The sequence below is a fragment of the Procambarus clarkii genome, chromosome 5 (assembly GCF_040958095.1).
Source record: "Procambarus clarkii isolate CNS0578487 chromosome 5, FALCON_Pclarkii_2.0, whole genome shotgun sequence".
Lineage (NCBI taxonomy): Eukaryota > Metazoa > Arthropoda > Malacostraca > Decapoda > Cambaridae > Procambarus > Procambarus clarkii.
In genome coordinates, this window is record NC_091154.1 from 43,888,883 (window position 1) to 44,033,061 (window position 144,179).

At 42.3% G+C, this 144,179-nt stretch overlaps 1 protein-coding gene across 1 annotated transcript; it reads right to left on the bottom strand.

The window, feature by feature from the left end:
* Positions 1-38,889: 38,889 nt before the first annotated feature.
* Positions 38,890-92,901, bottom strand: LOC123763778 (uncharacterized). The gene is made up of 4 exons (XM_069302044.1): positions 92,625-92,901; positions 71,745-71,973; positions 70,857-71,220; positions 38,890-40,635 (listed from the first exon to the last, which is right to left on the bottom strand). The coding sequence occupies exons 2-3, from the start codon at positions 71,959-71,961 to the stop codon at positions 70,892-70,894; spliced, it is 546 nt and encodes a 181-aa protein (XP_069158145.1). The 5' UTR covers positions 71,962-71,973; positions 92,625-92,901; the 3' UTR covers positions 38,890-40,635; positions 70,857-70,891.
* Positions 92,902-144,179: the final 51,278 nt, after the last annotated feature.

A 144,179-nucleotide genomic window follows, 5' to 3' on the forward strand; every position in this document is an offset into this window, starting at 1 on the left:
CTGTGGTACCACTGTAAAGTGTGTCCTCACTTAACCCTTAAATGGCGCATAGCTATATACCATTTGACACCCACAAGCGCATACCAAAAAAAAAAAAAAAAAAAAAATTTTTTCTTCCTAACCTGTTAATTTGTGTTCACTGATCACGGGAAAAATAATAAAAAAATTGTAAGTGGCATATATTGCCCACTATAGGGCGGGGAAGTGTGGCAAAAATCAGGCGCTGACTGAGCGTGCGTCCAAGGCGGTCTGTTGATCGCCAGCTGTCAGGCCAGAGTTTCCACAAAGAGATAATTACCTAATTATTTCAATGTCTCTGATTGATTTTTCGTAGTTTTTTTGCTGTAATATTATTCAATAGTGTGTAGTGTGATATATTTATATAATAAAATGAGTGAATCATCGCTGTACTCAAAAATATGGTTATCTTGAGATGATTTCGGGGCTTTTTTAGTGTCCCCGCGGCCCGGTCCTCGACCAGGCCTCCACCACCAGGAAGCAGCCCGTGACAGCTGACTAACACCCAAGTACCTATTTTACTGCTAGGTAACAGGGGCATAGGGTGAAAGAAACTCTGCCCATTGTTTCTCGCCGGCGCCTGGGATCGAACCCAGGACCACAGGATCACAAGTCCAGCGTGCTGTCCGCTCGGCCGACCGGCTCCCAATATGGTGTGCATATTGTTGATTCAATTATGTTCATCAAACAGTGAACAAATACTTTGTCGGTTATTACACTATATACACAGGTTATATATAAGTATCTGCATGTTTTGTTCACCATCACAAACCACTAAGTTGGTATGCTGAGTGGCAGTGGCAGTGGCAGGCAGTGACTGGCTGCCACTGGCTGCCACTGGCTGCCTCACCTCACCTCACCTGACTTGCCACCATTCTCCACCCACCATACTGTTTTTGCTTTTATATACAGACGTTATATATAAGTATTTACATGTTTTGTTCACCATAACTGTACATCTAAGCTTGTATGGTGAGTAAAGGCACAGAGACGTAGCTACTCACACAGTCAGCTGGTGGCGGCCGCCCTCAAGGCCAGACGCACTAATATTTCTCCTACAACAATACTGTTTGTGGTGTTATTACGCTATATACACACATTATATATAAATATCTACCTGTTTTATTCACCATACTTGTACAAGTAAACTGGTATGGTGCCCAAAGACCATCGTGGTCATCAGTAAACAACATGATAAGTCCTGCAGACGACGCGCCACCCTCACCAAAATGGCGGCTCCCAACCTCCTACTCTCGCTGTTATCTAACACTATACACATGTTATATATAAGTATCTACATTTGTGTTCACCATAGCGAACCACTAAGCTGGTATGGTGAGTGCAGTCAATAAAAGGTGGCCACACACACTCAAAAGACAACGCCACCATCCTCCCTCCCACAGCATTACTCCTCCCTCCATAGCGCACAGCGCCAAATATCACCACAATCCTGCTATTATCAGAACCCTGGTCAGTTTTATCACAGTCAGGGGTCTTCTGTAATATCATCGCTACATAATAGCATGAACAAGTATATTATGGCATTTTTAGGCGATGCTGTGGTCACAAGCTGAACAGCAGTGCTGTGAGCTCATGCTGCGTGCGTCAGGCTTGGTTGCTCACTCAATACTGAGGCCCCTAACACCCCGGAGTTTGGCCCACGATTTTTTTTTTTAAATGGCGTCTGTTTACAAGAGCCCTGATGAAGGTGTGGTGAACCCCGTGTATCCGTGGGCCGTTTAAATCTTGCGTAGTACTCCAAAGCATCACATGATGCGATGTGCAATTTACTGCAAGTCAGTCAAAGCATCATATGATGCGATGCGCAATTGAAGGGTTAAGCGAACTATATGGGGCGAAGCCGATTTGTTCCAGTGCGGAATTCGTTCCATCTGTCTGGCCCAACAACCTTCTTATTTTTTTTTTATTACATATGCCAGGACACATTTGCATTAGGAAACATTGCACCTGAATAAGGAATATGATAGAGCAATTTGTTATAAGCCACTGAAATGGTAAAATTTTCTCTCTTAATTTTGTGAAAAGCATCGAGTATAGTATCGAGGCAAACATGTGGCGTGGAGTCAGCAGTCCATAATTGATAGGTTGACAGGTCTCCTCTCACACCTCCAGGAACCCCCACCCCCACAATGACTCGAGGAGTGACACACTGGTACCCGGCCACACACCACCACCACCACACAATGCCATGTCAGCTGTTGTTTTCTACAGGAAACAATAATACATGTTAATGATTAATAATGTATATTAATACACGAAAAGTAACATTTTTGGCATAAATATTTTAGAGCTAAGATATAAATTTTTAATACAGAATGGATAAGAGGTTTGGCAGACATGTGTGGTCAGCAACAGTCCTCCCCTCCGCCACTCTACTCTTACTAACGTGGCCACCCTACACTCCCTACATCACCACCTACCCCCCTCAAAACACAACCAACGCCTCCCTTACCACCACCGCCTCCGTCACCACCACCAATGCCTCCCTCACCACCACCAACGCCTCCCTCACCACCACCAACGCCTCCGTCACCACCACCAATGCCTCCGTCACCACCAACAACGCCTCCCTCACCACCAACAACGCCTCCCTCACCACCAACAACGCCTCCCTCACCACCACCAACGCCTCCGTCACCACCACCAATGCCTCCGTCACCACCAACAATGCCTCCCTCACCACCAACAACGCCTCCCTCACCACCACCAACGCCTCCCTCACCACCACCAACGCCTCCCTCACCACCACCACCACTGCCTCCCTCACCACCACCCTCACCAGCAACACCGCCTCCCTCACCACCACCATTGCCTCCCTCACCACTAATGCCGCCTCCCTCACCACCACCACCATCACTCCCTCACCACCACCACTGCCTTCCTCACCACCACCACTGCCTCCCTCACCACCACCACCACTGCCTCCCTCACCACCACCACCACTGCCTCCCTCACCACCACCACCACTGCCTCCCTCACCACCGGGAAAGCAAAATATAATTCTGTACAACTGTTTACACTTTGGTGAATCATAGTTGATGACAGTGGCTGTCATCAACTCGTGGCTGTCATAGCTCGGTCTCGGTGATCGCTTGGACGAACATTTCCTCATTTAATCGAACATTTGTATGCTCCACTGAACATTTGGTACCAAATTCAATTTGTTCGGCTCTTCCGGGAATTCAATAGAGCAGGGGTTCGTTAGACTGAGGAAGTACTGTACTTACGTAAGATCTTTGGGTCCTCAACATCACTACCACGATCCTCTCGAAACAATAAGTTCTGAATTTTATCTTCAGACAGTAGTTTTTCAATCGTGCAACTAACGGGAGACTGGGATACCTGCTTGATACCTACTTGATGGGGTTCTGGGAGTTCTTCTACTCCCCAAATCCAGCCCAAGGCCAGGCTTGACTTGTCAGAGCTTGGTCCACCAGACTGTTGGAGCCTGGTGGATCAGGTGTGTGCATTGGCCATGGTTGCTCACTCGAAACTGAGCATATCCATGGCTGTGGGGCATGCTGGGGATATTTAAGAAAATGGCTGATGCTCTCTAGAGGCCTCAGGCCTCCATCTGGTACCCAACCTACCATATGCTAGTCTTCAATCTTACAATATACAGTGGCCATTCCATTTACAAATTTAATCTCTTCCAAGAGAAGGTTCGTACACCGAAAATTTGAAAACCGAAACAAATTTTCCCCATAAGAAATAATGTTAATTGAAGTAATCTGTTCCACACACCCAAAAATATTAACTTAAATTTTTTTTATACAAGATACTACTCATAGGTACCTTACCTTTATTTACAACTCTTGTAGGCGTATGGAAGACAATGAGGAGAGGGGTTGATGCTTGGAAGGGGACTCCTTTTTCATTATAACATCAGGCAGTGATGACATTTCTGGGGTACTCTCTCTCTCCTACATTTTGAAAGGAATACAACTAGGACCTGGTTGTGGCTCACTGCTTGCTTGTCTTACTAAGAATCTGACTATAGACACTCGTTTTTCTTTACATTTCAACACTTGTCTGTAGTGAGACATCACATTCATTCACTATAAATGATCTCTTGTTTTCCTCTATCGTCATCCTCACAACTATTTTCTTAGGTTGAACTTTAACCCTCAAACCGCGCATATCATATATAAATGATATCAGTGACAAAACCGAAACCGCGCACATCATTTATATATGATTTCGTGTCTAGCGCTATAATTTAACACTTTCGCGCTCTCGGCGCTCAAAAAAAACAATACCCCAGATGCTTTCGGCACTTCGCGCACCTACGCGGTAAGACCGAAAAAGTGTACACTCTTTTGACTGTCCTGACAATAATTGAAGGCGCACGTATTTAAATTTGGTATCACTGTGTTCGCAATGAAATTGTCTATAAGAGCATACCTATAAAATGCCGCCCAAGCATAAGGAGTATCAACACCAAATAAAAAACTATGCAGATCACTCGCCGAGAGCGCCAAACAGCAACAAAATGTTTCCACTCTCTTAATGGTTGCGAAGCCTACAGTTGTCCTACATCGCTAATTTTGGTATCATTGGAATCGCAATAAAATTCTCTACACGGACATATGCATATGAATGTTTAATATAGGTAATTGCCCACCCGCAAGAGTGTGTGAAGTGGAGAGTAGTTAGCCGCGAGCGCACTGGCGAAAACACAGGGGGGAAATCATGCTTGGAAAGTTTATACATTTATACGTTTCCTGACCCTACTTTTCTATGTACGTATTTCTTTTTTATACCAATGTGTTCGCAATAAAATTTTCTATAAGATGAAATGTATAACAATTGTACAAAGCATGTGTAAGAGAAGCGCCAAATATAGAACCACGTCGCTCAGTATGCGTTCGCGGCAGAAACAAACGCATTGTTTTCGTTCGTTTGATGTTTGTCATGTTTATACTTGTTGAAACATTTTATAATTTGTATGACAGTGATCGCAGTAAAATTCCCTACACAGACATATACATAACACATACAAATATTTCCCACGTGTTGGATATATCAACGGCTAAAGGGAACCCACTGCCACACGCCCGCCACACCCGCCACAGCCACACCCCCAAACATACTTTGTGTTTTTTTTTTTTTACTCATAGAAGTTTATGTGATATAATATTCATTCTGGTACCAAAAAATGCGCAAATAAATTCTCTACAAAACATATATAATATAACTTCTTATAGATGATAAAAAATTCCAAATAGGTGTACTTACCCTGTCTATGTTGATTGAAGATCAACAGTTGAGCATTTTTTCTTCACTCTACCATCTTCAGGCTTCTGATCCTGAAGTTGCTCATCTGATGTTTCTTAGGTGGAGTGAAGCTGTTGCCGGTGGTTATTTTTTCTCCACCCAAAATATCTTTCTTCGGTGGTACCTTGTGTAGCAAGGCACAGCGCACAGTGCCACATCACAAGTTTTACATCCATATATCACGCCCCTCCTTTTGCCAGACTTGAAACAAACACGGCATCTTCTTTTTTTAGCCAAGTGCACGAGTTCATGCGTCAACTTGTAGTTGAGACGTTGTTCTGAATCTATAATTCTTCTATTTCTTGGATGCACTGGAGGAATATTGTCTTCTACAGGAACCACCAAACTTGTAGTAGAATCTTCTATGAAATCAGAAACATCAAGTGGTTCTATGTCCTCAATGTCCATTTCAGAATTTGTGGTTGATGAGTGGGCTTGAGGTGTTGAGGTGAACAGAGGACGCCTCGCACCAGATGGGCCGGGTGTTGAAACTGCCGCGTCAGCAGGAGGAGCTGCGCTGGCATCTATGTTAGGAACATGTGGTATGCTTGTTGTTGTTGGCCATTCCTCGCTGTTCCACGCCAATAAGGCTTTTATTCCTACTGCGTGAAACTCTAATAGTGTTAGTTTTTTTGTATCTGTTGAGTAGTGGTTATACAATGCGTATGCATTGTGCATGGCCATTTGCAGAAAATAGAAAGTGATCTTCTTGGTCCATTTGTGGGTTTTTCTTGCAAACTCATAATATTTGACCATTTGATCAAAATGATCAACACCTTTCATGAACTTATTGTAATCCACTATGGCCTTTGGTTTGTTCATTTTCACAATTTCTACTCCAGTTCTCCTGTCACGTTTACGAACGCGTTTCTTGCGCTGTGCTTGAGTAGTGTCGGCATTGTGGATATTGGTGATGACAGAGACGGGGCGCTTGTCCTTCCAAATTATAACATGATTTCTATTTCCATGAAAACTCCATGAATGAAACTCCATGAAAACTATTTCATGGAGAAAAATCTGAGAGTATCCCCATCCATTTCGGTTAGAAAATGGAATTTACAGAAATATTTTTTCGATGGACTACAAAAGTAGTCTGTTATGCGGAATCGTAAGAAAAAACGGTGAAGAGCTATCTCTAATCTAAAGCGCGAAAGTGTTAAACACCCCGCCTGGGATAGGGGCAGCTATAGTACAGCCACGACCGATAGTTGCCAGATGCCACCTACAAAAAAAATCCAGGCCAACATTCTTGGGTGTTACAGCGTCAGTATTGAGCAAGCCACCAAGGCTGGTGCACGCAGCACGAGCTCACAGCACCGCTGTTCAGCTTGTGACCACAGCATCGCCTACAAATACCATAATATAAATGATACTACTATTATTTATTAGTGATAGTATTACTGAAGCCCCCTGACTGTGATAAAACTGACCAGGATTCTGATAATAGCAGGATTGTGGTGATATTTAGCGCTGTGCTCCATGGAGGGAGGAGTAAGGCTGTGGGAGGGAGAGTTGTGGCGTCGTCTTCTGACTGTGTGTGGCCACCATTTATTGACTGCACTCACCATACCAGTTTAGTGGTTCGATATGGTGAACACAAATGTAGATACTTATATATAACGTGTGTATAGTGTGAGATAACAGCGAGAGGAGTAGGTTGGGAGCCGCCATTTTGGTGAGGGAGGAGCGTCGTCTGCACAACTTGGCATGGTGTTTAGTGATGGCCACTATGGTCTTTGGGCACCATACCAGCTTATTTGTTCAGGTATAGTGAATAAAACAGGTAGATATTTATATATAATGTGTGTATATAGCGTAATAACACCACAAACAATATTGTTGGATGACAAATATTAGTGCGTCTGGCCTTGAGGGCGGCCGCCGATCAGCTGACTGTGTGAGTAGCTACGTCTTATGGCCTTTACTCACCATACAAGCTTAGATGTACAGTTATGGTGAACAAAACATGTAAATACGTATATATAACGTCTGTGTATAGTGAATAAATACAGAAAGAGTATTGTAGGAGGTGAATAAGGGTGAGGGAGGGAGTGGCAGTGAGTGGCTCGCTGGTGTTTGGCGGTCACTTCTCGTTGCTTTTTGACTCACAAGACCAACTTAGTAGTTCGTTATGGTGTACAAAACATGCAAATACTTATATATAACCTGTGTATATAGTGTAACAACAGCAAAACTATTTGTTTATTGTTTTATGAACATAATTGAATCACTAATATGCACACCATAATTTTGAGTACAGCGATGGTTCACACATTTTATAATATAAATATACCACAATTCACTGTATGGAATAATATTACTGCAAAAAAACTAAGAAAAAATCAATCAGAGACATTGAAATAATTAGGTAATAATATATTTGTGGCAACTGCCGTCTGACAGCTCAGGCGGAGTAGACCTCGTCTGGCGAAGGCTCTGCCAACGCCCCTTTTTTGCCACACTTCCCTACCCTATTGCGGCCCACGATTTTTTTTTAAAATGGCGTCTGTTTACAAGAGCCCTGATGAAGGTGTGGTGAACCCCGTGTATCCGCAGGCTGTTTAAATCCTGCGTAGTACTCCAACACATCATATGACATGATGCACAGTTGACTGGAACAACGTCCAGCACGTCATATGACGTGATGCGCACTTTAAGGGTTCAAGTTCATAAATAAAAAAAACAGCGTTGAATGTAATGAAACGCCATTTTCTGGGAGACCCAGAGGTTCCCCGTAGCTATCTAGGCTGATAAGTATATTATTAGACTTTGGCATCAGTAGACATGAATGGAGTTCTAAGCCTACCAGGGACCACGAGCCAGAACCTCTGCTTATATTGTTTCCACTATCACTCGAAGGGCAAGTATGGGGTGTGTGTGCCTCTACACTGTTCCCCACTGCCACTCACAGGACAGGTATGGGTTGTATATGTGTCTATACCATTCCCACTGCCGCTCACAGGGGAAGTATGGGCTGTGTGTGCACCTCTATTCCATTTGGGTTGCATGTGCCTCTATACTATTCCTTCTGATGCTCAGAGAGAGGATAGGCCATTGCTCCTATCCTATCCTATGGTGCCCTTGGAGGCTCCCCGAGCTACCCACCTAGTGGGTGCCCTCGGTGGCTCCCCGAGCTACCCACCTAGTGAGTGTCCTTGGTGGCTTAACAAGCTACCCACCTAGTGGGTGTTGCCAGTAGGTACCATTGGTGGCTCCCCGAGCTACCCACCTAGTGGATGCCCTCGGTGGCTCCGTGAGCTATCCACCTAGTGGGTGCCGCTGGTGCTCACCAAACTACCCACCTATTGGGTACCGCTGGTGCTCACCAAACTACCTACCTAGTGGGTGCCCTCAGTGCTCACCAAGCTACCTACCTAGTGGGTGCCCTCGGTGCTCACCAAGCTACCCACCTAGTGGGTGCCCTCAGTGCTCACCAAGCTACCTACCTAGTGGGTGCCCTCGGTGCTCACCAAGCTACCTACAAAGTGGGTGCCCTCGGTGCTCACCAAACTACCCACCTAGTGGGTGCCCTCAGTGCTCACCAAGCTACCTACCTAGTGGGTGCCCTTGGTACTCACCAAGCTACTGACGTATTGGGTCCCCTCGGTGCTCACCAAGCTACCCACCTAGTGGGTGCCCTCAGTGCTCACCAAGCTACCTACCTAGTGGGTGCCCTCGGTGCTCACCAAGCTACCTACCTAGTGGGTGCCCTCGGTGCTCACCAAGCTACCTACCTAGTGGGTGCCCTCGGTGCTCACCAAACTACCCACCTAGTGGGTGCCTTCAGTGCTCACCAAGCTACCTACCTAGTGGGTGCCCTCGGTGCTCACCAAGCTACCCACCTAGTGGGTGCCCTCGGTGCTCACCAAGCTACCCACCTAGTGGGTGCCCTTGGTACTCACCAAGCTACTGACGTATTGGGTCCCCTCGGTGCTCACCAAGCTACCCACCTAGTAATTACCCAAGTGTAGTTTCAGGATGAGAGCTATGCCCATGGTATCCCGACTTTCCAGCACTCTTTGCATGCAACGCTTTGAAATTACTGACGATTTTGGTCTCCACCCCCTTCTCACCTAATTTGTTCCAACCGCCTACCACTCTGTTTAAAAAAATTGAATTTTCTTATATTTCTCCGACAGCTTTATTTTGTTAGTTTAAATCTATGACCTTTTGTTCTTGAAGTTCCCGGTCTCAGGAATTCTTCCCTATCAATTTTATCGATTCCTGTTACTATTTTGTACGTAGTGATCATATCTCCTCTTTTTCTTCTATCTTTTAGTTTCTGCATATTTAATGCCTCTAACCGATCCTCGAAGCTCTTGCCCTTCAGTTCTGGGAGCCACTTAGTGGCATGTCTTTGCATCTTTTCCAGTTTGTTGATGTGCTTCTTAAGATATGGGCATCATACAACCTCTATCTATTCCAGCTTTGGCCTAACAAAAGTCGTGAACAACTTCTTTAGTACATTGGAACCTCGAGTAACTAGCGCCTCAAATTATGCGCATTTTGAGCAACGAGCACGCCGAAAATTTGTTTCGATTGGCGAGCGCTCGTTTGATAAACAAGAAAACTACATGGTGCGTTCCCACTGCTTCTTGCACATTCTCGGATGCGTCTGATGATGCAAATAAATTATTTTTTTGTTTAAAGATGCTAATGATGCTGGGATGTAAAGGGGGTGACTGCTGTGATGTTGCATAGCATTGATTTTTTTTGTAGACTAAAAAAAAAAAAAAAAAAAATTAAAAAGAAAAAAAAAAACATCGTTGAATGTAATGAAACGCCAATTTCTGGGTGAGACCCGGAGGGTCCCCGGAGCTTTACCGGCTGATATGCTAATGTCAGACTTTGGCATCAGTCATGTGTATGGAGTTCTAGGGCCTACCGGGGACCACGGCCAGAACCTGGCCCCCTTCAGAGAGGCAAGGGGAGCAATGGCCTATAGAAACCCCCGTGTGGTAGGAAGCATTCTATGTCTGCCATCGACCGGGTCAAGCATCCAGAAGGGTAAGCCTTCCAAAACAAACCCCTATTCTGGTGAAAATTGCTACCTAAAGCCGAACTAGTGGATAGAACTCTTCAACAGAAAACAAGGAAACTAGTATGACGTCATACGTCACCGCGCTGCTGTCTGCGCAGCTCCCCCCTCCACGGGAGGGGGAAGGGGAAGCCCCAGACCTCCCACGTTGGCTATCCACCCATCAGTTCCGAGGCTGGATGTCAAAAAACACGAAAAACCGCCGACCGGAGGGAGGGAGGGTTGTCGGGGAGCCTTCGGGTCTCACCCAGAAAATGGCGTTTCATTACATTCAACGCTGGTTTTCTGGGGGGAGCCCTGTCGGCTCCCCGGAGCTAACTACCCACAGAGGAAGGTCAAAGGGACAGAACCGGGAGGCAGACACCACGCACCCCCCACGGAAGCGAGACAACCAGCAGCAAACGCCAACCCAAGGCGCCACAGCCCCGAAAAGTCCCAGGAACAACACGAGAACAACGAGCAGCAAGGCCCCCGCACGAACACCAAAAATCCATGCCCGAAAGACCGCAAGGCCACGTCGCCCAGACGGCAGCGAGAGCAGCGAAGCCACGAACCCCACAGGCATGAGGGAAGAACACAGGCAGCTTAGCCGCAATAACACGGCTGACCACCCGGGACACCATCACCCGCGAACCAAGAAGAACGGAACCGGATCAACGCAAAACACGCTCCGGACCCAAACGCCGTGGCACGCAAACAACAGCGGAGGGCCGCCACTGAACACAAAACACGACACACCCCAGGCCCGACTAACGAAGCACCAACAAACCCTGGACCCCTCCAGAATGAAGCAGCCCCACCCCGTGCCAGAAAAAATGGAGACTGCTGGCACCGAACAACCAAAACGCTAAAAGCGAAAGAGCAAGGAAACTCAGCGACTCGACCCCTAGAGGCAAAGGCCAAAAGGAAAGAGCCGACGAAAAAACACACCGGAACCGAAGGGGCACTAATAACCGAGGAGAAGACAGAGCACGCTGACCAGAGACCAGGATGGTGCAAGCGGCGCACGAACAGGCCGGAGGTGAAACGACGCACAAGACGGTGCAAAAACTAACGGTGCAAAAGCAACACCAAGACCGAAAGCAAGCTGAAGCGGCTCCGCCAGCGCCGCACAAAAAGAGGCAACAGTGTGTGGCAAGACGACGGCCCCCAACCCCCACCAGAAAACCAAGTCGAGAGTAAACCAAGCTAACAAGAGTAACCACCTAAGAAGGGACAGGAAAAGGAAGGACCGCCAAAATACCCCATACTGCCGCCAAGAGAAGCACGCAGGTGGAACACCTACCACGAAGCCACCAGACCACCAACCTGAGGCGAGACCGCGAGGCATAACATAAGCAGCCCCGACAAGGGCCCCTCCGAACCCAGGAAAAAGCATAGCCGCGGGAAGATCTCGGGTGCGACCACCGAAACCCAGGCGACACAAGGAGATGGAACGTCTGCCGAACAGAAAAACTCCCCAAAGCATGCAAGCCCGCCAGGAGTTCCGAAACGACGCGTCCGACGCGAGACATCGCAAGACCCGAAAAAAAAAAAACGGCAGGGCAAGCTAGGAAAGCAAAGAAGGCGGAAGGGTCGCCGCCAGAACAGTACCTGAACCAAGGGGTACGAACAACTGCAATAGACCGAGACAAAGAAGCACATCACAGGACACAGGCTGAAAAACGCCCAAGAACACACGCAGAACACCCCTGCTGCAGAGTAGGCAGGAAGAAAGAGCAGAAGCAAAAAAACCCCAGGAAAACAACCAGGGGTGGAAAATCAGGTAGGGACAGAAAACCCCCACACAATCCCCAGGCACAAAACAGCAGCAAAGTGTCACACCACAACCGGACACAGGAACAAGGACATGCCACCGTGAAACACGGTACCAATGCACACGTGCAGCAGCAGCAACAGGCACCACCACAACATGCAACATGTAAATAGCAACTCCCTTCTGCAAAGGCAGAGAAACGGAGCAGGCAGACCCCAGACAGGGCCAACGGAGACACGACAAAACCCAGCAGGCCCAGAAACCTGCACCAGGCGACCGACGGTGGAGAAACCCCGCTCGATACCCGCTGGATGGGGTACTGGGAGCTCTTGTACACCCCAAGCCCGGCCCAAGGCCAGGCTAGACTGGCCAGAGGGTGGCTCACCAGGCAGCTGCTAGGAGCGGCCCGCCGGCCCACATACCTTCACAACCAGGATGGGCCGGAACTGCTATACGAAAACAGGCTAGTGTGCCCTGAAAGTCCACGGACGAACTAGCAAGAAGGCTTATGCTCGCAAGTAGGTCATGTAACAAGCACAGACCTCTGATGGTAATACAGTGTTCCCCAATTGTGCCAATAGCACCACTGCACTCCACTGGTACTATCCCGCAAGTTCTACCAGATAGGCGGGACCCAAGAGCCAGAGCTCAAACCCTGCAAGCACAGCCAGGAGCCTTACCAGGTGAGTACAGAGCCAACCCTACAACCCCCACACCTCACAACATGAAAAAGGTGGGTCCCCTGAATGACTCCGGCATGGGTTGGACAAGCACATGAGGGGGACAGGCAGGGTTGAAAAAGGGACAGTCACTGGTGTGCGAACGGTCTCAGTCGTACAAAAATATACCTAAATAAAGACAGGTATATAAACAACATCGCAGAAACTCACCTGGCGAACGGTGGCACGAACATGACCCGACTCAACCGTGCCCAGAAGAACCTGGGAGCGCCGCCAGGTGAAGACGCCAGAGCCGGACCCTGCCGGACCCGCAGGAGAGCAGGGAGAGGCGAAGGAGGCGGCCCACACCCATGACACAGGAAAACCACGGCGTCCTCCCCACAACTGGGAACCAGGACACCCCCAGAGCGAAGGGGCACATACCGCAGCCAGGGAGAAGAACGAGAGGCGAAGCACCGTAGCAAAAAGGGCGCAAAACACCAGCACTGAAACACTGCCCAGACCAAAACAAACTCCACGGCGCATGCGCATAACATGCTGACCGAACAGCACAACCCTCTCTGCGGGAAGGCGCCAACCAGGACTACTGCACTAGAAAAGTAGCCAAAAGAGGAAGCAGGAACAATAAAACCGGCCAAAGAAGTAAAGAGCCCAAAAAGGAACCCAACCGGGCGACAAGTAGCCCAACAGGGCGACAAGTAGCCCAACAGGGCGACAAGTAGCCCAACAGGGCGACAAGTAGCCCAACAGAGCTACAAGTAGCCCAACCGGCTTACAAGTAGCCCAACCAGCCACAAGTAGCCCAACCGGCCACAAGTAGCCCAAAACGGCGACAAGGACGAGGAGCCGACAGACGTTCCAATAATACGGTTAGTAGCGAAAAACCTTCCCGAACCCTCAAGAACACAGAAGCCAACACTAGTCCCGAAGGCACACAAAGGCGCAGGCGCACCTGAGACCAGAAATCACATAGAACCCCATCAAACGGGGAAACATGACAAAAACACCGTCCCAAAAAAGGGGTGGGAGGAAACATCCACCCACAGGACGGAGCCAACCGACTCAAAGGCCAAGGAACCGAGCCCGGGGAGGGGCCGACGTCCAACAGCACGTACGGCGAGCGGGGAGGAAAGACCCCACTCCGCGTAACAACAAGCCCCGCCTAGAGGGGGATAAAAACCCCCACGGGGTCCAACGGGGCCAAGGCCCCCCAAGTCAGCCCCTCCCCAGCCCCGGGAACCTACACGACAGGCCCCGGGGCCGAGCCGTTCCCCCAAAGCCCGGGCCGTACCAGAAAACCGGGGCAGCCGTGAAAACACTAAGGAAGGGAGCCCACTGGCAGACTCATACAACACGGCTGGAGGAACAGGCTCAAATGCCCCCGTCACTACCCCGGAAGGGGAATTCCCCGAGACTGCCCGAGTCTCAACACCATCAAAAACCCCGCCCCGAACCTACAGACGATAAGGAACCGGATGCAGGCAGGAAGGGTGAACCAGGGGAAAGACAAGGGGGCGTGGATGGAACCGAAGCAACCAACACCCCCAAGTCCCAAAACGAACTACAACGGGGCAGCCCCGGGGCTCCCGGGGAGGAAACCACGAGAACGTTGCCACCACCAAGGCTCAAATGCAACGCCCCTGCCGCCCGAACCCACTTTGTCAGCACAACTGGAAAACCGAGCCACAACGAGCAACCAAACTCGCAGGACTCCAGGTCGAAGGTGTCACCGACCCCACAGGCAGCAGACGGAGGCAAAACAGAGAGTCACCCAGAGACAAAGGGTGAGAGCAACCCTCAAACTCGCTGGAAGTGAGGGGGGGACTCTGGGGTTACATCCATCGGACCCGCGCGCCCCCAGGGGTTTCCCAGGGTCCCGAGCGTTTACTATAAGAGGACTCGCGCTCAGGTAATCCCAAGCAGGGTACTGCTAACCGGCACCCAAAGCTACCAAACAATTTTCTAAGAGCTGAACCCCCGGGACGTGTACACTCACGGGGACCTAGCAGGGGGTACCACCAGAAAATACTCAGAACACAAGGGACACAAGGGGCAAGAACGAAGGCAGACCCCCCCCCCCCCCACCAGGTAGATAAACAAAAAGAAAAAGAAAACCCCGTCAGAGGACAGCGTACCCAAGCGGAACAGAGCCGGCCGCTATGATTGGTAAAGACAAGCTGCACAGTACCCTGCGCCCCACCAGTGCAAAAACTGCCCCTTACTCTAAGGCAAACAAGGGAGACAGAACACCCGAGCACACAAAGAGTGGCCGAAAACCAAGCAGTAAACGGCCAAGCAGGGGCAGGACCCAAAGAACTTGTGGAAGGCAGCCCCAAGCCCCAAGGGCAGTACTTACAGGGCACCTAGGGAAGGGAACCCTAGGCGCATGCAGCCCGAGTACTGGAGAATCACTCCCGGCTCACGCACCACCTAGAAAACAGACACCACACTCTAGGTACAGTGCTGAAACAACCACTGGAGCCGGAGCACATAACCGGTGCCTATAGCATCAGCTGAAGAACTGATGGGTGGATAGCCAGCGTGGGAGGTCTGGGGCTCCCCCTTCCCCCCTACCGGGGAGGGGGGGAGCTGCGCAGACAGCAGCGCGGTGACGTATGACGTCATACTAGTTTCCTTGTTTTCTGTTGAAGAGTTCTATCCACCAGTTCGGCTTTAGGTAGCAATTTTCACCAGAATAGGGGTTTGTTTTGGAATGCTTACCTTTCTGGATGCTTGACCTGGTCGATGGCAGACATAGAATGCGTGGTCCCCGGTAGGCCCTAGAACTCCATACACATGACTGATGCCAAAGTCTGACATTAGCATATCAGCCGGTAAAGCTCCGGGGAGCCGACGGGGCTCCCCCCAGAAAAACACATCAAAAAGGTTCATTCAGTGTTTGTCAGGTAGGCTGCTCCATGTTTCTTAAGAAGAAGGAAAAAAACAAAAATATTGAACAAATTTGAAAAAAGGAGAAATGTCATAAAGGTTCGTTCAGTGTGTGCCAGGTAGGCTGCCCCATTATTAATAAATAAATGAAAAATACAAAACAAAGTGATCACATTTGAAAGAATGATTGTCATAATGGAGCATCCTACCTGACAAACACTGAACGTACCTTTATGACATTTTTCCTTTTTTCAATTTTTTTTTTTTTTAAGAAACTTGGAGCAGACTACCTGACAAACACTGAATGAACCTTTATGACATACTGTATACACTTGAGAACCCAGGATTCGAATATCCGGAAAACACCCTTATATGCCCAAAATCGTGACTGGATAAAGTTATCTCAATATCCGGTAAAAATGCCCGTGGGAGCCGGATAAAAGCTGGTTTAGCCGGATAAAAAATCGGAGCCGGGTTAACTTGCTGCCGATGTTACACTATCCGGACAGTCAGCCAGATAAGCATTGAATTATCCGGATATGAAAGCCATGGGGCAGGCCGTACCGTATTAATCCCGTCTGGCTGTGGCTCCAGATGCATGGAGGAGAGGGGGGGGGGGGGTCGGTGTTGGGAGGGTGGAAGGGAAGCACTGGGAGGGACCACCTGGGTACAGGAATTACTATTAATTTTAGAACAATTCATCATAGCCAAAAACAAAAGAAATACTAGTAATTATGTAAAAACAATTATACAAGTTTCCTTAAAACAATGTGCACAGGCTGAAGTTTCCTTCAAAAATATTGTGAGTTTTTTCCTCCTGGTGGCCTACATAACATGCTATAGCTGCCCCAAGTGGACCCATCCAACACTGGTCAACCCATGTGCTCCCGTCCCTCGTGTTATACCACAGTACCACGCCATTAGTGAAATATTTTTTTAAATAAGTTTTTTATTTTCATAGTAACTTTGAACATTTTTGGCCAAGACTATGTCTGGTAGCAGCATTATTCGTTCGGGAGGTGTTATGAGGAAGAAGGTTGTCCTAACAATTGAAGACAAGTTACGTGTTATACACCTTAACCAGTGAGGCATCACAGGCAAGCCAAGCATCTTCAACAAGTGAGGAGTCACAGGCAAGCCAAATGCCTTCAACAAGTGAAGAGTCACAGGCAAGCAAGCGCCTTCAACAAGTTAGACCTCACAGGCAACCCAAATGCCTTCAACCAGTGAGGCTTCAGCAGCTGGCAGTCAAAACTAACTTTGCTTAACCCTCAAACCGCTAGGGGCCCAAATGGGATTCACACCCACAAGCGCAACAAAAAAAAAAAAATTCAAAAAATTCTTTCGTCTTATAGAAGTGTTCATTTTTGTTCCCTGATCACGGAAAAAATAACAAAAAAATCGTAGGTGGCATATTTTAGCCGCAATAGGGTAGGGAAGTGTGGCAAAAAAAGGGGCGTTGGCAGAGCCTTTGCCAGACGAGGTCTACTCCGCCCGAGCTGTCAGACGGCAGTTGCCACAAATATATTATTGCCTAATTATTTCAATGTCTCTGATGGATTTTTTCTTAGTTTTTTTGCAGTAATATTATTCCATACAGTGAATTGTGGTATATTTATATTATAAAATGTGTGAACCTTCGCTGTACTCAAAATTATGGTGTGCATATTAGTGATTCAATTATTATGTTCATAAAACAATAAACAAATAGTTTTGCTGTTCTTACACTATATACACAGGTTATATATAAGTATTTGCATGTTTTGTACACCATAACGAACTACTAAGTTGGTCTTGTGAGTCAAAAAGCAACAAGGAGTGATCGCCAAACACTAGCGAGCCACTCACTACCACTCCCTCCCTCAACACCACCTCACTCACCCTCATTCACCTCCCACAATACTCTTTCTGTATTTATTAACTATACACAGATGTTTTATATACGTATTTACATGTTTTGTTCACCATAACTGTACATCTAAGCTTGTATGGTGAGTAAAGGCCATAAGACGTAGCTACTCACACAGTCAGCTGATCGGCAGCCGCCCTCAAGGCCAGACACACTAATATTTCTCCTCCAACAATATTGTTTGTGGTGTTATTACGCTATATACATACATTATATATAAGTATCTACCTGTTTTATTCACCATACCTGAACAAATAAGCTGGTATGGTGCCCAAAGACCATAGTGGCCATCAGTAAACAACATGCCAAGTCGTGCAGACGACGCTCCTCCCTCACCAAAATGGCGGCTCCCAACCTACTCCTCTCGCTGTTATCCCACACTATACACACGTTATATATAAGTATCTACATTTGTGTTCACCATATCGAACCACTAAGCTGGTATGGTGAGTGCAGTCAATAAATGGTGGCCACACACTGTCAGAAAATGACGCCACAACCCTCCCTCCCACAGCCTTACTCCTCCCTCCATGGAGCACAGCGCTAAATATCACCACAATCCTGCTATTATCAGAATCCTGGTCAGTTTTATCACAGTCAGGGGGCTTCAGTAATACTATCACTGCTAAATAATAGCAGCATCATTTATATTATGGTATTTGTAAGCGATGCTGTGGTCACAAGCTGAACAGCGGTGCTGCGAGCTCGTGCTGCAGTGCGCCAGCCTTGGTGGCTTGCTCAATACTGACGCTGTAACACCCAAGAATGTTGGCCTGGATTTTTTTTCTAGGTGGCATCTGGCAACTATCGGTCGTGGCTGTACTATAGTTGCCCCTATCCCAGGCGGGGCGTTTAAATTATAGCACTTGACACGAAATCATATATAAATGATGTGCGCGGTTTCGGTTTTGTCACTGATATTATTTATATATGATATGCGCGGTTTGAGGGTTAATAATCATTAATATTCTCCATTTGAATTTACCTATTGATTCTATAATATTTTAGGTCATAATATTATTTACTCAACAATGAACTGGTGACGAACCACACTAGTTCCTAGACGTATATGAAGTTCTAGCAATACCCCCCCCCCCCCATGTAGGTGTTTGAGGCTCTGACTTTAGTTAATTAATCATACAGTCCATTATTTATTTAAGTGATTATTCTTTCTAATACCTATCCATAGACACTGGTTTTCCTTGTGTTTTCTAATGATCACTTTTTATTAGTTTCCCTCTTTACTCAAAAGTGGGTGGTCCTTCGTTATTAAATTAAATAATTAAATAATTAAATAATTGAGTCAAGCCCCAGATATCCCACATTATGGTCCTTATCGAACCGAATTAGATATATATATATACTAATTAGTAATAACTAATCATCGTGTGAAGTAGTGTACCACATAGGTTAGCCTAATTCACACCAATTCATTTGCTACTTATACCTCATGTATAAGGTAGCACTCGTGGGACACAGTCAGTTACCTACAACACTTAGACCTATACCTCATACTGAAGTAAGAATCTTTAGGTCACCAGGAGCAACAGCTCATAACTTCTATAACAATTCCACACTAACACCTGTGTTAGAGTGGCCTCACCATCTAACCATCTTTTATTTGGGTGGTAATGACATCCATCCTACTCGGCATCCAGCTGAGGTAATTAATCACCTTAAAACCATAATTTCCTCATTTAAACTCATCAGCAATTCGGTATTCACATTGGTGGAACCTCGCCAACTGAGTAATAATAATCGTTGGGGAGTAAGCCCAGAATATTACCAAAGAGCTGCCAAATATATAAACTTTAGGCTGAGGAAGCGAGTATGATTGGATGCCACTTATATTCAATTTACAGCCAGACCATACAGGCAAAACCTGGCAAGAGATGGTGTACACCTGTCAGGTGAGTCTAGGTCACATGTAGTTGACAAATTGATCAACACAATCACTGCAAATGGCTGTGGCTAGCAAGCCAAAATTAACTGTACATAATTGTTTTTCACCTGTGTGTGCAAGTGCACATTTATATAAACTATAAAATCCAAAAAAAAAAAAAAATACAGCACAGCTATATATTCACATTACTGCACCACAATATAATCTTTGCCAACCTTTATTAGGTAGGAATTTAGGCTGTGATTGTGCTGAATTTGGCACAAACGCAGACTAAATAAATTTGTAGTTTCTAGGTAGAAATTCTCACAACTAGGCTTGAGCTAGTTAGTAGTACATATATTATTCATTCTTGTGCTGACCCTATCAAGGGTGGGTTAGACCTTCGGATAACTCTGATTAGTGTATATCCATATTACTTATTCTTGTACTCATTATTTGTGTGTATGCATTTTGAGTGCTGCTGAATGATCACCATTACATCTAATGGTGATAAAGATGAGCTAGCCGGACGAAAGTTAATGGTGAAGTTCAAGCACTGCTCAAAATAATTAGTTACTTATTGTTAGGTAGGTAAATTAACCTCTGAACGAGGTAGTGTAGTCTATTCAAATACACTAGGCTATTATATTGATATTGAACTCCATTGAATGAGTCAATATCCCAGTTACATCAGTAACAACTATTTACTATCAAATCAGCCTTTACCCAGCAAGATGGAAACGGCTGACAAAATGAAAAGGGCCCTTATCAGTCTGAAAGGTCATTTGACCTGACAGATTACCAAATGTCAAAATCTGTCACATCAGTCACCTGTTGACTACCTTGAATTAGAAGATTTACTTCAAGTTGCTGAAGGCAAATTCGCACATATTAACCCTCAAACCGCACATATCATATATAAATGATATCAGTGACAAAACCAAAACCGCGCACATCATTTATATATGATTTCGTGTCTAGCGCTATAATTTAAACGCCCCGCCTGGGATAGGGGCAGCTATAGTAAAGCCACGACCGATAGTTGCCAGATGCCACCTAGAAAAAAAATCCAGGCCAACTTTCTTGGGTGTTACAGAGTCAGTATTGAGCAAGCCACCAAGGCTGGCGCACGCAGCACGAGCTCACAGCACCGCTGTTCAGCTTATGACCACAGCATCGCCTACAAATACCATAATATAAATGATACTGCTATTATTTAGCAGTGATAGTATTACTGAAGCCCCCTGACTGTGATAAAACTGACCAGGATTTTGATAATAGCAGGATTGTGGTGATATTTAGCACTGTGCTCCATGGAGGGAGGGTTGTGGCGTCGTTTTCTGACTATGTGTGGCCACCATTTGGCACTCACCATACCAGCTTAGTGGTTCGATATGGTGAACACAAATGTAGATACTTATATATAACGTGTGTATAGTGTGAGATAACAGCGAGAGGAGTAGGTTGGGGGTCGCCATTTTGGTGAGGGAGGACCGTCATCTGCACGACTTGGCATGGTGTTTACTGATGGCCACTATGGTCTTTGGGCACCATACCAGCTTATTTGTTCAGGTATAGTGAATAAAACAGGTAGATACTTATATATAATGTGTGTATATAGCGTAATAACACCACAAACAATATTGTTGGATGACAAATATTAGTGCGTCTGGCCTTGAGGGCGGCCGCAGATCAGCTGACTGTGAGTAGCTACGTCTTATGGCCTTTATTCACCATACAAGCTTAGATGTACAGTTATGGTGAACAAAACATGTAAATACGTATATATAACGTCTGTGTATAGTGAATAAATGCAAAAGAGTATTGTGGGAGGTGAATGAGGGTGAGTGAGGTGGTGTTGAGTGAGGTGGTGTTGAGGGAGGGAGTGGCAGTGAGTGGCTCGCTGGTGTTTGGCGGTCACTCCTCGTTGCTTTTTGACTCACAAGACCAAGTTAGTTGTTTGTTATGGTGTACAAAACATGCAAATACTTATATATAACCTGTGTATATAGTGTAACAACAGCAAAACTATTTGTTTATTGTTTTATGAACATAATAATTGAATCACTAATATGCACACCATAATTTTGAGTACAGCGATGGTTCACACATTTTATAATATAAATATACCACAATTCACTGTATGGAATAATATTACTGCAAAAAAACTAAGAAAAAATCCATCAGACATATTGAAATAATTAGGTAATAATATATTTGTGGCAACTGCCGTCTGACAGCTCGGGCGGAGTAGACCTCGTCTGGCGAAGGCTCTGCCAACGCCCCTTTTTTGCCACACTTCCCTACCCTATTGCGGCTAAAATATGCCACCTACGATTTTTTTGTTATTTTTTCCGTGATCAGGGAACAAAAATGAACACTTCTATAAGATGAAAGAATTTTTTGGAATTTTTTTTTTGTTGCGCTTGTGGGTGTGAATTCCATTTGGGCCCCTAGCGGTTTGAGGGTTAAGCAACATATGAATCTGTATTTGACAGAACTTTACTCAACTTCTATAGGTGAAACTGAACTTGAGGATATTGTAAATGACTTAGCCCAGTATGAAGATGATATACAGGTTAAGCTTCAACCCTTTAAAAAGCAAATTGCTAAAATCAAATTAACAATAACCTCTACTGCACATCCAGATCCTGATGTCAAATTACCTCAGATCAACATACCCACATTCTCTGGTAACGAGAATGAAAGTTGGGATGATTTCTGGAGTAAATTCGTGGACGCAGTAGACTCTAAAGTCAACATTCCTCAAACAACCAAATTCACTTACAGTATTTACAAGGCTTGTTACGAAATGAAGCCTTGAAAGTAATTTCTAACATAACACTGACCAGTGATGGTTACACCCTAGCTGTTCAATTGCTCAAAACAAACTACGATAACAAGGAGAGAACTATTACTGTCTTAGTTCAAAAATTGCTAGATTTACCATCTGCTAATAATTCTACCGATTCTCTCCAAACTTTCAGGCTAGAGTTAGAATCTTTACTCTAGGCCTTAACCCTTAAACTGCGCAACGCGCTTGCAGGCTCACGTCTGGTTTGCGCAACGCGCCTCCGGGTATTTGTATTTTTCACGTTCCATTCAAAACTCCCGCGGCTACATAGGGTTCACATCAGCTTCCTCAGGGCTCTTGTAAACAGACGCCATCTTTAAAAAAAATCGTGATCCACATTCCCGGGTGTGGGAGCCTCAGTAGTGTGTGAGCAACCAAGGCTGGCGCTCGCAGCATGAGCGCACAGCACTGCTGTTCAGCATGTGACCACAGCATCGCCTAATAATGTCAAAATATATATATAACTTGTATTATTTAGCTATGATAGTGTTATATTAGAGCCTGAGTGTGATAATGACTGGGTACAATGTTCAAATATCAGTGATTCAATGCTGTTCACGATGTTCACAGCGCTAGCCACAGCACCACAGCATTATTTCGTTCATCTAGGAATCTTCAAATGATTTCTTAGGTTCCTTTTCAAAATAAACATGTGGTCAATTATTCATTTACAGGAATTAGTGACCAGGATTGTGATAATAGCAGGATTGTGGTTATAATTAGCGTTGTGCGTAGTATTGTGGAAGGAGGAATTTTGATGAGGCAGGGAGGGCGAGAATTGAGGTAGCCTCATTGTGTGTGTGTGGCTAAAACTCTTGTTTTGCTCACCATACTAGCTTAGTGGTTCGCTATGGGCAAAACATATGTACATGGGTATATATAGTGTGTGTATATAGTGTAAGAACAGCAACAGGAGAATGTTGAGAGGAGCTATTTTGGTGAGGGAGGTGACGTAATCGTATCGTCGTCTGCTGTGTGATTTTTCATGCCGTGTATGGTGGCCACTGTACTGTTTGGACACAATACCGGCTTACTTGCATAGTTCTGGTAAATGAAACATGTAGATAGGTATATAGAACATGTGTAATAAGAACTATAGCAATATGGTGGGAGGAGCAATGTTGGTGAGTAAGATGTTGGAGTGAGGGAGACTGGCTGGGTGTGGCTGCTCTCACTCGAGGTGTTCTGAATGTGTTCATGGCCAAATGCTCCTATTGGCCCATACGAGGCAGCTCCTATTGGCCCATACGCGGCAGCTGCTATTGGCCCATACAAGGCAGCAGCTATTGGCCCATACGGGGCAGCTGCTATTGGCCCATACGAGGCAGCTGCTATTGGCCCATACGAGGCAGCTGCTATTGGCCCATACGAGGCAGCTGCTATTGGCCCATACGAGGCAGCTGCTATTGGCCCAGGCTACGAGGGGGCCTCGTAGCCTGGTGGATAGCGCGCAGGACTCGTAATTCTGTGGCGCGGGTTCGATTCCCGCACGAGGCAGAAACAAATGGGCAAAGTTTCTTTCACCCGGAATGCCCCTGTTACCTAGCAGTAAATAGGTACCTGGGAGTTAGTCAGCTGTCACGGGCTGCTTCCTGGGGGTGGAGGCCTGGTCGAGGACCGGGCCGCGGGGACACTAAAAAGCCCCGAAATCATCTCAAGATAACCTCAAGATAACCATACGAGGCAGCTGCTATTGGCCCATACGAGGCAGCTGCTATTGGCCCATACGAGGCAGCTGCTATTGGCCCATACGGGGCAGCTGCTATTGGCCCATACGGGGCAGCTGCTATTGGCCCATACGAGGCAGCTGCTATTGGCCCATACGGGGCAGCTGCTATTGGCCCATACGAAGCAGCTGCTACGCGATGTTCTGAATGTGTTGATGGTAAATGTATATAGTGTGTGACAGTGTATAGTGAGTACATATGTTGTAAATAAACATAAATGAACATGTAACATTGGTTTGAATAACTGTATGATGGGAGGAGCAATGTTGGCGAATACAATGTTGGAAGAGTGAGGGAGGGCTGGCTGGGTGTGGCAGCTCTCACTCGCGGTGTTCTGAACGTGTTGATGGTGAATGTATATAGTGTGTAAATAGATTGTATATATACACAAATTAGCATGATACATAGTAAATATGTGCTGCATATGTGTACACAAGTTTCATGCACGTAACACAGTGTCTACGGACAGTACGGATGTTGTACTGCGATATTATAGTGTACGTGTTCATTATACATTGGATTGGCACATAAAAACAATGAAAATGTATTTGGAAAGGTGCGCAAAAAATGAACGAAAATATATTCGCGGCAACTAGCGCACCCCGTCCCGAGCGCCCCACCTCCCCCGAGAGCTTATGGCACGGGCGCACGGGGAATGATGACATCACACCCCAACTTCCAGACCCCATAGCAGCCAAAGTAAGTACAATTTCGACTTTTTTTTTACATACCCATACTGAGGGAAGGGTTTTTGACACTTTAAAAAGAAAAAAGAATTTTTTCCAGAGAATTTATTTATTGCGCACTGCGGGGGTGTCACATTTGGAGGCAACGCAGTTAAGGGGTTAAGCCTTAAAGTCCAAATTCAGACAGCTGAATGGATGACCAAAGTAGTTGTAAGGCGAAAATTACCAAGAGAAACTTTAGATAAATTGTGTACTATGTACAATAAAACCTTTCTGACCTTGAAAGAAATTACAGAAGGTCTACATACCTTAGTCGAAAGACAAAGAGCCAACCAAGATGGGAAGTGTTCCAAACTTCTCTACTAACTCCCATCGTAATTCCCCTAATATTGACACTTCAGTCAAACCCAAATCGACTTTAAATAAATCTAATAAATTTAAACCTAGGACTGCTCCATGCAATGGAAAGGGGAGTGGTAATGTAGGTACGTATTCAGTATCTCCCTCTGATGTAACAAATGATTTGTCTGCTAAAGGGACAAAGTCAACTAGAGAGAGAAGGTGTCTGTTCTGTAATCAAGAACATGTCACCTACCAATGCACTGTTTATCCTAACTTTAATACCGGGATTAAACGGTTACAAGAAATACACAGGTGCACCAAGTGCATGGGCTCTCTTGATCCCAGTTAATGTGTAGTGCAACTACGTTCATGCAGTAGATGCAACAAAGGTATACATCATTATGCCTTATGTAGAAAAACTTCTACCCAATCCATGACAACTGGGGAGAATTCCACGAATTCTACCACAGTACAATATTGCAAGGTACATCAAGAAATAAATGTATTTGCTACTGAGTCAGGCAATAATACCACTCTGCCTACAGCTCAACTCAAATTAATTAACAGGAAATCTAGAGTTAACACTAGAGGTCTCTTTGATCAAGGATCACAGAAAACCTTCATCACACAACAATTAGTCGAGCAGTTAAATTTAAAACCTGCCAAAAGTGTGAGATTGAATATTTCTGGTTTCTTGACTAATAGTGGACCTCGTGAACACCAAGTAGTTAAGGTATTAGTGAGACTTGGATCTTCCACTAGTCCAATACAAGCGGTAGTAGTAGATAAACTTCCTTCAGACCTGCAGGTCACAGGATTAGCTCGCACTGCGAAATATCTTAAACGAAACCGCATGAGGCTAGCAGATTACAAAATAAATTCTGACTGCCTCACTGATGTTGGAATACTTATAGGCACTGACCATTATTATAAATTTATAATGGGATGCACCAGACAACACGGAATGAATTTGTTGTCATCTGCTGGAGGCAAGTTGCTTACTGGACCGGTGCTTTTCCAACAAAATCCAGCGTCAACCAACCGACAATCTAACAATACAAGTGGCGTGACTAGGCTTGGAACAGTCACCCCTACATTTCAGAGAAATATCTGAAGATAATGAGTCTGATCCACCTCTACATCGTCTGTGGGATTTAGACACTTTAGGTATTGTCCCTGAACAACCAAGCCCTGATGATATGTGGACTTAACAGCAATATCTGGATACAGTTGTCTATAAAGATAAACAATACTGGGTGAGACTACCATGGAAGTTGAATCATCCACAACTTCCAGTTAATTATTTCAAGGCAGCCTCACAATTACAGTCTCAATTAATACGGCTGAAGAAGCAGCCAGACAAACTGAACATGTATCATCAACTAATCCAACAACAACTCAACAGTAAATTTATCGAGGTTGTTGATAATGATGACCGAAAAATAGGTCACTATTTACCCCATCACGCTGTGGTGAAAGATTCATTGACAACACCAATACGTATTGTCTTCAACTGTAGTGCCAAAGCGAAGCCAAACAGCGTGTCCTTGAATGAATGTCTCCAAACGGGACCTAGCCTAACTCAAAGGCTACATGATGTGCTATTACGGTTCCGTACTGGTATTTTTGCTTATACTGCTGATATCAGTAAAGCTTTCCTTAGAGTAGGCTAACAAGAAGAGGATCGTAATTACACCAAGTTTCTCTGGATTAAGGACCCACTGGATCCTAACAGTGATATCATAACTTATCGTTTTGCCTCAGTGCTATTCGGAGCGACTTCCTCCCCGTTTCTACTTCAAGCAACATTAGATACACATTTGAGGAAGTCAAATAGCCCTTATAAGGCAGAAATCAGTGACAACTTGTATGTCGATAATTTCCAGGGAACTACAAATGATCAATCCAATTTGGTAGAAATCTACCATGAGGCTAACCGTGAGTTATTAGGAGCCAATATGCCACTACAATCATGGGCCTCAAATAATAAATCATTAAACCAGATAATCGAGAAAGAGTTTCCAGGTTATCAGGTGCCTAATCAATTAAAAGTTCTGGGTGTGGAATGGAACACAAGTACTGACGAGATGAATGTCAAGTCAGTACAAACCGATAATTCATCCCTTACCATGAGAAAATTACTCTCGTATGTCAGTCAACCATTTGACCCTTTAGGCTTACTTAGTCCTATATTAATAAGGGGCAAACTCCTAATGCAGGAATGCTGGCAAAAACATATGGGATGGGATGATCCGTTGCCAATTGAGTTGCAAGATAAATGGCAGATACTCACAACGGATTTCAATCAGTTAGGTGTTTTGAAATTTCCTCATAATGCTTCAGGACAAAACTTGCCCACAAATTTGCACGTTTTTTGCGATGCCTCTGGCAAAGCGTATGGCGCTGTAGCCTACTAAGTCAATAGTGCACAATCAATTTTGCTCACATCTAAAGCAAGAGTTGCTCCCATTAAGAAGAGATCTTTACCTCAAAAAGAGTTAACTGCATTGCTGGTGGGAGTAAGATTAGCTTATTGCCTGACCAAGACACTCAATAATATCCACTTTGGTGAAATTGTCGTGTGGTCAGACAATGAGGCAGTCTTACAATGGGTAAGAAACAACAACAATAAAACTCCCTACGTTAGTAATCGTGTTAGGGAAATTCATGAATTATCTGCTGGATATAAATTCAGACATGTTCCCACTAAGGACAATCCTGCAGATTACTTGTCTCGAGGATTAACATTAAAACAACTCATCAAGTCTTCGATGTGGTTTAATGGACCTTCATGGCTTGTTAGTGGTCAGTGGCCCAAACAAAAGCCACAAGTCATAGTGACCAATTTAACTACTCCCATGAAAGAACCAGAGCCTCATCGAATCTTAGCTATTAATCCTCACAATTATTCTAACTTGAGTAAGTTATTAAGAGTGACAGCACATGTGTTTGACTTTCTTGCTAAGATAGGAATCGGACATAAGTTCCCAATCCTATCCTCTACTGGATCAAACGTGCGCAACAAGAGACATATGGAAGTGAATATGAAAACCTTCCAGATAAATTAACCAAGTCTCTAGGTATCTGGTATGATGCCAACACGCATAATATATTAAGGTGTGGCGGACGTTTGCTTCATGCAAAAATTGATTTGGATACAAAGAATCCGATCCTTCTACCACGTCACCACATTATTACCAAACTTCTAGTTTTACATCACCATCAATATGGTACTTTGCATGGTGGAGTGTTAGACACTCTCACCGACCTCAGACAGAAATATTGGCTTCCTCAAGGTCGTCAAACCGTCAAATCAACTATTAAGTTCTGTGTGATCTGCAAAAGATACGACGCTCGAGTGTGTCCTTACCCAGGACCTCCACCACTCCCTGAAGAAAGAGTACAGTGGTACCTCGGAATGCGATTGTCCCTGTATGCGAGGTTTTCGGAAGGCGAGGTGTATTTACTCCAAAAATTTGTCTCGGAAGGCGATGGTTACTTCGGGAGGCGAGTTTGGACGCGAGTTTGTTGATACGCGTACAGCCGACCTAGCGCGTGGTGGTTCGGCGATCGTCGCCCCTCCGCCCCGCCGCCCCTCAGTTTATTATTGTCTCGCGCTCAGTGACTACCCCCACATCAATTCTTCTCGCGGATTTTCAGTGTTTTGTTGGATTTTTGGTGATTTGTCTATACAATTTGTTATTATATATCTCACCATGGGTCCCAAGAAAGCCAGTGGTAAGGATAAAGGCCAGAAAGCTCATGTGAGGATGACAATAGAGGAGAAACAAGAGATCATTCGGAAGCATGAGAACGGTACACGTGTTGTTGAACTTTGTAGGCAGTACAACAAAGCCACATCAACAATGTGCACTATACTTAAGAAGAAAAATAAGATTATGGGTGCTAAAGTGGCAAAAGGAGTAAGAACATTAATGGCACAAAGACCACAAATACTTGAAGAAGTGGAAAAGTTGTTATTAATTTGGATACACGACAAGGAGTTGAGGGGTGATAGTGTTTCGGAGGCCATTATTTGTGAGAAAGCCAGGGTGTTGCACGAAGACCTTCTAAAGAATACCCCTGCAACGAGTGATGCAGATAAGAAAGAGTTTAAGGCAAGCAGGGGCTGGTTTGAAAAAATTAGAAAGAGAAGTGGTATCCATAGTGTTACAAGGCATGGGGTTATGTGATGTGATTATGGAAGGGGACTCCCCTTCCAAACAGTAACTCCTCTCCTCCTCCCCCCTCCTCACCATCTTCCATACGCCTACAGCACTCGACAGCAAGGTAAGTAATAACTGGAACACAGTTTTGTAGGTTTATTTAGATGAATTAGGTAAATTAGGTATAAAAATTTAGTTTGATGTGGGGTTTTTGGGGTAGTCAGGAACGGATTAATTCATTTCCCTTTATTTCTTATGGGGAAATTAACTTCGGAATGCGAGTTTTCGGAAGGCGAGGCGTCTCCAGGAACGGATTAAACTCTTATTCTGAGGTATGCCTGTAGTTCATCTTTGTCCCTTTGAGACCACTGGTGTCGATTACACAGGAGCCTTGCTTCTCACTGGCAATCCAGATAAGATACCAGTGAAAGCTTATATTTGCCTCTTCACGTGTGCTACCACGCGAGGCGTACATCTAGAAGTGACTTCTGACATGAGTGCTGAAGCCTTCATCCAAGCTTTTCGTAGATTTGCAGCTCGCAGATCCTGTCCCAAACTAATGATATCGGACAATGGTTCAAATTTTGTAGCAGGAGAAGTCTGTCTACGAGATGTATGGAATCATCCAGAAGTGCAGTCAGTCCTGCAGAGACGACAATGCCACTGGAAATTTATTGCTCCCAGAGCTCCCTGGCAAGGTGGGTTCTACGAACGTATGATAGGAACTGTCAAGAAGTGTTTAAGGAAGACCTTACATCGACAGAAAATTAGTTACTCTGAACTCCAAACACTCGTCGTGGAAATTGAGGTGCGAGTCAACAATCGCCCATTAACATACCTATCAGATGATTTCTCACAGAGAGAACCTCTGAGTCCCTCGCACTTAATACATGGAGGCCTGCTGAGCCCTCTAATACCTTTGGCAGAAGAGGATCCCGTCGACCCTTCCCTTGTAACCAGGAGTGACTTAGTAGAAAGTTACCAACATCTCTCAAGAGTAATTGAAAGGTGGAATGAGGTATGGACTCGAGAGTACCTCACAGCTCTACGAGAGTACCACTACGGAGCTTCGAGCCCCTATAATAAAGTTCATCTTAAACCAGGAGACCTAGTATTGGTTGACAGTGATGGACCAAGGTCAGAGTGGCCCATAGGCAAAATTGTTGCTATCCACCCAGATCACCAAGGCATCCTGAGAGTAGTAAAGGTTTTGTGCCGAGGCAACACTACCCTAAAAACCTTAGAGAAGTTGGTACCTCTCGAATTAGCAGAACGAGTGTGTTTATCAGAACCAGCTTCACCAACAGTTTCCGAGGACAACAATTCTGATCCACCGAGCAACCGCCCCACTAGAGCTGCTGCTCAACAATGCAAACGGAAAGTACAAGAATATTAGAGCTCTGACTAAGAGCAAATAATTTCCCATCCAATTTGAGTAATCATGATGATACTGTGCTGTGATGTCAAGTAACAAATCCGTTACAAGTCACAATGACCCAAAACATTCACCTCACAGTGGATTCTCAGTTACTTTAAATTGTATGATTTAATTCATAATTTGTTGTATAGGCTATTAACAATAACATTATTTCGTCTAGAGTATCTAAGAGTTTGCAAAACTTTAAGACTTAGTAACATAAATATTACATGTCATAGCGACACCAGTCACAGAGTTTATTGTAGGCTTTATTAGTCATTAACTTTAGATGATTCACAATAACTTGTTCCATTCAACATGAATTTCTTTGCAAGACTCAAATTTCTTGTATGTCCTTGACAATTACGGGACATCCGTTATGTGTGTACTAACATACTAACATTAATACTAACTTCGGGATAGGTATGTCAGTACTCAACATTGCACTGCGACCCGAGAAATCTCCCCCCGGAGTTATGTTGGAAATTTCCAACACTAATACACTACTATTGTATTATAATCATTATTATTATATACTAACTACAGTAGTCACTAAATTTACTAACAGTAGTGTCAATATAAACTACTAATTATATCTACGTATTAATACTAGAATTCTTACGAAATAAAGCACCAACATTGCGTCAGATAATGTCTAGTTAAACACATTTATTGCCAATGTGCTAGAGAATTGAATGTGGTTCTCTAAAATCATCAGTATTCCATGTGATAATTATTTACGGATAACATAACTCCCAAATAATTCTAAATCTTGAGTTTTTAGTTACAATTGTTATCAAGTAATAGTTTTTCTGTCACGCGTGAATGCCATGGAGAAAACTAAAATCTTCTCCATTTCTCGTTTGCCACCATAAGACGAGAAAGCGATAATATTTAAATCCCTAGAATCACAACCCAGTCCTTATTAAAGTATTTCAACCACGATTGCACGAAATAGTATTATTCGTGATAAATAATTTCGGTGGTGAATGTGGGACGCGGGTTGGAAGAGAAGGAGACGCCATTGTGGAGCCAGCTGGTGCAGCGTGCATGCTTGGACAGGGGAAAGTCTTGGCCTCAGAGTCTGAGACACGTGGCATTGGGGAGTTATCAGCAAGAATTACACTGATACCCAACTAATAACGAATAATTATTCTTCCACGTGCTCCATAGTGCTCGGCCAATCAATAACGCGTCGAGAATCAAGCCAAACTCTCAATCACGTGTACAACACAGTGGAAGTCTGGGACTGATAGACGCGATATCGGCAGACTTCAGCAGTTACTGCGCTCATGCTAAGTATATTTTCTTTCTTGATGCATCATTAGAGATTGTATATTTCGTGGGTAGTCTGTCGTTATATACTGGGACGACACCAAATCCAACGTTAGTACCGCATTAATATTTATTTTCTGGTTTCATAAATATTGAGATCTAAGTAGCCTAGTTCAATGCTACGTAATATCCTTTAAATTACAGCTCGTATGTGAGGAGTCAACGAGTCGTTAACCGCATTCGTGTTATTCACCTCTAATGGCTTCTATGTGGAGATCCTGAGATCACGAGGACGAAGCACGAACGATGTCATAGAAATCGTCTTAAAGCTAAGGCTTTTTGTACACATTTAATTATTCCATTTTATTATACAAATTCACAAGATTATCATATCAAATATTTTACCATATGATTATTGGAAGTTGATGTGTTTACTTAGATGATTGCTCTTTGATTTAATAATCATTAATATTCTCTATTTGAATTTACCTATTGATTCTATAATATTTTAGATCATATATTATTTACTCAACAATGAACTGGTGACGAACCACACTAGTTCCTAGATGTACATGAAGTTCTAGCAATAACCCAATGTAGGTGTTTGAGGCTCTGACTTTAGTTAATTAATCATACAGTCCATTATTTATTTAAGTGATTATTCTTTCTAATACCTATCCATAGACACTGGTTTTTCCTTGTGTTTTCTAATGATCACTTTTTATTAGTTTCCCTCTTTACTCAAAAGTGGGTGGTCCTTCGTTATTAAATTAAATAATTAAATAATTAAATAATTGAGTCAAGCCCCAGATATCCCACAACAGTTACGGTGCATACAACATGTAGATAGTATCCACTCAATTTAACGGCCTCTTTTATACCGATCTGCCGGTATTAACGACCGGTTTGGGAGCCCAGTATCTGGAGCCTGCTATATCGGTCTGCGGTCGATACTACCGACGGTCTGTATTGGGTTTGTTGTGGCATCAGCGTCCCCTCACATGGCGACCAGGCCGCCACCGACCTGGATCGTCCAGAGTCATATATTACATCTTGATTTTCTTTTAAAATGATTCACTTTAATGAAGAAAATTGTAAATTATTATTAATAAAATATTTTGAAACAGTTTTTATTAAGCAAAAGTCTTTGTTTTCTTATTAAATACCTTTTATAGTATGTATAGGCACTAGGTATTTTTTTTCCCACGGACCTAGTATGTACTCCGCCGGGCCATGTGTTCCCATTGTTTACCGTGAACTCGCGCGGCTAGCTTCAATTGTGAAGGATATTACTGTACTGTAATTGTGATCTTTTTAATTTACAAAATGCCAAAAGTTACCCAAAGGAAGCGCCTGACGGTTGCACAGAAGCTGGAGTTAATTAAGAAACTTGATAAAGGATATTCTCATGCACGAGCAGCAGCAGAGTTTAACATTCAACATAATTGTCAATAGTGAAGTAGAATTAGAACTCATGTGAATTAGTAGTAAGGCTAGCTGTTGTGTGAAGTGAGTGCCTGAAAATAAGTGTACTGTACATACAGTATGTACCCTGTATACAATATAAACAATATAAAACAAGCGCTGCAGAGGATGACGTAATCATCACAGCTTCGTAATCTTCAGCTTCATTAAAAGTAAGTCAATTTACCAATTTTATTATAGTATTACAAGATATTAATTGTTTTTTTTCAACAAAAGCTACATATTAGTCTCTGCAAATGTATATTCTATCGTCAGCAGAGAAAAGGTGAGCTCAAAATATTTCGTCTTGGCTAGCTCTCAGTGACAAGGCTCGATCGCCATTGTTATGGCATGGCCGCCACAGCCTGTCGTAACATTAAAAATACATTACCTGCACTGTTCAGGGTAAATCAAAACACATCTCTAAAATTTTATTAAGACAATATTAACTCATTGATTGATACATGAAATATTTTTCAATACAAAGGAATGAATCAATTTTTTCCCACCCATCTGGACTTGATCAGAGCGTGTTCACACATCATCCATGCAGCAGCCAGCAACTGGCTTAATCGTCGGCCGTGCACTAAATTGGAATGCAATTACACAATGAACTTTATTTAATTTTAGTTATACAGTATAAAATATATCCTACCTGAATGTTACTTGAAAAATTACCCGACCCGACTTAACGTCGGAAATAACGGAGCTCCGTAAATAACGACTAGGGCTCAGCCCCATATAGGCTGTTAAATTGAGTGGATACTTATGTAATGTGTGTATATAGTGTAACAACACCACAAACAGTATTGTCGGGGGAGAAATTTTAGTGGGCCTGACCTTGAAGGAGTGGGGGAGGCAGCCGCCAGATGACTGTGTGTGTACCGATGTCTCTTAGTGCCTGAACTAACTATATAAGCTTAGTTGTACAGTTATGGTGAACAAAACATGTAGATACAGTGGTACCTCGCATAACGAATTTAATCCGTTCCATGTTCGTCATGTGAAACGGACGTCATACAAAACGAGTGTCCCCCATGTAACCAGTGTGATGCAGTGTTTATTGTGAAATTCCCCCAGTGTGCATGACATCAAATGTTCCCCAAAATATCATTTTTCTTTGCAAAATGATAAATTACCGTCCCTGAACATGTCTATGTAAAAATAATTACCAAATTCCACATACTTTGGCTGTGAGGGCGTGGACAAGGTGCGCTGACGTCATCAGGGCCTGGTCACCGGGTGTGAAGCTCCCAGACACGGTCGCGCAGGCCATTCAAGCACCGCGTGTTGCCACAAATATATTTTCAAATATTTTTTCTATGCATTTCCAATGCGGATTTATTTGTTTCTTTTATCGTATATGATGCATATTTGTGACCTTTACAATATGTATACAGTAGAATGTTCATAATTTTCCATGAAACTGTGATACATGTGTCAGTAATGTGTCCACAATATATGTTTATTGTCACAATATTACGTGGTAAAAATTCACTAAAATTACAATATGTACAGTTTCACATACTATTTACACAGTAACACACTGTATTACACACTCAGTACTTTGGAGGTGCGTAATAGTCAACGAAGTAGTCCATGGTACACAGCGCGACTTAGCTCTACTTGCACCAGCTACAGATAGATTTTCGTTTCCTGTTTCATCGTTCTGTGTGCTTGCAAATAACGCACTCGCGTGCACCCTTGGCTTTAGTACTTGTAGGTGGTATGTAGCCAAGCTTGTATAGCATAAGGTAGTATTGAAACGATTATAGGAAAAGCTCAATTTGTAAGGTAGTCTTGAAAAGATCACTTTGTAAGGTCCCATACAGGAAGAGATTCAGCTAGCCTCAAAGAGTGTCTATCAGTCAGGAAGAGATTCAGGTATTCTTGAAAATATCAATGAACACCACCACCATGGAAGCCGCTAACACTGTTCATCTATGCTACCTGTATCAGATGCATCATCACTGAACGCAGAAAACGATTCGTCTATGTATCATCTATATAAATTCGAGATGGCAAGGGTGGGGCTCAGAGCTACAACTGGATACGCTCGCTGTATCATCCTCATAGGTGCTGTATCACTGGCATCCGACCGTTGTGTTAAAACCTTATTGCGCCTAGCTTCACCAATGTTATGACCCTTATGTTCTTCAAACAATAGGGTCTGAATTGCACCGACTGAGCGCAGTCTTTCAACACCGTGTGGGACAGGTGTTTGAGAGCCAGAGGCATGTGTGCTACAAATGGTTGCTCATGCAGTACTAACCCAGCCAGCAGCCCTTGTCTTTCATATTCGTTATAGCAAAAGGTTCGTTCAGTGTTTGTTGGGTAGGCTGCTCCAATATGACAATCTTTCTTTTTTTCAAATGTGTTCCATTTGTTTTGTATTTGTCACTTACGTCTCAATAATGGAGCAGCCTACCCGACAAACACTGAACGAACCTTTATGGCATTTGTCCATTTTTCATATTGTTTCAACAGTTCTTTTATTTTTCGTTTTTTTTTTATTTAAGAAACATGGAACAGCCGACCTGTAGACCACCGAACGAACCTTTTTGACATTTGTACTGGTTTTCAAAATTCTTCATTTTTTTTTATTATTTACGTTTTTTGTATGCAAGAAACAGAGCAGCCTACCTGCCGACCACCGAACGAACCTTTTGCTACAAGACAAATGAAAAATAAATATTGAACACATTTGAAGAAAGGAAAATGTCGTAATGGTTTATTCAGTGTATATAAGGTAGGCTTCTCCATTATTGAGACGTAAATGACAAATACAAAACAAATGGAACACATTTGAAACAAAGAAAGATTGTTATAATGGAGCAGGCTACCTGCCGAACACCGAACGAACCTTTTTGACATTTGTTGTATATCAGACATTTCATTTCTTTTTTTCTTACAAAAACGTCAATGCCTTGCAACATCTCAGCAGTCACCCTTTTATATCCCAGCATCATTAGCATCTTTAAACAAGAATAACATAATTTATGTGCATCGTCGGAGGCGTCTAAGAATGTGCAAGAAGCAGCGCGACCCCACCATGTGGTGTTGACGTTACTCAAACCAGCGCTCGTCATACGGGACGATTTGACGCCGATCGGGCCGTTCGTTACCCAAAATGTTCGTCTTTTGGGGCGATCGTTATGCGAGGTACCACTGTACTTGTATATAATGTGTGTATATAGTGTAATAAGAGCAAAACTATTTGTTTATTGTTTTATGATTGTAATAATTGAATCACTAATAAAAACACCATACTTTTGAGTATAGCGATGATTCACACATTTTATTATATAAATCCATTGCACTACACACTATTCAATAATATTACTGCAAAAAACTAATTAAAAATCAATCGGAGTCATTGAAATAATTAGGTAATAACATCTTTGTGGCAAATCCTTCCTGACAGCTCGGGTGACGCTGACCTCCTCTGACGAATGCTCTGTCAACGTCCACATTTTGCCAGATTTCCTCGGCCTATTGAGCAGAAAATATGTCGCCTACGATTTTTTTCCCCCCGGGCTCAGGGAACACAAATTAACATTTTTAGAAAACGATAAAAAGTTTAGAATTTTTTTCTTGTGCACAAGGGTGTAAATCCCCTTAGCAGCTTAAGGGTTAAGAAACATGGAGCAGCCTATCTGACAAACACTGAACGAGCCTTTTGCTATTAAAAAAATGAATAAGAAAAGTGAACAAAGTTGAAAAAAGGAAAAATGTCATGAAGGTTTGTTCAGTGTAAATCAGGCAGGCTGTACCATTATTTAAAAAATCTAATATAATTTTGATGTTTTTTGATGGTGGAATGGATTATTTTTATTTCCAATATTTTAAATGGGGAAATTTGTTTTGAAAAATGAGCATTTCACATGACGAGCTCAGTCCTGGAACGGATTAAATTCGTTAATCAAGGTTCCACTGTATTTCACCATCCATGTATTTAACCCTTAACCCTCAAACCGCTAGGGATCAAAATGGCTTTTTAACACCCACAGGCACAACAACAACAAAAATTACAAAAAAATCTTGCGTCTTATAAGTGTTCATTTTTGTTCCCTGATCACGGAAAAAATAAAAAATAAAAATCGTAGGTGGCATATTTTAGCTGCAATAGGGTATGGAAGTCTGGCAAAAAAGGGGCGTTGACAGAGCCTTCGCCAGACGAGGTCTACTCCTCTTGAGCTGTCAGGCGGCAGTTGCCACAAATATATTATTACCTAATTATTTCAATGTCTCCGATTGATTTGTTCTTAGTTTTTTGCAGTAATATTATTCAATACTGTGAATTGTAAATATATATTTATATAATAAAATGTGTGAACCATCGCTGTACTCAAAATTATGGTGTGCATATTAGTGATTCAATTATTATGTTCATAAAACAATAAACAAAAAGTTTTGCTGTTATTACACTATATACACAGGTTATATATAAGTATCTGCATGTTTTGCTCACCATAACGAACCACTAAGTTGGTACTGTGAATAAATATGCAACGAAGAGTGACTGCCACACACCAGCCAGCCACTTGCTGCCACTCCCTCCCTCAACACCTCACTCCCCCTCATTCTCCTCCCACAACACTGTTTTTGCATTTATTCACTATACACCGATGTTATATATAAGTATTTACATGTTTTGTTCACCATAACTGTACATCTAAGCTTGTATGGTGAGTAAAGGCACAAAGACGTAGCTACTCACACAGTCAGCTGGTGGCGGCAACCCTCAAGGCCAGACGCACTAATATTTCTCCTCCAACAATATTGTTTGTGGTGTTATTATGCTACATATACACATTATATATAAGTATCTACCTGTTTTATTCACCATACCTGTACAAATAAGCTGGGATGGTGCCCAAAGACCATAGTGGCCACCAGTAAACATGATAAATCGTACAGGCGACGCACCTCCCTCACCAAAGTGGCGGCTCCCAACCTACTCCTATTGCTGTTATTACACTCTATACACACGTTATTTAAATATCACATTTGTGTTCGCCATAGCAAACCACTAAGCTGGTATAGTGAGTGCAGTCAATGGCCACACACAGTCAGAAGATGACGCCACCACCCTCCCTCCCACAGCATTACTCCTCCGTCCATGGAGCACAGCGCTAAATATATCCACAATCCTGCTATTATCAGAATCCTGGTCAGTTTTATCACAGTCAGGGGACTTCTGTAATACTATCATTGCTAAATAATAGCACGAAAATATATATTATGGCATTTGTAGGCGATGCTGTGGTCACAAGCTGAACAGCGGTGCTGTGAGCTTGTGCTGCGTGCGTCAGCCTTGGTGGCTCGCTCAATACTGATGCTCTGTAAGGTACAAAATTGAAAGCTGTACCCTAAAGTATCGCTAACAAGACCCGCTCTTACTTTCTTATAAATAATGGAAGTGCAGGGATCTATATAATAATAATCACCAGTTCTAACTACATGGGACAAGAAATACACCTTGGAGTACAATTTTACAAAAAGGATTTTATTTAACAAATACCAGATTTCCTCACACTTCTTGGAACAGGGGGGGAGGGGTGTACTTGGATCCACCACAGGATTGATACAAACAAACAAGGAGGGGAAGGGTCCTTCTCCCTCTACAACCTGGGACTTAAGGTCATTACTCTATTCCACTCCTCATAGGTCATTACAAAGGGCCTGGGTATACAAAATAAATGTGGATAATCTCCCCATGTGACACACAGCTGAGCACACACACCTGAATTAACAACCCACCACTCTCCCTACACACAGGGTTCCAAAACTCCTTATTTCCACAAATTTCTATCCCTAACTCATGAAGAAAAAGGGAAGCACCGCTATAAACATCTATAATACTGCACTTATCGTATTTGTTAGAGACCATCCACAACACTGGTGTGGTTGTCACTGCCTCCCTCTCCCAAGTCACTGATAGGGGCTTGCACATGTCCCTGCCTGCCTGGTTACAATAATGTCCCCTCCCTATACATGTCATACACATTTCCCAATACTTCATTTATATGTCTTATAATGTTCCAGGCTGTTTTTCTACATTTAACACTGTTGTTTCTCTATATTTTCTTGCAGTGAATCTGCTTTTTCTTAACCATTTTATCCCTTTTGTTTACATTTTTTTTTTAAGAGATTACATTTTCCTGTTGAGATGATGCTCTGTGCATCTGAAAAGGGTCAGAGTTCCAGACTTTTTTTTCAACATTTAACACTGCTATTTCTCCCTACACAAGAGTATCTTTCTTATATAATTCCCCTTCCCGTGGGGGACAAGAAGAAGAGAAAAAGTCATGTAAATTTGAAGAGTTTACGTAAATTTTTCTTAGTACACGGTACGTCTAACTCAATGTAAAATTTCCAAGTGGGGCTATTAGCTAGCTAACTAAAAACAACAATGTATCCTGTAACTACAGACACAAGTGGCGATTGCTCTCCACTTGTTCAACACCGCAGGAGACACTGCAACTTACAACAAGCTTCACACCTGTAGGGTCGCTCCCAGAACTGTTCCACTTGACCTGTCAGGACTCACCAGACTAACGGAGGGGAGTGTGAGGGAGGTAGGCATGCTATAGACTTGAGATCTTGGATCGCAGGCATAGACGTGGCTGCAACTGGTAGAACACATCTGGATCAACAATGAGAGGATGCCTCTTTGGATCCTGGATCATATCTTAGGTTACTGACATCTGTTAGTTTGAGTAACTGGAGTCAAAACCTGGCTATCACTCAGGTGACCTACTGTCACAACAAGATGCCACACTACTGACACAGGTCTCCTTCTTGATTTGACTACCCGTGGTCTACAAGGGAGACCCAAGTCGAGACATGCTAACGACTATGATGGTCACTTGACAACCATAAGGGAACTCAAAAGGAAGACTCCTGGGTACTTGACACCCAGTATTCCATGGTTTCTTAAAACTAAAGGTCGTACTGTACCCTGTACCCTTTCATTCCGTTTCTTCAAGGTGCAGGACCATTATTCCTCATTTCTTTTCTCTTCGTGCTTCTGCTTGTTCCCGACTTCCTCTTCTTGGTGCATGTTCATCTTTTTACAAAGACTAGCCCCATCTCTCCTCAACCTCTCTCCATGGTCTGTTCTGTCCGACTTGTCGGTGTGGCTGTCCCAGGGCTATCCGTAGGGAGTTCCACATGTTGGTCGGTGTAGACCCTCCACACTATGATGTGTCCATAAACAGGTACCAACCGTCTGTTGAGGGTCAAGATAAACATAAGTGGGATGTACATGGTCACAACTCAAAACATCATCCCTGATGGGATTTACATAACAGGCAGACCAACAACGACAAGTGCATAGAGTTATAGCGGTCCCTTACCTAACTAGCTAAACATAATATATAACAATACATATGGAAAGTAGAAATTGGCCACCTAGGGTGGATCGAGTCTGGTTATCGATCAGATCTGCATGGCATGGGTAGGTCCAACATGTCCACTCAGCAACTCTAACAGGGGATCACTTTTCTCTTCTGTGGCCTCATTGGTATCCTGATTGTCTAGCTCTGCATGGGGCAAGTGTAATTCTTCTTTGGGGTGGAATATTTTTAATTTATTAACATGGACCAACTTCTGCTCCCTATCATAAATGTGTTTGATTAGGATATTTACAGGGCCAGTCTTTTGAATCACTCTGTAAAGTCCCTTCCACCTATCCCGCAAGGCCCCTTGGGTTATTTTCAGACAATAACACAATGGAGCCTTTCTGTATATTCATTGGCTTGACATCTCTGTCATAGTAGTGAGCATACTTCACTTGGGCCTGCTTGGAGGCTTCGGCGGCTGCTCTCCAGACACCGTGCATCTTCTGCACCACTGAAGAGGAGTAATCTTCCCCATAATGAACCTGAAGATTATTTATCAAGCCAGACGTGAAATTACAGGAATGCCCGGTAAACAAGAACATCGGTTGGGTGTTAATGCTTTTGTGCACAGCTGTGTTGATAGCCATTTGGACATATGGTAAACTTGACACCCACCCCAAGGGATCAGAACTACACAGAATGGCCAGGGTATCCTTGATGGCACGATTTGTATGTTCAACCATACCGTTGGCCTGGGGATGGAACGCAGTTGTTAAGGCTGAGTTGGTCTGTACCAAGGTACACACCTTAGCAAATAATTGGTTTAAGAATTCAGATCCTCGATCTGTAACCAGGGTTTTCGTGGGGGCCAAATATACATACAAATTTATGGAGGAATGCTTCTGCCACTGTCTCTGGGTCTTTCCTCTCCAACGGGATAAGGGTCGTGAACTTAGACAAATGATCCACTAACACTAACACATACCTGTGCCCAGTATAACTAGTGTGTAGGTCAATCAGGTCAGCCCCAATCAGGTCATTATCTAGTGGTTCATGAATTTCGGGGAAGGGTTGGAGGGGGGCAAGCACCTGCGTACTTCCCTTACGTCGTTGACAGGGTTCACATTCTTTTACAAATTTTGCTGTATAAGACAGCAAGCCAGGGAAATAAAATGATTGTTTAGCCTGTATGTACGATTTGTAAATCCCTGGATGACCTGCAATCTTGGAAGAGTGGACCAGCTTTAACGCCACATTTCTTAGGGCATCGGGGATAACTAGTCGATATACTGATTTAGTTGGGGTCTCCATAATGTGGTATAGTACCCCATCTACTATTTCAAATTCTGCAATGGGGGTATTTACTTTCTTGGTTGGGAGATCGTTACTTTCTAGATAGTTAATTACCTTAGCCCAATGCTCTCCCTTCATTTGACATTCTTGCAACGTCCCTTTATCGAGTGTGTCTATATTGAAATCTACGTTAATTTGGGTCACATTACAGCTTAAGGTATCCGGGACGTAATGTGCTGCACCTGGCTTATAGACAATGTTAAAACTGTGGTCTGACAATTCATAACCCCAACAAGACATCCTATTACACTTTGTTCCCTTCCTAAAAATGTGTACCAGGGGCTGGTGATCAGTATAAATAGTGAATTTCCTCTGGACAACGTAAGGTTCAAAATACCTAACGGCTGACACCACTCCCAGAGCTTCTTTATCCATGGTGGTGTACCTTAACTCGGCTCCTTTTAACTTCCTACTAAAATACCCTATGGCATAAGGCACACTGTCTTCATCTCTCTGCATTAAGCAAGCCCCTACAGCTATATTAGAGGCATCACTATGGATCTCAAAATTCTTATTAAAATCAGGGATTCTCAGAACAGGGGTACTGGGTTAAGAGGTCTTTAATTTTATTAAATGCTTGCTCCTGTTCCGTGTTCCAGACAAATTTGGTCTTCTTCCGCAGTAAGGCTGTTAATGGGGCAGAAATACCCGCCAAGTTCGGGATGTGCCTTCTAAAATAGTTATAAAACCCTTGGAATCGTCGGACATCCCGTATGGATCGAGGTGAGGGCATGTCTTTAATAGCTCTACAAGCCTCGGGTTCAGTGCGTATCCCATCCGTGCTCAAGTGAAAGCCCAGGAATTTAAAACTGAGAAACAAAGACACATTTTTGGGCATTTAACTTGAAGCCTGCCTTACTTACTAGAGTTAGTGTTTCATTTAAATCTTTAAGATGGTCTTTCAATTCTCTTGTAGATAATGATATCATCCAGATATGCCAGGGCGTGCTTACCGAGAACAGGACTTCGGATGAAATTGATGGCCCTCTGGAACATGGAAGGGGCAGTTTTTAGACCGAAGGGCATCCTGAGAAATTTGAATAAATGTACACCATCACTGAAAGCAGTCTTCTGTCTAGCCTCGGGTGCTAAAGGAATTGCCCAATAGGCTGCTTTGGCATCTAGGGTAGTGAAATATTTAGCCTGGCCAAAACTATTGAGGATTTCTTGAATTAAGGGAAGAGGATAAGAATCCGCAACTGTCTGTTCGTTGACTTTACGGTAGTCAATACAGAATCTGTACGTCTTATCTAGCTTACGTACAAGAACAACAGGGCTCAGCCAAGGGCTGTGACTGTATTGGATAATGTTCTTAACAAGCATAGACTTGCCTTCTTCCTTTATCAAGCGTTTGGAAGCTTCAGGTAATCTCCACTGCCTAATCTGCACTGGTACACTATTTCCTGTGGGTATGGTATGGACCACTTCAGGGAGAAATCCTACATCCCCTTCATCAAAGGCAAAAAGGTCTGGAAAATGTTTTAATAAATCCCTGAGCTGCTGGCGCTCAGAAGGAGCAAGATGTTTTAGATTTAAATTTGAAATGATGTTCTGGGCCTTCTCTTCTGCCTGCTCCCCCTTGTCCCAATAACTGAGGTGACAGCTCAGCACTAGGTGACATCGTAATGCCACCCACATTAACCTGAGGTTGGCCAAAGGAACTGTCTGGATCTACTATACACTCCTCAGAAATTATTACAGACTCAGTTAATCTACCCCCAGTGTGAAAATTGAAGGGTTGGTTGGATACGTTAACTACAGGTAGATAAATACCTTTAGCTGTGACGGAAATCACATGGTGAGGAACTAGAATTCTCCCAACACAACCCTTCACTACCAGGTTACTTCCCAGGGGTACTTTACGCCCTACGGCAGCATGGATAAAACTTTAAGAATTAGTGGGACAGACCTGATTTGGACAGGCATGGATGAAACAACCGGAAATGGATGGGTGGTTAGGGCTTTTACCCTCCCCAAAGATGTTTATCAGGTTTACAATTATAACATTCTTAGGTTTGTTACTTATGACAGCTGACAGAGGAGGAAATTCAGTAAACTTGACAGGGAATGAGGTGTTTCCTAATCTCAGTCTGCAGGCACTCAGCGACTTACCAACTGACAGAACATAAGAAAATCTGTAAGAAATCTACGCCGAGCAGTATATCACCGGGAAATTTTACATCATTCCCAACAGGGCAGGTGTGTACAGAAGGTTCAGAATTGAGGTTAAAATTTAATGCTACTTGGCCTACAATATCCAGACTGTTACCTGTTACCGCAGTCAGGTTTTTCCTACACGCCTTAATCCTACAATTTGTCAGGCCCACTAAACTAGGACTCTTAACCACCGTGCTGCGCGGAGTTTACTGTGAAATTCCCACGGTGCGCATGAAATAAAGTGTTCCCAATAATTCTTTTTTCTTCGTAAAATGATAAATTCCCTTCCCTGAACATGTCTATGTAAAAATAAATACCAAATTCACTTACTTTGGTTGTGAGGACGTGGACAAGGTGCGCTGTGACGTCATCAGGGCCTGGTCGCCTGTGCGTGACTCGCCCAGACACGGTCGCGCGGGCCATTCAAGCACCGGGTGTTGCCACAAATATATTTTCAATTATTTGTTATATGTATTTCCAATGCAATTTTATTTGTTTTTTTATCATATATGATGCATATTAGTGTCCTTTACAATATGTATACAGCAGAACATTCATAATGTTCCCTGGAGTTGTGATACATGTGTCAGTAATGTGTCCACAATAAATATTTATTGTCGCAATATTACCTGTTAAAAATTCACTAAAATTACAATATGTACAGTTTCACACACAATTTACACAGTAACACACTGTACAATGGGGCCTCGACTTACGATGCTAATCCGTTCCCAGAGACGGATCGTAAGCCAAAATATCGTAAGTCGAAGCGATTTTTCCCATAAGAAATAAAGAGATTTGAATTAATCCGTTCCCCACCCTCCAAAATATTAACATACAAATACACTTTATACTGAATACAATGTATTTTTTAACTACAATACAGTACCAAAGTGTCTCTTACCTTTATGGAGGGCTCTTGATGGCGTATGGAAAATGGTGATGAGGGGGAAGGAAGAGAGTTGTTCCTGTTTGGAAGGGGAGTCCCCTTCCATTATCACATCAGGCAGTGATGTTTTCTCTGGGGTACTCTCTCTCCTACGTTTTGCCTGAATACCACTAGGACCTGGTTGTGATTCTGTGCTTGTTTGTCTCACTACAAATTTGTCAAGAGACATTTGTTTTTCCCTTCATTTTAACATTTGTCTGTAATGATGCATCACAGTGTCATTGAATAGGTTAAGGCAATGACCTACTGCAGCTTGATTTGAGGGAGTCGTTTCAGCAAAGGTTTGCAAGTCTTCCCATGCTGCACACATTTTCTTAATTGCTTTGGAAGAGACATTCTGTACTCTTGTTTCTGCTCTATGGTGATCCTTACATGGGTTTTCATATGTTGAACCTTACCACTGACTTTCCTAGGACTCATGGCATGATATATAATAATTACTTTAATGTTCAAAATGCAAAAAAATCACCACAAAAGCAGAATTTCTTATAGGCGCGATTGTCACTAAGCGGGCAGCTGTAGAAAACTGAGGCAGGTCGGCCGCGTGACCGGGAACCACGCGCTCAGTCGACCCGAACGTGTACCAACAAATATCGGAAGTCGACGACACCATCGGATGTCGAGTCGCATTTTTTGATGAAATTTACATCGTAACTCAAAATTATCGTAAGTACGTGCAATCGTATGTCGAGGTGCCACTGTATTACACAGTCAGTACTTCAGAAGTGAGTAATAATCAACAAAGTAGCCCATGGTATACAGCGCGACTTCGCTCTCAGTGTACCAGGCAGATAAATTTTTGCTTCCTGTTTCTTCATTCTGTGTGCTTGCAAATAACGCACTCACGTACACCCTTGGCTTTAGTACTTGTAGGTTGTATGTAGCAAAGCTTGTAAAGCATAAGGTAGTATTGAAAAGATTATAGGAAAAGATCAATTTGTAAGGTAGTCTTGAAAAGATTGCTTTGTATGGTCCCACACAGGAAAAGAATCAGCATACCTCAAGAGTGTCCGTCAGTCAGAAAGAGATTCAGGTAGCCTCAAAGAGTGTCCGTCAGTTAGGAAGAGATTCAGGTATTACACACAGAGATCACACTAACGTGATGCATCAAATGAACAAATCCTCACGGGCCGTGACGAGGATTCGAACCTGCATCCGGGAGCATCCCGGACACTGCCTTAACCCTTAACCCTTACACTGCTCAGGGGTCCTGGGGACATTTACACCCCTGTGAGCAAGAAAACAAAAATTCAAATTTTTTTTTTCATCTTCTAAACATGTTAATTTGTGTCCCCTGAGCACGGGAAAAATAAAAAAAAAATCGTAGGTGACATATTTTGGGCGCAATTAACCGAGGAAGTTTGGCAAAAAGTGGGCGTTGACAGAGAGGTCGTCAGACCCGGTCAGCGTCACCTGCGCTGACAGATGGGAGTTGCTACAAAGATATTATTACCTAATTGTTTCAATGTCTCCAATTGATATTTTCTTAGTTTTTTTGCAGTAATATTATTCAATAGTGTGTATTGTAATATATTTATATAATAAAAGTGAATAATCGCTATACTCAAAAGTATGATGTGCATATTAGTGATTCAATTATTATGTTTATAAAACAATAAACAAATAGTTTTGCTGCTATTACACTCTATACACAGGTTATATATAAGTATCTGCATGTTTTGGTCACCGTAACGAACCACTAAGTTGGTATTGAGAGTCAAAAAGCAACGAAGAGTTACCACCACACACCAGCCAGCCACTCGCTGCCACTCCCTCAACACACGCACTAAACTTTCTTCCCCAACAATACCATTTGTGGTGTTATTACACTATATACAGACGTTATATATAAGTATGTATATATTTTGTTCACCACAACTGTACAGCTAAGCTGATATAGTTAGTTCAGGCACTAAAGAGTCGTCGCTATACACAGATGGCGGATCCCTCACTCTTTCAAGCTCACACGCAGTAAACTTTAACCCCCAACAATACTGTTTGCAGTGTTATTACCCTATATACACATATTATATATAAATATCTACATGTTTTATGCACCGTAACTGTACACCTAAGCTTGTAGTGCGCCCAAAGAGCATAGTTGCCACCCTCTAAACAGCTAGACAAATCGTGCAGACGACGTCACCTCCATCACCCATATGGCTCCTCCCAGCATAATCCTTTTGCTGTTATTACCCTAATACACACATTATATATAAGTATCTACATTTGTGTTCACCATAGAGAACCACTGACCTGGTATGGTGAATGCAAACAATAACAGGTAGCCACACAGTCAGTAAACGATGCTGTCTCCCTCAGTCTCTCAGCATCACTCCTCCCACAGCGCTAATTATTACAACAATCCTGCTATTATCACAACCCTGGTTATTTATATCACAGTCATGGGTCATCTGTAATATTGTCATTGCTAAATAATAACAATTATATATTTATTTTGACATTTTTCGGCGATGCTGTGGTCAAAAGCTGAACAGCAATGCTGTTCGCTCATGCTGCGTGCGCCAGCCTTGGTTGCTCCAACAGTACTGTGCCTCTCACACCTGAGAATATTGACCACGATTTTTTAAAAAAATGGCATCTGTTTGCAAGAGCCCTGAGGAAGCTACTGTGAACCCCGTGTAGCCGCGGGCCATTTGAATTGGGCCTGGCACCCTATGGCGTATATATACGCCATGCGCACCGTGGGACATGTTACTCAGGGCGTATATATACGCTATGCGCAGTTTAAGGGTTAAAGTGCGCATCACGTCATATGACGTGTTGGAAGTTGTTCCAGTCAACTGCGCATCACGTCATATGACGTGTTGGAGTACTACGCAAGATTTAAACGGCCCGTAGATACACGGGGTTCACCACACCTTCATCAGGGCTCTTGTAAACAGACGCCATTTAAAAAAAAAATCGTGGGCCAAACTCCCGGGTGTTATTGGCCTCAGTATTGAGTGAGCAACCAAGTCTGACGCACGCAGCATGAGCTAACAGCACTGCTGTTCAGCTTGTGACCACAGCATCGCCTAAAAATGCCAAAATATACTTCTTCATGCTATTATGTAGCGATGATATTATTACAGAAGACCCATGACTGATAAAACTGACCAGGGTTCTGATAATAGCAGGATTGTGGTGATATTTAGCGCTGTGCGCCATGGAGGGAGGAGTAATGCTGTGGGAGGGAGGGTGGTGGCGATGTCTTCTGACTGTGTGGCCACCTCTTATTGACTGCACTCACCATACCAGCTTAGTGGTTCGCTATGGTGAACACAAATGTAGATACTTATATATAACGTGTGTATAGAGGGTATAAACAGCAAGAGAAGGTTTGGAGCCGCCATTTTGGTGAGGGCAGTGGCGTCGTCTGCACGACGCCACCGTGCACATGACGGTGTTGTTTACTGGTTACCACGATGGTCTTTGGGCACCATACCAGTTTATTTGTACAAGTATGGTGAATAAAACAGGTAGATATTTATATATAATGTGTGTATATAGCGTAATAACACCACACAGTATTGTTGGAGGAGAAATATTAGTGCGTCTGGCCTTGAGGGCGGCAGCCATCAGCTGACTGTGTGAGATCCTACGTCTTTGTGCCTTTACCCACCATACAAGCTTAGATGTACAGTTATGGTGAACAAAACATGTAGATACTTATATATAATGTCTGTATATAGTGAATTATAGCAAAAACAGTATTGTGGGAGGAGAACATGGGTGAGTCAGATGACTTGAGGGAGGGCGGGAGTGGCTGGCTGGTACACGGCAGTCACTCCTCGTTACTTTTTAACTCATAATACAGAGCACCACTTGGTTTCCGAACTTTAGTTATCCGAAACTTCCAGTTTCCCGATTGGGGTTGGGGAGTCATGCTACCCGAACAAAGTTCGGGTAGGAAGGGGTCCGCCAAGCGTCACGCCGGCTTGTGGTGGTGGGTGGGAGATGGTCCAGTTTGCCCACTGTGACTTCACAGATTCACGGCCTATTATTCCTATTATTTTGAATTGCCATAAGGCTGGAATGTTCATTCTGTGCTTTTGTTTCACTTATCTGCACAATCAAGAAACATCTGTGCACCATGTCGGCTCCAAATGCACGCATTGCGTCAATGATGGCTGACCAGTGGGTGGATGGATGAGGGAGCTTAGGTGGGAGGTAGTATGAGAGAGGGGGGAGAATTAGTCAGAAAGGGAGGGAGGGAGAGAGAGATGCTAGGAGGGAGTGGGAGGGAGAGAGAGATGCTAAGAGGGAGGGGGAGGTAGGGAGAGATGCTAGGAGGTAGGCAGGAAGGGACGGAAGTAGTGAGAATTACGGAGAGAAAGGCAGGCAGGCAGGCACAGGCAGGCTAGCTTGCAGGCAGGGAGTGAGTGGTAGTCACGAGGTTGAACCGCGTGACCTTTAAAAGAGAGTATGGGATGTAGGGGGGCGGGTGGTGGGGGCGAGACCGGCTCATTCCCGAAGATAAGCCTAACACACACTACCCGTTAGCATGATGGCAGGCAGGCAGGCTTGCAGGCTGGGAAGGAGGCAGGCAGGCTTGCAGGCTGGGAAGGAGGCAGGCAGGCTTGCAGGCTGGGAAGGAGGCAGGCAGGCAGGCTTGCAGGCTGGGAAGGAGGCAGGCAGGCAGGCTTGCAGGCTGGGAAGGAGGCAGGCAGGCAGGCTTGCAGGCTGGGAAGGAGGCAGGCAGGCAGGCTTGCAGGCTGGGAAGGAGGCAGGCAGGCTTGCAGGCAGGCTTGCAGGCTGGGAAGGAGGCAGGCAGGCTTGCAGGCTGGGAAGGAGGCAGGCAGGCAGGCCGGCTTGCAGGCTGGGAAGGAGGCAGGCAGGCTTGCAGGCTGGGAAGGAGGCAGGCAGGCAGGCAGGCTTGCAGGCTGGGAAGGAGGCAGGCAGGCTGGGAAGGAGACAGGCAGGCTTGCAGGCTGGGAAGGAGGCAGGCAGGCTTGCAGGCTGGGAAGGAGGCAGGCAGGCTTGCAGGCTGGGAAGGAGGCAGGCAGGCAGGCTTGCAGGCTGGGAAGGAGGCAGGCAGGCTGGGAAGGAGGCAGGCAGGCTTGCAGGCTGGGAAGGAGGCAGGCAGGCTTGCAGGCTGGGAAGGAGGCAGGCAGGCAGGCAGGCAGGCTTGCAGGCTAGGAAGGAGGCAGGCAGGGAAGGAGGCAGGCAGGCTTGCAGGCTGGGAAGGAGGCAGGCAGGCAGGCAGGCTTGCAGGCTGGGAAGGAGGCTTGCAGGCTGTGAAGGAGGCAGGCTTGCAGGCTGGGAAGGAGGCAGGCAGGCAGGCAGGCAGGCAGGCTTGCAGGCTGGGAAGGAGGCAGGCAGGCTGGGAAGGAGGCAGGCAGGCAGGCTTGCAGGCTGGGAAGGAGGCAGGCAGGCAGGCTTGCAGGCTGGGAAGGAGGCAGGCAGGCAGGCTTGCAGGCTGGGAAGGAGGCAGGCAGGCAGGCTTGCAGGCTGGGAAGGAGGCAGGCAGGCAGGCTTGCAGGCTGGGAAGGAGGCAGGCAGGCAGGCTTGCAGGCTGGGAAGGAGGCAGGCAGGCTTGCAGGCTGGGAAGGAGGCAGGCAGGCTTGCAGGCTGGGAAGGAGGCAGGCAGGCTTGCAGGCTGGGAAGGAGGCAGGCAGACAGGCAGGCTTGCAGGCTGGGAAGGAGGCAGGCAGGCTTGCAGGCTGGGAAGGAGGCAGGCAGGCAGGCAGGCTTGAAGGCTGGGAAGTAGGCAGGCAGGCAGGCAGGCAGGCAGGCAGGCAGGCAGGCAGGCAGGCTTGCAGGCTGGGAAGGAGGCAGGCAGGCAGGAAGCAATATATGGGTGTTGAAGTGAACCATGAACCATGTGACCTTTGAGTGTGTGTGTGTATGGGTTTGGGGTGGGGGGGGTGGGGGAGGTGTGTCGGTGGTGAGGGAGGGACCGGCTGACTCGTAAGCCTAACCACACTCCACAGACCTGTGACCCAGATTTGTTTCTTAAATGTACAGTACATCATCGTATATTTTAGGCAGGATGTGCCTGCAGGCTGGCAGGATGTGCCTGCAGGCTGGCAGGATGTGCCTGCAGGCTGGCAGGATGTGCCTGCAGGCTGGCAGGCAAGCTGGCAGGATGTGCCTGCAGGCTGGCAGGATGTGCCTACAGGCTGGCAGGATGTGCCTGCAGGCTGGCAGGATGTGCCTGCAGGCTGGCAGGATGTGCCTGCAGGCTGGCAGGATGTGCCTGCAGGCTGGCAGGATGTGCCTGCAGGCTGGCAGGATGTACCTGCAGGCTGGCAGGATGTGCCTGCAGGCTGGCAGAATGTGCCTGCAGGCTGGCAGGCAGGCTGGAAGGATGTTCCTGCAGGCTGGCAGGCAGGATGTTCCTGCAGGCTGGCAGGCAGGATGTTCCTGCAGGCTGGCAGGCAGGATGTTCCTGCAGGCTGGCAGGCAGGATGTTCCTGCAGGCTGGCAGGCAGGATGTTCCTGCAGGCTGGCAGGATGTTCCTGCAGGCTGGCAGGATGTGCCTGCAGGCTGGCAGGCAAGCTGGCAGGCAGGCTGGCAGGCAAGCTGGCAGGCAGGCTGGCAGGATGTTCCTGCAGGCTGGCAGGATGTTCCTGCAGGCTGGCAGGAAACATCTAGAGGATGTTTGCCAGTCGTCTTAATAATCAGTTAGGAACAATTAAGGACTTTTATAAAGCGGACCAGGACTTCACTTATTGGTGAGTACAGTGGAACCTCTATTAACGAGTTTAATCCGTTCTGGCACCGAGCTCGTTACCTGGAAAACTCGTCTTTGGAAACAAATTTCCCCATTTAAAATAAAGGAAATAAATTTAATCCGTTCCACTCCCAAAAACATCCATACTTGTATGACTTTTTTTTATGTAAATATAATATTGCACATGTAAATATAAATGTTTTGTTGTAGTGTTTTAATATTTACTTTACCTTATGAAGAGTAGTTGCTGGCTTGAGGGAGACGATGGAGAGGTGGGAAGGAGGAGAGGGGTTATGGTGTGGAAGGGGAATCCACCTCTGAGTCAGGCGGACTCTCTCTTCTTGGGAATTTCACCCAAATTTCATTTCAAATGTCACACAAGGATGCGTTAGACCAGCACCAAATAAAAAACTACGTTGATTACACTCGTTGTGTCAACAATATAATAGTCTTACCACGAAGATACAATACAATGCCGTTTTCTCAAATAGGCAATGTGGTTATTAAAGAAAACGGAAATTTCATGGCAAACATGTATACAATCCCCAAGTCGATCGGATAAGAATTGGATTTTATAGAAATATTTGCTCAAATGACGCTTGAGCGCGGTGTTTGGGTGCATTCAAGAGAAAAAAAGTGTGTCACGTTCAAGTGACATATACCTGCGAAAGTGATAACACTTTCATAAAGTGTTATCACAAAGTGATAAATTAATTAAAAATTTTCACACACCTGGTTGTCACTGCTTTATCAGGGCAGCTTTTCCACGAATGAGTTCACCTTTTCAAACATTCCAAACACTTCCTTGATTTCAGTGGAAGAGGCAGCATCCTCCCTTACCTCCTCATTCCTTTACTAATGGTGTAAATTGTTGATGAGGACCTGCCATACTCCCTTGTGAGATCAATCACACAGACACCACACTCATGCTTTGCTATAATTTCCTTCTTTAAATCCACAGTAATTGTGTCTTTCTTCCTCTTGACAACACTATCTTTAGCAAGCAGCTTCTTTGGAGACATCGTGTGTTACAAATTGTAGTCGCAAAACCACTAAAAACTCAAAGAAAAGCTCAAATAAATCCAGAGGGATGCTTGTCGTGTGAGATACAACAACAACACTGGCGTCGGAGGCGTCCGAGAATTTGCGAGAACCCGCGAGACACTAGGAAGCGCTATGTGGTTTCACTCGTTAATAGAGGCGAGCTCGTCAATAGAGACAAATTTGCTGAGAGTGGCTTGCTCGTTACTGGAAAAACTTGTTAATAGAGCCACTCGTTAATAGAGGTTCCACTGTACAAACAAAACATGGTCGCATTTATGCTATGAACCTGTCGATTTTTTCCCCTAGAGTTTTTTCGTAAAATTTTCAGACCCATTTCTTTTTACATTTTTAGTTTATTTTTTCCCCTCTATTTCTCGTATACGAACTTACATGTTAACCGACGGGTCTCGTCCCCAAGGGGTTCGGAAACCAAGTGGTGCTCTGAAGCTACTTAGTGGTTCGTTATAGTGAACAAAACATGCAGATACTTATATATAACCTGTGCTTATAGTGTAATAATTGACAAAGTATTTGTTCACTGATTGATGAACATAATTGAATCAACAATATGCACACCATATTTTTGAGTACAGCAATGATTCACTCATTTTATTATATAAATATATCAAACTACACACTATTGAATAATATTACAGCAAAAAAACTATGAAAAATCAGAGACATTGAAATAATTAGGTAATTATCTCTTTGTGGTAACTCCGGCCTGACAGCTGGCGAGCAACAGACCGCCTGGGACGCACGCTGAGTCAGCGCCTATAACTTGCCAGACTTCCCCGCCCTATAGCGGGCAATATATGCCACTTACGATTTTTTTATTATTTTTCCCGTGATCAGTGGACACAAATTAACAGGTTAGGAAGAAAAAATCATTATTTTTTTTTTTCAAAATTACATGCGCCTGTGGGGAAGAAAGGATATTATACCCCTAGCATGTTAAGGGTTAAAGGGTTAACATCCATACTTTCCCTTCCTCATCACTTTGCAATTTTCTAGCATTCCTTAGTACTTCCTCCATCTGTTTGGCACTGTTTAGGGTGATCCTCAAAGGTCGCTCTTTCCCTTTTACGTACCTGCCAATTCTCGCAGACATTCTCTATGGTCGTAAGACCTTCCACTTTTCATACAATTTTATCTACTACTACTTTCTCTTCTTCTGCAGCTTTTTCTGACCTAGATGTTATCTCTTTCTTTGCAACCAAAAATTATCAGGGATTTCCATTAACTGTGTTTTGCACCAATTTAGGATTTGATGCCAGTTCCTTTCTGACTTCCAGCCTAATGTTTGTTTTATCCTAGTTGCTGCAGTGTTTGGCTTCCTTTACTGCTGCTTCTATATTTTCCTTCTCCTTGGCCACTTGTGCATAGGTGAATTGCATATCCTTCTTGCACTGTTCTATTCCTTGTGTATCTTCATCCATCTGTACCGAAAAAAGCTGTTTATCCTGCTGGATTTCCTTACCTAACCTATCGTAGTCATTTATGTTTAAATTTGCTTTAACTTCTTCCGAAGTTATTTTCAAAAGTTTATTTTCCTCTTCCATGGCTTTCCTATTTGTTTCCAATTGATTCTTATCCTTGCCAAGTCTTCACTAACCCTTCAAGACCTAATACTTTGCTACTCAAGTGGTCATTACTTTCTTTCAATTTGCTGATTATTTCTACACGAGAGTTCACTATAATATCCAATTTTGCCAACTTGTTGTGTAGACTGCTTATATCAATGCTTTTTTCATTGAAACACCCAAACTCTAGCCGTTTTGTTTTTCTTCTTGCCGGTGGCCATCTTGAATTTCGTCCTCTGCACTGTGAACACAAAGCCAATTTTTTCTCATTCAATTTGTTCACTTCCTCTGGCACAGTCGTGTTATTTCACCTATTTTCCCAAAGCAATACACTTATGTTCCTTGGGACACCACTTACTATCATCAACTTGTTCTACAATACTTAGGAATTTTGAAATATCCTGGAGCTCCACTGATGCAGGTGTTGACACAAGGGGTGTCACATTTCCAAATCCCCACCTTTTTCACCTAGCAATCAATTGGTACCTGGGGAGTACCAATTGATACCTGGCTTCAATTACTCCTGGGAGAGTAATCAATTGGTTCCCGGCTTCCTGGGGATGTATATGTGCACAAGTGTTAGAGAGGAATATACAGTATGTAGTAGACATAGAGAAAAAATTTATCTTGTTGTTGTTGTTGTTTAACCCTTGTGTGGCTCCGGGCTATTTAGCCTTTGTCACCCACAGGCTCATACCAAAAAAATATAAAAATTTCTTCTAAACCTGTTAATTTGTGTTCTCTGATCATGGGAAAAATAGTAAAAAAAAATCGTAAGTGACATATATTGCCCGCTATAGGGTGGGGAAGTTTGGCAAAAAACAGGCGCTGACTCAGCGTGCGTCCCAGGCGGTCTGTTGCTCGCCAGCCGTCAGCCAGGAGTTGCCACAAATAGATAATTACCTAATTATTTCAATGTCTCCGATTGATTTTAAGTAGTTTTTTTTTTTGCTGTAATATTATTCAATAGTGTGTAGTGTGATATATTTATATTATAAAATGAGTGAATCATCGCTGTACTAAAAAATATGGTGTGTATATTGTTGATTCAATTATTATGTTCACCAAGTAGTGAACAAATACTTTGTCGGTTATTACACTATATACACAGGTTATATATAAGTATCTGCATGTTTTGTTCACCATGACTAACCACTAAGTTGGTATTATGAATAAAAAAACAACGAGGAGTGACCGCCACACACCAGCCAGCCACTTGCTGCCCCACTCCCTTAACACCTCACTCACCCACATTCTCCTCCCACCATACTGTTTTTGCTTTTATTCACTATATACAGACGTTATACATAAGTACAGAGCACCACTTGGTTTCCGAACCCCTTGGGGACGAGACCCGTCGGTTATCGTGTAAGTTTGTAAACGAGAATGGAGGAAAATGAACATAGAATTTTTTTTTTAAATTTAACAAAAAATTCTAAGGAAAAAAGCTACAGATTCATAGCATAAATGCAACAAAGGAAATAAAGTTCATTGTGAAATTGCGTTCACTCTCCCCCACCGTTCCCTCCCTCACTGCTTCTATCTCTCACTGCATCGCCCCCTCACTGCCTCACTGCCTCTCCCCCTCAATGCCTCACTGCCTCTCCCCCTCAATGCCTCACTGCCTCTCCCCCTCAATGCCTCACTGCCTCTTCCCCTCAATGCCTCACTGCCTCTCCCCCTCAATGCCTCACTGCCTCTCCCCCTCAATGCCTCACTGCCTCTCCCCCTCAATGCCTCACTGCCTCTCCCCCTCACTGCCTCTCCCCCTCAATGCCTGCCATCCCTCCCTCACTGCCTTCCTCATAACATGAGAACAGCAGGCTATGGAGGAGGGGGAGCTACTAACGAGGTCAGGAACTACTAACGGGATGGAGGCTGTGTAGAGGCGGACATGCCTGTCAGCGCCTGCTCACAGATGCCAACTGTGAATAATTCATAAATAAAACTATATTTGTTTAATTAATAAATAGGAAATCATATAACATGTTAATGATTAATAATGTATATTAATATATGAAAATTAACATTTTGGCATAAATATTTTACAACTAAGATTAAAATTTGCAATACAATATGACTGAGAAGTGTGGCAACAATCACCTGGTCAGCAAATCCTTCCTTACTGCCATCCTCACCACTCCACCAACAGAGAGGGGAGAGAATTAGTGAGAGAGGAGAAATAGTGGGAGAGGGGGAGAATTAGTGAGAAAGGGAGGTAGGGGGAGGTAGGGAGAGATGCTAGGAGGGAGAATGGGAGAATTAGGGAGGGAGGGAAAGGCAGTCAGGCAGCCAGCCATTCTGCCTGCCAGCCTGCTTGCTTGCCTGCCAGCCAGTCTGCCAGCCTGCTAGCCTGCCTGCCTGCTAGCCTGCCTGCCAGCCTGCCTGCCTGCCTGCCTGCCTGCCTGCCAGCCAGCCTGCTAGCCTGCCTGCCAGCCTGCTAGCCTGCTAGCCTGCCTGCCTGCCAGCCTGCTAGCCTGCCTGCCTGCCTGCCAGCCTTCCTTCCTGCCTGCCAGCCTTCCTGCCTGCTTGCCTGCCTGACAGCCAGCCAGCCTCTCTGCCTGCCTGTCTGTGCTAATCCCTGCCAGCCTGCTTGCCTGCCTTTTCCTCTCTCCCTAATTCTCCCATCCCCCCCTCACTACTTCCTTCCTGCCTACCTCCCCTCTCCCTTTCTCACTAATTCTCCCTCTCTAATTCTCCCCCTCTCTCTCATACTGCCTTCCATCTAAGCTCCTCCATCCACCCACCAGTCCGCAGTCACTGATGCAATGCATGCATTTGGAGCTGACATGGTGCACAGATGTTTCTTTATTGTGCAGATTTGGTAACCAGTGGTAAAATTACAGAATGAAATCTCCAGCCTCGTGACAAATCAAAATAATAGGCCATGAATCTGTGAAATCACAGGGTAGAAGGCAGCAAACTGACCCATCTCCCACCCATTACCACGGGCCGGCGCGACGCTTGGCGGACCGTTTCCTACCCGAACTTTGTTCATGTAGCATGACTCCCCAACCCCAATCGGGAAACTGGAAGTTTTGGATAACTAAAGTTCGGAAACCAAGTGGTGCTCTGTATCTACATTCATGTTCAACATAAACCACTAAGTTGGCATGCTCAATGGCAGTGGCAGCCTGCCACTTGCTGCTACTTCCTCCCTCCCTCAACTCACCTGACTAACCCACAATCTCCTCGCACAATACTGTTTTTGCTTTTATTCACTATATACAGACATTATATATAAGTATCTGCATGTTTTGTTCACCACAACTGTACAACTAAGTTGATATAGCTAGTTCAGGCACTAAGAGACGTCGCTACACACAGTCAGCTGGCCGCTGCCTCCCTCACACATTCAAGGTCAGACACACACTAAAATTTCAACCCCAACAATACTGTTTGTGGTGTTATTACCCTATATACAGACGTTATATATAAGTATCTACATGTTTTGTTCACCATAACTGTTCAACTAAGCTGGTAAAATGCCCAAAGAGCATAGTGGCCACCCCTACCAACATGACAAATCATGCAGATGTTGCCACATCCATCACCAAAATGGATTCTCCCCACACTCCTTTTGCTGTTATTACACTGTATATACAAGCATCTACATTCATGTTCACCATAACGAACCACTAAGTTGGTATGCTGAGTGGCAGTGGCAGCCAGTGGCAGTGGCAGCCAGTGGCAGCCTGCCACTGGCTGCCACACCCTCCCTCCCTCCCTCCCTCACCTCACCTGACTCGCCACCCTTCTCCTCCCACCATACAGTTTTTGCTTTTATATACAGACGTTATATATAAGTATCTGCATGTTTTTTTTTATCATAGTGAACAACTAAGCTGGTATAGCAAGTCCAGACAGTAAAAGGTGGTCACACACAGTCAGCAGGCAATGCTACCTCCCTCCCCACCAAGATTACTCCTCCCACTACAGCACTAATTATCACAATAATTTTGCTATTGTCAGAATCCTGGTCATTTTTATCACAGTCAGGGGTCTTCTGTAATAATATCATCGCTAAATAATAGCATGCAAATGTATATTGTGGCATTTTTAGACGATGCTGTGGTCACAAGCTGAACAGCAGTGCTGTGAGCTCATGCTGCGTGCATCAGGCTTGGTAGCTCACTCAATACTGAGGCCCCCTCACACCCAGGAATTTGACCCACATTTTTTTTTTAAATGGTGTCTGTTTGCAAGAGCCCTGATGAAGGTGTGGTAAACCCTGTGTATCCGCGTGCCGTTTAAATCTAGCGTATTACTGTGAGGGATCTAGATCCCTCAGCTAGTTTTCCTAAGTTCTAGATTAGGCTAGTCACTCTAGAAACTGAAGCTTTCAAAATAACATATGCTTGTTGGGTGTTGAATGAAAGCTTATGTTACGAACTATCATTTGTGAGTAGTTAGAAGTCTGTGATTGCTCTGTAGAGAGAATTACAGAAATTTTCCTGTTTCTGTGAAGTAGGATGGGAGTTGAGAGTGAAGTGGTGTAGGGAGGTACTTGACTCTCCCAACGGTTTTACAGGGGGAGGGGAGGGGAGTGGGGTGAACGCTGCCTTTCCCCCCCCCCCCCCCCACATGGGAGACAGTACGCCACTGTCATAGGCCTCCCCCTCCTTGTGACGTCACAGGACGCTCGAGGGTGAGTGAGCCTTATTGGTTCAGGCATGTGTGCTCCAAGCCTAGTTTTGGCACGAAGAGCTATGGTTGGATCCGGCACGAGGAGCCGTGCCGGCTTCAAGCTGATTGGTCAAGACAAGGTAGGGAGAAGGTATGGGTATTTGAGTTTTCCCGCCCGCCAGGGAGTTAATTTGAATTGGGCGGCCAGGGGAGGAAGAAGTGTTTGGGTGGGGGTGGCACGCCGGCCACCTCCACCCCCGTTAATCGCGGACGTTACCGTGTTAACTAGCAGGGATGGCACCCCTGCTATCCCTGGTTGTGTCAAGGCCCAATTAAGTGAATTGGGGCCAAGGATTTACGGAAGAAACGGTAAAAAGCTAAGAGACAGTGACTGTGTGCACCCAGGAGGCAGGATGGCAGAGCCTCATGGTGTAACAGGTGGGCCGAGTATCCTGTCTAGTGGCAATGGACAATTGATGTTGGGCAGTGTAAGCGAGTGTGATATTACAGGCCCAGGTGGGACTTTGCATTTCGCCAGGCTGCGTCAGTGTGGGGACGCCGCCGGCCATGGTCACCCCAGTGTAGAACAAGGCAGGTTCTAGCTTGATGGGGTTGTGATTCCCCAGCCGCGTGGGTACTCCTGTGGGCGGCAGCCTGCCAGCCTGCGGCCACCCGTGGCCACCCAGGCCACCCGTGGCCACCCAGGCCACCCGTGGCCACCCAGGCCACCCGCCCGGCCAAACCCCACCCCGCCCGCCAGCTCAGCCGGTGGGGTGCTATGACGTCATGCGCTACCCGTGACCACCCCAGGCCACCCACCTGCCTGCCCGCGCACCAGGCCAAACCCCACCCCCCTCTCTCAGCTCGGGAGGGGCGCTGTGGCCACATGCCTTGGCCACTTTCCCGGGACAGCCTAGGGCCACATCTTGTCGACGCATGAGGAGCAAGCAAGCTAAGTGTTGTAAGCTAGTGTGGTAGTAACTTGGGAAATGAGGAAAGATAAGGAAAAGAGGGCAGTAGAAATGAATACTATTACAGTGTGATGGGTACCGGTGGAAATTCCCGGTAAGAGTTATCTCAGAGCCTCGCCAGGCTAGAAAAGCAGCTGAGTGACAGCTGTCAGTGGGATCCAGGTGTTGGATAGGGCGGTACCTGGAGATAGATATTATACACGGGACCACACTGTATGTATAAGTAGACTGACTAGAGTATGTAACCAGTGTAGAGATTTACCATATAAGTGATCCAGCCTGTCGATTCTATATAATCGTTCAGACTGGATTAATGCCATAGAGTACTGTAAAATTATAATCATTAGAGGTAGGCAGGGATGTCAGTGGGGACCCCTGAGGACTGTGTAGTTAGCTACATTTTACTTGATGATTAATTTTCATTGATTATGTGAATGCCATTTCTATGTGTTCATTTGCATGTTTATGTACTGTGTTCTGTGGTAAGTCAGTAGATGTGATTGCTGACTGATTGCCTAATGATGTCATTAGCATGTGGGGTATGCTGACGGCATCATTGTGTTGCAGGTTTGTGCAGTATTGTTTCAGTTTATACAATATTATTGCCCCAGGAACTGTGTTGAGGGTTTAAGGGACCTCTAGGATTATTCAGGGGAATTCACAGTACTTAATGAGAGCAGGCAATTGATGGGTTAATTGCCTTGCTGAGGTATGTGTGTGTTCACAGTAGTCCTTTGCAATCGGGTGCAAGAAGAGGGGGGCAGTAATATTAGTATACTTTTGTGTGTTGCACAACTGTGTGTCATTATTGTGTGGGCACAGTAATTAGCGAGTTGCAGTAGCCGCAACCATATGTGGGCAGTGCTTTTATGATGTTGCATGCCATTGTAGTGTGACCTATGTAACGCTGGGGTTACTTTGTTTCTTTAAGTTGTGTTGAGGACTTAAGGATTCAGTGAGTTAATTAAGTAAGGGGTAATTAACTGGATAAGGGGTGCACACTTAGTATTGTGGAGTGAGTGAGGGCTGTTATAAGAGAACAGTGTTGAGCGAGAATGAGATACGTCTCGGGAGCAATTAATTGTCCATGTGACAATTAATTGACCACTCTAGCTAATTATGTAATTACCCTTCTCATCATGAATTTGCGTAGTGGGAGAGGATCTGTCAGAGTCTGTCAGTACTTGTGTTAACGTAATATGCTCGAGACTAATTACCTTTCAGGGGTATAGCAATTAGTGGCTCAGGTTAATTAGTGGAGTAATTAACATTGGAGAGCTCCGGTGACTCGGTAAAGCGAGGTCATGGAGCTAGCATAAATCATTGTATTAATCATATCCTGTCTGAGGACAGTGGATTATTGGCACATCTTGTTAATTAGGGTAATTAACTCCTTTCCGTGAATTCACAGTGTTTGATGAGACCTGCTTAGGCAGTGCGGAGTGAGACGTATTTCTGGATGATTAATTATCGGTCCTGGTGACAGTTAATTAATGGCTCAGAAGTAATTAGTTACTTAACACTTTCGCGCTATCTGGACGCGCCGGCGCGTTCGGTTTCGTCTAACGTAAACGCATAGTGGACATAAAGTTATGTCTACTTTTAAAATATTTGTATAAAATTCAATTTTTATCCGATTTACTTTGGGTTTGTTTCAAACTGCACGCTATGAGGCTCTCTTTCTCACCACTAGGCTGCATGGTACAATAAGTTCATGAAAGGTGTGGATAACTTCGCTCAAATGGTATTTTGTCCCAAACGGGTTGCAGGTGGGTGACTTTAGCCGTTTATACTGGTAATTCTTCCCCCATATCATGTATTATATGCATATGTCTGTTTAGGGAATTTTATTCCGATCAATATACAACCAAAAATAACTGTGTGCAACAAGTATAAACTTGACAAACATAACAAAAGTAAAAATATTTCGTGTGTGTTTGACGCTCACTGATATGTTCCAGCGTTGTTTTATATTTGTCGCTATTCTAACTTACGCTTTGTTGATATTTTTTACCTATGGGCACATAGAACATTCTATTGCGAACACATTGACATAAAAATGAATGACGTACATAGAAAATTAATGTCATGAGAGTGAAATAAGTATAAACTTTCAAAGCGCCGTGCGTCGTCCCGTCACCGATACCGGGTAACAATTTCACCACTTCCCACACTCTTGCGGGTGGGCTGCATCATTATTCTACGCTTATATTCATATCACCGTGTTGGGAATTTCATTGCGAGTCCATTGATACCAAAATTAACGCTGTAGAACAAGTGTGGAGGTGATTACAATCCCAAGAGTAAACATTTTGTTGCTGATGGGCGCTCACGGCGAGTCATCTACGTAGTTATTTATTTGGTGCTGGTATCCCTATATGTTTCGTGACTTATTTTACTGATGTTCTTCTAGAGAATTTTATTGCGAACACGTTGGTACCAAAATGAAATACGTAGCATGAGAACTAAGGTCAGAAGAGTAAAAAGAGTATACACATTTTTGTTTTTACGCTTAAGCGATAAAAACGCAGCGCGCACATTCGGTTGGCTGAGTGACTTTTGCGGAGAGCGCGAAAGTGTTAATTAGGTCAATTAACACTCACTAGTAATTTTTTGACACAGACTGTGGAGAAGCTACCAAGTTAGGGTAGGCTTAGTTAACGTAACTCAATGGGGATGTAATTAGTGGTCCGTTTGACCTTAATTGAGAATTACTCACTGAATACTTGCAAGGAGTCAAGTGTGGTGTAATATTATGTTGAGTTATTGTTAACAAGAGAGAGACAAGTGTTAATGATTAACGTAGAGTATCATCATGTTGTTGTCTAGTGGGAGACAATTGTTTGTGATTACCGTAGTACTTTGTTGCTGACTGCTGCGATCAATTAACGTAATTAATCACTTAAGGCAATTTCTTTTGGTTGTCGTCTGGTGACGAGAGTAGAGTCATCTAAGGATCTGTGGAGCTGTGTCCCAGGATCCCGCCTTGCCTATCTTTGTTACTGTTTACAACAGGGCAACTTCTTGTTGGGAGTTGCAAAGAGTGTTCACACTGGGTTGTGATAGGGGGGAGTCACTGTTGGACTCCCGCCTAGTTACATGGGTCTCTCCTGTGGGGCGGGAGGACCCTTAAATTTGTGATTATAGTAGCTGTCAGGGAAACCGAGACACTATTGATTGCCTGCTTGTGTCTTTGTCTTCAGTGGATATCCTTCATTTGTTCAGTTAGTTCATGTTGTCAGCCCGAAGTATCAGCAAGATGGAGCCTGCTGTCACCTCTCGAGGGGCTGTTGAATAGCTGTGTTGCAAATGCCACTTGATGTACAATAACGTAACCATTCGCTGTGGTGTAACTTAGTCTGTGATATTTTTCTTTGTTTTGCAATATTGCGTCATAAGTGGGCACACCTGTGTTCAGGTTAGTTCAGTATGCAGCCTCACAGCAAGGGTTGCTATTTAGCTGTTTGTTATCGTGCCACTGGATTGACATTAACGTAATGTAAACTCGGTAATGTAGTAGTTAGTCTCTTGTTATTAATAAATTGTTATGTTATAGAAAACAGTCTTTGATGTCAACCCTTCAACCATATTATTCCACCATATTTCTGCATATTATTAAATGTTGATGTGATCTTGATAAGGCGGCTGTTCTTGGAAATTCGAATTCCAATTCATAGCGCCACATCAAATATAAATATTTGATTGTGAGAACCCGTCAGTTACCCTTTATTAGTTTTAACGTCCTGTTTAACTAGGAGGAGCCTATTGTGGACAGGTTTTCACCCTTGGTGGTGGAGGCCTGGCGGTTTGCTCCCGCTTTTCCTTTTTCTACTGGACTCATGCTTAACTGCCGTGAGCAGACTTTAAACTTGTAGTCCACCTCCTAAGGGAGGTAGGCGTAGAGAAAAATCTCACAATTACTCCAATACATCATATGATGTAGAGCGCAAGTTGAAGGTTTAAGATTCGCTACCTGGAACAAAAAGTTCCAAGTAGCACGGGCTATGGTGAGCCCGAAAAAATTTATCTATCCTTATCCATTCCAAGTCGTAATATAGTCGTAATGGCTTGGCGAATTCTCCTCACAGTGTAGCAGCCACTAGGTGCCCTCAGAGGCACCCTGAGCTACCCACCTAGTGGGTGCCCTTGGAGACTCACCAAGCTACCCACCTAGTGGGTGCCCTTGGAGACTCGCTAAGCTACCCACCTAGTGGGTGCCCTCAGTGGCTCCCCGAGCTACCCACCTAGTGGGTGCCCTCAGTGGCTCCCCGAGCTACCCACCTAGTGGGTGCCCTCAGTGTTGGAAATTTCCAACACCTAATTACTAATCCCTAATACCATAGGATGTATTTCCTATACTAGGCGTCATAATTAACTAACACTACTAATCAGTAGTTTAGTTATACTGAATTCATTCCATTAAGGCGTAGAATGTCATATAATTTTTCCTAGAATCGTGGCAGTGTTGCATCAGTCAGCTAGCCACAGGCAATCACTTCATATACAGTGGCACCTCGACTTATGATTGCCCAGACTTACGATAATTTCAAGTTACGATGTAAATTTGATCGAAAAATGCAACTCGACTTACGAATGTGTCATTGACTAACGATATTCATTGGTACACGTTTGGGTCGACCGAGCGGGTGGTTCCCCGTCACACTGTCCAGTCTGCCTTGGTTTAATAGAGGTGCCCGCTTAGTGACGATCACACCTAAAAGAAATTCCATTTTCGTGGTGATTTTTTGCTTTTTGAACATAAACCTGATTATTATATATCACGCAATGGGTCCCGAGAAAGTTAGTGGTACGGTTCAACATATGAAAACACATGTAATGACCAGATGACCATAGAGGAAAAAAAGGGATCATACGTAAACATGAAAATGGTATTAGTGTTGCTGAACTAGCTAAGCAGTACAATAAATCTTCAGAGGTGGAGGCGGCTGCGGCATTAGAGGATGTCCCTTCCTCACTAATTAAGAAAATGTGTGCAGTATGGGGAGGACTGCAAAGTTTTGCTAAAAAGAATCACCCAGATAAAGCTGTAACAGCCCGTTGCATTGATCTTTTTAACCCTTTAACTGCACAACGTGCCTGCAGGCCCAGGCTTCAGGTGCGCAACGCATCTCCGGGTATTTGTATTTTTCACGTTCCATTCAAAACTCCCGCGGCTACATGGGGTTCACATCAGCTTCCTCAGGGCTCTTGTAAACAGACACCATCTTTAAAAAAAATTGTGGTCCACATTCCCGGGTGTTGCCCACGTAGTGGTCCACAGTAGTGAGTGAGCAACCATGGCTGGCGCTCGCAGCATGAGCGCACAGCACTGCTTTCAGCGTGTGACCACAGCATCGCCTAATAATGTCATAATATATATATAACTTGTATTATTTAGCCATGATAGTATTATAGAAGAGCCTGAGTGTGATAATGACTGGGTACAATGTTCAAATATCAGTGATTCAATGCTGTTTACGATGTTCACAGCGCTAGCCACAGCACCACAGCATTATTTCGTTCATCTAGGAATCTTCAAACGACTTTTTAGATTCCTTTTCAAAATAAACTTGTGGTCAATTATTCATTTACAGGAATTAGTGACCAGGATTGTGGTTATAATTAGTGTTGAGCGTAGTATTGTGGAGGAAGAATTTTGGTGAGGGAGGGAGGGAGAGAATTGAGGTACCCTCACTGTGTGGCAGCCACTCTTGTTTTGCGCACCATACTAGCTTCGTGGTTCGCTATGGGGAACACACATGTACATAGGTATATACAGTGTGTGTATATAGTGTAATAACAGTAACAGGAGTATGTTGAGAGGAGCTAAGAACATAAGAACAAAGGTAACTCCAAAAGGCCTATTGGCCCATACAAGGCATCTCCTATTTATAACCACCCAATCCCACTCATATACATGTCCAACCCAAGCTTGCAACAATCAAGGGACCCCACCTCCACCACGTTACGTGGCAATTGGTTCCACAAATCAACAACCCTGTTACTGAACCAGTATTTACCCAAGTTTTTCCTAAATCTAAACTTACCCAATTTATACCTATTGTTTCGTGTTCTGTCTGGTCCATACGAGGCAACTGCTATTGGCCCATACGAGGCCAAAACATAAATTAAACATAAGTTAATAAATGAGTCACAACATGGTTTTACAAATGGCCGTTCATGTTTAACAAATTTGCTAACTTTTTATTCCAGCATAGTTGAGGCAGTTGATAGTGGTAAGGATTGTGATGTTGTGTACCTTGACTTTAGCAAAGCTTTTGATACAGTGCCACATGAAAGACTAATTAAAAAAATAAAAGCTCATGGTATTGGGGGTGCTATATTCACCCTTAAACTGCGCAACGCGCCTGCAGGCTCACGTCTGGTTTGCGCAACGCGCCTCCGGGTATTTGTATTTTTCACGTTCCATTCAAAACTCCCGCGGCTACATGGGGTTCACATCAGCTTCCTCATGGCTCTTGTAAACAGACGCCATCTTTAAAAAAAATCGTGGTCCACATTCCCGGGTGTGGGATCCTCAGTAGTGTGTGAGCAACCAAGGCAGGCGCTCGCAGCATGAGCGCACAGCACTGCTGTTCAGCATGTGACCACAGCATCGCCTAATAATGTCAAAATATATAACTTGTATTATTTAGCTATGATAGTGTTATATTAGAGCCTGAGTGTGATAATGACTGGGTACAATGTTCAAATATCAGTGATTCAATGCTGTTCACGATGTTCACAGTGCTAGCCACAGCACTACAGCATTATTTCGTTCATCTAGGAATCTTCAAATGATTTCTTAGGTTCCTTTTCAAAATAAACGTGTGGTCAATTATTCATTTACAGGAATTAGTGAACAGGATTGTGATAATAGCAGGATTGTGGTTATAATTAGCGTTGTGCGTAGCATTGTGGAAGGAGGAATTTTGATGAGGGAGGGAGGGCGAGAATTGAGGTAGCCTCATTGTGTGTGTGTGTGTGGCTGCCACTCTTGTTTTGCTCACCATACTAGCTTAGTGGTTTGCTATGGGCAACACATATGTACATGGGTATATTTAGTGTGTGTATATAGTGTAAGAACAGCAACAGGAGAATGTTGAGAGGAGCTATTTTGGTGAGGGAGGTGACGTAATCGTAGCGTCGTCTGCTGTGTGATTTTTCATGCAGTGTATTGTGGCCACTGTACTGTTTGGACACAATACCGGCTTACTTGCATAGTTCTGGTAAATAAAACATGTAGATAGGTATATAGAACATGTGTAATAAGAACTATAACAATATGGTGGGAGGAGCAATGTTGGCGAGTAAGATGTTGGAGTGAGGGAGACTGTCTGGGTGTGGCTGCTCTCACTTGAGGTGTTCTGAATGTGTTCATGGCCAATTGCTCCTATTGGCCCATACGAGGCAGCTGCTATTGGACCATACGAGGCAGCTGCTATTGGCCCATACGGGGCAGCTGCTATTGGCCCATATGGGGCAGTTGCTATTGGCCCATACGAGGCAGCTGCTATTGGCCCATACGAGGCAGCTGCTATTGGCCCATACGAGGCAGCTGCTACTGGCCCATACGGGGCAGCTGCTATTGGCCCATACGGGGCAGCTGCTATTGGCTCATACGAGGCAGCTGATATTGGCCCATACGAAGCAGCTGCTATTGGCCCATACGAGGCAGCTGCTATTGGCCCATATGAAGCAGCTGCTACGCGGTGTTCTGAATGTGTTGATGGTGAATGTATATAGTGTGTGACAGTGTATAGTGTGTAAATAGATTGTATATATACACAAATTAGCATGATACATAGTAAATATGTGCTGCATATGTGTACACAAGTTTCATGCACGTAACACAGTGTCTACGGACAGTACGGATGGTACATTGGATTGCCCCATAAAAACAATGAAAATGTATTTGGAAAGGTGCGCAAAAAATGAACGAAAATATATTCGCGGCAACTCGCACGCCCCGCCCCGAGCGCCCCACGGCCCCCGAGAGCTTACGGCACGGGCGCACGGGGAATGATGACGTCACGCCCCAACTTCTGGACCCCATAGCAGCCAAAGTAAGTACAATTTCGACTTTTTTTTTACATACCCATACTGAGGGAAGGGTTTTGACATTTTAAAAAGAAAAAAGAATTTTTTCCAGAGAATTTATTTCCTGCGCACTGCAGGGGTGTCACATTTGGAGGCAACGCAGTTAAGGGGTTAACTTGGATTAGGGCATAGCTATTCCAAAGGAAACAGAGTTAGTATAAATGGGGTTAAGTCAGAGTGGGATAATGTTGTTAGTGCAGTACCTCAGGGCTCTGTCCATAAGAACATAAGAACAAAGGTAACTGCAGAAGGCCTATTGGCCCATACGAGGCAGCTCCTATCTATAACCACCCAATCCCACTCATATACTTGTCCAACCCGCGCTTGAAACAATCGAGGGTCCCCACCTCCACCACGTTACGCGGTAATTGGTTCCACAAATCAACAACCCTGTTACTGAACCAGTATTTACCCAAGTCTTTCCTAAATCTAAACTTATCCAATTTATACCCATTGTTTCGTGTTCTGTCTTGTGTTGATACTTTTAATACCCTATTAATATCCCCTTTGTTATGTCCATTCATCCACTTGTAAACCTCTATCATGTCACCCCTAACTCTTCGCCTTTCCAGTGAATGCAACTTAAGCTTTGTTAATCTTTCTTCGTATGAAAGATTTCTAATTTGGGGAATTAACTTAGTCATCCTACGCTGGACACGTTCAAGTTAATTTATATCCATTCTATAGTACGGCGACCAAAACTGAACTGCATAATCTAAATGGGGCCTAACCAGAGCAAGATATAGCTGAAGAACCACACCAGGTGTCTTGTTACTAACGCTTCGATTAATAAATCCCAGTGTCCTATTTGCCTTATTACGAACATTCATGCATTGATCCTTTTGTTTTAAATTCTTACTTATCATAACTCCCAGATCCCTTTCGCAATTCGATTTCGCAATCTCAACACCATCTAGCTCGTATCTTGTAACTTTATCATTATTACCTAGCCTCAAAACTTTACATTTATCAGCATTAAACTGCATCTGCCAATCCTTTGACCATTTCAAAACCCTATTTAGATCAACTTGAAGTGATAGTGAGTCTTCTTTCGTGTTAATTTCCCTGCCGATTTTTGTATCATCGGCAAATTTGCAAATGTTGCTACTCAAACCTGAATCTACATCATTGATATATATTATAAACAACAGAGGTCCCAGGACAGAGCCCTGAGGCACTCCACTTACAACATTTTCCCACCCTGACTTAACCCCATTTATACTAACTCTCTGTTTCCTTTGGAATAACCATCCCCTAATCCAAGTTAATATAGCACCCCCAATACCATGAGCCTCTATTTTTTTAATCAGTCTTTAGTACTGATTAAAAGTACTGAATCAGTACTAATCAGTACCTGATTTATTAATCAGGTACTTTAACAGAATTTTCTCCTACAGATCTATTCCATTCTATGCTAAATCTGATTTCTTTATGATCACTGTTCCCTAGCTCATTCCCTATTTCGATGTCCTTAATTTATGTTTCCCTGTTAGTTAACACTAAATCTAAAATATTATTTTCCCGCGTTGGTTCCTTAATGTGTCGCGTAAGAAAGCAATAGTCAATTAATTCTAGAAAATCTTCTGCTACATTATTCCCTGTTTTGTTCAACCAGTTTATTCCACTAAAATTAAAGTCACCCATGACATAAATACTGTTAGATCTAGATGCTCTAGATATTTCATCCCATAGATGCTTTGCTTCCATTCTGTCTAAATTTGGTGGCCTATATATAACTCCTATTATAATATTTTTTGCTTTTTCGTTTAATTCTATCCAAATAGTTTCTGTGTGTGGCTCAGACTTGATTTGGCTCAGACTCAGATATGGCTACTCCCCCTCCTCGTCTAATATATCTATCTGTGTGAAATAGTATAAATACATTTATTTGATATTCAGCTAATAGTTCTCTATTTTCTACATTCATCCACGTTTCGGTAAGCACGATAATATCTACTTTTTCTGTGCAGACAAGAGCATTTAATTCGTTTATTTTATTTCTTAGACTTCTACTGTTAGTGTAATATACCCTAAGTGAATTGTTATTTTGAGGCCCTTCAATTTCCCTGATCATTTTGCCAATTCCTTTCTCCCCCAAACACATACTTTTATTATCTCCTTCCTCCAAATCAATTCCCATACCACTATCTGCTAACAGTTTAAACCCAAACAAACACCTCTAACCACTGGTTCCAACGAGTTCGCAACAGCAACAACCCCAGCCCTCGATACATGCACCCCATCCCGAGCATACATTTCATTTCTTCCATAGAGGTGTTCCCAGTTGTCTATGAAAGATATTGCATTAGATTTGCAATATCTTTCCAGCCTGCAATTGACACCAAGTGCCCTCAACATCCATTCATTTCCCACTCCCTTTCTTGGAAGAATGCCACATATGATCGGGATTCCTCCCTTGCTCCTAACTAATTCTATTGCTGTCTTGAATCTCTGTATTAGTTCCTCACTCCTAACTCGCCCAACATCATTACCCCCTGCACTAATACAAATAATGGGTTTGTTCCCATTTCCCGTCATAATATCTTTCATGTTTCCAACAATATCACCAATACCAGCTCCTGGATAGCAAACTCTTAACCTGTTTCCTCTATCTCTGGTACAAAACGTTCTGTCTAAATACCTCACCTGGGAATCTCCCACAACCAAAATTCGCTTTTCCTTTAGGGCACTTTGAGGGACCTGTGCTTCAATGTTCTCGTTGCTCTGCCTTTGTCTCCTCGTTGAACCATAGGTTCACCACAGCACTCGTCCTCTAACACATCAAATGCGTTAGAAGTCCTTAGGCTATTAGGTGACGGTTTTGCCAAGGTCTTCTTAAGACCCCTGTCCTTCACAACTTGCCAAGACGAGGTCTTTTTAACACTGGTCGCCTCCTTTGTTTCTTCCTGATGTTGTTTCAGCTGTCGTACCTCCTCCCGTAGTGAATCCAGCTCTGTCCTCAGAGCTCCAACTAAATTCACCAGTTCCTTCACTAATCCTTCCATTGTTGCTGTAATAATATTACTACAATCAGAGCTCCAGCTAACACAACCTCTCACTGTGACAGCACCCTGGCAAACACTTCATCCGGCCCTGGGGATTTGTTTGGTTTTAGTTTTTCTAATTGTTTAATTACATCCTCCCTGGTAACTGCTAAACTAGTCAACCTGTCCTCATCCCCACCCACATAGACTTGTTCGGCTGAAGGCATATTGTTAAGTTCTTCTTTAGTAAATACAGATATAAAATATTTGTTAAAAATACTACTCATCTCCTTGTCATTATCCGTTATTTGACCTGTCTCAGTTTTTAATGGACCTATCCTTTCCCTAGTCTTAGTTCGATATAACTGAAAAAACCCTTTAGGATTTGACTTTGCTTGCTCTGCTATGCGAACTTCATAGATTCTTTTTGCTTTCCTAATATCTTTTTTAACATTTCTAACCAGTTGTATAAATTCCTGTTCTAAACTGACTTCCCCATTCTTAATCCTTTTGTACCAAGCTCTCTTTTTACCTATAAGGTTCTACTGACCCATACGAGGCAGCTGATATTGGTCCATACGAGGCAGCTGATATTGGTCCATACGAGGCAGCTTATATTGGTCCATACGAGGCAGCTGATATTGGTCCATATGAGCTATTTTGGTGAGGGAGGTGAAGTCGTAATAGTAGCGTCGTCTGCTGTCTGCTGTGTGATTTCTCATGCATTGTATGGTGGCCATTGTACTGTTTGGACACAATACCGGCATACTTGCATAGTTCTAGTAAATAAAACATGTAGATAAGTATATATATATAATGTGTAAATAGTGTAATAAAAACAATAACAGTATGGTGGGAGGAGCAATGTTGGCGAGTAAGATGTTGGAGTGAGGGAGTGCCTGTGTGGGTGTGGCGGCTCACACTCGCGATGTTCTGAATGTGTTGATGGTAAATGTATATAGTGTGTGACAGTGTATAGTGTGTACATATGTTGTAAATATCCATAAATGAACATGAAACATTGGTGTGAATAACTGTATGATGGGAGGAGCAATGTTGGCGAATACGATGTTGGAAGTGTGAGGGAGGGCTGGCTGGGTGTGGCGGCTCACAATCGCGATGTTCTGAATGCGTTGATGGTGAATGTATATAGTGTGTGACAGTGTATAGTGTGTAAATAGATTGTATATATACATAAATTAGCATGATACATGGTAAATATGTGCAACATATGTGTACACAAGTGTCATGCACGTAACAGAGTGTCCTCAGACAGTACTGATGTTTTACTGCCATAATATAGTGCACGTGTTCATTATACATAGGATTAGCGCATAAAAACAAATAAAATGTATTTGGAACTGTGCGCAAAAAATGATCAAAAATATGTTCGCGGCAACTCGCACGTCCCGCCCCGGGCGCCCCACCGGCCCCGGGAGTTTACGGCACGGGCGCACGGGAATGATAACGTCACACGCCAACTTACGGACCCCATAGCAGCTAAATTAAGTACAATTTCGAAATTCTGTTGCTATACCCTTGTACAGGGAGGGGTTTTTGACACTTTCAGAACTAAAAAGAATTTTTTCCCGAGAATATATTTCTTGCGCACTGGGGGGGTGTCATATTTATAGGCCGCGCAGTTAAAGGGTTAATGACAATGTGATGCCTCACTACAGACAAGTGTTGGAAAGAAGGGAAAAACAATCTTCAATGGAATGATTTCTAGTGAGAAAATCAAGCAGTGAGCCAGAAGCAGGTCCTAGTGGTATGCAGGCAAAACGTGCCAGAGTGTGTACCCCAGAGAAGTCCTCACTGCCTGATGTTATAATGGAAGGGGACTCCCTTTCCAAACAGTGACACCTCTCCTCCTTCCCCCTCCTCATCATCTTCCATATGCCATCAAGAGTCCTCCATAAAGTTAAGATAAACATATGTACTGTATTAAAGATAGAGAAAAAAATTGTATTCAGTATAAAAGGTATTTTTAAGTTAATATTTTTGAAGGTGTGGAATGGATTAATTCAATTCCCTTTATTTCTTATGGGAAAAATCGTTTCGACTTAAGATTTGTCTCTGGGAATGGATTACCAACGTAAATTGAGGCCCCTCTGTACAGTATTAACAGATCGAGTAGAATCTAGCCCTATTTTGCTCTTTTTATTAAAGATAATCGTTTATTAATAGATTCATCTCTATTTAGTAAATCTATCATGTTTTACTCGAGTTAATTTATACAGCCATGATTAGCTGCACCAGTGAATAAAATGATAAGCCCTATCTCCATTCTAAATCTTTCTCGTTCCTTTAACCCTCAAACCGCTAGGGGCCAAAATGGAATTCACACCCACAGGCGCAACAAAAAAAAATCCAAAAAATTCTTTCGTCTTATAGAAATGTTCATTTTGTTCCCTGATCACGGAAAAAATAACAAAAAAATCGTAGGTGGCATATTTTAGCCGCAATAGGGTAGGGAAGTGTGGCAAAAAAGGGGCGTTGGCAGAGCCTTCGCCAGACGAGGTCTACTCCACCCGAGCTGTCAGGCGGCAGTTGCCACAAATATATTATTACCTAATTATTTCAATGTCTCTGATTTATTTTTTCTTAGTTTTTTTGCAGTAATATTATTCCATACAGTGAATTGTGGTATATTTATATTATAAAATGTGTGAACCATCGTTGTACTCAAAATTATGGTGTGCATATTAGTGATTCAATTATTATGTTCATAAAACAATAAACAAACAGTTTTGCTGTTCTTACACTATATACACAGGTTATATATAAGTATTTGCATGTTTTGTACACCATAACGAACTACTAAGTTGGTCTTGTGAGTCAAAAAGCAACGAGGAGTGAAACACCAAACACCAGCAAGCCACTCACTGCCACTCCCTCCCTCAACACCACCTCACTCACCCTCATTCACCTCCCACAATACTCTTTTGTATTTATTCACTATACACAGACGTTATATATACGTATTTACATGTTTTGTTCACCATAACTGTACATCTAAGCTTGTATGGTGAGTGAAGGCCATAAGACGTAGCTACTCACACAGTCAGCTGATCGGCGGCCGCCCTCAAGGCCAGACGCACTAATATTTGTCCTCCAACAATATTGTTTGTGGTGTTATTACGCTATATACACACATTATATATAAGTATCTGCCTGTTTTATTCACCATACCTGAACAAATAAGCTGGTATGGTGCCCAAAGACCATAGTGGCCATCAGTAAACACCATGCCAAGTCGTGCAGACGACGCTCCTCCCTCACCAAGATGGCGGCTCCCATCCTACTCCTCTCGCTGTTATCTCACACTATACACATGTTATGTATAAGTATCTACATTTGTGTTCACCATGGCGAACCACTAAGCTGGTATGGTGAGTGCAGTCAATAAATGGTGGCCACACACAGTCAGAAGACGACGCCACAACCCTCCCTCCCACAGCCTTACTCCCCCCCTCCATGGAGCACAGCGCTAAATATCACCACAATCCTGCTATTATCAGAATCCTGGTCAGTTTTATCACAGTCAGGGGGCTTCAGTAATACTATCACTGCTAAATAATAGCAGTATCATTTATATTATGGTATTTGTAGGCGATGCTGTGGTCACAAACTGAACAGCGGTGCTGTGAGCTCGTGCTGCATGCGCCAGCCTTGGTGGCTTGCTCAATACTGACGCTGTAACACCCAAGAATGTTGGCCTGGATTTTTTTTCTAGGTGGCATCTGGCAACTATCGGTCGTGGCTGTACTATAGCTGCCCCTATCCCAGGCGGGGCGTTTAAATTATAGCGCTAGACACGAAATCATATATAAATGATGTGCGCGGTTTCGGTTTTGTCACTGATATCATTTATATATGATATGCGCGGTTTGAGAGTTAATATCTAAATTAATTGACCTGCATTACGAGAAAAGATTTGTTGCCACAATACCTTTAGTTATGACGTAAATATTCAACATACACAATTTCCTTCCATATTATTTATACTCGGGATCCCATCCTTGGGAGCTATTGCTCATGCGCCACCCGAGGAGGAAGGGAAGAAACACGCAAGAACCGCCATTGTATTCACCTAGTTGTGCTTGCGGGGGTTGAGCTCTGCTCTTTTGGCCCGCCTCTCAACTGTCAATCAACTGTTACTAACTACTATCTTTTATCCCCCACTCCACACACACACACACACACACACACACACACACACACACACACACACACACACACACACACAATATTGGAGGGGTGACAGGTAAGCTTCTATCATGGATGAAAAATTTTCTGACTGATAGAAAAATGAGGGCAGTAATCAGAGGCAATGTATCGGAATGGAGAAATGTCACAAGTGGAGTACCACAGGGTTCAGTTCTTGCACCAGTGATGTTTATTGTGTACATAAATGATCTACCAGTTGGTATACAGAATTATATGAACATGTTTGCTGATGATGCTAAGATAATAGGAAGGATAAGAAATTTAGATGATTGTCATGCCCTTCAAGAAGACCTGGACAAAATAAGTATATGGAGCACCACTTGGCAAATGGAATTTAATGTTAATAAATGTCATGTTATGGAATGTGGAATAGGAGAACATAGACCCCACACAACCTATATATTATGTGAGAAATCTTTAAAGAATTCTGATAAAGAAAGAGATCTAGGAGTGGTTCTAGATAGAAAACTATCACCTGAGGACCACATTAAGAATATTGTGCAAGGAGCCTATGCAATGCTTTCTAACTTCAGAATTGCATTTAAATACATGGATGGCGATATACTAAAGAAATTGTTCATGACTTTTGTTAGGCCAAAGCTAGAATATGCAGCTGTTGTGTGGTGCCCATATCTTAAGAAGCACATCAACAAACTGGAAAAGGTGCAAAGACATGCTACTAAGTGGCTCCCAGAACTGAAGGGCAAGAGCTACGAGGAGAGGTTAGAAGCATTAAATATGCCAAAACTAGAAGACAGAAGAAAAAGAGGTGATATGATCACTACGTACAAAATAGTAACAGGAATTGATAAAATCGACAGGGAAGACTTCCTGAGACCTGGAACTTCAAGAACAAGAGGCCATAGATTTAAACTAGCTAAACACAGATGCCGAAGAAATATAAGAAAATTCACCTTCGCAAATAGAGTGGTAGACGGTTGGAACAAGTTAAGTGAGAAGGTGGTGGAGGCCAAGACCGTCAGTAGTTTCAAAGCGTTATATGACAAAGAGTGCTGGGAAGACGGGACACCACGAGCGTAGCTCTCATCCTGTAACTACACTTAGGTAATTACACTTAGGTAATTACACACACACACACACACACACACACACACACACACATTCATTTTATCAGAAATTGTGAGAGGGCAAGAGACCAAAAGACACAAAAATGTAATCAGTATAGGAAGAGGCCAAACCCCCAAACATACCAGCGATACAAAGATGCGAGAAACAACTATACAGCAGTAAGGAGAGAGGCAGAAAGAAATTTTGAAAAAGGGATAGCGGATAAATGTAAAACAGAACCGGGCCTATTCTACAAATTCATAAACAACAAATTGCAGGTAAAGGATAATATCCAGAGGTTGAAAATGGGAAACAGACTCACGGAAAATGAAAAGGAAATGTGTGAAACATTAAATGAAAAGTTCCAGTGTGTTTGTACAAAACAAAATCTTCAGAGAACCAGACACAATAAGAATCCCAGAGAACAACATAGAGCGGATAGAGGTGTCTAGAGATGAAGTGGAAAATATGCTAAAGGAGCTCGGTAAGAACAAAGCAGCTGGCCCAGATGGAGTTTCACCATGGGTTCTGAGAGAATGTGCATCTGAGCTCAGCATTCCACTTCACCTGATCTTTCAGGCATCCCTGTGTACAGGAATCGTAGCAGACGTGTGGAAACAGGCTAACATAGTTCCAATCTACAAAAGTGGCAGCAGGGAAGACCCCCCTCAATTATGGACCTGTATCATTGACAAGTGTAATAGTGAAAGTATTGGAAAAACTAATCAAAACTAAATGGGTAGAACACCTGGAGAGAAATGATATAATATCAGACAGACAGTATGGTTTTCGATCTGGAAGATCCTGTGTATCGAATTTACTCAGTTTCTATGATCGAGCCAAAGAGATATTACAGGAAAGAGATGGTTGGGTTGACTGCATCTATCTGGACCTAAAAAAGGCTTTCGACAGAGTTCAACATAAGAGGTTGTTCTGGAAACTGGAAAATATTGGGGGGTGACAGGTAAGCTTCTATCATGGATGAAAAATTTTCTGACTGATAGAAAAATGAGGGCAGTAATCAGAGGCAATGTATCGGAATGGAGAAATGTCACAAGTGGAGTACCACAGGGTTCAGTTCTTGCACCAGTGATGTTTATTGTGTACATAAATGATCTACCAGTTGGTATACAGAATTATATGAACATGTTTGCTGATGATGCTAAGATAATAGGAAGGATAAGAAATTTAGATGATTGTCATGCTCTTCAAGAAGACCTGGAGAAAATAAGTACAGTGGTACCTCGCATAACGATTGCCCCAAAAGACGAATATTTTGGGTAACGAACGGCCCGATCGGCGTCAAATCGTCCCGTATGACGAACGCTGGTTTGAGTAACGTCAACACCACATGGTGGGGTCGCGCTGCTGCTTGCACATTCTTAGACGCCTCCGACGATGCACATAAATTATGTTGTTCTTGTTTAAAGATGCTAATGATGCTGGGATATAAAAGGGTGACTGCTGAGATGTTGCAAAGCATTGACGTTTTTGTAGGAAAAAAGAAATGAAATATCTGATATACAACAAATGTCAAAAAAGTTCGTTCGGTGTTCGGCAGGTAGGCTGCTCCATTATAACAATCTTTCTTTGTTTCAAATGTGTTCCATTTGTTTTTTATTTGTCATTTACGTCTCAATAATGGAGAAGCCTACCTTACATACACTGAATAAACCATTATGACATTTTCCTTTCTTCAAATGTGTTCAATATTTATTTTTCATTTGTCTTATAGCAAAAGGTTCGTTCGGTGGTCGGCAGGTAGGCTGCTCCATGTTTCTTACATACAAAAAACGTAAATAATAAAAAATATGAAGAATTTTGAAAACCAGTACAAATGTCAAAAATGTTCGTTCGGTGGTCTACAGGTCGACTGCTCCATGTTTCTTAAAAAAAAAAAAAAAAAAATAAAAGAACTGTTGAAACAATTTGAAAAATGGACAAATGTCATAAAGGTTCGTTCAGTGTTTGTCGGGTAGGCTGCTCCATTATTGAGACGTAAGTGATAAATACAAAACAAATGGAACACATTTGAAACAAAAAAAGATTGTCATAATGGAGCAGCCTACCCAACAAACACTGAACGAACCTTTTGCTATAACGAATATGAAAGACAAGGGCTGCTGGCTGGGTTAGTAGTGCGTGAGCAACCATTTGTAGCACACATGCCTCTGGCTCTCAAACACCTGTCCCACACGGTGTTGAAAGACTGTACTCAGTCAGTGCAATTCAGACCCTATTGTTTGAAGAACATAAGGGTCATAACATTGGTGAAGCTAGGCGCAATAAGGGCTTAACACAACGGTCGGATGCCTGTGATACAGCACCTATGAGGATGATACAGCGAGCGTATCCAGGTGTAGCTCTGAGCCCCACCCTTGCCATCTCTAATGTATATAGATGATACATAGATGAATCGTTTTCTGCGTTCAGTGATGATGCATCTGATACAAGTAGCATAGATGAACAGTGTTAGCGGCTTCCATGGTGGTGGTGTTCATTGATATTTTTAAGAATACCTGAATCTTTTCCTGACTGATGGACACTCTTTGAGGCTAGCTGAATCTCTTCCTGACTGATGGACACTCTTTGAGGCTAGCTGAATCTCTTCCTGTGTGGGACCTTACAAAGCGATCTTTTCAAGACTACCTTACAAATTGAGCTTTTCCTATAATCGTTTCAATACTACCTTATGCTTTACAAGCTTGGCTACATACCACCTACAAGTACTAAAGCCAAGGGTGCACGCAAGTGCGTTATTTGCAAGCACACAGAACGATGAAACAGGAAACAAAAATCTATCTGTAGCTGGTGCAAGGAGAGCAAAGTCGCGCTGTGTACCATGGACTACTTCGTTGACTATTACGCACCTCCAAAGTACTGAGTGTGTAATACAGTGTGTTACTGTGTAAATAGTATGTGAAACTGTACATATTGTAATATTAGTGCATTTTTACCACGTAATATTGTGACAATAAACATTTATTGTGGACACATTACTGACACATGTATCACAGTTTCATGGAAAATTATGAACATTCTACTGTATACATATTGTAAAGGTCACAAATATGCATCATATACGATAAAAGAAACAAATAAAACCGCATTGGAAATGCATAGGAAAAATATTTGAAAATATATTTGTGGCAACACGGGGTGCTTGAATGGCCTGCGCGACCGTGTCTGGGAGCTTCACACACGGGCGACCAGCCCCTGATGACGTCACAGCGCACCTTGTCCACGCCCTCACAGCCAAAGTAAGTGGAATTTGGTAATTATTTTTACATAGACATGTTCAGGGACGGTAATTTATCATTTTACAAAGAAAAATTATATTTTGGGGAACATTTGATGTCATGCACACTAGGGAAATTTCACAATAAACACAGTGCATCACACTGGTTACATGGGGGACACTCGTTTTGTATGACGTCCGTTTCACATGACGAACATGGAACGGATTAAATTCGTTATGGGAGGTACCACTGTATATGGAGTACCACTTGGCAAATGGAATTTAATGTTAATAAATGTCATGTTATGGAATGTGGAATAGGAGAACATAGACCCCACACAACCTATATATTATGTGAGAAATCTTTAAAGAATTCTGATAAAGAAAGAGATCTAGGGGTGGTTCTAGATAGAAAACTATCACCTGAGGACCACATAAAGAATATTGTGCAAGGAGCCTATGCTATGCTTTCTAACTTCAGAATTGCATTTATTTACATGGATGGCGATATACTAAAGAAATTGTTCATGACTTTTGTTAGGCCAAAGCTAGAATATGCAGCTGTTGTGTGGTGCCCATATCTTAAGAAGCACATCAACAAACTGGAAAAGGTGCAAAGACATGCTACTAAGTGGCTCCCAGAACTGAAGGGTAAGAGCTACAAGGAGAGGTTAGAAGCATTAAACATGCCAAAACTAGAAGACATAAGAAAAAGAGGCGATATGATCACTACATACAAAATGGTAACAGGAATTGATAAAATCGACAGGGAAGATTTCCTGGGACCTGGCACTTCAAGAACAAGAGGTCATAGATTTAAACTAGCTAAACACACATGCCGAAGAAATATAAGAAAATTCACCTTCGCAAATAGAGTGGTAGACGGTTGGAACAAGTTAAGTGAGAAGGTGGTGGAGGCCAAGACCGTCAGTAGTTTCAAAGCGTTATATGACAAAGAGTGCTGGGAAGACGGGACACCACGAGCGTAGCTCTCATCCTGTAACTACACTTAGGTAATTACACTTAGGTAATTACACACACCATCCAAAGGTTTCACACACCGTTCAAAGGTTTGCCACAAGACTAGTACCCGAGCTGAGAGGTATGAGCTACAAGGAGAGACTACGGGAATTAAACCTCACTTCGCTGGAAGACAGAAGAGTTAGGGGGGACATGATCACCACATTCAAGATTCTGAAGGGAATTGATAGGGTAGATAAAGACAGTCTATTTAACACAAGGGGAACACGCACAAGGGGGGGACAGGTGGAAACCGAGTGCCCAAATGAGCCACAGAGATATTAGAAAGAACTTTTTTAGTGTCAGAGTGGTTGACAAATGGAGGTGATGTGGTGGAGGCTGACTTCATACAGTTTCAAGTGTAGATATGATAGAGCCCAATAGGCTCAGGAATCTGTACACCTGTTGATTGACGGTTGAGAGGCGGGACCAAAGAGTCAGAGCTCAACCCCCGCAAACACAACTAGGCGAGTACAACTAGGTGAGTACACCCACCCACCCACCCCAGGAAGCATCCCGTGACAGCTGACTAACTCCCAGGTACCTATTCAACCCGTCCTCTTAAAAAGAACGTCACTTTTGGCTCGTATGCGCGATATGGCTAAATTTGGACGTAATTTGAAATGAAATCGACTCACAAAAGTGACGTTCTGTTCCGTTTTCTATTGAGTCGGCCGGCGTACGCGCAGAGGTTATAAGAGGACACTTTAAATTAACGTTTTTCATAACGTTTTGAAACTTTATGAGAATTTCCTGGCCACCTAACCTATCAGAGGACCCTTAACGTACTGTTGTTGAAAAAAAAATCCCAAATTTATTTTCATTTTTTTTCCAATTTCAAATTACGTCCAAATTCGGCCATACGGGCAAACGGCCAAAAGCGACGTTCTTTTTAAGAGGACAGGTTGACCTATTTACTGCTAGGTAACAGGGGCATTAGGGTAAAAAGAAACTCTGCCCATTGTTTCTCGCCGGCACCCGGAATCAAACCAGGGACCACAGGATCACGGGTCCAGCGTGCTGTCCACTCAGCCACCGGCCCCGGCCCACTGGTATAGGTGTTCTGAAGTTCGCTTATTGACATCGGTCCAAATTTAGAGCATCTGGCTACCTACAGGTTCCAGACTGATTCTGCAACTTCCATTCTTTACGGACACCACGTTCAGCAGGGAATAAGTATCCTTTGATAAGTTTTACAGGCCTTTAAAATTTAATTAGGTTGTTTCCCTGTCGTAACGATGCATGGCAACGTATAATCCTACGCAAGTGAACTTCTGAATTTGAATCCCTTTAGAATTTACGATTAAATGAATGATTCTAGGGTTTGGAGTGGAATTTACATAATATTTGCACTTCAGCTGGAGTACAAATGTATGCGAGACAGTAACTTCTACCACTATCACGTGTTTCCCAAGTAGCCTGTGCAACAAGTTCACGTCTACAAGGAAACGATTTGCAAGACGCATGCTGTGATACCTGCTTACAGCTAAGCTGTGTTTCTCGTTTTTAGTAGACAAACATTGCATTTAACTAACCATTGAATACTGTATCATTTATAATCTATATACATGCATTTCTTATTCTCACCATTTATGTAATTTATTATACATTACAAGCATTACGTAGACTAACCTTATAGAATAACCCCCCAAAATGTTATGGGAAGCGGCTCTAGAATTTATAAAATTTACATTTCATTTATTATTATATATTAATTTAACCCTTTAACTGTGCGGCCTATAAATATGACACCCCCCAGTGCGCAGGAAATAAATTCTCTTGAAAAAATTCTTTTGTTTTTTTAAAGTGTCAAAAACCCTTGCCCCAGTTTTTTTTTTTTATTATTATTATTATTATTATTTTCTACCACAGACGTGGCCACACATTTACAATGCTAACCAGCATATATACATTTTCTTCTGTCCTCCATGGACAGGGTTAGAGAAGTGTTAAACATATAGTTCAAGGGTTTATTGAACACTCAACCACAGAAGGTGATTCGGTGCTTTTAAAATGCTAAGCTAACCTACATACGTAAATACATAGATACACAGATTTATGTATGCCCTACATAAAGTGTTAGGTGTGTCTTTTACATAGTGTCATTAATGTACATTCACAAAGGTAAAATGTAATTCTGATCAGCTTCCATATATACTTTATACCCATACATATACATACACACACACACATATACATACATATACACACACACACACACACATGCATTCACATACATTTGTCTCATTTACTCTGACAGTGTGAGGTAGCTGATAAAGAAACTAGTGTGCAATTAAGCACTTAATCACTGAAGGTGATGAAGGTGCTTTTACAAGCTCAGGTTATATAGTTACATCATCATATATATACATTGTATGATTGATATATTACATAGTCAATCTTGGATACAAGTCCAATATATCATCTAGTAACTACAGAGTTCAGCATACCTTAGCCCAGGAGGGCGAAAGTCAGTCAGTATGGGACATTCTACAATATAATGTTCAAGAGAGTGCATGTTTTCTCTTTCACAAAGTTGACTTCCCCCAGTATAGGTATGTCAAAAAAATTTTGAACTTGTACTTTCTTTGGCTGCTTTGGGGTCCATAAGTTGGCGCATGACGTCATCATTACCCGTTCGCCAGTGCAGTAAGCTCCCGGGGCCGGTAGGGCGTCCAGGGCGGGGCGCGCGAGTTGCCGCGAATATATTTTTGTTCATTTTTTGCGCACAGTTCCAAATATATTTTATTTGTTTTTACGTGCTAATCCTATGTATAATGAACACGTGCACTATATTATGGTAGTAAAACATCCGTACTGTTCAAGGACACTGTGTTACGTGCATGACACTTGTGTACACATATGTTGCACATATTTACCATGTATCATGCTAATTTATGTATATATACAATCTATTTACACACTATACACTGTCACACACTATATACATTCCCCCATCAACACATTCAGAACACCGTGAGTGTGAGTAGCCACGCTCAACCAGCCCTCCCTCACTCCTCCAACATCTTACTCGCCAACATTGCTCCTCCAAATCATACAGTTATTCACACCAATGTTTCATGTTCATTTATGTATATTTACAACATATGTACACACTATTCACTGTCACACACTATATACATTCACCATCAACACACTCAGAACACCGCGAGTGTGAGCAGCCACACCCAGCCAGCCCTCCCTTACTCCAACATCTTACTAGCCAACATTGCTCCTCCCACCATACTGTTATTGTATTTATTACACGATTTACACATGTTATATATACCTATCTACATGTTTTATTTACCAGAACTATGCAAGTAAGCCGGTATTGTGTCCAAACAGTACAGTGGCCACCATACACTGCATGACAAATCACACAACAGAGAGCAGACGACGCCACGATTACGTCACCTCCCTCACCAAAATAGCTCCTCACAACATACTCCTGGTGCTGTTATTACACTATTCACACACACTGTATATACCCATGTACATGTGTGTTCCCCATAGCGAACCACGAAGCTAGAACGGTGAGCAAAACAAGAGTTACTGCCACACAGTGAGGCTACCTCAATTCTCTCCCTCACCAAAATTCCTCCTTCCTATGCACAATGCTCATTATAACCACAATCCTGATCACTAATACCTGTAAATGAATAATTGACCACAAGTTTATTTTGAAAAGGAACCTAAAAAGTCGTTTGAAGATTCCTGGATGGACGAAATAATGCTGTGGTGCTGTGGCTAGCGCTGTGAACATCGTGAACAGCAGTGAATCACTGATATTTGAACATTGTACCCAGCCATTATCACACTCAGGCTCTTCTATAATACTATCATGGCTAAATAATACAAGTTATATATATATTATGACAATATTAGGCGATGCTGTGGTCACACGCTGAACAGCAGTGCTGTGCGCTCATGCTGCGAGCGCCACCCTTGGTTGCTCACTCACTACTGAGGCTCTGACACCCGGCAATGTGGACCATGATTTTTTTTAAGATGGCGTCTGTTTACAAGAGCCCTGAGGAAGCTGATGTGAACCCCATGTAGCCGCGGGAGTTTTGAATGGAACGTGAAAAATAAAAACACCCGGAGGCGCGTTGGGCACCCGAAGCCTGGGCCTGCAGGCGCGTTGCGCAGTTAAGGGTTAATTAATAGAATCTTTAGAACTTAATTGCATTTTATCATAGAGATCCATAAGCTACTTGTTCTCTCAATTAGAATAGAATTCTGGTCCTTCGACCATATTAGAACTATACATTATTTTATTAGCATATAATCTAAAGCCAGATTTCCCCACACTCAGTGGCTCACCAAACTACCCCACCTAGTGGGTGCCCTCGGTCGCTCCCAGAGCTACCCTCCTAATGGGTGCCCTTGGAGGCTCCCTGAGATCCCCACCTAATGGATTCCCTTGGAGGCTCACCAAGCTACCCCACATAGTGGATGCCCTCAGTGGCTCACCAAACTACCCATCTAGTGGGTGCCCTCGGTGGCTCCCTAAACTACCCACCTAGTGGGTGCCCTCGGAGGCTCCCTGAGATACCCACCTAGTGGATGCCTTTGGAGGTTCACCAAGCTACTCACCTCGTGGGTGCCCTTAGTGGCTCCCCAAGCTACCCACCTAATGGATCCCATCAGGACCCATTCTAGAAAATAGCAAATCCAACACAAATTTTCACCACTGGCAGCCTACAATGGCTGCTGCAATACCTCCTATTATATCAGCTACAGTACTTACCTCCCATATGCAAGTTTATCCAGTGATGACAGACAACCAGTGCTGCAAGCACACAACCTGTTGACAATGTAAAGCAAACTATTAAATGTAATAAAAAGTAGAACGGCATTTGGTTAAGTTGATATCTTAACCACTGAACTGCACAACGCGCCTGCAGGCGCTCAACAGGGGGTGCGCAAAGCGCCTCTGGGATCTTATATTTTTAGTGTTTTATTCAAAACTGGCACGCGGCGATGCGGGTACAAAATGGATGCCTGGGGGCCCCCAGTGATCATCCGCCATCTTGAAAAAAATTCCCAGCAAGCCCTGCAGCCATGGGGAGCCTCAGTTTCAAATAAGCAACCATGTTTGATGCATTGTCTACGAGCTCCCGCTCCACTGTCACCCGCAGTCATGGAAAACGATTCTCTGAGGAGGAAATACATGACATTTTGTATGATGATTTTTGTTATCTTGAGGTTATCTTGAGATGATTTCGGGGCTTAAGTGTCCCCGCGGCCCTGTCTTCGACCAGGCCTCCACCCCCAGGAAGCAGCCCGTGACAGCTGACTAACACCCAGGTACCTATTTTACTGCTAGGTAATAGGGACAAAGGATGAAAGAAACTTTGCCCATTGTTTCTCGCCGGCACCTGGGATCGAACCCATGTCCACAGGATCACAAGTCCAGCGTGCTGTCCGCTCGGCCGACCGGCTCCTTAATGGTGCTATGGATGATGACTTAAGACTCTGATCCAGAGAAAGACCTTGCACAGAGGTCTGATAAGAATGAGGGAGAGACGGAGGTGGATGATGATGCGAGTGCGTATGGTACACGCGCCTCGCCCGGCCTGACTCACCGCCCTGGGTCAACACCGTTTAGAGTCACCACCATCATGTGTATCCTCTGACGCTAGTTTATTCAGTGATAGTACTTGCGAAGAATCTTTCTCAGGCTTCAGTGACATAGGCTTCGATACAAATAGTGTTGACCCGAGTACGAGCAGCAAGGGTATTACTAGGCGTGGGTTTGCTGCCTCAGCAACATGTCATGGCAAGCAGCAGCGTGTCATGCAGCTACAGGACAATGACGACAGTGGGCCCTCTACATCAGGTGTTCATGGTAGGCCTGCAATACGTAGATCAGCCTCATCTCCTACCATACCCACTCGCAGTTCCAGCACCAGATGACAGTGCAGTGTTTTTGGTGCTCGTTGTGGTGTTGGCAGTGGTGTTGGCACCAAAATCAAACCCCCAGGTGTACTTGTGTTGGAGGATTGTGCCACATTTGTGCCACAAATACCAATGTTTGATGGTACCGATGTTGGTGTGACACCATTATTCCTGTATACAGGTGAGGATATGGCAGAATTAGACTATTTCCTGCATATTTTCATAACGAATTCATGACCCATCTTGTGACCAAGATGAACAGATACACTCACAGCCTCATAGACACCGGCATTTTACCTGCCTCTCACCTGACACAATGGAAGGACACCACAAGGGACGAAATGTATGTGTTTCTCGCACTGAGCATGATGATGAAACACTCCGGGAAACACGTCATCCAGGATTATTGGAGCAAAGACAGCCTTGTTCCATCACCCGTGTTCAACAGGTACATGTCACATGATAGGTTCCTGTTGCTTCTCAGGTGCCTGCATTTCGAAAATAATGCAAATGAGGGCAGACACGACAGACTTTGGAAGGTACGGAAGGTTTTCAGTGACATGAGAGGCAAGTTCCGTGACTATTTTGTACCTGGACAGAACGTGGTGATCGACAAATTGCTTGTACTGTTCAAGGGGCAACTGTCATTCAAGCAGTACATCCCATCAAAGCCCCACCGATTTGGACTAAAGGTTTTCGTGCTGAGCGACTGTGAAACTGGTATCGTCATGGACATGATACTGTATTCAGGTACAGACGTTGACATACCAGCTCAATATGAACACGGGTTTTCTAGCAGTGTTGTTAAAACCCTGATGGAACTGTTGCTGAACAAGGGGCATATACTGTTCACCGCCAACTACAATACCAGCCCCTGTTTGACCAGATACCTCCTTGCCCATAACACCGGCGTATGTGACACTGTGAAGGCCCACAAGAAGGAAATGCCAGTGTTTGGCATAGATATTGCAGTGGATGATTGCCAGCTGCGCAAGTGTGACAACATGCTCTCAGTACGGAGGAGGGACAGATGCGAGGTGAATATGCTGACTACAATTCACACCGGTGCCATGTTGGATAGTGGCAAAGTCCACTTTCAAACACGCTTCCCCATGTATAAACCACATTGTGTCATAGACACATGAACATGCGCCTAGTAGATAAATGTGACATGATGCCCGGTGCCGTCGAGTGCGTGCGGAAGTCTGTGAAGTGGACGAAAAAGTTCTTTTTCCACCTAATAGGTGTTGCAGTGCTCAACTGCTTCAATATGTATCTGGTAAAATCAGGCAGGAGATCACCAATATGGATATTCAGTGTTGCTGTTGTGTCACAACTGCTTGTAAAGTACGGCAAGGAGGGCTCTGTTGCACCGTGGGGTGCCATCAACAATGCCACAAGCAGGTCCAGACAGGCTGAGAGGTAACGAGATGTTCGGTGTCCACATGCTCGAGTATATGCCAGGCACAGCGTCCCGGGAAAATGGTAAACCCTGTATAGTATGCAAGAACACTACCCGAAGAGAACAAAAGCGAAGATGCAACCTGGTGCATTGAGTGCAAGGTTCCACTATGCCCCCGTTAGCTGTTTCGCAGCATATCACACACTCGCGGAATTCTGAGTGTGTTGATGAAGTGTGTATATAGTGTGTGATACTCTACAGTCTGTAAATAAATTGTATATATACATAAATGAGCATGATACATTGAAAATATGTGCAAGATATGTGAACATATTTGTGATGCACATAACAGTGTCTTCGGACAGTATGGATGTTCTACTGCCATAATATAGTGTATGTATTCATTATACAGAGCACCACTTGGTTTCTGAACCCCTTGGGGACGAGACCCGTCGGTTATCGTGTAAGTTCATAAACGAGAATGGAGGAAAATGGACATTGAATTTTTTTTTAATTTAACAAAAAATTCTAAGGGAAAAAATTGACAGATTCATAGCATAAATGCAACAAATGAAATAAAGTTCATTGTGTAATTGCGTTCACTCACCCCTACCCTTCCCTCCCTCACTGCTTCTATCTCTCACTGCATCGCCCCCTCACTGCCTTCCCCCCCCTCACTGCCTCTTCCCCTCACTGCCTCTTCCCCTCAATGCCTCTCCCCCTCAATGCCTCAATGCCTCACTGCCTCTCCCCCTCAATGCCTCACTGCCTCTCCCCCCTCAATGCCTGCCATCCCTCCCTCACTGCCTTCCTCATAACATAAGAACAGCAGGCTATGGAGGAGGGGGAGCTACTAACGGGGTCAGGAACTACTAACGGGATGGAGGCTGTGTAGAGGCGGACATGGCTGTCAGCGCCTGCTCACAGATGCCAACTGTGCATAATTCATAAATACAACTATATTTGTTTAAATAATAAATAGGAAATCATATAACATGTTAATAATTAATAATGTATATTAATATATGAAAATTAACATTTTGGCATAAATATTTTACAACTAAGATTAAAATTTGTAATACAATATGACTGAGAAGTGTGGCAACAATCACCTGGTCAGCAAATCCTTCCTTACTGCCGTCCTCACCACTCCACCAACAGAGAGGGGAGAGAATTAATGAGAAAGTGAGAGAGGGGGAGAATTAGTGAGAAAGTGAGAGAGGGGGAGAATTAGTGAGAAAGTGACAGGGGGGGAGAATTAGTGAGAAAGTGAGAGAGGGGGAGAATTAGTGAGAAAGTGAGAGAGGGGGAGAATTAGTGAGAAAGTGAGAGGGGGAGAATTAGTGAGAAAGTGAGGGAGGGGGAGAATTAGTGAGAAAGTGAGGGAGGGGAAGATAGGGAGAGATGCTAGGAGGAAAGTAGTGAGGGAGAATGGGAGAATTTGGGAGGGAGGGAAAGGCAGGCTGCCTGCCTGCCTCTCTCTCTGCCTGCCTGCCCCTCTCTCTGCCTGCCTGCCCCTCTCTCTGCCTGCCTGCCCCTCTCTCTGCCTGCCTGCCTGCCTGCCTGCCTGCCTGCCTCTCTCTCTGCCCGCCTGCCTCTCTGCCTGCCTCTCTCTCTGCCTGCCTGCCTCTCTCTGCCTGCCTCTCTCTCTGCCTGCCTGCCTGCCTCTCTCTGCCTGCCTGCCTCTCTCTCTGCCTGCCTGCCTGCCTCTCTCTGCCTGCCTGCCTGCCTGCCTCTCTGCCTGCCTGCCTGCCTCTCTGCCTGCCTGCTTCTCTGCCAGCCTGCTTGCCTGCCTTTCCCTCCCTCCCTCCCTAATTCTCCCATCCCCCCCTCACTACTTCCTTCCTGCCTACCTCCCCCTCCCTTTCTCACTAATTCTCCCTCTCTCTCTCTCTCATACTGCCTCCCACCTAAGCTCCCATCCATCCACCCACCAGTCAGCAATCGTTGACGCAATGGGTGCATTTGGAGCCGACATGGTGCACAGATGTTTCTTGATTGTGCAGATTGAACTCTCCAGCCTCATGACAAATCAAAATAACAGGAATAATACGCCATGAATCTGTGAAATCACAGGGTAGAAGGCACTCTTGATTAGTGGCGCCCAACACGGTCAGTGGGCAAACTGGAGCATCTCCCACCCATCACCACGGGCCGGCGCGACGCTTGGCGTACCACTTCCTACCCGAACTTTGTTCGTGTAGCATGACTTCCCAACCCCAATCGGGAAACTGGAAGTTTCAGATAACTAAAGTTCGGAAACCAAGTGGTGCTCTGTACATAGGATTGGCAAGAAAACACAAAAAATGTATTTGGAACTGTGCGCAAAAAAACTTAACAAAAATATATTTGTGGTAACTTGCGCATCTTGAACCTGGTGCACTACTGCCCCCGGGAATGTATGCCATGGGCGACCAGTGGCTGATAACGTCACTCGCTATTTTATGGACCCCAGTGCGGCCAAAGTACAATTTAGAGTTTATTTTCTCATTTCTGTATTCAGGGAAGGGTTTTTAACACATTAAAAATAAAATCCCGAGAATTTATTTCCTGCGCACAGGAGGGGGGGGGGGGCGAGCAGCACGGTGGTTAAAAAGGAAATGAGTCTGTTCAAGGGTGGAAGGGCTAGCCTGACTCCACCTTGCAGGATGAATGGTTGAGGAATAGGGTACTGTCATAGCCACAGCCTCAGTGGCTACCACACAAGAAAAAATATCAACAGTGTTATGCTGAAACATCACACGTTTCAGCATCACATATACAGTATTAACATACCAGCCAGTTCTTTTGATATCCTACTGCATTACCAGAAAAGTATGAACCCAAGCAACCCACCAATTGAAACCAATGCACAGAAAACCCAAGGTTGTATGTAATGAAATGCCAATTTCTGGGCGAGCCCAGTGGCTCCCTGAAGCTACTATTCTGATGCAGTGCCATTCTACGTGCCATCAGTCATGGAATGCATTTAGAACTATTGGGGACCATGAACCAGAACCTGGCCCCCCCTTTCTAAAGATACACAGAGAACAGTGGCAGGTATGATAAAATTTCTATGAATCTTAAACCATCTGCCACCCACCGGTGAAGGCACTCAGAAAATTAATGAGACACCACTGCTGATTAGAAATGACTCTGCAGCCTCAAAACTGCTAAAAGCTCCCCAACAATACAAATAATTGCAAATTCATGAAACTAGCATCAGCTTGTTTCATGAATTTCCTCCCCCCCCCCCCACACACACATTTGGGGGGGAGGAGAAGGCCCGCCAGGGGTCAACCAGCTGCACCACCCTCAGTTCCATAATGATGGAACACCCCTAATACCCTACGGGGAAGAGGGGGAGTCACCAGGGCTCACCAAGAAATTTGAGATCATTTTTTAATTTTTTTTTTCTCTTACCTTGTGGCTTCCGGAAGCTAACTACTGATGGACAATGGAGAAGGAAACCAAATTAGGCACTAATCAGGAAGGAGGCAAAATCAGAGAAAAGCAGACAAAGCACAAAACACACAAGGGTGCCAAGCTACTACAAGCCCACGAACCTGCACACGTATCTACGATACGACTCCAGTCACCCCTCCTCCTTGAAGAACTCCCTACCCTACTCCTTAGGTCTACGTTTGAAGAGGATAAACAGCCTTGAAGACACACTTGCTACTCAACTTCTAGACCTCTGGGGCATGTTCTCAGCCAGAGGATACCCAGAACGAGTAATAGCAACGGCTAAAAACAAACTAGACCTGAAGACGAGGTCAGAGCTCCTCATACAGGCCCCCACTCCAGACCCTCAGTCGAGATGGATCCTCCCATCGCTGTATTTTAACGGCCTAGCAAGCCCTCTCCATAATGCCCTGACTGACATCTGAAACTGGCTGAGAAACACCTATGGGGACCACCCTTCTTGGCCTAGGTTTGTCCAAACACCTCCAATGCTGGCCTGGAGACGAGGAAAGTCACTTAAGGATCATCTAGCACATTCCTGCCTCCACAGGACACACTGCCTTTAACCGAACTTGACACAGACCGATGGTGCAAGAGAATACCCCTGGTTCCCTGGGTTGGGGCCACGAGGTTGAGAGGGCCCCCACAACACAATGCCTAGAGATAAAAACGAAGCTATACCTAATAAATTCCCTGTAACCTACCTTACCCTTCTATTGTCAACCAATGTCTGTTTTTTTTTAAAGAGCGCTGTTTGTCGACATAATTGTATTTGTGCTTCTTTTTCAGCTATGTTTTCATTTCTTGTTTTCATTCTACTCTTTATGCTCAATTAGTATTAAGCTTGTCATTTAAGTTCTTCATGCCCGAAACGCTTTGCGTAATAGTGGCCTTAGGCATTGTATGTACTAGCTCTACCTATAAATCAACCAATCTTTGTAAAAACTTCTTGTATGTATGTACCTTACCTAAATAAACATTTATTTATTTATTTATTATTATTTATATAAGAGCCAAAAACGGTAACTCTAGCCAGGTGACGTGAACCCGAGAAAAACGGGCACATTCACCTCACAAATACCACATTTCCGCATGAGCTAAAACTCCAAGACACTGATGCTCACCTCGCGTATCACCCCAAGAGTGATAAATCCCCAAGAGTATTGATTTGGTGAAGACACTCCGGCGTCAGGGCCTCCCAGCTGACGACCATTGTTGTTGTGGCGAGGGACGAGTCGTCGTGCACCGCCGCTTCTCTTGTCGTACCTCGCTCCCGTCTCGTCTCCTCGCTCAAGCCTGCACTCCTGCTTCAACCCTGACGACGTCTGCTTGTGTGCGGGTGACAACTGGATGTTATTAGCAGTCTCCGTGGTGTAGTGGTAAGACACTCGCCTGGCGTTCCGCGAGCGCTATGTCATGGGCTCGTATCCTGGCCGGGGAGGATTTACTGGGCGCAATTCCTTAACTGTAGCCTCTGTTTAACGCAACAGTAAAATGTGTACTTGGATGAAAAAACGATTCTTCGCGGCAGGGAATCGTATTCCAGGGACCATAGGATTAAGGACTTGCCCGAAACGCTACGCGTACTAGTGGCTGTACAAGAATGTAACAACTCTTGTATATATCTCAAAAAAAAAAAAAATGTGTACTTGGATGAAAAAACGATTCTTCGCGGCAGGGAATCGTATTCCAGGCGTAGCGTGTGTTGCTCCTTCCCCGTATAGGTCACCTCCCCTGGCCGGAGGCAGGCGTAGAAGGCGAGGGAGAAGAGTGCTCGATACCAGGTCTTCTCGTAAGTCGAGCGGCAAACACCTCGCAGGGCCCCCAGTAGTCGTCTGGTCACGGGCAATCGTCATGCGGGGAGCCGTTAGGCCTTGTTGCGCGCTCCCTTAAGAGATCAGATTCAGATTCAGATGTTTATTCAGGTAAGGTATATACATACAAGTGATGTTACATTAATGGATTGATATATAGATAGAGCTAGTACATACAATGCCTAAAGCCACTATTACGCAATGCGTTTCGGGCAAGAAAAACATTAATATCTAGAACTTAATACTAATTGAGCATAAAGAATAAAAGATGTTGAGAACAAATACAAATAAAGATAAAAAAAAAGGGGGAACATGACTGAAAAAGCAGCACAAATACAATAGGTTGACAAACAGTGTTGATTAAAAAAAAAGAAAAAAAAAGAAAATAACAGACATGGGTTGACAATAGAGGAGTGAGGTAGATTACAGGGAAGGAGTTGTGTGACTAGGAACTGGCGAGTAGGGTCCTCCCTACCACGCAGGAGGGTGCTGCCCCCATGCTGAGCATTTTCTCGTAGTAGTGCCGCCCTCCGTAGGCGAAGCCGAGTAGATGGTAGTCGCTGGGGTGGACCGGGATGATCCAGAACGCCTCTGCTATGTCGCATTTCGCCAGGTGCGCCCCCAGCGAGCGTCTGCCCACCAAGGCCACCGCGTCGTTGATGGACTGGTAGGTCACTGTTGTCGCCTCCCGCGGGATGTTGGCATTCACGCTCTTGGAGGTATTGGGGTAGCTGAGGTTGTGCAGGAGCCTGTATTTGCCCGGCATAGACTTCTCTTTCAGGGCTATGGGAGAACACTTGAAGTTCTCAAATGGGGGGGACCTCGAAGGGGCCCGCTATGCGCCCCAGGCTCAGTTCCTTGTCGAGCATAGGCCCCACTATATGTGGCAGGGCTGTAGTTGCTGGGGGGGGGGGGTACGAGAGGAGAGGGGAGTCCGAGCCCCTTCGGACGTGCTGGAAGAGCTGTGTCGCCGCCTTGTCGTGTGGCTCCTCGCCCTTGACCGTGGGCGGCGCGCAGGGGGGGGGGGGGGAGGCTGTGCGTGTAGGCCGGTTCGTGAGGGCGTCCATGTCATCCGCTCCGCCGGGGTTCGAAGACTGCCGTCGCCTCGAAATGGAGAGGGGGGGGGCGGCTCCGAGCCTGAGCAATGAGCGTCTGCAGCGTTGCCCAGTCGGCGGCCGAAAGTTGTGGGGGTTGGTCGGCCGCGCCCCCCGTGGCTATGCTGGTTGGGCGTGCATCGTGGATGTGGTCGCCGTCCGAGTCAGAGCCTCCCGAAGAGGCGAAGCGGGGGGGGGGGTTTCACCCTTGCCCTGGGCGGTTGCGTCCTAGCGCCCCTTCGTCGCTGTCCTCTTGTTGGCGCCGCCCTTGTCCTCTTCTTCACCGTGGGGGAGTGGGCCGGCATCTCCATACTGCGGAGAGGGGAAAAAATAAGCGGGCGGCCAGGGCAGGACAGGAAAGGAAACATGGCTAAGCATGAAGCAAGATAACTTATAACCATGGAAAGCAAAGCATGGCAGCGAAAAAAAAAAAACAGAAGAATGTTTGGGCTACAATTGGGCTACATCGGATGGGCCAATTGGGTGCATCTGATGGGCCAATGGGCCGTCTGCGTTGTCCAAGTATTGTACCTCACCTCACTTCACCACTCTCTCCTGCCTATTTATACCCATCACTCGATCTGTAAAATCATTCCTTCTGAAGATGTATTTAATATACGAAAGTACTTAAGGAAATTCCTGTTTCATTTTCCTCCGTGGTCTGACATTGTCACATTCTTAATCACGTGTTTATTTTCGTGATATACACACATTATATCAATAATATACTCGCTCCAAACTCTTTTTTATTTATATATATACAAGAAGGTACATTGGGTTTGTGAGAATACATTGGATAGTACAGTATTTACATTCTTGTAAAGCCACTATAGTACGCGCAGCGTTTCGGGCAGGTCCCTTAATCTAGCATATAATTTTAAGTAGGTAAGTTCAATCAGAATTGATAAATGAAAGATACATTACAAGAGAAAAATGAGATGAGAGAGATAAGTAAGTATATTAAAGCACATTGTTATATTAAAGCTCTGATTGATTACATTGACAGCTTGATTAGTAATTTAAACAAGATTAATAGACACCATACAGCAGATTGACAGCACATATAATACAGCAATGATCACAATGGTAAAGATGTTCAAAATGGGTACATAAAGCTCTTATTAGCTTAATTAGATGAGTTTGTTAAGTCTACTTAATCCACTAATACCTCTTCCCTAATTACAGGTAACATTACTTACAACTTTAGGTAATGGTGCTTAATTAGCACTTACAATACATTTTTTTTTTTGAGATATATACAAGAGTTGTTACATTCTTGTACAGCGACTAGTACGCGTAGCTTTCGGGCAGGTCCCTGGAATACGATCCCCTGCCGCGAAGAATCGTTTAAAATAATAAAAAAAAGTCTCAAAAACGTTTCGTATACTTTCTAAAATCATATATCTGAATTATCTAAAAATCCGAATTAATCTAAATTCTAAAAATATCTAAAATATAAATCTAAAAAAAATCTAAAATCTAAAAATCTAAAATCCGAATTAGGGAACATCAACCTAGCAGTGCAATCTTCTCTTCAAAAAACTCTCGGCCTTTATAACACCCACTGCCCTATGCTAACGAAACAAGTCACAACTAAAAGGCTAAACAATCCTTGGCTTACAAAGGGGATACCTAAATCCATTAATAAAAAACATGACCATGAGAAGAAGTATAGGTTAGGAATCGTCTCCAAAGAATTCTCTAAGAATTATTCATCATTGCTATCTAAAATAATTAGGAGAGCCAAAATTAAATACTACGCAGATAAATTTACCCACACAAAGGGCAATATTAGGAAAACATAGAGCACAATTTCTCAAATATTGGGATCAAAGAAAATTATAAATAACAAACCAATACTCCTGTCAAATAATGATGGTCTGCTTTCAGCCTCTGACACTGCTCTTGAGTTCAATAGGTTCTTCTCTTCCATTGGGTCATCCCTTGCAAATGATATTCCATCTTCCAGTACTAATATTCAGGACTATCTTACAGGTAACTATCCACAGTCTCTGTACCTAATGCCTACTAATTCCACTGATGTTACTGACATAATCCTTTCCCTTAAAACTAAGTCTAGTGCCCTTGACTTAGTCTAGTGCCCTTGAGATACCAACTCTTATTTACAAAAATGCCTCCAGATTTTTAGCTCCTGCCATTGCATTGCTCTTCAACAAGTCACTTGAACTCCAAACCTTTCCAGATATTCTAAAAAAAGCGAGAGTAACCCCTGTCCACAAATGTGGTGATCCCACTGATAATAACAACTTCAGACCTATATCAATTCTGCCAAACTTGTCAAAAATATTTGAAAAACTAATCTATAAACAGCTTTACTCTTATCTAGCCAAACTCAATATACTTAGCTCTTATCAATATGGCTTCAGACCCCAAAAAAGCACTAACGATGCACTTATTAGTATGATTAACTTGAGACATACAGCTCTTGATAAAAATGAGTTCCCCTGTTGGGTTATTTGTAGACCTGCGTAAGGCTTTTGACACTGTTAACCACCAAAACCTTCTTAAATTACAACACTATGGAGTCAGAGGTCACTCGCTGCAGTACCTTAAGTCTTACCTTACTGACAGGCTCCAATATGTTTCTGTGAGTAATTCAATTTCTCCCACCCTACCCATCAACATTGGTGTTCCCCAGGGCAGTATACTTAATTGGCCCTCTCCTCTTTCTCATCTACATTAATGACCTTCCAAATGCCTCCCAACATCTCAAACCAATTCTATTTGCTGACGACACGACCTTCATTTACTCCAGTCCTGACCCCTTTGCTCTAAATGTCACAGTGAATACTGAGCTAAATAAAGTTCATCACTGGCTAACTGCCAACAAACTTACCCTCAATATTGACAAAACTTTCTATATTTTGCTTGGCAATAAATTCTCAAATCAAATAAATCTCAGGAATAACAATACCCAAATTTGAAACAAAGTAGGTGGCAAATTCCTTGGCGTTATCATTGACCGTAAGCTGAATTTCCAGGGACATATTCTAAATATATCAAAAAAAGTTTCAAAAACTGTTGGGGTTCTTTCTAAGATCAGATATTATGTACCTCGCCCTGCCCTGGTGACACTCTGTTACTCTCTCATCTATCCTTATCTCAACTATGGTATTTGTGCTTGGGGTTCTACTACCCAAAATCATTTACGTCCTCTAATTACTCAACACAAAGCTGCTATTAGGACAATTTCTCACTCTGGCCCCAGACATCACTCGGTACCCTTACTCAAATCTCTGAATATGTTAGATATTAAGTCCTTACACATCCTCTCATGTGCATTTTATATATATAAAACGCTGAACTGTAATGTCAATCCTGACCTTAAAAGCTTCCTAGAAGTTTGTAACAGATCCCATGAGCACCACACGAGAAACAAATATCTATTTGATATTCCAGGAGTACGAATAAGTCAAACTAGAAATCCTTTACAAATCAAGGGACCTCGAATGTGGAATGACCTTCCCAGTCATGTTAAAGACTGTACCTCTCCCAACCAGTTTAAGATAAAAACTAAGTACTACCTAATTAACTCAATGTTTTTTTTTTTTGCAGGGATATTCCTGCGCGGGCCCTAAGCCTCTGGTTGGCCCACTAAGTGTTGCTTGTTTCTGTTTTACTTGGGCGGAGTATGAGTATTTATTACTCGTATGGTCGCTTCAGTAAGATTTTGCCATATGTGTTTAACAACTTCTGCTCTGTTGAATTTAAGTTGAAATCTTAATGGGTTTGTAACTGTGCACTGTGTTAGATAATGTTCCAGTGGTCTGTCGGGCATTTCTCCTCAGTGTTGACATTTCCTCTCATCTTCCGGAACCTGTAAGCCTATTTCCCATGCACATGAGTATCCAAGCCTGATGCGATGTAAGTGCACTTCTGTTGCTCTACTGCTCCCTTTCATCAAACTAAGTGGGTCGTAGTTGGTTGAATTCTTGTACCAACCCGCAGATCCTGATGTTGCAACTGCTGTGTTGTGGTCACTGTACATCTTTTGCATTGCTCTGTTTCTAATTACTTTCTTAATCTGTGATAGACTCTGTGGTATGTAAATATCTACATTTCTTCTCTTAGTTGCAAGTTTTGCAGCTTCGTCTGCAATGTCATTTCCTATTATTCCCACATGACTTGGCACCCAGTTGATAAGTACCCGTCGGCCTTGTCGTTTGAGTGTTTGCATTAATGATATGACATTTGTGATCAGATGTATGTTATCACATATGTGTTCTTGTTGCAAGATTTCAATGGCGGTTCTCGAATCTGTATGTATGATAACATGTTGTCGGTGTTGAGCAAGAGCATGTTCCAAAGCCTTTTGAATGGCTAGCATCTCTGTTTGTAAAGTCGAACACCCATTTGAGAGCCTCCAACTATTTACAGAGTTTCCTGCTTTAACTGCAGCTCCGGTTTCTTGTCCCTGCTGATCTACTGATCCATCTGTGAAGTAAGTGAAGCTGTCAGATGCCATGTTTGCTTCTTTATGTATCTGTGCAATGTTACGTAGCAGATGAGGATTTGTCTGGTTCTTTTTTCCTTCAATAACCATAATCTTAAAGTCTGCTTTAAGCAGACTTTAAGCAGACAAGCAAAAGGCTTAACAATCCTTGGCTTACAAAGGGAATACTGAAATCCATTAACAAAAAACACGACCTTGAGAAGAAGTATAGGTTAGGAATTGTCTCCAAAGAATTCTCAAAGAATTACTCATTACTGCTATCTAAGATAATTAGACGAGCCAAAACTAAATACTACGAAGATAAATTTACTCAAATAAAGAGCAACATTAAACAAACTTGGAGCACAATTTCACAAATATTGGGATCAAAGAAATCTTTAAATAACAAACCGACTCTCCTGTCTAATAACGATGGTCAGCTTTCAGCCTCTGATTCTGCTATTGAGTTCAATAGGTTCTTCTCTTCCATTGGTTCATCCCTTGCAAATGATATTCCATCTTCCAGTACTGACATTAAGGACTATCTTACAGGTAACTATCCACAGTCTCTGTACCTAAAGCCTATTAACTCCACTGACGTCAATGAGATAATCCTTTCCCTTAAAACCAAGTCTGGTGCCCTTGAGGAGATACCAACTTTAATTTACAAAAAAGCCTCCAGATTTTTAGCCCCTGCTATTGCTTTGCTCTTCAACAAGTCACTTGAACTCCAAACCTTTCCAGATATTCTAAAAAAAAGCGAGAGTAACGCCTGTCCACAAATGTGGTGACCCCACAGATGTTAACAACTACAGACCTATATCAATCCTGCCAAACTTGTCAAAAAATTTTGAAAAACTTATATATAAGCAGCTTTACTCATATCTAGCCAAACTCAATATACTTAGCCCTTGCCAATATGGCTTCAGACCCAAAAAAAGCACTAACGATGCACTTATTAGTATGCTTAACTCGATTCATACAGCTCTTGATAAAAAGGAGTTCCCTGTTGGGTTATTTGTGGACCTGCGTAAAGCTTTTGATACTGTCAACCACCATAACCTTCTTCTTAAATTACATCATTATGGAGTCAGAGGACACTCCCTACAATACCTCGAGTCCTACCTTACTGACAGGCTCCAATATGTTTCTGTGAATAATACAATTTCTCCCACCCTACCCATCAACATTGGTGTTCCTCAGGGCAGCATACTTGGCCCTCTCCTCTTTCTCATCTACATTAATGACCTTCCAAATGCCTCCCAACACCTCAAACCAATTCTATTTGCTGATGACACAACCTTCATTTACTCCAGTCCTGACCCTCTTGCTCTAAATGCCACAGTAAATACTGAGCTAAATAAAGTCCATCTTTGGCTAACTGCCAACAAACTCACCCTTAACATTGACAAAACTTTCTATATTCTGTTTGGCAATAAATCCTCTAGTCATATAAATCTCAAAATAAACAATACCCAAATTTGTAACAAATTAGATGGCAAATTCCTTGGCATTCTCATTGACCACAAGCTGAATTTCCAGGGACACATTCTAAATATATCAAAAAAAGTTTCAAAAACTGTGGGCATTCTTTCTAAGATCAGATATTATGTACCACGCCCTGCCCTGGTGACTCTCTATTACTCCCTTATCTATCCTTATCTCAACTATGGTATTTGTGCTTGGGGTTCTACTACCCAAAATCACTTACGTCCTCTAATTACCCAACACAAAGCTGCTATTAGAACAATATCCAACTCTGGCCCCAGACATCACTCGGTACCCCTACTCAAATCTCTGAATATGTTAGATATTAAGTCACTGCACATTCTCTCATGTGTATTATACATATATAAAACGCTAAACTATAATGCCAATCCTGATCTTAAAAGCTTCATAGAAGGTTGTAACAGAACCCATGAGCACCACACCAGAAATAAATACAGTTTTGATATTCCTAGAGTACGTCTTAATCAAACTAGAAATGCTCTGCAAATCAAGGGGCCCAGAATGTGGAATGACCTTCCCAACCATGTTAAAGACTGTACCTCTCTCAACCAGTTTAAGATAAAAACTAAACACTACCTAATAAATTCCCTGTAATCTACCTCACTCCTCTATTGTCAACCCATGTCTGTTATTTTCTTTTTTTTTTAATCAACACTGTTTGTCAACCTATTGTATTTGTGCTGCTTTTTCAGTCATGTTCCCCCTTTTTTTATCTTTATTTGTATTTGTTCTCAACACTTTTTATTCTTTATGCTCAATTAGTATTAAGTTCTAGATATTAATGTTTTTCTTGCCCGAAACGCATTGCGTAATAGTGGCTTTAGGCATTGTATGTACTAGCTCTATCTATATATCAATCCATTAATGTAACATCACTTGTATGTATATACCTTACCTGAATAAACATCTGAATCTGAATCTGAATCTGCTGGCGGAGATTCCCAAGGGGCTTGCATAACAAAGTCTGCATGTATTTCGTCGACACCCTTCTCAGTGACTGTGTTTGTTATATCGAATGTATTGATGGTGTTTATCGCACAATGGGTCCACCTGTTGCTATTGGAGGCTCTTCTGTCCAGAGTTAGTGCACCAGTGATTATATCTTTAATTGAACTGATTCTAGGTCTAGTCAATATCTTGGTCAGCATACACGCAGCAATCCCCTTTACCCTTATTTCAATCGACGTTAGCTTGGTTTCTAGTCTTAGGTTCACTATTTTAGTCCATCTGGGAGCTCCTGTTATGATTCGCAATGCATCGTTTTGAATAACCTCAACGTTTGCCCACTGACCAGGAGAAAGAGTGAGTAAGGCAGGCGCTGCATAATCAACTAGGGAACGAAAGGCATGTGTGTAAAACATTCTTAACACTTTGTGTCCCGCTCCTAGACGGGGCCCTGTGATTGCTCTCATTATATTTGGTCGTGATTTTGCTTTCTCCTATAAAAACGGAATATAAAAATGGATATAAAATATAAAAACAGAAACCACGTACAAAACTCAGGCAAATCATAATTTAGAACGAAAAGGCAATGTAAAGGATCTGGGTGTACTCATGTCGGAAGACCTTACCTTTAAAGAACACAATAAAGTAGCCGTCACAACTGCAAGAAAAATGACAGGTTGGATAACAAGAACTTTTCACACTAGAGATGCTATACCGATGATGATACTTTTCAAAACGCTTGTGCTCTCTAGAGAAGAGTACTGCTGCACAATGACAGCACCTTTCAAAGCTGGAGAAATTGCTGACCTGGAGAGCGTGCAGAGATCCTTTACTGCTAAAATCCACTCAGTAAAACATCTAAACTATTGGGACCGACTAAAGAGCCTAAATCTGTACTCCCTTGAGCGCAGGCGGGAGAGGTACATAATAATTTACACGTGGACAATATTAGAGGGGCTGGTCCCAAACCTGCACACAGAAATAACATCACATAACATCCCTATTTTATAGCTTATTTCTACCTTGTAATTTGCCTTTCTTTCCTTGTTTATCCTGCAATCAGCTTTTTTTATGCAGACAAGTATAGACCCAGAACTTAACCTCTTATCCACTATCTATGACAATAATCACTTTAATGATCTAAATTGCAGATATTTTGCAGCACATGATGTAAACAATGTATTAACTCATAATCACAATATCTCTGTAATCAATTTGAACGTTAGATCCCTAGGTAAACACTTCGATGATGTTAGTGCCTTGATTGAAACTATTGACAACAAATTCTCTTTTATTATACTTACTGAAACATGGTTGAAAGAGGATACTACTCAACTCTTTAACATGCCTAACTACTCAGCAATTCACAACTGTCGTCAACTTCAGAGAGGTGGTGGCACTGCTCTTTACTACCACCAAGAACTAACATGCTTAAAAGAAATTAGAACTAGAGACTGGTATGGGGAGTATATCTTCGCCAGCTTCAGAGTCAAGGGTGCCGAGTCTGTCCTGTCTGTGGGTGCAGTTTATAGAATTCCTAACACTGATGTGTCCGAATTCAACTCAAACCTTAGAAATCTAATACTTGATAACAGACTGAACAAAAACCACCTAATTATCGCAGGGGACTTTAATATTGACCTCTGCGAGCCAGAACACCCTACTGCTGTTAGCTTCCTCAACTGTATGAATTCCTGCTTCCTCATACCCTTAATCACTAGACCTACTAGAAGCACTGATAGTACTGCCACGACTCTAGATCACATCTGGACAAACATAACCTCTCTGCTTACTTCAGGTATAATCACCGATAGCACTACAGACCATTACCCCACATTTCCCCTCCTCTACAGGCTGCGTCAAATTCGCAAACAAAACCCTGGTCTAATCAAGCAGTGCTACACTAGAAATGGAACGATTTTTGCGAAGAAGGAGAGTACAGGAAAAAGATATGAAATAAAATGTGACCAACAACTACTGGCCTTCCTTAGTGATTGTGGTATATCTGAAAACCTGAACCCGACCAATGCCAGTACTTAAAATAACTCTTTCAGTGCCTGAGCCTAACCTAACTTAATCTAACTTTGTCTAAGGTGCTGTCTCTACCTTACCATTTACCTAATGTTCTCTCATTCATATAATTTCCTAAATAATCCATCAAGTCTCCATGCACTTATGCAAGCATCTACCTCAGTTTCATTGTAAAATTTTACTCTTAAATCTAATCTTACCCTATTTCGTTTAAATTGTAAATTTAATTGTATTGATCTATGTCATTTATTGAAATCAATTATTGATCTCATTTTGTTCTTTTAATTAAGTTCATTCTAATTATAGGTTAAAACTAAGCTAATTAAAATTTATTATCTTTAAGATTATTTTACTTTACAATTATCATTTGTCAAATTTTTTTTATATATTCATCTTGACAGTCTCTACTGATTTTTTTGTTCTCTCCGCCAAACTTGTGTATCCTCCATGGCTATCTAGTGACCTTTATTCTACCTCTAATTGTTTCAATTCTTTTGTTTACTTGCATTTATTGTTGTGTTTTGCCATAATTATTCTCTAATTTTAGCAGACTCAATACTTTGTAAGTTCTTATTGTATTGTTATATTAATATATTGTTGTGTTTTGCTATAATTACTTTCTATTTTACAGCAGATTTAGTTTTCATCTGTTCCTGTAATTGCTTATCTTATTGTATCGTGACATTATCTTATCTATATGCTTACTGATATTGATCCTGATCGAAATCTTCTGTCCCATATCCACACAAATCAGCACATTGATCATCATCATTGCAGGTATTACACAGCAAATCTTGCAAAAAAACAAACTCCTAAATAGCACCTGCTTATCAGTTTACAACCAAAATGTTAGGTCACTTGGTAAACATTTTGATGATATAAATGCACTTCTTACAGCACTAGGTACTAAATTATCTTTCATCATTTTAACAGAAACTTGGCTAAGTAATGACTATACCCAACTCTACAATTTAGCTGGTTATAAAGCCATTCATAACTGCAGGCCTAATAAAAAAGGTGGCGGTACAGCTATATATTACAAAGATACCTTCACTTGCAATAGTGTCATTAGTGATAGAGACGACTATTGTGAATATACCTTTGCCAAGTTCTCCAGTAAATCCCTTAAATCCTCCCTGATAATCGGTGCCATCTATAGATTTCCAAATACCAACATAGCTTTATTCTCTGACAATGTAAGGAATCTTATCATAAATAACAATCTCAACAAAAATCACATCATTCTGGGAGGTGATTTCAATATTGACCTATGTCTTCAAAACAACCCTCAAGTTGACTATTTCCGTAACAGCATGCACTCCTGTATGCTAATCCCCACAATCACCAAGCCCACCCGAGTCACTCAAACATCTGCCACTACCCCATCTGAGATGTCATCTGTCATCTGAGATGTCATCTGAGATGACACTAGGATCTTCATGAGAGTAGGCAACATAGAGGACACGGCGAACCTCCAGTCAGATGTAGATCAGGTCTTTCTATGGGCTACAGAAAATAATATGGTGTTTAACGAAGATAAGTTCCAGCTCATGCGCTATGGAAAAAATGAAAATATAAAAACGGAAACCACGTACAAAACTCAGGCAAATCATAACATAGAACGAAAAGGCAATGTAAAGGATCTGGGTGTACTCATGTCGGAAGACCTTACCTTTAAAGAACAATAAAGTAGCCGTCACAACTGCAAGAAAAATGACAGGTTGGATAACAAGAACTTTTCACACTAGAGATGCTATACCGATGATGATACTTTTCAAAACGCTTGTGCTCTCTAGAGTGGAGTACTGCTGCACAATGACAGCACCTTTCAAAGCTGGTGAAATTACTGACCTGGAGAGCGTGCAGAGATCCTTTACTGCTAGAATCCACTCAGTAAAACATCTAAACTATTGGGACCGACTAAAAAGCCTAAATCTGTACTCCCTTGAGCGCAGGCGGGAGAGATACATAATAATTTACACGTGGACAATATTAGAGGGGCTGGTCCCAAACCTGCACACAGAAATAACATCACATGAGACCAGAAGACATGGCAGGATGTGCAGAATACCCCCGTTGAAAAGCAGAGGCGCAACAGGTACTCTGAGAGAGAACTCTATCAACATCAGAGGTCCGAGACTTGTTCAACACGCTTCCGCTACACATAAGGGGCATAACTGGCCGACCCCTCACAGTGTTCAAGAGAGAACTGGATAAGCACCTCCAAAGGATACCTGATCAACCAGGCTGTGACTCGTACGTCAGGCTGCGAGCAGCCGCGTCCAACAGCCTGGTTGATCAGTCCGGCAACCAGGAGGCCTGGTCGACGACCGGGCCGCGGGGACGCTAAGCCCCGGAAGCACCTCAAGGTAACCTCAAGGTAAGGTAACCCTGGATCACCTATGGACTAATATAACAGCTCCCCTTACATCTGGGGTAATTTATGACAGAACAACTGACCACTATCCTACTTTCCTCATAGCAAACATTGACACATCACCACCAGAAACCAAAAAACTTTCATTCAGGCTACATAGTGAATCAGCTTTAGGTAATCTCTCTAATGCACTCCACAATATTAACTGGGGATCTGAATTTAATAATTCACAGGATATAAACTCATCAACTAACCTCTTTCTCTCCAAAACTCTAAGCCTCTACAACACTCACTGTCAGTTGCTTAATTTAGAACCTGTACTTGAGGTCGATCTCGAACCCATTGTTGATGTGATGACTTATATTGAATTTTGTAACTAGCTCATCAAGATTGTAACTTGCTTAGCTAAATGAATTGTGGGGTTCAGTCCCTGAGCCCATTATGTGCCTCTGTAACCCTTTCCACTACCGCCCACAAGATGGGTATGGGGTGCATAATAAATGAACTAAACTAACTAACTAACCCCTCCTTACCAAACAAGTAACTGATAAAAGAAAAAATAACCCGTGGCTCACAAGTGGCATAATTAAATCAATCAACAAAAAACATGAATACGAAAAGAAATTTAGGAGTGGCCTAGTTTCAATGGAAGTAGTTAAAAGGTACTCGTCAGTGCTTACCAGTATCATAAGAAAAACAAAACTTTCATATTATGAGACTAGATTCAAAGAAGCAAAAGGCAACATGAAAAGCACATGGAATACCATCTCTAACATCCTGGGAACTAAACAACACTCCCAAAACCAGATAAGGATGGCCTAAGGATGGCCTTACACTGTCATCTGACTTAGAAATGGCGAATGAATTTAATAGCTTCTTTTCATCGATTGGTGCTAACCTTGCAAGTAAAATCCCACAGACTCAGACACATATCAACACATATCTCTCAGGCAGCTATCCAAACTCTCTTCTCCTCTCACCAGTCAGCCCGTCAGATGTTGTGTCCATCATACACTCACTAAAAACCAAAGCTGGGAACATCAGTGAAATCCCATCCATTGTATACAAGAGCGCCTCCCATGCCCTTGCGCCACCTATAGCTCTGCTGTTCAACAAATCCCATGAGTGTCATACCTTCCCTGATATCCTTAAAAAAGCAAGAGTAACGCCAGTTCATAAAGGAGGTAATCCGTCAGACATAAACAACTATAGACCAATATCGAACCTACCCATACTATCAAAAATATTTGAAAAAATTATCTACAAACAGCTCTACTCCTATCTTGTAAAATTCGACATTCTTAGCCCCTGTCAGTTTGGATTCCGCTCTCAAAAGAGTAACAACGATGCAATTATTAGTCTCCTTGATATAATTTACTCAGCTGTTGACAAAAATGAGTTTCCAATTGGACTCTTCATTGACCTGAGAAAGGCCTTTGATACTGTTAATCACGATTACCTCTTAAGTAAACTCCATCATTATGGAATCCGAGGCCATGCACTGGACTATATCCAATCCTATCTTAGTGATAGACACCAATGTGTAGCCATCAATAATATAATCTCTCCCATTCTACCAATAACTGTTGGAGTGCCACAGGGCAGCATCTTGGGACCTCTTCTTTTTCTTATATACATTAATGATCTGTTTAATGTTTCTAACATTCTGAAACCTATTTTGTTTGCTGATGATACTACCCTCATCTACTCCAACCGCAACCCACATACACTAAATGGTGTTGTTAATAATGAACTAAAAAAAGTCCACTTATGGATGTCAACCAACAAATTAACACTTAACATAGAAAAGACCTACTACATCCTATTTGGAAGCAAATCTACAAATGCAATTCAGCTTCAGATTGACAATGTAAACATTAGCAATAAGAATGATGGAAAGTTTCTTGGCATATTTCTAGACAAGAGACTCGACTTCAGTACCCACATACAACACATAACTAAGAAAGTCTCTAAAACAGTTGATATACTCTCCAAAATCAGATATTATGTTCCTAACTCTGCTCTCATCTCTCTATATTATGCACTAATCTATCCCTATCTCAACTATGGTATCTGTGCATGGGGTTCAACCACTGCAAACCACCTCAAGTCCATCATCATCCAGCAAAAATCTGCTATCAGAATAATATCAAATTCTGCTTTCAGACAACACACAGCCCCCTTGTTTAACTCCCTAAACATGCTAAACATAATCTCACTCCACAAATTCTCTTGTGTCAACTACATTTACAAAACCCTGTTCTTAAATGCAAATCCTTGTCTGAAACTCTTCTTGGACAGATGTAATAGGACCCATTATCACCACACCAGAAATAAATATCTCTTTGATATCCCCAGAGTTAAACTTAATCTGTGTAAACACTGTATGCAAATAAAGGGACCCAGTTTATGGAACTCACTCCCTACTGAATTGAAAAGCTGTCCAACTTTTACATCATTCAAAATCAATACTAAAAAGTACCTAATTTCATCTTCATAGTTTTTCACTTTTTGCCTTAAAATTGCACTGTATCAATTGCTACCCAATCTCCCAACCTTTATGTTCCCAATTTGAACATCTTTACCATTGTGATCATTGCTGTTTTCTTATATATGCTGCCAATCTGTTGTATGGTGTTTATAAATCTTGTTTATCTGTATCTTTTGCTACCCAGTCTCCCAATCTTTATGTACCCAATCTGAACATCTTTACCATTGTGATCATTGCTGTCTTATATGTGCTGTCAATCTGCTGTTTGGTGTCTATTAACCTTGTTTAAATTACTAATCAAGCTGTCAATGTAATTAATCAGAGCTTTAATATAACAATGTGCTTTAATATACCTACTTATCTCTCTCATCACATTTTTCTCTTGTAATGTATCTTTATCATTTATCAATTCTGATTGAAATTACCTACTTAAAATTATCTGCTAGATTAAGGACCTGCCCGAAACGCTGTGCGTACTAGTGGCTTTACAAGAATGTAAATACTGTACTATCCAATGTATTCTCACAAACCCAATGTACCTTCTTGTATATATATATAAATAAATAAATAAATAAATAAATAAATAAATTTCTCTTAACTAACATTAGCAAACCACCTCTTGAGTCAAGAGAGATACGTTTTAGACTGCACAATGAAACTGCTATAGACAATTTTATAACTGCTGCTGATAAAAAAAAGTCCACCAATGATGCAATCATTAGTCTCCTTGACATTATCTACTCAGCCCTTGACAAAAATGAGTTTCCGATTGGACTCTTCATTGACCTAAGAAAAGCCTTTGATACTGTTAATCACAACTACCTCTTACTTAAACTCCAGCATTATGGAATCCGAGGCCTTGCCCTTGACTACATCCGATCCTATCTTAGTGACAGACACCAATATGTAACCATCAATGATACAACTTCTTCCACTCTACCAATTACCGTTGGAGTGCCACAGGGCAGCATCTTAGGACCTCTTCTATTTCTTATATATATAAACGATCTGCCTAATGTCTCTAATATTCTCAAACCTATATTGTTTGCTGACGATACTACCCTTATCTACTCAAACCTCAACCCACATACACTAAATAATGTTGTGAATAATGAATTGAAAAAAGTCCACTTATGGATGTCAACGAACAAACTAACATTAAACATCGAAAAGACTTACTACATCTTATTTGGAAGCAAATCTTCAAATGCAATTCAGCTACAGATAGACAACATTAACATCAGTAATAAAAATGATGGCAAGTTTCTTGGCCTATTCCTAGACAAGAGACTCAACTTCAGCACCCACATTCAACACATAACTAAGAAAGTCTCTAAGACAGTTGGTATACTCTCCAAAATCAGATATTATGTTCCTAACTCTGCTCTCCTCTCACTATATTATGCACTAATCTACCCCTATCTTAATTATGGTATCTGTGCATGGGGGTCTACCACTGCAAACCACCTTAAGCCCATCATCACACAGCAAAAATCTGCTATCAGAATAATAACTAACTCTGCTTTCAGACAACACTCAGCTCCCTTGTTTAAATCTCTAAACTTGCTAAATATTAACTCCCTCCACACATTCTCTTGTGTCAACTACATTTACAAAACCCTGTTCTTAAATGCAAACCATGCTCTGAAACTCTCCCTGGACAGATGTAATAGGACCCATTATCACCACACCAGAAATAAATATCTCTTTGATATCCCCAGGGTCAAACTTAATCTGTGTAAACACTCTATGCAAATTAAGGGACCTAGTCTATGGAACTCACTCCCTAGTGAATTGAAAAACTGTAAAACTTTTGCCTTATTTAAAAGCAAAACCAAAAAGTACCTAACTTCATCTATTTAGTTTCCTACACTGAGCTTTAAATTTGCTCTGTACCTAGTGTTACCCAATCTCCTAATTTTTATGTAATATCAAACAACCTTATCATTGTGTTCATTGCTGTCTTCTTTTATGTGCTAGCCATATGCTGTATTGTGACTACCAATTTTTTGTCAACTACCATTCAAGCTGTCATTGCAATCAATCTTATATTGTTTCTGCTGTATTGTGCCTACCAATTTGTTGTCAACTACCATTTTAAGCTGTCATTGCAATCAATCATAGCTACCTATGTGCTTTAATATACTGTACCTATAATTTTCTCTCATCTTTTTTTTCATTCCATGTAATCTGTTATCATTTTTTGTCTATAAATTTTGCAAGTATTTACCTCCTTAAAATTTTCTTAGATTAAGGACCTGCCCGAAACGCTGCGCGTGCTAGTGGCTTTACAAGACTGTAATTACCATATTTGTATCCTCACATTCCTTATGTACATTCTTGTATATGCATAAATAAATAAATAAATAAATAAATAATGTCAACTGGGAGTCCGAGTTAGGTAACATAGAGGACATCAACCTAGCAGTGCAATCTTTTCTTCAAAAAACTCTTAGCCTTTATAATACCCACTGTCCTATGCTTACAAAACAAGTCACAACCAAAAGGCTTAACAATCCCTGGCTTACAAAGGGAATACTTAAATCTAATATTAAAAAACATGACCTTGAGAAGAAGTATAGGTTAGGAATTGTCTCCAAAGAATTCTCAAAGAATTACTCATTATTGCTATCTAAGATAATTAGACGAGCCAAAACTAAATACTACGAAGATAAATTTACCCAAATAAAGAGCAACATTAAAAAAAACTTGGAGCACAATTTCACAAATATTGGATCAAAGAAGTCTTTAAATAACAAACCAACTCTCCTGTCTAATAATGATGGTGTTACGACCCTGGGTTCTCCAGTGGAAACCAGAGGTCAAAATTGAGCTATTAAACTTTCTGGTAGTACAGTTGAGTGCATCACGAGCGACAATTGTTTGTATCTTCCCTGCCAGACGTAAGACTATTCTTGTTTCTCAAAGAGCATTTAAAGACTGAGCTGGGGGGTTGAGTATTAAATAATAACATAGGCACCAACTTTGCTTACTAATACTTTCTAATCATTTGTAAAGTAACAATACGTTGCATAGGGGAAGATCTTTAATGTGCTTAGCTGCACGATCAATTAGGCTCCTTCCGGCACCACGACATGCAGGAGGCCTAGCTGGTCGCTAGGAGCGTTCTTCTCTGGCTGGCGTTCGTGGGGACGAGACCTACTCTGTGGCTGCACCCCCTACAATCCCCCCTTCTCCTCTTACTTATTTCCCTTACCTGAAGTTCCTGTACCATTAAGTTAAGTACGGGGCATTTTTAAGTGTACCTACTCTGGTAGTAACGATTGTTGAGACCTGGGGGTAGTATTTGCCAGTTTTTTGGGTACCCCTAAGTGTTGTGTTTTGTATTAGGGTACCACGTGGTCTCACTACCCTAAGCTGCATCCAGCTTCAGTGCTTATCCAGTAGTACTTTACCCTAGCTTGTTCTCAGTGTAAACCTTGTATCCTGTCTATGTGGACCAAGGCTTTTAACGTAAGATAGGGTGGTAAAGTTATTATTATTATTGTTATTGGTGTGATTGTATATGGGGGGTTGTTAAGGGGTTAATAAATAAGTACATGAATTATAGGAGTATCCCTTCTTCCTGTGTGGGAGTGCATTGATCAACCCTTAGACTGACATATATGGTCTAGTAGCAAGGTATTATTACTGTGGATAGTTTATTTTGGGGGCCGGGCCTTTTAGCTCTCCCATATTTGATACTCTGTCTTCTAACTACCCTTACCCCTTAATAGTACCAGTCCCCCATAGCAAGCCCACAACACAATTTATATTTATAACAAGTGGTTGGCCAGTCCGGGAGGAACATATAAGTGTAAAAAATTAGATTCTTGAGTGCCAAAACTAAAATTTTTTGTTTTCCGCAGAACGGTTGTGTGCTAGCCTAGGGTCCAGCTCCTCTAGGAAAGGACATTCTTGCACTGACTGGACACCCAGCTGGATCCCTTCACGATTAAGGTTAGTGTGGCCTTGTGTTAGGGGCCGTGCAAATTTTTTTTTTTTTCCAATTTTTATTTATTTATTTTTTTCTTTGGCTGGGAGCTAAATTATTATAGTGATGTCATCTGAAATGCAGAGACTGGCAAGGGAGCCTTCAGCAGTAGAGATAAAGAAACTTACCAAGTCTAATTTAGTATTGTTAGGCAAGGAATTTGGCTTAGAATTAAATGACATGGATAAAAAGTGGACTTTGGTGAATGAAATATTACAGCATTGTATTGATGAAGAACTATTGGCAAGTGATACACCTTTATGCCAGCCTAGCCAAGCAGAAAGTGCAACTCATAGGGATAGAGAATTAGCTTTAGAGTTAGCAAAAATAAAATTAGAGGAGCAAAGACTCAAAACCGAGGAGGCTGGAATTAGAGCGAATGCCACTGGACCTCCACCTGCCGGGGATTCAAACCCCAGGCATTATGAGAAAAAGCATAATTTGCCTGAATTTTCCGAGTCGGACCCTGAAAGGTTTTTCAACCATTTTCAGAGATTGGCCATGTCCATGAACTGGCCAAAGGAAGAGTGGATGAAAATGCTACAGGGAAGATTTAGGGGTAAAGCACAAGATATTTTTATAAACATGCCTGACGACGAGTGTTTTGAATATGATAAAGTCAGGGAATGTATTTTGCGGGCATATGAAATTACTCCTGAAGCTCACCGCCAAGTTTATCGCAACCTTAGGCCTACTCACAACCAACCGCTCACTGAATTTGTTAATGATCAAATTAGATTGTTTGATAAATGGATTCGCTCGGCGAAAGCCGAAACATACGAGGCTCTCAGAAACTTAGTTTTAATGGAGCATTTTATAGATATTATGCCAGAGAATGTTTCACATTACATTAGAGGAAGGGTAGAGGTAAATTCTAAAATAGGGGATTTGGCCAAGTTGGCAGAAAACTACCAATTGACGGGCAAAAGGCCCAATAAAAATAATTATACCCCACAGAGTAGCAAAACTTATACCCACAGCCAGTCCAGACCAGCTCATTCTAACCCTTTAACTAAGGCACCTTCTGTTTCAGACATAACTAACTCTGTTAAAGTGTCTAGCCCCACGGCACCTAAGGGTGAACCGAAGGGTAATTCTGTTAGTAATGTCTCTTCTCCCCGACGTTTTTGTGGTCACTGTAATCGTCCAAACCACACTATTAGCCGTTGTTGGCAACTGTACCCGGAAAAAAGACCCAATGCTCTAGTTGTGACACAGGGCTTGAGGCCTTCGGAAGGGTTAGGGAGTAAGACCTCCAACCCACAGTGGTTGGACTTGCTTACCCCATTCTTATCGAAAGGGAGACTACTTTTGTCTGAGGGTTCTTCCTGGAAGGACGTGGTGATCTTCCGAGACACTGGTGCCATCCAGACTTTAATTTTAGAGAGTGCGTTGCAAGGTGCCAACACTCTCGACACTGGAGAGGTGGTACTGGTCGAGGGTGTCACTAGTGATACTCGAGCAGTACCCTTCCATAAGGTTATCCTGGAATCTGATTTCCACAAGGGTGTTTGTACAGTCGGAGTCACTTCATACCTACCTTTCCCTAATGTTGATGTAATAGTTGGTAATGATTTAGCAGGGGATAAGGTAGGGGACTCCAGACTGCCTATTATGTTGCCTACCCCTAAGTTTTGCCTTGATCCACCCGCCACAGAGGATAATGTTGTGTACCCTGCGTGTGCGGTGACCAGGTCTATGGGAATTAAATGTAAGGGCAGCCCTGTGCTTGCCAAGGTGGTAAATCCTGAGGACACAAGGAACTTTCTGAGTGGTGAAAACCAAGTGGACCTCGCGGACACATTCATGGCCCGACTCGATGACGTGGCCGAGGACATTGTGGAGAGCCTGCCACCGCCATCTACCGAGAGTAGTGGAGGAGAACACTGTTGAGCCTCGGCCAATAGCATCTGACCAAGGCCTAGATGCCTCCTTGAGTGAGTTACAGAAAGCTGACCCCACTCTTGCAGATTGTCATGAGACAGCTGTCTTTATGGAGGAAATTGTAGACGCAGCAACTGGGTACTACTACAATGATCGGATTTTGATGAGAAAATGGAGACCACAGAGTGCTCCCTTGTCAAATGAGTGGGAGGTAGTCCACCAGGTTATGTTGCCGACCTGCTATAGAGAAAGAGTTTTGGCAGCTGCTCATGATGATCCTATGGGGGGACATCAAGGTATTAATATTACGTATCACAAAATTTTAAAGTATTTTTTCTGGCCCAAGCTGAAAAGCGATGTGGCAAAATTTTGTAATGCATGTATTGTTTGTCAACTGGTTGGGAAACCAAACCAGACTCCACCTAAAGCTCCTCTAAGGCCTATTGTCGTGCCAGAGGAACCATTTTCTCATGTGGTAATGGACTGTGTTGGACCATTACCTAGAACTAAGTCTGGTAATATTTACCTAATCACGATGATGTGTATCACTACTCGTTACCCAGAGGCTTTTGCTGTAAGGAACATCCGAGCAAAAACTGTTGTTGCTCGTATGTTGCAATTTTTTTCCACTTTTGGACTGCCTCGGGTCGTGCAAACTGACAATGGTACTAATTTTAAGTCTGATATTTTTGAGCAATTTTGTAAGGAACATGGAATAACTCATAAGGTTTCCAGCCCATACCATCCACAGAGTCAGGGAGTAATTGAACGTTTCCATCTAACTCTGAAGCAGATGTTGAAGACATCATGCGAGAGTTCCCACAACTTCTGGGATGAGAATTTACCGTATGTTTTGTTTGCGGCTAGAGAGGGATTACAAAGTTCACTGGGTTGTTCTCCTTTTGAGTTAGTCTTTGGCCATAAAGTTCATGGACCCTTGCAAATGTTACAGGAGAATCTGTTAGGGAACGTAACGTTAACGGAAGGTTCGGCTTTCTTTGCGCAACACCACCAGAGACTCAAGGACTGCAAGGCGGCTGCACTTAAGTATCTTGGCAAGGCCCAAGAAAAGATGAAAGAACGTAACGATGCTAAATCTAAGTTACGGGTATTTCAGCCTGGCGACCCTGTCCTGGTATTAAAGCCTCGACTAGGGAACACTATGTCCCACAAGTACGAAGGCCCCTACATTGTGACAGAAAAGACTGGGGACCTCACGTACAAAGTGAGGCACTCTGACAAACGTAACCAGGTAATGCTCGTACATGTAAATCGGATGAAGAAGTTCCAGGGCCCCAGGCACATTGCACTAACCAATGTTTCCATTTCCAGTGAGAGAGGGGATGATTGTTCTGGGGACCCAACTAATCTCATTTTCAATAATTCTAGTTCTGTGAATGCTGTGGAGGAAGGACTGTCCCATTTGCAGATGGCCCAATGTGAAGAGGTGCAGTCGTTGGTTGATGAATTCTCCAGTCTGTTCGGGGAGGTCCCGACCCAGACTGATGCCATTTGCCATGATGTCGAGTTGACGGACTACACTCCCATTCGCCTTCAACCCTATCGGATGAGTCCAGAAAAGAAGGCCATTGTACGGAAGGAGGTCGACTTCTTGCTCCAGCACGGCCTCATCCGGCCGAGCCAGGGCTCTTGGTGCTCGTCCTGCCTTTTGGTCCCCAAACCAGACGGCTCCTGGCGATTATGCACCGACTATCGGCAGCTCAACAAGGTGACCATTGTGGATGCCTATCCGCTGCCCCTCCTCGAGGACTGCATCGACGAGCTGGGAAACGCCAAGTACGTCTCGAAATTCGACCTCTCGAGGGGGTATTATCAAATCCCACTCACTAAACGTGCTAAACAACTAACTGCGTTCGTGACACTCTCGGGTGTGTTTGAGTATCAAGTGTTACCGTTCGGCTTGCGTAATGCCCCTGCCACGTTCCAGAGACTCATGAACTCTCTGCTCACTAAGGTGCTACGTCTCGAAATTCGACCTCTCGAGGGGGTATTATCAAATCCCACTCACTAAACGTGCTAAACAACTAACTGCGTTCGTGACACTCTCGGGTGTGTTTGAGTATCAAGTGTTACCGTTCGGCTTGCGTAATGCCCCTGCCACGTTCCAGAGACTCATGAACTCTCTGCTCACTAAGGTGCCAAATTGTCGGGCGTATTTAGATGATATCGTGCTCTTTGACAGTAATTGGGCTGACCACATAGCTAGGTTACGCCAGTTGTTTGCAATCTTGAAAAGGGCAAATCTTACCTTAAATGCTATAAAGTGTCATTTTGGCCAAGGCACAGTGACGTACCTCGGTTATGAAGTGGGCCAACGAAAAAGTGTTACCTCGGCAAGATTAAATCAGTGCCATTTTGGAGTATCCAGTACTAAAGTCTAAAATGGACGTTCAAAGATTTATCTGTATGTGTGCGTACTATCGACGTTTTTGTCAGAACTTTTCCAGTGTTGCCACCCCTCTCACAGACTTGTTGCGGAAAGCCGTTAAATTTAAGTGGTCATCAGACTGCAGAGGCATTTAAAAATTTGAAATTGATCTTAGCTTCTGCCCCAGTGCTTGCTAGTCCAAGGTTCGATCGACCGTTTAAAATTCATGTGGACGCGTCTGACTCGGGTGCTGGTGCAGTGTTGTTGCAAACTGGGGATGATCAAGTGGAACACCCAGTATATTATTACTCTGTGAAATTCGACAAGGTGCAACGCAATTATTCAGTGGTAGAAAAAGAGGCGTTGGCGCTAGTGTTAACATGCAAAAAGTTCGAAGTTTACCTCACAGGTAATATAGTGGAAGTGTACACGGACCATAACCCACTAGTCTTCCTGACTCAGATGAAGGGTAAGAATAAACGCATCCTCAGGTGGGCGTTGTACCTACAGGACTTCAATCTTTCCATTACCCACCTACCGGGCTGACTCAATGTGATAGCCGACGCTCTGTCCCGGTTGCCTGAATAACATTCATCTGGGCCACAGGAAGCCATTTATCAACTGTCATGCTTTAGTTATTTTTTTTTTTTAGGTTCTCCTGTGACATTAAATATTCCGTGTCCAATTTATTTACTTCCCTGTGCAGGCGATGAGTCACAATAACGTGGCTGAAGTATGTTGACCAGACCACACACTAGAAATTGAAGGGACGACGACGTTTCGGTCCGTCCTGGACCATTCTCAAGATCGACTTGAGAATGGTCCAGAATGGACCGAAACGTCGTCGTCCCTTCAATTTCTAATGTGTGGTCTGGTCAACATATTTACTTCCCTGTTTTTTTTTTGTGTATGTTTTTTTTTTCTTTCAGAGAACTCCTTTGTATTTTTCTTGCAGAGAAATTGTTGTTTTTGATTGATTTTTTGTTTTTGTTATATGTTTTTTCTTTTTATTCTCTGTATACTCTTACAAAAAAATATGACTACTATTCTAGTAGTCACATTTTTTTTTCTCTGAAGGGGGGAGGAGTGTTACGACCCTGGGTTCTCCAGTGGAAACCAGAGGTCAAAATTGAGCTATTAAACTTTCTGGTAGTACAGTTGAGTGCATCACGAGCGACAATTGTTTGTATCATCCCTGCTAGACGTAAGACTATTCTTGTTTCTCAAAGAGCATTTAAAGACTGAGCTGGGGGGTTGAGTATTAAATAATAACATAGGCTCCAACTTTGCTTACTAATACTTTCTAATCATTTGTAAAGTAACAACATGTTGCATAGGGGAAGATCTTTAATGTGCTTAGCTGCACGATCAATTAGGCTCCTTCCGGCACCACGACATGCGGGAGGCCTAGCTGGTCGCTAGGAGCGTTCTTCTCTGACTGGCGTTCGTGGGGACGAGACCTACTCTGTGGCTGCACCCCTACTCTCCTCCCTTCTCCTCTTACTTATTTCCCTTACCTGAAGTTCCTGTACCATTAAGTTAAGTACGGGGCATTTTTAAGTGTACCTACTCTGGTAGTAACGATTGGTGAGACCTGGGGGTAGTATTTGCCAGTGTTTTGGGTACCCCTAAGTGTTGTGTTTTGTATTAGGGTACCACGTGGTCTCACTACCCTAAGTTGCATCCAGCTTCAGTGCTTATCCAGTAGTACTTTACCCTAGCTTGTTCTCAGTGTAAACCTTGTATCCTGTCTATGTGGACCAAGGCTTTTAACGTAAGAAAGGGTGGTAAAGTTATTATTATTATTGTTATTGGTGTGAGTGTATATGGGGGGTTGTTAAGGGGTTAATAAATAAGTACATGAATTATAGGAGTATCCCTTCTTCCTGTGTGGGAGTGCATTGATCAACCCTTAGACTGATATATATGGTCTAGTAGCAAGGTATTATTACTGTGGATAGTTTATTTTGGGGGCCGGGCCTTTTAGCTCTCCCATATTTGATACTCTGTCTTCTAACTACCCTTACCCCTTAATAGTACCAGTCCCCCATAGCAAGCCCACCACACATTATATATAACAGATGGTCAGCTTTCAGCCTCTGATTCTGCTATTCAGTTCAATAGGTTCTTCTCTTCCATTGGTTCATCCCTTGCAAATGATATTCCATCTTCCAGTACTGACATTAAGGACTATCTTACAGGTAACTATCCACAGTCTCTGTACCTAAAGCCTATTAACTCCACTGACGTCAATGAGATAATCCTTTCCCTTAAAACCAAGTCTGGTGCCCTTGAAGAGATACCAACTTTAATTTACAAAAAAGCCTCCAGATCTTTAGCCCCTGCTATTCCTTTGCTCTTCAACAAGTCACTTGAACTCCAAACCTTTCCAGATATTCTAAAAAAAGCGAGAGTAACGCCTGTCCACAAATGTGGTGATCTCACAGATGTTAACAACTACAGACCTATATCAATCCTGCCAAACTTGTCAAAAAAATTTGAAAAACTAATCTATAAGCAGCTTTACTCATATCTAGCCAAACTAAATATACTTAGCCCTTGCCAATATGGCTTCAGACCCAAAAAAAGCACTAACGATGCACTTATTAGTATGCTTAACTCGATTCATACAGCTCTTGATAAAAATGAGTTCCCTGTTGGGTTATTTGTGGACCTGCGTAAAGCTTTTGATACTGTCAACCACCAAAACCTTCTTCTTAAATTACATCATTATGGAGTCAGAGGACACTCCCTACAATACCTCAAATCCTACCTTACTGACAGGCTCCAATATGTTTCTGTGAATAATACAATTTCTCCCACCCTACCCATCAACATTGGTGTTCCTCAGGGCAGCATACTTGGCCCTCTCCTCTTTCTCATCTACATTAATGACCTTCCAAATGCCTCCCAACACCTCAAACCAATTCTATTTGCTGACGACACAACCTTCATTTACTCTAGTCGTGACCCCCTTGCTCTAAATGCCACAGTAAATACTGAGCTAAATAAAGTCCATCTTTGGCTAACTGCCAACAAACTCACCCTTAACATTGACAAAACTGTCTATATTCTGTTTGGCAATAAATCCTCTAATCAAATAAATCTCAAAATAAACAATACCCAAATTTGTAACAAATTAGATGGCAAATTCCTTGGCATTCTCATTGACCACAAGCTGAATTTCCAGGGACACATTCTAAATATCAAAAAAAGTTTCAAAAACTGTGGGCATTCTTTCTAAGATCAGATATTATGTACCCCGCCCTGCCCTGGTGACTCTCTATTACTCCCTTATCTATCCATATCTCAACTCTGGTATTTGTGCTTGGGGCTCTACTACCCAAAATCACTTTCGTCCTCTAATTACTCAACACAAAGCTGCTATTAGGACAATATCCAACTCTGGCCCCAGACATCACTCGGTACCCCTACTCAAATCTCTGAATATGTTAGACATTAAGTCACTGCACATTCTCTCATGTGTATTATACATATATAAAACGCTAAACTATAATGCCAATCCTGATCTCCAAAGCTTCATAGAAGGTTGTAACAGAACCCATGAGCACCACACCAGAAATAAATACAGTTTTGATATTCCTAGAGTACGACTTAATCAAACTAGAAATGCTCTACAAATCAAGGGGCCCAGAATGTGGAATGACCTTCCCAACCATGTTAAGACTGTACCTCTCTCAACCAGTTTAAGTTAAAAACGAAGCTATACCTAATAAATTCCCTGTAACCTACCTTACCCTTCTATTGTCAACCAATGACTGTTTTTTTTTAAAGAGCGCTGTTTGTCGACATAAATGTATTTGTTCTGCTTTTTCATCTATGTTTTCATTCTACTCATTATGCTCAATTAGTATTAAGCTTGTCATTTAAGTTTATCATGCCCGAAATGCTTTGCGTAATAGTGTCTTTAGGCATTGTATGTACTAGCTCTACCTATAAGTCAACCAATCTTTGTAAAAATTTATTGTATGTATGTACCTTACCTAAATAAACATTTTATTTTTTTTTTATTTTTATTTACATGAGACCAGAAGACATGGCAGGATGTGCAGAATACCCCCGTTGAAAAACAGAGGTGCAACTGGTACTCTGAGAGAGAACTCTATCAACATCAGAGGTCCGAGACTTTTCAACACGCTTCCACTTCACATAAGGGGCATAACTGGCCGACCCCTCACAGTGTTCAAGAGAGAACTGGATAAGCACCTCCAAAGGATACCTGATCAACCAGGCTGCGACTCATACGTCAGTCTGCGAGCAGCCGCGTCCAACAGCCTGGTTGATCAGTCCGGCAACCAGGAGGCCTGGTCGACGACCGGGCCGCTTGGACGCTAAGCCCCGGAAGCACCTCAAGGTAACCTCAAGGTAACCTCCTTTAGATATTGAATTTGCTTGTTGAATGTCATTTTAAAATCTATCCACACTCCGAGATATTGATATTGTGTAACCCACTGAAGGTTAATGTCTTGAGTGCGTAGGTGCGTGTCTGGAGTGTTGCCGCCTAGTCTCATTCCTTAGAGTTCTGTGCAGATTTTTTTAGCCCTAAAACGCTGCATTCAGATGTTACTTTATCTAATACACCTTGTGCTTTATTTAGCAGTGAAGGACCTGTAATGACTAATGCTATATCATCAGCATAGCTTAGCAATTTAACCCCTTCTGTAAATGTCATGGTAACAAGGTTTTCCATAAGGATGTTAAAAAGACTAGGGGGCCGGATTCAGGAAGGTACTTACGAAGGTTTTTCCTCTTAGCTACGAATGTTTTCCTTCTTAGCGCCTTCGTGGCGGCTACGTCAGTATTCAAGTAGCTACACTAAGTGGAAAAACCTTCGTAAGTTCATTTTGGGATCTAAGTGTGGTTTCGACCACTCGTAGCTTTACGTAAACTGGATATTACTCAATTTTTCTCTACTACATAATACTGGGATCGATTTTAAGATTTTGGAACATAAACAAAAGATTATAAAAATTGAATCTAGTGAAGAGGAGTCCTTCGTGTTAGTTATATATGCATTCTCTGCTTGAAACTTAAAGTAAATATGTCTTTTATGATAGTAGAATTAGTTTTATAATAGCAAGATATTATACCCGTAGTTATTAAGTAAATAAACACTGGTGAACATGAAATATGAGAGAAGGTGATGAGCCCTGCCTGATGGAATCATTTACTATCACCAAATACCCCTGTTCACCTAGTAGTAAGGGTGTACCTTAGCTATACATACCCATTTCTAATATATTTAGTTTGGTTTTATTTTGAAATTAAATCTGGGTGAGACAAAATAAAAATATGCTGCACAAATGATGTTAGGTAAGGAGAAAGGTAAAAATGTCAAAAACTTTATTCATTGAATACTTAAAGCTATAATTATGACTATATAGACTATTAAAAAAGAGAGAGGGAAGTAGGGGTCCAAGACCTCTTCCTGTTATACAATTTGGGTGTGGAACAAGTAATTATCAAAAGAAGGCACCATGCCGGGAAGGCTATGTAGCAGTAAGGCAGTGAGGTGAGGCAGCTACTTATTTGAGAAATGCTTATTTTATTTACCTTATAAGCTGAGGCAACTTATTTTATTTGAGGAATACTCAAATATTCAAAATACTCACAACCAAAAGGCTCAACAATCCCTGGCTTACAAAGGGAATACTTAAATCTATTAATAAAAAACATGACCTTGAGAAGAAGTATAGGTTAGGAATTGTCTCCAAAGAATTCTCAAAGAATTACTCATTATTGCTATCTAAGATAATTAGACGAGCCAAAACTAAATACTACGAAGATAAATTTACCCAAATAAAGAGCAACATTAAACAAACTTGGAGCACAATTTCACAAATATTGGGATCAAAGAAATCTTTAAATAACAAACCGACTCTCCTGTCTAATAACGATGGTCAGCTTTCAGCCTCTGATTCTGCTATTGAGTTCAATAGGTTCTTCTCTTCCATTGGTTCATCCCTTGCAAATGATATTCCATCTTCCAGTACTGACATTAAGGACTATCTTACAGGTAACTATCCACAGTCTCTGTACCTAAAGCCTATTAACTCCACTGACGTCAATGAGATAATCCTTTCCCTTAAAACCAAGTCTGGTGCCCTTGAGGAGATACCAACTTTAATTTACAAAAAAGCCTCCAGATCTTTAGCCCCTGCTATTCCTTTGCTCTTCAACAAGTCACTTGAACTCCAAACCTTTCCAGATATTCTAAAAAAAGCGAGAGTAACGCCTGTCCACAAATGTGGTGATCTCACAGATGTTAACAACTACAGACCTATATCAATCCTGCCAAACTTGTCAAAAAATTTTGAAAAACTAATCTATAAGCAGCTTTACTCATATCTAGCCAAACTAAATATACTTAGCCCTTGCCAATATGGCTTCAGACCCAAAAAAAGCACTAACGATGCACTTATTAGTATGCTTAACTCGATTCATACAGCTCTTGATAAAAATGAGTTCCCTGTTGGGTTATTTGTGGACCTGCGTAAAGCTTTTGATACTGTCAACCACCAAAACCTTCTTCTTAAATTACATCATTATGGAGTCAGAGGACACTCCCTACAATACCTCAAATCCTACCTTACTGACAGGCTCCAATATGTTTCTGTGAATAATACAATTTCTCCCACTCTACCCATCAACATTGGTGTTCCTCAGGGCAGCATACTTGGCCCTCTCCTCTTTCTCATCTACATTAATGACCTTCCAAATGCCTCCCAACACCTCAAACCAATTCTATTTGCTGACGACACAACCTTCATTTACTCCAGTCCTGACCCCCTTGCTCTAAATGCCACAGTAAATACTGAGCTAAATAAAGTCCATCTTTGGCTAACTGCCAACAAACTCACCCTTAACATTGACAAAACTTTCTATATTCTGTTTGGCAATAAATCCTCTAGTCAAATAAATCTCAAAATAAACAATACCCAAATTTGTAACAAATTAGATGGCAAATTCCTTGGCATTCTCATTGACCACAAGCTGAATGCCCAGGGACACATTCTAAATATATCAAAAAAAGTTTCAAAAACTGTGGGCATTCTTTCTAAGATCAGATATTATGTACCACGCCCTGCCCTGGTGACTCTCTATTACTCCCTTATCTATCCTTATCTCAACTATGGTATTTGTGCTTGGGGCTCTACTACCCAAAATCACTTACGTCCTAATAGCACTTAGCTGCTATTAGGACAATATCCAACTCTGGCCCCAGACATCACTCGGTACCCCTACTCAAATCTCTGAATATGTTAGACATTAAGTCACTGCACATTCTCTCATGTGTATTATACATATATAAAACGCTAAACTATAATGCTAATCCTGATCTCAAAAGCTTCATAGAAGGTTGTAACAGAACCCATGAGCATCACACCAGAAATAAATACAGTTTTGATATTCCTAGAGTATGACTTAATCAAACTAGAAATGCTCTACAAATCAAGGGGCCCAGAATGTGGAATGACCTTCCCAACCATGTTAAAGACTGTACCTCTCTCAACCAGTTTAAGTTAAAAACGAAGCTATACCTAATAAATTCCCTGTAACCTACCTTACCCTTCTATTGTCAACCAATGTCTGTTTTTCTTTAATGAGCGCTGTTTGTTGACTTAATTGTATTTGTGCTGCTTTTTATCTATGTTTTCATTTCTTGTTTTCATTCTACTCATTATGCTCAATTTATTTATTTATTTATTTATTTATGCATATACAAGAATGTACATAAGGAATGTGAGGATACAAATATGGTAATTACAGTCTTGTAAAGCCACTAGCACGCGCAGCGTTTCGGGCAGGTCCTTAATCTAAGAAAATTTTAAGGAGGTAAATACTTGCAAAATTTATAGACAAAAAAATGATAACAGATTACATGGAATGAAAAAAAGACGAGAGAAAATTATAGGTACAGTATATTAAAGCACATAGGTAGCTATGATTGATTGCAATGACAGCTTAAAATGGTAGTTGACAACAAATTGGTAGGCATAATACAGCATAAACAATATAAGATTAATTGCAATGGCAGCTTGAATGGTAGTTGACAAAAATTGGTAGTCACAATACAGCATATGGCTAGCACATAAAAGAAGACAGCAATGAACACAATGATAAGGTTGTTTGATATTACATAAAAATTAGGAGATTGGGTAACACTAGGTACAGAGCAAATTTAAAGCTCAGTGTAGGAAACTAAATAGATGAAGTTAGGTACTTTTTGGTTTTGCTTTTAAATAAGGCAAAAGTTTTACAGTTTTTCAATTCACTAGGGAGTGAGTTCCATAGACTAGGTCCCTTAATTTGCATAGAGTGTTTACACAGATTAAGTTTGACCCTGGGGATATCAAAGAGATATTTATTTCTGGTGTGGTGATAATGGGTCCTATTACATCTGTCCAGGGAGAGTTTCAGAGCATGGTTTGCATTTAAGAACAGGGTTTTGTAAATGTAGTTGACACAAGAGAATGTGTGGAGGGAGTTAATATTTAGCAAGTTTAGAGATTTAAACAAGGGAGCTGAGTGTTGTCTGAAAGCAGAGTTAGTTATTATTCTGATAGCAGATTTTTTCTGTGTGATGATGGGCTTAAGGTGGTTTGCAGTGGTAAACCCCCATGCACAGATACCATAATTAAGATAGGGGTAGATTAGTGCATAATATAGTGAGAGGAGAGCAGAGTTAGGAACATAATATCTGATTTTGGAGAGTATACCAACTGTCTTAGAGACTTTCTTAGTTATGTGTTGAATGTGGGTGCTGAAGTTGAGTCTCTTGTCTAGGAATAGGCCAAGAAACTTGCCATCATTTTTATTACTGATGTTAATGTTGTCTATCTGTAGCTGAATTGCATTTGATGATTTGCTTCCAAATAAGATGTAGTAAGTCTTTTCGATGTTTAATGTTAGTTTGTTCGTTGACATCCATAAGTGGACTTTTTTTAATTCATTATTCACAACATTATTTAGTGTATGTGGGTTGAGGTTTGAGTAGATAAGGGTAGTATCGTCAGCAAACAATATAGGTTTGAGAATATTAGAGACATTAGGCAGATCGTTTATATATATAAGAAATAGAAGAGGTCCTAAGATGCTGCCCTGTGGCACTCCAACGGTAATTGGTAGAGTGGAAGAAGTTGTATCGTTGATGGTTACATATTGGTGTCTGTCACTAAGATAGGATCGGATGTAGTCAAGGGCAAGGCCTCGGATTCCATAATGCTGGAGTTTAAGTAAGAGGTAGTTGTGATTAACAGTATCAAAGGCTTTTCTTAGGTCAATGAAGAGTCCAATCGGAAACTCATTTTTGTCAAGGGCTGAGTAGATAATGTCAAGGAGACTAATGATTGCATCATTGGTACTCTTTTGGGACCGGAAGCCAAACTGGCAGGGGCTGAGTATGTCGAATTTTACGAGGTAGGAATAGAGCTGTTTGTAAATAATTTTTTCAAATATTTTTGATAGAATGGGTAGATTTGATATTGGTCTATAATTGTTTATGTCCGCCGGATTGCCTCCTTTATGGACTGGCGTTACTCTTGCTTTTTTGAGGATATCAGGGAAGGTGTGACACTCTATAGATTTGTTGAACAGTAGTGCTATGGGTGGGGCAAGGGCATGGGAGGCTCTCTTGTACACAATGGACGGAATTTCACTGGTGTTCCCTGCCTTGGTTTTTAGAGAGTGTATGATGGACACATCTGCCGGGCTGATTGGTGAAAGGAGAAGAGAGTTTGGATAGCTGCCTGAGAGATATGTGTTAATATGTGTCTGAGTCTGTGGGATTTTACTGGCAAGATTAGCACCAACCGATGAAAAGAAACTATTAAATTCATTTGCCATTTCTAAATCAGTTGACGGTATATCCCCATCCTTGTAGAGTTTTATTTGGTTATGTGAGTGTTGTTTAGTTCCTAGGATACTAGAGATAGTTTTCCAAGTGTTTTTCATGTTGCCTTTTGCTTCATTGAATCTATTCACATAATATGCAAGTTTTGCCTTTCTTATGATACTGGTAAGCATTGATGAGTACCTTTTAGCTACTTCCTTTGAAACTAGGCCAATCCTAACTTTCTTTTCATATTCATGTTTCTTGTTGATTGAGTTGAGAATGCCACTTGTGAGCCATGGATTGTTTAATCTTTTGTCAGTTACTTGCTTTGTAAGAAGGGGACAATGAAGGTTGTAGAGGCTTAGAGTTTTGGAGAGGAAGAGGTTAGCTAATGAATTTATATCATGGGTATTATTGAATTCAGAATCCCAGTTAATATTGTGAAGTGCCTCTGTAAGATTGTCTAAAGCTGATTCACTGTGTAGCCTAAATGAAAGTTTCTTGCTTTTTGGTGGTGTTATGTCCATGTTCGCTATGAGAAAGGTAGGATAGTGGTCAGTTGTTCTGTCGTAGATTATACCAGATACAAGGGGAGCTGTTATGTTTGTCCATATGTGGTCCAAGGTAGTGGCTGATGTTTGAGTGACTCGGGTAGGTTTGGTGATAGTGGGGATTAGCATACAGGAGTTCATGCTGTTAAGGAAATAGTCAACTTGAGAGCAATTTTGTTGACCCAGGTCAATATTAAAGTCTCCTCCCAGAATGATGTGGTTTTTGTTGAGATTGTTGTTTATAATAAGATTCCTTAGGTTGTCTGAGAAAGAAGCTATGTTAGTATCAGGAAATCTATAGATGGCTCCAATAGTCAAAGAGGATTTAAGGGATTTAATTGTAAACTGAGCAAAAGTATATTCACAGTAGTCATCTCTGTCACTAATAACACTGTTGCAGATAAATGTATCTCGGTAATATATAGCTGTGCCACCACCTTTTTTATTAGGCCTACAGTTATGAATGGCTTTATAACCAGCTAAGTTGTAGAGTTGGGTATAGTCTTTATTTAGCCAAGTTTCTGTTAAAATAATGAACGATAGGTTAGTACCTAGTGCTGTGAGTAGTGCATTTAAATCGTCAAAATGTTTACCAAGTGATCTAACATTTTGGTTATAAACTGATAGATAGGTGCTATTTTGGAGTTTGTTTTTAGCCTGGTGTGCTGTGAAATACTTGCAATAATGATGATCAATGTGCTGGTTGGTATAGATATGAGACAGAAGATTTTGATCAGGATCAGTATCAGTGTGCATAGAGATGCAGAGGGATCACGATACAAGATACACGATAAAACAAAACACAAGAATAAGAGCAGATACAATAAAATAGTAACAATTTAGAAGTAAAATAAAGATCCAATAGATAGCCAGGGAGGACACAGGAGTTACATAAAATAAAACACAAAAAATCAGTAGAGACTGACAATATAAATGTAAAATAAAAAATAATAAGAAAAATAATAATCATAAAAAAATGATCTTGAAGATAATTAGCTTAGTAATGGTTAATTAACAGGGTAATAAAAAGCCCTAGGTTTAGTGACAAGGGGATTAACTAAGAACAAATAATTAAGAGTATAAAACAGGCAAAGATGACAAACAAAAAATAAAGTAAAAATTAAAATAAACAAAAAAATAAACACCTTTGGAAAGGAAAGGCAGAGCTTAAGTACACTTTGGTTGTATGTGAGACAACAAATTATGTTCTGGTTATTCAGCTGATATCCCACAGTCATCCAGGAAAGAAGTGAGGTGTGCTTCAGTGGTTATGACATAAGTTTTTCCAGAGTCAGTCTTCCTAGCTATTATTTTACCATCGCACACAAAACAATGTTAATAATATGTATTGTTTCATTGCAGATAAGAGATCCTTGCCAATATGGCTTCAGACCCAAAAAAGCACTAACGATGCACTTATTAGTATGCTTAACCAGATTCATACAGCTCTTGATAAAAATGAGTTCGCTGTTGGGTTATTTGTGGACTTGCGTAAAGCTTTTGACACTGTCAACCAGCAAAACCTTCTTCTTAAATTACATCATTATGGAGTCAGAGGACACTCCCTACAATACCTCAAATCCTACCTTACTGAAAGGCTCCAGTATGTTTCTGTGAATAATTCAATTTCTCCCACTCTACCCATCAACATTGGTGTTCCTCAGGGCAGCATACTTGGCCCTCTTCTCTTTCTCATCTACATTAATGACGTTCCAAATGCCTCCCAACACCTCAAACCAATTCTATTTGCTGACGACACAACCTTCATTTACTCCAGTCCTGACCCCCTTGCTCTAAATGCCACAGTAAATACTGAGCTAAATAAAGTCCATCTTTGGCTAACTGCCAACAAACTCACCCTTAACATTGACAAAACTGTCTATATTCTGTTTGGCAATAAATCCTCTAATCAAATAAATCTCAAAATAAACAATACCCAAATTTGTAACAAATTAGATGGCAAATTCCTTGGCATTCTCATTGACCACAAGCTGAATTTCCAGGGACACATTCTAAATATCAAAAAAAGTTTCAAAAACTGTGGGCATTCTTTCTAAGATCAGATATTATGTACCCCGCCCTGCCCTGGTGACTCTCTATTACTCCCTTATCTATCCATATCTCAACTCTGGTATTTGTGCTTGGGGCTCTACTACCCAAAATCACTTTCGTCCTCTAATTACTCAACACAAAGCTGCTATTAGGACAATATCCAACTCTGGCCCCAGACATCACTCGGTACCCCTACTCAAATCTCTGAATATGTTAGACATTAAGTCACTGCACATTCTCTCATGTGTATTATACATATATAAAACGCTAAACTATAATGCCAATCCTGATCTCAAAAGCTTCATAGAAGGTTGTAACAGAACCCATGAGCACCACACCAGAAATAAATACAGTTTTGATATTCCTAGAGTACGACTTAATCAAACTAGAAATGCTCTACAAATCAAGGGGCCCAGAATGTGGAATGACCTTCCCAACCATGTTAAGACTGTACCTCTCTCAACCAGTTTAAGTTAAAAACGAAGGTATACCTAAGAAATTCCCTGTAACCTACCTTACCCCTGTAATGTCATCCAATGTCTGTTTTTTTTTTTTTTAAAGAGCGCTGTTTGTCGACAGAATTGTATTTGTGCTGCTTTTTCAGCTATGTTTTCATTCCATGTTTTCATTTTACTCTTTATGCTCAATTAGTATTAAGCTTTAGTCATTTACGTTTTTTATGCCCGAAACGCTTTGCGTAATAGTGGCTTTAGGCATTGTATGTACTAGCCCTAACTATAAATCCATCACTCTTTGTAAAATCTCTTTTATGTATGTACCTTACCTAAATAAACATTTTGATTTTGATTTTGATTTTGATTTTTGATTCCAGATCGTTCCAGATTTCCGAAGTACTGAAATGCACACCATACAGGCTTGGTGGATCTAGGTGCAAGGTAAAATTTACATTTACATTTAGAACGCACATTTACTTGTTTTTTTATTTATATGCATATATATATATAACTATATATATATATATATATATATATATATATATATATATATATATATATATATATATATATATATATATATATTATTAAATATGACCGAAAAAGTAAGATTAATAATTCTAACACGAATTTTCTCAATCTTTCGTTCATTTCTTTTCACTGTTGGAGGTAAATCAAAAATCAATTCTCCAAAATTCATTTTTATGAATTTTGAAGGTCACTACCTAAGATACCTTACAAGCAGAACTTATTGCAGAAGGAGGAAAGAATCGAGGCAATTACAGAAGCACCATACTGTCCCCCGAGCTCAAAGCGGCAGCTAAAAGCCTTCGTGAGAACAAGGAGATAGTTGTCAGGAGAGGTGACAAGTCGCTAATATATGTCATACTTAAAAAAGACGAATACCTGGCGAAAAAGAACATCATACTCTCTGACCAAACTAAGTTCCAAAGGGTAACGAAGGACACTACAACCGAATTAAAAGCAAAGGTCAACAAACTGATCGAAACTGTGAACGCCAAGAAATCCGGACTCCACCTGCTAAAGATCATTGGGGAATATAAACCTGGATATGCGTATGGAAATGTCAAGACACACAAGCCTGGAAACCCACTTCGGCCAATCATTAGCCAGATACCCACACCCACGTACAGACTGGCGAAGCGACTCAATGGCCTGCTGACGCCTTATGTTCCTTGCGCCTTCAGCCTGAAGTCTCCAAAGGAATTTGTTGACTTACTGCGGGGCACACGGGCCACAGGGATAAGAGCCTCGTTGGACGTAGAATCGCTGTTTATCAACGTACCTGTGGACGAGACAATCGGGATGATAGCCGACAGAGTGTATCGTGATCCAGCCTGTACTCCTCTTGACATACCAGAAAATATTCTGAGGAAACTACTCCAAGCTTGTACCAAAGAGGCACCCTTCTTGAGCCCGGATGGGCACATGTATAAGCAAGTAGATGGGGTCGCCATGGGTTCTCCCCTAGGTGTCCTGTTTGCAAACTTCTACATGGGTACCATCGAGCAAAAAGTCTTAGTCGACATGAACTTGAAACCGGCCATATACTGCAGGTATGTTGACGACATTTTTACACAGGTACCTGATGTCAGACATCTGCAGGAGCTGAAGGAGGCATTTGAGCAGAGTTCCGTGTTGTGTTTCACTTACGAGATGGAAAAGGATGGGATGCTGCGCTTTCTAGATGTAACAGTCATGGAAAAGAGCGGAGGTTTCCACACTGCAGTCTACACTAAGGAAACGAACATAGGAATGTGCCTAAATGCCAACAGCGACTGCCCAGACAGGTACAAGAGGAGTGTTGTTAATGCATATGTCGACCGTGCTCTCAGCCACAGCTCAGAATGGAAGCAAGTCGACGAAGAACTCTGTAGGGTAAGGCAGGTCCTAGTCAACAACGGCTTCTCCAATGGTTTCGTCGAAGACATCATAAGAAGGAAAGTGAAACGCCATGCAACCTCTGAAGAGATAACTAACACAACACCTATACCCCCTATTAGACTATTTTACAGGAACTTCTTTTCCACAGCTCATAAAACGGAGGAAAGGGTCCTGAAAGATATTGTTAATAGAAACGTTATCCCTACAGACAAAAATCAGAGGATACAACTGACGATTTACTATAAAACCAGAAAAACGGCCAGCCTACTCATGAGAAACTCTCCAGACACAAAACAGAACGCTTTAAAAGAGACTAACGTCGTCTATGCCTTCAAATGCCCTCTTGGGGACTGTAAGCTCCAAAAAAACAGTATATAGGCAAGACAACAACATCTCTTTCTAGGCGTTTAACGATGCATAAGCAACAGGGCTCCATTAAGGAACATATAATCTCTTCCCACAACCAAACCATCGCCAGAGAAATCCTAGTAAACAACACAGAAATCATCGATAGATACAGCGATAGCAGGCGGCTTGACGTTTGCGAGGCACTACACATCAAGAAGTCAACACCAGCAATCAACAGCCAATTAATGCACAACTATATTCTACCCACCTCAAGACTCCGCTCCAATATAGAAGCATCAAGAAATATAGACTAATAGGCTTTCTACAAACACTTCTATTCAATACCCATTGTTTCGTGTTCTGTCTTGTGTTGATGAAATTAATACCCTATTAATACCACCTCTTGTTCTGTCTTGTGTTGATGAAATTAATACCCTATTAATGCCACCTCACCCCATCCACCTCACTCAAATGTAGATATAAAATCGGAGATGCGTAAGTTCTATTCAGTTGTGTATTTGTAAACTAAAGTCTTTGAAAATGTAATAAGTTTTACGAAACGCGCTCGTGTCGCGTCAGACTAGAAATAAAAATGAATTTTGGAGAATTGATTTTTGATTTACCTCCAACAGTGAAAAGAAATGTACGAAAGATTGAGAAAATTCGTGTTAGAATTATTAATCTTACTTTTTCGGTCATATTTAATAATATATGTCTACAGGAAAGACTGCTACCAAAATATGCTAATATATATATATATATATATATATATATATATATATATATATATATATATATATATATATATATTTTGTGACGATAATCTCTTTCTAGAGAGATTGAGCCTGCTCTTCTCTACCTCAAGTTACGCCCAGTTAACAAGTATAAGATGCTACATTCAAGATACATCCACCGGTAGCACAAAACGTTTTGACCAGGAGGCAAAACGTACCCAAGATACCCCCTACTCCACACACCCTCCACGCCGGCTTGTCAAACCAGCAAACTACCCATACCAGCCTGCCTGCCCCTGATTGGTGACTCGCCGACCGCGCACCTGCACACTGCCCCTCCGCACCATCTACCTGAATCTACGTCGGCGCCCTGACCAGCTATCAACTTCAGAATATTCTTTGTGCTCTTAGAGTTGACATCTCTCTCTGGCATACTAAGCTCACTGGCTTAAAAAAAAAATAAAATAAAATGTTTATTTAGGTAAGGTACATATATACAATAAATTTTTACAAAGATTGGTTGACTTATAGGTAGAGCTAGTACATATGATGCATAAAGCCACTATTACGCAAAGCGTTTCGGGCATGATAAACTTAAATGACAAGCTTAATACTAATTGAGCATAATGAGTAGAATGAAAACAAGAAATGAAAACATAGATGAAAAAGCAGCACAAATACAATTAAGTCAACAAACAGCGCTCATTAAAGAAAAACAGACATTGGTTGACAATAGAAGGGTAAGGTAGGTTACAGGGAATTTATTAGGTATAGCTTCGTTTTTAACTTAAACTGGTTGAGAGAGGTACAGTCTTTAACATGGGTGGGAAGGTCATTCCACATTCTGGGCCCCTTGATTTGTAGAGCATTTCTAGTTTGATTAAGTCGAACTCTAGGAATATCAAAACTGTATTTATTTCTGGTGTGGTGCTCATGGGTTCTGTTACAACCTTCTATGAAGCTTTTGAGATCAGGATTGGCATTATAGTTTAGCGTTTTATATATGTATAATACACATGAGAGAATGTGCAGTGACTTAATGTCTAACATATTCAGAGATTTGAGTAGGGGTACCTGTGGTGTTTGTGTGTTACTGAGGAAGTCTTGGTTGTAGGGTTGATGTAAAGTCATGACTTGGTTACTGACTTTAATACTTAATATGATTACATGACTAGTAGCTACCAAGCTTGGCGGGCGTCCTGTATGCTCTCTTGTTTACCTTCCTCTCTCTGGCGTCTCAGCCGTCGCACATAGAAAACGGATGGTACCATTTTCTGTGAACATGACATCCCTCCTTTTCTTTAAAAAGAATGAATACAGGATGTCTACCATGCGTGTAGCACAAAGCAAAGTTATTGACACAAAGTAAGTTATTAACATATCAAGAGATACTGCATACATTTAACATTAATTAAGCACACAAAGAATTTAAACAACTTAATCTTTTCCACAAAGGATTTCAATGTTAAAAATACATATGCATTGTTAAACAAACATGAAAGAAACTGTAATACAAAGTTACAAAATATTGAATGAGATATCTGCATTATTCAAACAATATTAAATTTAGTTTAGCATAATAAGTAAATACTTTTCATTACATAGGAACACAATTAATCATCAAATCGTGAAGGGCGTTTAACATGACGTTTAGGACGAGAGTCCCCAAATACAATAACATCCCTTGATGAATTGTTTATCGGCTTATAAATATTTTTTTCTTTTTCTTTTGCACGACTTTGCACTTCATCATTTTCTACACTAGTTGGAATCACTTTGAAATAAGCCATATTACGTGTTATACTATGATCTCTATTACTAGCTGTTACCATAGTTCCTTTTACACTAATCACTTTATATGGTTTTGTATCATACGGCATATCTAACTTTCCCTCTTTTTTCGTTTTAACGAGAACAGTGTCACCAACCTTTATGAACTGTTCCTTTGCACGTTGATCATGAGCAATTTTCATTTTGCCCTTGGCTAGTGCATCCTTCTGAGCGAGACGTTTATCCGTTACCTCGGCTGGCATGACGGGTAGTGCGATTCTCATAGGACGTCCAAATAAAAGTTCACCAGGTGACTTGCCCAGTGTTCCATGTGGTGTTGCACGGTAGTTCCTGAGAAAAGCATACATAGCTTGTTTCCAGGATCGTCCTTCGGCATGAGCACAGCGTACCGCTTTCATGAGAGGTTGCATGAATCTCTCAACTTCTCCATTTGCTTGAGGATGTAGTGGCATCACACGGCGGTGTTTGAATCCAATATGCTCAGCAAAGTTGACAAAGTCTTGTCCATTGAATGGCGGTCCATTGTCTGTCTTGACAACTTCAGGAATGCCAAAGTTTGAAAAGATCTTGTCGAGTTTCGGGATGACGGCCTTTGCAGACGTGGAAGTGATGATTTCTACTTCTGGATAACGTGAGTGATCATCAATGACTACCATCAAGTACTCTCCAGTTGGTAGCGGTCCGCAGAAGTCCATCGATACTTCCGTCCATGGTGCAGCAGGTAGTGGTGAAGGTTGTAGAGGTGTTGGTCTTGAAGTATCCACTGCAGCTTGGCAAGGGACACAGGCATCATGCATATCCTTTGCTTGACGATCAATGCCAGGAAACCACACCTTTTCTCGTAGCAGCTGTTTGGTCCTAATAAGACCTTGGTGTCCTTGATGTGCAAGCTTCAGAGCACGTTGCTGGAGAACAGCTGGAATAACGATACGAGTACCTCGCAGCACAGTGTCGCGTTGTTGCGTAACACTTAATTCTGTCTGGATGCGTTCAAGTGCTTTGAATGCATCTTGGTCAACTCCTGAGGGTGGGATGCGTGGAAACTTTTTCTTAGTCAATGCATCCACTGTTGCTTGCAGAGTTGGGTCCTCTAGGGTTGCAGTACGGATTTCATCAAGAGTAAGAGCCTTAGGGACTGCATCACAGGTTACAGAGTGTACATATTCCTCGGCAACTTGCTGATGCTTGGTGATGGTGAAACTGTTTGCAGGATGTCGACTGATGTAATCAGCGGGATTGCCTGCACCCGGCTTGTATTTCACCGTAAAGTTGTATGGTTGCAGACGACGAGCCCATCTCTCAATGCGAGCTGGTGGTTTGGACTTTGGATTATTGAAGATGGTCTCCAACGGTTTGTGGTCAGTGACTATCGTGGTGAAGGGTGCACCAAGCAGATACACATTGAAGTGTTCACAGCCCCATACAAGAGCAAGAGCTTCCTTCTCTGTCTGACTGTATCGTTGCTCAACATCTGTGAGAGAACGGCTGGCGTAGGCAATTACTACTCTGGAATCTGGTTGACCAGGTTTGTGTTGGGCTAACACAGCACCTAAACCAACAGGACTGGCATCCACCGTTAACTCAGTGTCCATTGATGGATCAAAGTATGCAGCAGTCGCATTCTCTACTAGTGCATCTTTCACAGCATCAAATGCATTTTGCTCGATATCGCTCCAGTACCATGATGCATTTTTCTTCAGGAGCTCACGTAGAGGCTTCGTAATGGTAGCAAAATCTGGAATGAAGCGAGAACAGTAGTTTGCCATTCCCAGAAAACTATGTACTTCAGTGGACGTTGAAGGAGGTGCAGCATTCTTGATATCTGCAACTTTCTTAGGATCTGGAGACAGACCTTTGTCACTAAGTACATGTCCAAAGAATTCAATTTTATGTTGATTGAACTCACACTTTGCTCGGCTTAGCGTCAAATTCTTTTCTCGTAAGCGTTGCAATGTTGCATGAAGAGCTTTGTCGTGTTCAGCTTGGGTACAGCCATAAACAATGATGTCATCAGACATGTTGTCAGCATTAGGTATGTCTTGCAATACCTGGCTGATGATGTGCTGGAATACCTCGGCAGCACTGTTGATACCAAAACTCAGGCGCTTGTACCTATACAGACCTCGATGTGTCGTAAACGTTGTGATGAAGCGACTCTCATCATCAAGTTCAAGCTGATGATAGCCCTTGTTTAAATCTAACTTGCTGAATACAGTTGCACCATTCAAGCGGTAAATCATATCATCTACAGTGGGTGTAGGATGGCGTTCACGCATTATTGCCTTGTTGGGAACACGCATGTCCACACAAATGCGTATCTCATCTGGATTCTTCGGCTTTGGTGGAGTGACAATTGGGCTTACCCATGGTGTTGGGCCTGTTACTGGTTCAATGATATCTAGTTCCATCAGCCTATCCAGTTCAGCATCGACTTTCTTGCGAGTATGGAATGGTTGTCGGCGATGTGGTTGGGCAACTGGAATTACATCTGGGTTGATATGCAGATGTACTTTGCTATCAGTATAACAACCTATGGATTTAAATCGATCAGAAAATTCAGCAACAATAGCATCAACATTGTTTGCAGATTCCACTGCTACAGCATTAGAAAGCTGAAGTAGCCCCAATTTGGTTGAAGTCTTGTAACTGAGTAAAGACTCCTTTGCATTCCTAACATGGAATGTAGTAATGAGCATTGCACTCTTTGACTTAATCTCTGCAGTGAAAGTTCCAATCACTGGCAAGGCTACCTTTGAAGCATAGGCAGTGGCGTTGCCATTATAGTTCTCAAGCTTTGGGAACTGTTTTTTAAATTTCTCATAGTGGCACTCAGCAATGGTGTCAATGTTTGATCCAGTGTCAATGAGAACCTTGAGACAAATACCAGCAATGTATACACATGTCTCTGGGTTGTTTGGAAGATCATTCCATTCTGTGATTGCTTGTACTCCATAAGTATAATCACATTCACTGTCATCTGAGACTGGTTGTAATGAATTGTCTTGTATATTATTAACATTCTGGATATGAGGTGCAATATTGTGTTTACCACCTCGACCCCTATGACCTGATCCTCGTACAGTGCTTTTATTCATTGACTGTGGTTTCTTTAGTGCGGAACGACACATAGCACCAAAATGACCTAGTTTTCCACACTCATAGCACTTCTTACCTTGAGCAGGACAAACATTATCTTGGTGTGGGTAGTCTCCTCCACAATTGTAACATTTATTGTTGACACCCTCTGATGTAGGTCGTTGTGACTGCTTGAGTCTTGTTCCATGATTCCAGGTGTGATGTGGTTCTCGGCTCAATTTACTGTTAGGTTTGGCATGATATCTTCTTTGATTACGATGTCCTCCCTGAATCTTACGTACCTCATCACTGTTAGTAACAGTGGCAGAACCGTTATTGGCACTGCACTCCATGACATGAGCATCACGTGCAGCATCTTCCATTCGACGAGCAATATCCAGTATCTTGGTAAGAGAACTTTCATCATCAACAAGTTCTAGAGCTCTTCGACGGAGACGTGTAGATGTGCATGTTTCAATTATTTGCTGTTTGATTTCTTTGTCAACATCAGCAAACTCACAATGGGCTGCTAAACCCTGCAGACGTGTGTGGTATTGATCCACAGTTTCATTGGAGAGTTGTTTTGCTCTCCTGAAATGCATAATTTCCATTGCAGTATTTTGCCTTGGTTTGAAATGCTCTGTTAGTTTGGCTTTGGCAGTGTCATAATCTTTGGCACCACCAGTGTCTTTCAGTGTGTCAAAGATGTCACAAACTCTATCACCTGCATAATGAAGTAGAAAGGCACGCTTTCTTTCAGCACTTTTGATGTCAGAAACTATCAACAAATTTTCAAACCTTTTAAGCCATTTGACCCACCTCTGTGACAGGTTTGTCTGATCACAGTCAGGATCAAATGCAGGAAACTGAGGTATATTTGCCATTTTTACTGAATAAAAGTAAACTTATCACTTAAAATGTTCCTCAGAATATTATACACTTACTGCACTGTATATGTTAGCCAAGAATTCACTGTAATTACTTTAATTTTGCAAAGCACACAAGCATTTTTATGCAAAAGTTCACAACAGTGCACAATATAGCAGCAACTGACTTCTTACCTAGCCCTTGTGTACATGTGTTGTTCCTACTCACAGCAGCAGCACAGCAGTTGGCACAGCAGTTGGTACAGCAGCAGTTGGTACAGCAGTTGGTACAGCAGTTGGTGCAGCAGTTGGTACAGCAGTTGTTACAGCAGTCAGTTCAGTGTGATGAATTTTGTAGCACGAAGCGTCGTTTCGTAACCAAAACATCAGATTTTGTACACATCAAAGCGTCGTTTCGTACACAACGTCGGCAGATTCCTCAGTACACAGTTTCTTCAGCACAGCTTGGGTAGCACACAGCATTGGTTAGCACACAGCATCGGTTAGCATACAGCATCGGGTATGGCGCTCACAGCTTCTCTTCCTCCTCCAGGCAGCATGCTTCTCCATTGTGTTTGAAACTGAACAAATACCTGCGTTCACAGTTCATCCTCGTCGCCAATGTGGTGTTTGTGTGTTACTGAGGAAGTCTTTGTTGTAGGGTTGATGTAAAGTCATGACTTGGTTACTGACTTTAATACTTAATATGATTACATGTTGTTGTTGTGTTGATTTAGGGGCGACGACGATCATGGGATCGGATGCGCCCCGGCTGCCCGATACCGGGAAATAGCGAAGGGATGGGGTCCCTATAGTCTCTTCAGGCCATAGACCCTACAATCTCCTCAGGCGACAAATTTTACAGTCTCTTCAGGCCGCGGACATGACGGATGAAGCGGAAGGTATGGCGAAGGATGTCATGACGGACGTCTTCGTCTCTCGCACCTGCCCCGTCAAGGAGAACGGGAACTGTGAGGCGGGGAATATTCAGCCTACGAACGGAACTCTGTAGTCTGACGCGAGCGCTATGAAATATGATTACATGACTAGTAGCTACCAAGCTTGGCGGGCGTCCTGTATGCTCTCTTGTTTACCTTCCTCTCTCTGGCGTCTCAGCCGCCGCACATAGAAAACGGATGGTACCATTTTCTGTGAACATGACAGTACCGAGTGATGTCTGGGGCCAGAGTTGGATTTGTCCTAATAGCAGCTTTGTGTTGAGTAATTAGAGGACGTAGGTGATTTTGGGTAGTAGAGCCCCAAGCACAAATACCATAGTTGAGATATGGATAGATAAGGGAGTAATAGAGAGTCACCAGGGCAGGGCGTGGCACATAATATCTGATCTTAGAAAGAATGCCCACAGTTTTTGAAACTTTTTTTTGATATATTTAGAATGTGTCCCTGGAAATTCAGCTTGTGGTCAATGAGAATGCCAAGGAATTTGCCATCTAATTTGTTACAAATTTGGGTATTGTTTATTTTGAGATTTATTTGACTAGAGGATTTATTGCCAAACAGAATATAGAAAGTTTTGTCAATGTTAAGGGTGAGTTTGTTGGCAGTTAGTCAAAGATGGACTTTATTTAGCTCAGTATTTACTGTGGCATTTAGAGCAAGGGGGTCAGGACTGGAGTAAATGAAGGTTGTGTCGTCAGCAAATAGAATTGGTTTGAGGTGTTGGGAGGCATTTGGAAGGTCATTAATGTAGATGAGAAAGTGGAGAGGGCCAAGTATGCTGCCCTGAGGAACACCAATGTTGATGGGTAGGGTGGGAGAAATTGTATTATTCACTAAAACATAATGGAGCCTGTCAGTAAGGTAAGATTGTATACGAAGCTTGTATACGAAGGGAGGTCTCAGCCATAGCCGATATTCTCAGCACCATTTTATTATTTCACCTTTATACTGTTGTGTCTCACATTGTCTTTGCATTTAGCTTTGTTATTTAATTGTACTTTTAATTCCCCCGAGATTTGTCTTTATTTTCATTTATGTTTAAAGTAAATATATTAAAGTTTCATTGTTCATACTTTGTGTTTTACGTGTTCCTCCCTCTCACTTACCACAGACAACAGGCAAGCAGTCTATCTTTTTTTTATGTGTGACCAGGCATTGACACCTGCCATTGGAGGACTGCCGAACATCTACACTCCAACACTTTCCCGTCACAATATATATATATATATATATATATATATATATATATATATATATATATATATATATATATATATATATATATATATATATATATATATATATATATATATATATATATGTATATATATATATATATATATATATATATATATATATATATATATATATATATATATGTATATATATATATATATATATGTCGTACCTAGTAGCCAGAACGCACTTCTCAGCCTACTATGCAAGGCCCGATTTGCCTAATAAGCCAAGTTTTCATGAATTAATTGTTTTTCGACTACCTAACCTACCTAACCTGACCTAACCTAACTTTTTCGGCTACCTAACCAAACCTAACCTATAAAGATAGGTTAGGTTAGGTTAGGTAGGGTTGGTTAGGTTCAGTCATATAACTACGTTAATTTTAACTCCAATAAAATAAAATTGACCTCATACATAATGAAATAGGTAGCTTTATCATTTCATAAGAAAAAAATTAGAAAAAATATATTAATTAAGGAAAACTTGGCTTATTAGGCAAATCGGGCCTTGAATAGTAGGCCAAAAAGTGAGTTCTGGCTACTAGGTACGACATATATATATATATATATATATATATATATATATATATATATATATATATATATATATATATATATATATATATATATATATATATATATATATATATATATATGTCGTACCTAGTAGCCAGAACGCACTTCTCAGCCTACTATGCAAGGTCAAATTTGCCTAATAAGCCAAGTTTTCCTGAATTAATATATTTTCACTAATTTTTTTCTTATGAAAAGATAAAGCTACCCATTTCATTATGTATGAGGTCAATTTTTTTTATTGGAGTTAAAATTAACGGAGATATATGACCGAACCTAACCAACCCTACCTAACCTAACCTAACCTATCTTTATAGGTTAAGTTAGGTTAGGTAGCCGAAAAAGTTAGGTTAGGTTAGGTTAGGTAGGTTAGGTTGTCGAAAAACAATTAATTCATGAAAACTTGGCTTATTAGGCAAATCGGGCCTTGCATAGTAGGCAGAGAAGTGCGTTCTGGCTACTAGGTACGACATATATATATATATATATATATATATATATATATATATATATATATATATATATATATATATATATATGTCGTACCTAGTAGCCAGAACTCACTTCTCAGCCTACTATTCAAGGCCCGATTTGCCTAATAAACCAAGTTTTCCTGAATTAATATATTTACTATAATTTTTTTCTTATGAAATGATAAAGCAACCCTTTTCTCTATGTATGAGGTCAATTTTTTTTTATTGGAGTTAAAATTAACGTAGATATATGACCGAACCTAACCAACCCTACCTAACCTAACCTAACCTATATTTATAGGTAAGGTTAGGTTAGGTAGCCAAAAAAAGCTAGGTTAGGTTAGGTTAGGTAGGTTAGGTAGACGAAAAAACATTAATTCATGAAAACTTGGCTTATTAGGCAAATCGGGCCTTGAATAGTAGGCTGAGAAGTGCGTTCTGGCTATTAGGTACGACATATATATATATATATATATATATATATGTCGTACCTAGTAGCCAGAACGCACCTCTCGGCCTACTATTCAAGGCCCGATTTGCCTAATAAGCCAAGTTTTCCTGAATTAATATATTTTCTCTAATTTTTTTCTTATGAAATGATAAAGCTACCCATTTCATTATGTGTGAGGTCAATTTTTTTTTATTGGAGTTAAAATTAACGTAGATATATGACCGAACCTAACCAACCCTACCTAACCTAACCTAACCTATCTTTATAGGTTAGGTTAGGTTAGGTAGCAGAAAAAGTTAGGTTAGGTTAAATTAGGTAGGTTAGGTTGCCAAAAAACAATTAATTCATGAAAACTTGGCTTATTAGGCAAATCAGGCCTTGCATAGTAGGCTGAGAAGTGCGTTCTGGCTACTAGGTACGACATATATATATATATATATATATGTCGTACCTAGTAGCCAGAACTCACTTCTCAGCCTACTATGCAATGCCCGATTTGCCTAATAAGCCTAGTTTTCATGAATTAATGTTTTTTCGACTACCTAACCTACCAAACCTAACCTAACCTAACGTTTTCGGCTACCTAACCTAACCTAACCTATAAAGATAGGTTAGGTTAGGTTAGGTAGGGCTGGTTAGGTTCGGTCATATATATACGTTAATTTTAACTCCAATAAAAAAAATTTGACCTCATACATAATGAAATGGGTAGCTTTATCATTTCATAAGAAAAAAATTAGAGAAAATATATTAATTCAGTAAAACTGGGCTTAATAGGCAAATCGGGCCTTGCATAGTAGGCTGAGAAGTGAGTTCTGGCTATTAGGTACGACATATATATATATATATATATATATATATATATATATATATATATATATATATATATATATATATATATATATATATATATATATGTCGTACCTAATAGCCAGAACGCACTTCTCAGCCTACTATTCAAGGCCCGATTTGCCTAATAAGCCAAGTTTTCATGTATTAATGTTTTTTCGTCTACCTAACCTACCTAACCTAACCTAACCTAGCTTTTTTGGCTACCTAACCTAACCTTACCTATAAATATAGGTTAGGTTAGGCTAGGTAGGGCTAGTTAGGTTCGGTCATATATCTACGTTAATTTTAACTCCAATAAAAAAAATTGACCTCATACATAGAGAAAAGGGTTGCTTTATCATTTCATAAGAAAAAAAATATAGTAAATATATTAATTAAGGAAAACTTGGCTTATTAGGCAAATCGGGCCTTGAATAGTAGGCTGAGAAGTGAGTTCTGGCTACTAGGTACGACATATATATATATATATATATATAGTATATATATATGTCGTACCTAGTAGCCAGAACGCACTTCTCAGCCTACTATGCAAGGCCCGATTTGCCTAATAAGCCAAGTTTTCATGAATTAATTGTTTTTCGACTACCTAACCTACCTAACCTAACCCAGCAAACACAAATCATCTACACAACGTTCGCCTATCTCTTCCCATAGGTGTGGGAATGATTTGCATTGAGAATGGTGCAGGAGAGCCTTTGAGAAACTTTTACTCAAAAAATCCAAACACAAAGGTTTAATTATAAATTGTTTTTCTACAATTATTTTCTTCCAAATGTAAAACAAATAGTTTTTACATGTTTAAATATAAAATTTATGGTGTTTTTTTGTAAAATTCATTAATAAATTGTGAATGATATATATTGGCTGAGTGAAACCTTTAAAATCCATTTAGTTATAATATGAACAAAAAAAAGTAGTTTTCCAAATTTTCTAAAAATCGCTCTTTTTAACACAATTTGACTCCTTATGCATTCCACTAAACACTAATATCATGTTTAAATATATAATTTATGTATTATTCCCTAAGATAATTTATATAAATTATAAAAGTTGCTGGAAAGTGGTGAGAAAGAATCTGAAAACGTTTTGTTGTCTTATATTGGCGTGTTCTTATTAACTAGAGTGAGTAAGAGTGAGCGAGAGTGGGTAAGAGTGAGTAAGAGTGACTGAAGGTGAGTGAGAGTGCCAGAGAGTGTGTAAGTGTGAGTAAGAGTGAGTATAAGTAAGAGTGACTGAGAGTGAGTAAGAGTGACAGAGTGAGTAAGAGTGAGAGTAAGGGTGACAGAATGAGTAAGAGTGAGAGTAAAGTGATTGAGAGTAAGGGTGAGTATGAGAGTAAGAGTGATTGAGAGTTAGAGTGAGAGTAAGAGTGATTGAGAGTTAGTGAGAGTAAGAGTGATTGAGAGTAAGAGTGATTGAGAGTAAGAGTGATTGAGAGTAAGAGTGATTGAGAGTAAGAGTGATTGGGAGTAAGAGTGATTGAGAGTAAGAGTGATTGGGAGTAAGAGTGATTGGGAG

What these genes read in the sequence shown, in the direction of transcription:
- LOC123763778 (XM_069302044.1), bottom strand. Translation starts at nt 71,961, where the DNA reads ATGCCGGTATTGTGTCCAAACAGTACAATGGCCACCATACAATGCATG. An exon ending in ATATCAGCTGCCTCGTATGG is followed by an intron (nt 71,221 to 71,744) that starts GTCAGTAGAACC and finishes ATATTATTACAG; the next exon opens with CAACAATGGAAGGATTAGTG.